The sequence below is a fragment of the Halichoeres trimaculatus genome, unplaced genomic scaffold (assembly GCF_033239565.1).
Source record: "Halichoeres trimaculatus isolate MK-OKI-2021-1 unplaced genomic scaffold, fHalTri1.1 fHalTri1_scaffold_12, whole genome shotgun sequence".
NCBI lineage: Eukaryota > Metazoa > Chordata > Actinopteri > Labriformes > Labridae > Halichoeres > Halichoeres trimaculatus.
In genome coordinates this window covers 1053396-1197574 of record NW_027437190.1, presented here as the reverse complement: position 1 = coordinate 1197574, position 144179 = coordinate 1053396, and the positions used below count along the sequence as shown (strand labels likewise).

At 42.6% G+C, this 144179-nt stretch overlaps 4 protein-coding genes across 5 annotated transcripts; 2 read left to right on the top strand and 2 right to left on the bottom strand.

Moving 5' to 3' along the window:
* Positions 1 to 9748: 9748 nt before the first annotated feature.
* On the bottom strand, positions 9749 to 27651 carry cep76 (centrosomal protein 76). The gene is made up of 12 exons (XM_074684234.1): positions 27192 to 27651; positions 26361 to 26592; positions 26044 to 26268; positions 25733 to 25918; positions 24201 to 24298; positions 23854 to 23982; positions 23565 to 23753; positions 20280 to 20446; positions 19271 to 19430; positions 18665 to 18838; positions 13172 to 13389; positions 9749 to 12837 (listed from the first exon to the last, which is right to left on the bottom strand). The coding sequence occupies exons 1-12, from the start codon at positions 27252 to 27254 to the stop codon at positions 12699 to 12701; spliced, it is 1980 nt and encodes a 659-aa protein (XP_074540335.1). The 5' UTR covers positions 27255 to 27651; the 3' UTR covers positions 9749 to 12698.
* Positions 27652 to 31810: 4159 nt separating this feature from the next.
* Positions 31811 to 45055, bottom strand: ptpn2a (protein tyrosine phosphatase non-receptor type 2a). The gene is made up of 9 exons (XM_074682621.1): positions 44803 to 45055; positions 42851 to 42941; positions 42660 to 42760; positions 41120 to 41218; positions 38812 to 38949; positions 38359 to 38568; positions 37052 to 37216; positions 33920 to 34119; positions 31811 to 33696 (listed from the first exon to the last, which is right to left on the bottom strand). The coding sequence occupies exons 1-9, from the start codon at positions 44857 to 44859 to the stop codon at positions 33507 to 33509; spliced, it is 1251 nt and encodes a 416-aa protein (XP_074538722.1). The 5' UTR covers positions 44860 to 45055; the 3' UTR covers positions 31811 to 33506.
* A 919-nt stretch (positions 45056 to 45974) lies between these two features.
* seh1l (SEH1-like (S. cerevisiae)) lies at positions 45975 to 58129 on the top strand. The gene is made up of 9 exons (XM_074682622.1): positions 45975 to 46201; positions 46453 to 46503; positions 46647 to 46793; positions 46979 to 47190; positions 48147 to 48245; positions 49581 to 49721; positions 49816 to 49970; positions 52019 to 52172; positions 57598 to 58129. The coding sequence occupies exons 1-9, from the start codon at positions 46091 to 46093 to the stop codon at positions 57773 to 57775; spliced, it is 1248 nt and encodes a 415-aa protein (XP_074538723.1). The 5' UTR covers positions 45975 to 46090; the 3' UTR covers positions 57776 to 58129.
* A 1174-nt stretch (positions 58130 to 59303) lies between these two features.
* Positions 59304 to 131075, top strand: cep192 (centrosomal protein 192). 2 transcript variants are annotated; one of them, XM_074682693.1, is made up of 52 exons: positions 59304 to 59489; positions 59963 to 60206; positions 60526 to 60633; positions 60963 to 61120; positions 61198 to 61259; positions 61629 to 61770; positions 61958 to 62073; positions 62180 to 62266; positions 63763 to 63915; positions 64015 to 64165; positions 64971 to 65185; positions 65358 to 65480; positions 67328 to 67483; positions 74097 to 74370; positions 74474 to 74623; positions 77926 to 77990; positions 83887 to 84111; positions 86017 to 86158; positions 86289 to 86371; positions 86455 to 86745; positions 86890 to 87646; positions 87754 to 87859; positions 87973 to 88120; positions 88933 to 89608; positions 93105 to 93296; positions 93614 to 93762; positions 93858 to 94088; positions 94269 to 94394; positions 97144 to 97284; positions 97531 to 97594; positions 97818 to 97954; positions 98321 to 98413; positions 103744 to 103862; positions 106231 to 106428; positions 106846 to 106936; positions 107132 to 107311; positions 107413 to 107673; positions 112300 to 112421; positions 112613 to 112722; positions 113959 to 114121; positions 115581 to 115671; positions 115797 to 115854; positions 115991 to 116114; positions 116954 to 117059; positions 117171 to 117399; positions 117643 to 117719; positions 119593 to 119688; positions 120419 to 120538; positions 122087 to 122199; positions 122715 to 122841; positions 124379 to 124437; positions 128477 to 131075. In XM_074682693.1, the coding sequence occupies exons 2-52, from the start codon at positions 60034 to 60036 to the stop codon at positions 128640 to 128642; spliced, it is 8304 nt and encodes a 2767-aa protein (XP_074538794.1). In that variant the 5' UTR covers positions 59304 to 59489; positions 59963 to 60033; the 3' UTR covers positions 128643 to 131075. The 2 variants fall into 2 exon arrangements, with proteins under 2 accessions (XP_074538794.1, XP_074538792.1); XM_074682691.1 differs by having other exon boundaries at positions 97815 to 97954.
* The last annotated feature ends 13104 nt before the right edge of the window (positions 131076 to 144179 follow it).

Genomic DNA, 144179 nt, shown 5'->3' with positions numbered 1-144179 from the left:
TGGTCGTGATTTCTGTAAGTTAACACTGCTTTTGATTGTGTCCAATGAATTTTTCACACTTTGAGCACCACTAACCAAATGCCATTCAACTCCATTACATAGGGGTGATAGGATACATCACTACAACTGATGTTTAAACGTGCCATTTCCCACTAACCTGATCTGGGGAAGTGGAAAAAACTGTTAGTGTTTTTTTCTCTTTTGTAATTTTGTAAAGTTCTCCTGATGATGATATCAGGTTAGGGTAGGGTTATTTATCTTTTATAAACTATCTGTTTACCATTTATAAATGATGGTTATTGTAAAGTGTTACCAAGACAAAGTACAGGTAGCCTACAGTTAGCACAGTTAGCCTAGATTTAGCACAATTTTCAAGTGAATACAACCTGAAGATCTTAACTGATTGTTGGTTCTCAGTCTGATGGTCAGTCTCTCCAAAAAAAAATGTCAGCATTGTGTAAGTCACCTGGTGCAAAATAGTCTGTTCAATTGTGAAAATTAGTCAGCAACATAAAAAAATGAATACCTCATATAAATCTCTTGGAACATTTGATAAATTGATAAATCAAAAGTCAGGTGAAACTACAACTTGAAGGAGGAGTTCCAAACATCTCAGATCACCAGACAGGTTTTGTCTATGATTGGGAAAATACACTGTGATGTGAATAAGAATCTGTGTGCAGACAGTAGCGTGTGATTGGTCAGGAGAACAAGGATGGTGGGCAGGAGAGGAAGAGTGAGGACAGCCACCAGTGAAGAAGTGTTAGTTGTTAAACTCCAGCTTTATTTACAGCACTGCAGGCTACATATGATTTTCCCATTTTTTTGTTTATGTTTTTATACTACAGTATTTTGGGCTTTATACCTTTTGCTCTTAATGTGTGTGAATAATAAAGGTTATACTTCCTTACTCCCTACTCTTACTGTAAAATCTTTGTTTTTTCCTTTTTTTTATCCAGCTTTTTCTATAATTGTATTCTGTCAGCTAGACACGAAATGAGTACATAAACCTTTTTCAACCAAGGACTGGGCTCAGACTGAGAGGTGGACTTGAGGGATAGTTCAGTGGTCCTCTGCCATAGTCACAAAACATCTAAACATTTTGACTTGCAGTGCTTAAACAGACAATGCATTTTGGAGGCACTGGCTGTTTGTATGAGACAAAAATTTGGTTTAGACACATAACTGAACAGTTTTGGGAGAGATAAGAGTTGGGTCATTTTGGAGCGGAACGTGACCGCGGTGAGCGAAGGTCCGTTTCTTAATGGATTTGTCATCTAGGAGGGCTAAAAAACAAATTTAGCTGGGGTGTATTTTTTAAAATGGCGGGGAAAATTTTTTAGAGGCCAAAATCCAAAATGGCTGTCATGGAAATGATATTTATAAAAGCTCAACCTACAATGATGGACAATACATGTTTTCAGACCTTATTTTTGTTGAGAAATACATTTTTCAGGGTTACATAATGATTTGACCTTAATTTAACCTTCAAATTCAAGATGGCTGCTACTTTTGGTGGTTTTTTAGGGTTTTTGGGGGCAGTTTTTGCTGTTTTTGGGGCATATTTTTTCAGTACTGTTACAGAGTCTCTATAAGGTTAAAATGGAAGCTCTGCTCATGATGAGTTGAATCATATGCAGTTAAAGTTCACAGAAATAACATCTGAAGTCAATAAAGTAGATGTTTATGTGTAAACAACCCTTGTTGATTACCCATTTCCCATTAAAAAGGACTATGCAGAAATGACTTTTCAGGTCTATTTTACAATATTTTTGGCTTTATTCAATTCTTTTGCAGTTTCAGACCAATGGAAATGAACTGATCCCTTTATTTTACTCCCATTTGAATGAATGGAGATTTATTATCACCATGGAAACCACTGGAACAAAGCCATATGTGTGATGTCACAAGGAAACTGCAGGCTGTTTTCGAATTTGCCTGATACATACAGTGTATGAAAGTAGTATGTAGTAGGCACTGTGTACTGCATACCACACTTGAATGTAGTATGTACTATGACTGTTCTGTTAGGTTTATTTTGTAGCAAAGCGGAAAAAGAATTTTTTCTTTCCATACGATTTATTTTTCAAACTTAATTTTGATTGTACAAAACAAACCATGAGTAGCTGACATGTTGACATTTCAGTTATTAATTTGTAATTCAGTATAAGAATGAGGTGAAGCAGGAAAATCTAAGGTGGTGGAAATATAGAGCTGAAATACAGAATGTAACAGTAAAATGTCATACTTTACTCAGCAGTGGTTTACACTAATAATGCCGCGGTCCGGCCGTTACAAACTGTTAATGGAAAAACAACAACAGACCTTTTTACAAGATATTACATATTAAAACCTGCTTGGAGTTTCCTCCAGCTGGCATAGCTCTTAAGGTTCACTGAGGTACTCAAGCTCCCTTACCACGACAAGGTGCAAATGACTGAATGTTGAAATGCTGAGACCTACATAACTTTTGCTTGAAGAAAAAATGATATCACAAGGGAAAAGGAATGTCCCTTTATCTAATCATCATAGTTTTTTTTTTCATGTAAACAAGCAGGAAAACACAGCAGCCATTTTCGAATTCGCCTGCTATACTAGCAGTGCAGTTTCCCAGAATGTAGCATGTAGTATACAATATGCAAACAAAAAGCAAAGTTACACTATGCAAAAAAAATACCCAGATGATGAACTGATTCAGGAAACAATCCACAGTATGCATTGGACCAGTTTGCTTCGTCTTCTGTTGCCCACAATGCAAAGCACCTGAATTGAAAATGACTGAGAGCGAAGCTTTAACAATCAGAGCAACAAAATATACAAATAGGCCTATAAGAGCCTCTACTGGTTATCTTTATGTTTTCAACACGCAATAGTGTGTAATAACTTGCAATAACTTTTTTAACTTTAATTGTGTATTTTGTTTTAATTCTACTCTGTACAAAGTTCTTTATCTAATATTTTAATTGTTATTATTTTTCTCTACTACTTAAGCTCTATTTTTTATGGCTTTTTGTAATATTTAGTGTTTCACTGAGGGTCTTTCTATTCATAGCAATTATACTGAGAGAGTGCAGTTTAAACCGGAGTCAAATACCTTGTAGTCTTGAAAATACTTGGCGAATAAAGGCGATTCTGATTCTGATTCTGATTCTGAAAAGGTCTGTTGTTGTTTTTCCATTAACGGTTTGTCATGTCTGGACCGCGGTATTATTAGTGTAAACCACTGCCAAGTCTAGTATGATATTTTAACCGTTACATTCTGTATTTCACCTCTACATTTCCACCACCTTAAATTTTCCTGCTTCACCTCATTCTTAATGCTGAATTGTGTGTGTGATGTTTTTCCTTGATGTGTTTTTTTTCTTTTAAGTGGCCCTAATAGGCCGTTGTACACCGTCACGAAATGATCAGTAAATCCTGTTGGTTACTCAAAGTTTGTTTTGTACAATTAAAATTAAGTTTGAAAAATAAATTGTATAAAAAAAAAAATCCTATTTCCGCTTCACTACAAAATAAACCTAACAGAACAGTCATAGTACACACTACATTCAAGTGTGGTATGTAGTACGCAGGGCCTACTACATATCACTTTCATACACTGTATGTATCAGGCAAATTCGAAAACAGCCTGCGTTTTCCTTGTGACATCACACATATGTCTTTACTCCAGTGGTTTCCATGGTGATGATAAATCTCCATTCATTTAAATGGAAGCGAAATGAAGGAATCTATTCATTTCCATTGGTCTGAAACTGCAAAAGAATTTAATAAAGCCAAAAATATTGTGATATACACCTGAAAAGTCATTTCTGCATAGTCCTTTTTAATGGGAAATGGTCAATCAACAAGGGTTGTTTACACATAAACATCTACTTTATTGGCTTAAGATGTTATTTCTGTGAACTTTAACTGCAAATTATATAACTCATCATGAGCAGAGCTTCCATTTTAACCTTATAGAGACTCTGTAACAATACTGAAAAAATATGCCCCCAAAAAGGCAAAAAACTCCCCCCAAAAACCCTAAAAAACCACCAAAAGTAGCAGCCATCTTGAATTTGAAGGTTAAATTAAGGTCAAATCATTATGTAACCCTGAAAAATGTATTTCTCAACAAAAATAAGGTCTGAAAACATGTATTGTTCATCATTGCAGGTCTAGCTTTTAAAAAGATCATTTCCATGACAGCCATTTTGGATTTTGGCCTCTCAAAAATTTTCCCCGCCATTTTAAAAAATACACCCTGGCTAAATTTGTTTTTTAGCCCTCCTAGATGACAAATCCATTGAGAAACGGACCTTCGCTCACCGCGGTCACGTTTCGCTCCAAAATGACCCAACTATAAGAGCTTTTTGCAGGTGATCTATGGTGTTATGCTGATCATTCCAGGTTATTATGAACAAAAGCACCAAGAGTGTTAATAATGTCTGTTCTGTTTCAAGAAACGAGACAAAGCAATTGAGAAGGATCTTTGCAGTTTTTGGTGGCGTTGACTTTTTGTATGGGAAAGGAATTTAGCTTTGAAGCATAAGTGAATAGTTTTTGGGAGAGAAATGCACTTTTGCAGGTGAGCTATGGTGTTGTGCTGAACTGTAAGACTGTTTTGCCAAATGATCTTAGAGTTTAGAGAATATAATATCTGTTCAAAAAAATGAGCCGAACCAACTGTAATGCAGTGACAGAGAGCTCTTGTTGCTCTTTCCTCTGACAACAAGCTCATCAATCTGTAGGCAAATTGACATCTTACCCCAACTCGTGCCTCTCTCTCTTGTCTCTCGTCGTTAAGTGGCACTGTTGGGCTCAAAGGTAGCCGTCAGACTCTTCCAGAGAAATCGCTTGCCTGGTAAGCGGGTGGTTTGATGAGCTTGTCACTCCTCACCCCAAACATGCCTCATTAGTAGTTCAGTTGAAACACCTATCTGAACCCCCCCCCCCCCACACACACACACACACACACACACACACACACACACACACTTTCTCTCTGGCTTTATCCCCCCCCCCCCCCCCCCCCCATCCCCAGTCTCCCTCTCGCCCCCTCCTGTTTTCCAGCACTAATTAGCTGGCGTCTCCCTCTTCTGTGCTTCCCCAGTCACATCTCACAGGGAGATGGATATGATTTTTCTTTAACCCAAAGGCCAACTTAATCAGCTGAATTAATGACTTTATTACCCGTTAGGCTTCAGGCCATGCAACACATTTTTCTCCAGTGCCCAGCACTCCTCTCTCTCTCTCTCTTTTTTTTTTTTTGCATCCCTCCCACTCACTCCTGTTACCTCCTGCAGAAATTTGACATTTCAGAGATAGGAAATGGAGAAAGAGAGGCCCGAGATCAGCCCTGGTCAGCAGATGTGTGAGGGCCTCAGTCATTAAATGGAGCTAAAGGTATAGGTGACGACTGTTACAGACAGAAAACCTCTGCAAATAAAGCTCACATCTGGAGGTGAAACAAGGATTATTATTAACTAGTCTGTCATGTGAAATCTTAATCTGTTGGATTAATTAGCATTCATATATCACGCAAACTGCACAAAGACTGAAGATGAAAATAAGTGCTACTCTCAGTGTCTAACTCTGTCTTCTAAGGGCTGAAAAAGGTAATTAGTTGGTACATCAGTGTCTGTTGCTGGATATATGACTGCAATTGAAAAACAGCACTGATAAGGAGATGCTCCATTAGTCTTCTCATTTATTTGACAAAGTCTAACAGAGCCCAAGGCCTAAACATGGAACTGGGTTCATTTGGTGACAGCCAAATAATGAGGTGTCTGTGGAGCCAGGAGACTGGCCTGCAGAGCTCATTCCAGTCCTCTTACTGTGAAGATCAGGAGCCACACAGGGGGACACACAGGCATCAACACAGGGACCCATCACAGGGAGACACACAAGGACCCACACAAGGACCCACACAGACACGCACAAAGACCGACACAGGGATCGACACAGAGAGCCACAAAGTGACCCACACAGGGAGCCACAAAGGGAGCAGTAACGTGCGGTGAGGTCCATGACGAGGGAGGCAGGCAGCCAGCTAAAGTTGAAATTTTTATCTGTATGTGTTATATACGGTGCACTGCTCACATTTGCTAATACAAACTGTTGCATGTTTCTGTGTGTGTGTGTGTGTGTGTGTGTGTGTGTGTGTGTGTGTGTGTGTGTGTGTGTGTGTGTGTGTGTGTGTGTGTGTGTGTGAATGACATAACAGAAGGAGAGACGGTCTGAGAGCATGCATGGTGTGTGTGTGGGGCGGGACTACTTTATTTTGGTCTGTGTTTCCTCAATAAACGTGCGGTTGTGCACAAGGTGCACCTTTTTTCCTCCTCTTTAGTCTTTTCCCTCACTTTGGCCCGGACTCCTAGACACAGGTTACCAGCAACGAGCCAAGTAAATAAATGTTAATCAGCTTTCCCATCTACGGTTCAGAGACAGACTGAAGTCCCGCAGTTAACAAGACAAAATACCAAAAAAACCCGAAACATACGTTCACCTGCATTTCTACAGGATTTACATCACAGGAGCAAGAGCAAAATACGAACAAACATAACCCGTATCTCAACAACACAAGAACACAGGCCAGGCACCTCTGGTTTACTCTATCAAACGTCTGCACTAACAAATAAACGCAAGACCTCAAAGAGGGTGCGTTACTACAACCTGTGGAGGCAGAGAAGCGCTGTACCTCATCGATGCCCACGTTAATCAGCGTGAGACCTTAGTACGCATGCGCCAACCTGCAAAACGTTGTGATTTGAAGTAAACGGTCTCTCTCTCTCTCTCAGAGTCTCTGCCTCCGACGCACATTACAAGCATGAAGCCAGCGCAAAATGCTGTCCGTCCCCTCTGTTAGCCTCCCTCTTATTGACAAATCAGCAATTTCCTTTTGTTTTTTTAACCTTTTAATAATGACAAATTGTATACGAACTGAAAAAAATATATTTTTATAATATATATATATTTCTTTTAATCTTGTTGGCCTATGGGGAGGCACTGCCTCCCCTGCCTCCCCTGACCGCACACCACTGACAGGGAGCCACACAGGGTCCCAAAATTTATTTTCCTGCTCTAAATTATTATTATTATTATTATTATTATTATTATTATTATCATTATTATTATTATCATTATTATTATTATATGTAGTCCTCTCAATAAGTGAGTGGACCTCAGTGGTCTCATCAATATGAACTTTGAGCTTCAGGAACACCCTCAGGTCTCTCCATTTAAAGCTGGCACAAAAAACATCTGTTTATAAAACATCTCACCAGCTGAATGAATTAAACTGAAAAAAAAAAACACTCAAGTGAAAACAACCAGACAACCTACAACTCCTCTCACATCCTGAGGCCCATTTTCTGTGAGTAAACTACAAATACTATGTTTATGGCACAAACCGAAACAAATCATTGTATTATAATTACTATTATGAAATAGAAATTTATACTAAGCCAGTTGTATCTTTGTCTCTAGGCACTGGTGCTAACCTAAGATTACAGAAAGAATGAAAAGAGGAGTTTTTGTTTATATTAAATAGATTTCACTTATTACTGTGCTCCAGGTAGTGATTTTACAAATACCATAATTTAAAAATTAAAATAAAATAAAGAATATTAAAAGATAAATACATTCCCAGTCAATAAAAATTAACTTGCAGCACAGACACATAATTTTATTAGTTTTAAGATATTTTATCATCAAATGTTTGATTTTTATCTTGTGCTTGGGCTACCCTTTTTTACAGTGTATGACGACAAACAAAACCTGAGAGGGTTTTATCCACACACACACACACACACACACACACACACACACACACACACACACACACACACACACACACACACACACACACACACACACACACACACACACACACACACATATACACACACACACATACACACTATTGAATTGAGTGGTTTTGACAGTTTATCGAGGTTTAGTGACAAGTAAAGGAGCCAACACTAGCTCTACCATCAGATGTGAGTTTGTGCAGGGTATCTGAGTGCGTGAAGATGAAGTCATTGAGTCTGTGTTTTGTAACATTCTGTCCAAAATGAAAAACCATAAAATGTAATTATCAAGAAAAACAAGCAGGTTGCACACAGAAATAATCAGTTTGTCAGTCTGTCTTTGACTTTAATCGAAACATGCCTCAGCATGTCTGCTAGCTGCCGCCTAACTCCTCACCCTCAGTACTCTAACAATGGAGCAGTTTCTGGTCGTACATGTGAACTGCAGGTGAATTATCAACAGATGGAAAACACTCATTAGCAGCATATGTCACCTCAGAGGAGGAGCAGATGTGTGAAAACAGGAGTAAGCAGGGTGATCGGAGGTGTGTGCGGTGTAACTTCCACCTGCAAATTCATTCATTCTATTTATACCAAGTTCATCAGCATCTCTAATGATCCAAACACCGTCTGCAAAAGCAGCAGAGCCCTCAGAGGATCCACACTGCATCCAGGCCCTATATGTTCCTGCTTTGACTCTGACATACGGAATCAGGTGACACACACGCACACACACACACCTCAACAGTGACAGAGGTATCTAATTTGAGTGTCACAAACACTGCATGTCAGCAGCAGTCTGTGGACACAATGTGTGACTGAAGTGTTTGTTGCACTCACCTAGAAAATGACTTCTCGTCTCTTCACTTCCTGTTGGACAACACGTACCCCACAAGACCTGTTAGTAGATTACACCTGAGTGCTGCTTCTTCTGTTTAATATGGGCTGAAAACAAACACAGTCACTTGCTGTGCTCCACCTTCCTCCAGTGGTGTGTAGTAATGAGGTGTGCATGCATCTGGTGTGTGACAGAGAAGAAAAAGAGGGAATTATTCATTAGCTCTGTTTTATTTTTCAGCCTCACTCCTGATCCTGGTGTTCAGCAACTCTGGGGCAAATGCAGAATTGCAAATGAGCGAGTGGAAATCAAATTAATTGGCCATCCTCAAAGGCTTCTTGTCAAACTTTGGGCTGACGTGTCAACGATTTCCCCACTCCTCCAACCAGCTCTGCAGTGTTCGGCACAGAGCGGAGTCAACAAAGAAACAGAGCAAAGAGCCCCTCCCTCTGTGTGCCAATTAATAGAGCACTTCAATCAGGGTGAAACTTTCAGTTTACAGCACAATAACTTAGCAAAGCCAGCAGCTGGTACTGTGCACTCTCCCAGTTTTTACAGTCAGTGTTCAGAAGTCAGTGAGCTGCCTTTGGGTCTCAGCTGCTCCAGCAACAGGAACGAGAGGCTTCAGCTGCAGCACACCACCAAGAATATCAAGGTTTGAAGACATGATGACAACCAGGCTTCATTCTGCTGCTATCCAGGGAGGTTCATTTATTGATTTATTTTCATCAAGAAGCCCTGATGGACTCATGTTCTGAGGCAGGCAGACCGGGACTGGACTGGACCAGTCAGGAGCTAAGCGTCATGTCCTCACAGCCTGCTGGAGCTCACCTCCATGCACTGAGCTAAAACACACAGAGCACCAGCTGTATTCTGTGACCCAACATCTGTGCTCACACTCCATCTAGTGCTGAAGTAATGTATCACAGCTCAGAACACTGCTGTGTTTTTCATCACCACCAGCTTTGACACTCTTCATCAAATGAGTAACGCAACACTCAACAACGAATTAAGCCTTAAGACCCTGAAAGCATTTCAGAGGTTCATTCTGTTTATTATCAGAGTTTTATTCACAGTCATCAAAGATAGTGAAAGGAAGCTGATTTAGGTTTCCTGTAAAACACTTAAACATTTTTATTCTGAAAATATGATTCGATTCATCCTTCTCATACGTCCCTGTGAGGAGTTTCTTTGTGATCCCTCCTCTAAATGTATGTCCTAATCCTAATCCACACTTTAAAATGAGATTATCAACACCAATAAATGTTATTCCTACATGCTTCAACTCAGCTTCTCAATCAGAACAGGCAGGGTTGATTTACAGCACATCTAAGTCTCTATGAAAACAACACAATGGCTGACGAAGTTTAGAAGAGAGAAGAGAGGTCTGTGTTTTTCTCTACTGAAAATGATTTCTGTGATTAATTTTGTAGTGATGGTGGACACTGGAGCCTGACTGCCAGACAGAAAAAGGACAAAAGAGCAGAAGAAAGAAAAATGGATAAAGTTGAATTAGGGCTGAGCGATATGGCATTTTATCCATATCTGGATATTTTTAGGCCATGTCAAGATGCACCATATACATCCTGATATTTTGACTTAGCCTTGGGATGTTGCTTTGATGCATACAATTGAACCAGAGTGGCAACTCTCAATGCGTGTATTGATATTTATTAGGATGAATCATATTAATTATGTGTCCATTTTGATGTATGAACACATTGGACCAAAATTTGTTATAAAAAATATCCAAGTAGGAAAAATTCTTATTTTTTCAATGTGGAAACCACAAACATGTGCAGCAATTTATTTTATAACTCAGAATGCAAATATATATTGTAAACGTCAAACACTAATGTACAAATTAAACAAACAATACAGTTAACTATTTGCATTAAAAACAGGACGGGCCATGGACGGGCTTGGCCGCTGCTTAGATCAGTCTGGCTCAAAGAAGCGTCTCTGAAAATCAGCTGAGCCCCGTTAGTGCTCAGAGATAACAACCTGCTCCTCAACACAGCTAAGACCAAGGATCTGATCATCGACTTTCAGAGGACTAAAACACACATTCCACCCCTACACATCAAGGGGGAATGTGTGGAGATGGTAGAGGACTTCCTCTTTCTGGGAGTCCACTCAGAAAAGGACCTGACCTGGACTGTGAACACCTCTGAGCTGCTGAAGAAGGCCCAGCAGAGACTTCACTTCCTGAGGGTGCTCAGGAAGAACAACATCCCCCAGAGACTGCTTGTGTCTTTCTACAGGTGCACCATCGAGAGCATCCTGGTGAACTGTCTGTGCGTGTGGTCCACCAGCTGCACAGTGGCTCTGAGGACGTCACTGCAAAGGATCATCAACACAGCCAAAAACATCACCGACTGCCCTCTCCTCACACTGGAAGAACTGCACCATTCCCGCTGCCTTCGAAAGCCGGGAAAATTAACCCAAGACCCCTCTCACCCCAGACACCACATGTTTAATCTGTTACCATCAGGCAGGCGGTACAGGTCTATCACTACAAGGACAAACTGGTTCAGAGACTGTTTCTACCCAACAGCAGTAAGGGTCCTAAACAAAGGCTGAAATCAATACCTCATTTGCCTTCATATAATTACATAACAATTACCTTATGTCATTAATGTACCTGAACATGGCAGCTATTTTGCACTTTTAACTGTTTTGCACTGACTGAAGGGCTCTTGCAATTTCGTTGCACTGGTTGCAATGACAAATAAAGTTCTATTCTATTCTATTCTATTCTATTCTATTCTATTCTATTCTATTCTATTCTAGTGGAACAAGTTGCTGCTAAGATTAAAGTGGCCGGTTATTCAAGCCACACTTACCGGTGATAGCCCGGCCTATTTTAGCCAGCTTCGTGGAATACCCCCTTGATCATGTGTTGATGGAGTGCGAAAAAGTGAATTAAAAAAATAATAAACAATGCTTAGCTTGGGGTGGGGGGGCAGGTAAAGCCTGGCGGCCTGTCAGGCTTGTAATACACTGGGGGAAACCCTGTACTGTTGTGTAGGAACCATGACACTGCGTGTACCGTGGAACAAAATGTTTTAACCACTCACTATCTTAGCTAACTTTACGGCAGACTGTAGCCAGAAGCTATCAACTTACCTCCAGGCGTTGTGTAAGAGGGAAGTGGTAGCTGGCGCTCGCACTCAGTAAAGTTAGGTCAAACCAACCAATCAAAACTATTCTCTCATCCACCAGCGTAGGCCCCGCCCATTAAGTGCCATAGAATTTGCAAGCAAAACTTCTGAACTTGCAAGCAGAGGTCTGATTTTCAACAGGTTTTCACCTTGAAAGCAAAGAGGACTGATTAATAAGCTAAATGGAAAGAAATATGGTCTTCGTTTTTTGATTTTTTTTTTCCAATTGCAACCTGTTGTATTTTGATGTCAACTTTGTTTTCAATTGCAACCTGTTCTGTTTTAATCTCAACTTTTTCCTAATCAAAATATTGAAATATTGCCCAGCCCTAAGTTGAATGCAACACTCCCAAAATGTTTGTAGCATTTTATCTTTTCAGTTTTCTTTAATCACAGTTCTCTAGCAGTCACATCAAACTGTGACGATGGCTCTTACCAAGTCACGCCTTTGCTTTGGAGATCTTCATTTGATCATTTCTTTTCTTTGATTAAGACAACTTTCTAAGCAGGCAAAGCCACAAAGTGACATGTTTATTTGTCATTACATCCCAATATTGTTTGAAGCAAACTTTGTAAAGACAATATTAAATCACTTATAAAATCACAAGATCACTTAGAAAGTCCTCACAGGCCTTCTTAAGCTTCCTGAAGACATCCAGAGGAAAACAAGCTCTCAGAGAGTCAAATCACACTTTCATTAATTTACAAAAACACACCTATAAATACAGTTGTGCAGTGATATGTGTGTAGAGAGTGTAGAAATTAAAGCATGGTCATCACAGTAGGCACAACAAACTCATACACATGGAGTCACACTGTGGGTCCATGTGTTTAGTGTGTTCAAAGACAGGGTCTGAAATGTCCAGGTACTGACATAAAAACCATCAGGAGACAGAGTTACTGTGGTCAGAGAACAGAGCGGTATGTGCACGCAAACATCAGCCACACCGCACAAGCATCCTCAGGATAAACAAACACCCGAACACGAACCGCTAGTCTCACATGGTCACCATGACAACACACGATCTCCTCACAGAACGGGGACCTGTGCAGAGAGTACAAAGAGACAGAACAGGTCTTTAATGAATCAATGAGGAGATGCGGCCTGAAGGACTACCTGAGTCCATGTTAAATAGTTCTAATCTTAAATTCAGCAGTTCAGTTCTCTGGTTTCTTTGGGTCCTCAGTTAGGGGATTAGCTTCATCAACAAGTTTCTTTCTAACAAATCACAAACCAAAGTCAGGGCGAAGAGCCAGGTTAGTGTATTCATTAAAGTAACCCCCAAAGCTTAATGCCTACGAAAAGGTCGTACAGAATACTAAAGCACACTCCAGAAACCATGTTCCTACCAAAGTAGACGCTCTGCCCGGCGTCTCACCTGAGGCATGTGCCAAACACTCTGCGTGCGTTGAGGTGCAGGAAGTGGATGGGGAAGCCTTTGAAAGTGTGTCCATCTGGCACCGCCCTCCTCACGGCATCCTGGAACTCCTCATTACCACAGGAAACACCAGTGCAGCGCTCCAACTCATAGGCCAAAAGAGCAGAGGACAACAGGTAGGACAGATGATCATCCCAGACTGTCCCCAGCCCTAGGTCCTGGAAAGATGAGACAGTGCTAAGTGGTCTGTTTTCTGTGCCCATGTACACTTTCAACCTTCTCTGACACCTGCTGCTTCATTAAAACACAGTTAGCTTAATAGACTGTAAGCTTTGACTGACTGTAAGTTTAAAAGACTGTAAGCTCTGACAGACTGTAAGTTTAAAAGACTGTAAGCTCTGACAGACTGTAAGTTTAAAAGACTGTAAGCTCTGACAGACTGTTAGCTTAAAAGACTGTTAGCTCTGACAGACTGTTAGCTTAAAAGACTGTAAGCTCTGACGGACTGTTAGCTTAAAAGACTGTAAGCTCTGACAGACTGTAAGTTTAAAAGACTGTAAGCTCTGAGAGACTGTAAGTTTAAAAGACTGTAAGCTCTGACAGACTGTTAGCTTAAAAGACTGTTAGCTCTGACAGACTGTGAGCTCTTACAGACTGTCAGTTTAAGAGACTGTAAGCTCTGACAGACTGTAAGCTCTGACGGACTGTTAGCTCTGACTGACTGTAAGTTTAAAAGACTGTAAGCTCTGACAGACTGTAAGCTCTGACAGACTGTTAGCTTAAAAGAATGTTAGCTCTGACTGACTGTAAGCTCTGACAGACTGTTAGCTCTGACAGACTGATAGCTTAAAAGACTGTAAGCTCTGACGGACAGTTAGCTTAAAAGACTGTAAGCTGTGACAGACTGTTAGCTCTGACAGACTGTTAGTTTAAAAGACTGTAAGCTCTAACAGACTGTTAGCTTAAAAGACTGTTAGCTTAATAGATTGTAAGCCCTGACAAACTGTAAAGTCTGATGGACTGTAAGCTCTTAGACTGTTAGTTAAAAAGACTGTTAGCTTAAAAAGGCTGTTATCTTAATAGACTGTTAGTTTAAAAGACTGTTAGCTTTGACAGACTGTTTGCTCTGACAGTCTCTAAGCTCTGACATATTGTAAGCTCCTACAGAATGTTTGCTCTGACAGACTTAGCTCCAACACAATGTTAGCACTGACAGAATGTCAGCTCTGACAGACTGTTAGTTCTGACAGACTTAGCTCCAACACAATGTTGCCTCTGACAGAATGTTAGCTCTCACAGACTTTTAGTCTAATAGACTGTAAGCTCTGACAGACTGTAAGCTCTGATAGATTGAAAGCTCCTACAGAATGTTAGTTTTGACAGATAGTAAGCTCCTACAGAATGTTAGCTCTGACAGACTGTGTGCTCTGACAGTCTCTAAGCTCTGACAGACTGTTTGCTCTGATAGACTTAGCTCCAACACAATGTTAGCGCGGACAGAATGTCAGCTCTGACAGACTGTTAGTTCTGACAGACTTAGCTCCAACACAATGTTGCCTCTGACAGAATGTCAGCTCTGACAGACTTTTAGTTCTGACAGACTTAGCTCCAACACAATGTTAGCTCTGAAAGACTGTAAGCTCTGACAGACTGTTAGTCTAATAGACTGTAAGCTCTGACAGACTGTTAGCTCTGATAGACTGTTAGTTTCAAAACTTTAAGCTCTAACAGACTGTTAGCTTAATAGACTGTAAGCTCTGACAGACCGTTAGCTTAATAGACTGTAAGCTCTGACAAACTGTTAGCTCAATAGACTGTAAGCTCTGACATACTGTTAGCTCAATAGACTGTAAGCTCTGACAGACTGTTAGCTTAATAGACTGTTAGCTCTGACAGAGTGTTAGCTTTAAAGACTGGTAGCTCTGAAAAAATTGTTAAGTCTGACGGACTGTTAGCTCCTACAGACTGTTAGTTAAAAAGACTCCTAGCTTTGAAAGGCTGTTAGCTCAATAGACTGTTAGTTTAAAGGACTGTTAGCTTTGACAGACTCTTAGCTCTGACAGACTGTTAGCTCTTACAGACTGTAATTTTAAAAGATTGTAAGCTCTGACAGACTGTAAGCTCTGACAGACTGTTAGTTTAAAAGACTGTAAGCTCTGACAGACTGTTAACTCTTACAGACTGTAAGCTCTTACAGACTGTAATTTTAAAAGATTGTAAGCTCTGACAGACTGTAAGCTCTGACAGACTGTTAGTTTAAAAGACTGTAAGCTCTGACAGACTGTTAGCTCTTACAGACTGTAAGTTTAAAAGACTGTTAGTTTAAAAGACTGTTAGCTCTGACACACTGTTAGCTTAACAGACTATAAGGTCCAACAGACTGTTAGCCTCATAGACTGTAAGCCCTGACAAACTGTAAAGTCTGATGGACTGTAAGCTCTTATGGTGCGGCCACACCAAACGCGAATTAGTTGTGCGATTACATACAAAGTCAATGCAAAGACGCGCTTAGCCGCTGATTCGCCTCGGGCGGCGCAATTCGCGCGTTTGGCGCAATTCGCGCGTTTGGCGCGGCGCGTTTGGAGCGTTCACGCATTTGGGCGGTAGACGCGAATTCGCTCGAGTTCAAAATATTCCCCCACGACGTCGTTGTTTTGACGACGTTGGGGGGGAACTGCCACCTGCTCCGGCTCCAACTCCGCCGGAGGATGGAGGAGAAAACAATCTATGTGGTGTGTCATTATTCAGAGTTATACGATACGACGTGTGTACTCTACAGAGACGGGAAAAACAGGAGCAGGCTTGGTTGAAAGTCTCTGAGGAGACAGGTTTTGAATGTAAGTTCTGAAAACATTCGTTCCTAGCTGGATCTGCCTGCACGGGTCATCACTGAGTCCGACTGTGTTTTCCTCAGCGGAGTTTTAAGCCTGATAGAGAGGAGGAAAGAGTGGGGCAGGGGCAGAGCCAGGGAAAAGATGGAAGTTCTCTGTGCTCCTCTCTTTCCTCCACCCCTTCATTATCCCCAGGGAGACCTCTGGGAACATGGGTCGGGGTTCGGGTGGTCGGGGGTACGGGGGGTCGGAGGTTCGGGGGATCGGGGATGAGATCGCAGGGAACAGCCAAGCAGGGCTGGTGGATTACAAGGGAGAGGCAGCAGGCATTGATTGTGATCTCCAAAGCTTTCACACACTCTCCTGTCATGCTTTTGAAACCACAGCTCATTGTTTTTCAGATGCTCTTTTGGACTTTCGGTCTTTAAATGAACGAGCTCTCTACTCCGCATGCGCAGTACCGCGAATTCGCGTGTTCGCGCCTCAGCTTGTCAAAAAAGTCCAGCGGCGAGACTCGGGCGTTCACGCGGCGCGTGACAGGCCATTCGCGCAAGTAAATTCGTGTGTTCGCGTTTGGTGTGGCCGCGGCATAAGACTGTTAGTTAAAAAGACTGTTAGCTTAAAAAGGCTGTTATCTTAATAGACTGTTAGTTTAAAAGACTGTTAGCTTTGACAGACTGTTTGCTCTGACAGTCTCTAAGCTCTGACAAATTGTAAGCTCCTACAGAATGTTTGCTCTGACAGACTTAGCTCCAACACAATGTTAGCACTGACAGAATGTCAGCTCTGACAGACTGTTAGTTCTGACAGACTTAGCTCCAACACAATGTTGTCTCTGACAGAATGTTAGCTCTCACAGACTTTTAGTCTAATAGACTGTAAACTCTGACAGACTGTTAGCTCTGACATATTGTAAGCTCCTACAGAATGTTTGCTCTGGCAGATAGTAAGCTCCTACAGAATGTTAGCTCTGACAGACTGATAGCTTAAAAGACTGTAAGCTCTGACGGACAGTTAGCTTAAAAGACTGTAAGCTGTGACAGACTGTTAGCTCTGACAGACTGTTAGTTCTGACAGACTGTTGGTTCTGACAGACGTAGCTCCAACACAATGTTGCCTCTGACAGAATGTTAGCTCTCACAGACTTTTAGTCTAATAGACTGTAAACTCTGACAGACTGTTAGATCTGATAGATTGTAAGCTCCTACAGAATGTTAGCTCTGACAGATAGTAAGCTCCTACAGAATGTTAGCTCTGACAGACTGATAGCTCTGACATAATGTAAGCTCCTACAGAATGTTAGTTCTGACAGACTTAGCTCCAACACAATGTTAGCTCTGAAAGACTGTATATCTAATAGACTGTAAGCTCTGACAGACTGTTAGCTTAATAGACTGTAAGCTCTGACAGACTGTTAGCCTTGATAGACTGTTAGTTTTAAAGACTGTACGCTCTAACAGACTGCTAGCTTATTAGACTGTAAGCTCTGACAGACTGTTAGCTTAAAGGACTGTAAGCTCTGACTGAGTGTTAGCTTAATAGACTGTAAGCTCTGACAGACTGTTAGCTTAATAGACTGTAAGCTCTGACAGACTCTAAGCTCTGACATATTGTAAGCTCCTACAGAATGTTTGCTCTGACAGACTTAGCTCCAACACAATGTTAGCGCGGACAGAATGTCAGCTCTGACAGACTGTTAGTTCTGACAGACTTAGCTCCAACACAATGTTGCCTCTGACAGAATGTCAGCTCTGACAGACTTTTAGTTCTGACAGACTTAGCTCCAACACAATGTTGCCTCTGACAGAATATTAGCTCTCACAGACTTTTAGTCTAATAGACTGTGAGCTCTGACACATTGTAAGCTCCTACATAATGTTAGCTCTGACAGATTGTAAGCTCCTACAGAATGTTAGCTCTGACTGATTTTAAGCTACTACAGAATGTTAGCTCTGACAGATTGTAAGCTCCTACAGAATGTTAGCTCTGACTGATTGTAAGCTCCTACAGAATGTTAGCTCTGACAGATTGTAAGCTCTGACAGACTGATAGCTCTGACAGATTGTAAGCTCCTACATAAGGTTAGCTCTGACAGATTGTAAGCTCCTACAGAATGTTAGCTCTGACAGATTGTAAGCTCCTACAGAATGTTAGCTCTGACTGATTGTAAGCTCCTACAGAATGTTAGCTCTGACAGCCTGTTAGCCAACAATTTTTTATACTGTTGATTATGTTGCAACATCTTTGTAGTTTTTAGCAAATTTTTTGGCTAATTTTCTTGTTCTATTTGCAGATTTGATTCACTTGTTACAAGCAACTCAGACCTCATTCTTGTCTTTAAATTTTTTGAAACAAGACATCTTTCTGGACTGATTAGTTTGAAGTGGCTCATATTTAAGGTAATAGGACAATTTTTACTTGAAAGAAGACAAAGAATAGTGGTAAGATTTTACTTTTTTTGAAGTGCAGGACTTCAGGACCTTTCTGAATCAGGGGATACCAGCGGCTCATTTTGTGTTTCTCATTTTCTGTAATTTTCACAAGTTCACTTTTTTGATTGTTGTTTTCTCAGCCAGGGGACAAGACAACCATGTTTAATTCAGAGATGAAAAACTTTGAACGACTCCTTTAAGGTACCTGAATGTATCCAGCCCTGCCTTACCTTCCTTTGCTCTGACACCAGGAAGCGCAGCTCCAGCTCCAGCTTGTTACTGGCTGCATCGGGGTCCAGAGACCGGGCACGTAGTGGAGGCAGGGGGGGCAGAGAGGTAGTAGATCCCAAGCTGCAGACAGATTTCAGAGCCTCCTCGCTCATTGCCTTCCAGCGAGACTGATTCTGAGGGGAGGAGGAAGAAAGAGAGTACAGATATTTCATAAATTCTTTGTTCTGGTCAAAACTTTTCCAGAGGTATGATGACCTGGTTTAAGGAGCCATGATGGTACAGGAGGAGACTCTAATTTTTAGAATTGTTTGAAGTAGTTTTAATACTGACAAACACTGAATCAGAAGCCCACTGCTCTCTGCCCTCTGCCCCAGCTTTAGTTTGGATTAAGCATTTGATTAGAAATCTGCAGGGAAGATTGATGATACAGTGTGACTGAAGTTCTGCACGTTTCAAAGGTTTTCCCCAAACCCAAAGATCAACTGCTGTCAGCATTCGCTGCCTTTGAAAAGAAGTCGTTCTCTTATAACCTGAAAACACAGGAACATTTGATTGGGGTGGTTTTCATCCACTCTGTGGCAGTGTGGATGGGGCACTCGTCTCACCTGGAGGTCAAACACACAGAGCTCCACAGAATCTGAGGATTGGCAGTTGGCCAGGAAGGTCTGGTGGTTAAAGATGCAGCCCACAGTCCGGTAGGGGGAGGAATGTTTGGGCTGGGGGGCCAAAGGTGGTGCGTCGGGGTCTACGGCCCAGTGCAGGTATCTGATCATATAGAACAGTGAGGCCAGTTAGTGTCATTACAAACAGGCCATTAAACCTGTTACAGTGTATTTTCACACCTTGTTGGGGAGAGGAAGGCACAAACAAAAAGTGATAAAGATTATCAGAAAAAGATTCAGCTCATAGCTGTGAAGTTGGAAAAGGGATTTACACTGAATAAAAGGATCTTACAATAATTCTGACAGCCCTCATTTCAGCAAGTTCATTGAAAGATAAAAATAATGCCCTGATTACTTGTACAGAGAAACCTGCCGATGGGATAAGAAAGTACGGTTTCTTTTTCTGGACTGGACTGAATGGTGGATGTGGCTCATTGTAGGTCTAGTATGACCACTTAAGCTTTAAATAAGACATTTATACTTGCATGGATCTTACTTTTCCCTAATGTACCACATGTAAAAAACTAAAAACTAAGATCATACTGTTCTGAACAAAACTAACTTATTTATCTGGATCATAACCAAAATGCATTGACGAGTTCTTCAGACATGGTAACCATGTCATGATGACTGTAAGGAATTCAGACTTCCAAATCTGACAAACCAGATTCTTCAAAAGGAAAAAGCTTAGAGACTCTGAGGCAGTGTTTGGTTTCACTCATACTCATAGTGTTTCAGTGAAGAGAAGATTAAGAGAGACCATTTTTAGAAACTGAACACACACACACAGTCCATCCACCCATCTGTCACACACACTCACACACTCATGCCTACGGGCATACGGGTAACAAACGAATAATACTTAAAAACAGATGATGTGTTAAAAAGTTTCCTTACAGTCAGAGCCACTCACATGAAATGCATAAACACTGGAGATAAAAAGATAACAGACCTGCGTGCTGTCAGACTTTCCCAGAAAGTGATACTCCCATCAGTCCCACGGGTCAGGACCCAGGTGTGAGGGGCACCTTTGTGTTTGGTCCCCACACATACATACGCATCCAGGCCAAAGCCAAGCAAGAGGCTGCACAGCAGGGTGGCATGGTCCTCACAGTCCCCCTGAGAGGGATCCACAATTTGCCAGTGATGAGTTCAAGAACATCAGAGATGTGAAATGTGGAGCTAAGAAAAGAAACAGCCTACTGTGATGGGTGTTTTATTGCGTGGTAACCCTTCACTCTTAAAGAGGACTTGGCTCTAACCTGGGGTTAACCACACTTTGAACAGTGACATCTCTTTTTCATTCTTTTCAATCAAAACGTGTTTTTTTCCTGAATTATTACAGTTTAAAGCAGTTTCTCCTACTCTACTCTCACTTCCTCCAGATGTCTCTTTAAAAGACTGTCACAGATTGGTTTTTCACTCTGTGACTGCTTGGAGTGAAACCATGACGTATATTTAGACAGATCTAATGCGTTTTATGCTGTCGTCTTCTTGTTGAACCATCACATCACCGGCCTGTTTAAAGAGGTATCCTGTTCTTAGAGCTCTGTAAGCTTTTCTCAGAAATGTTGAACACACAGAAGAAAGCCTGCAGGAGAGGAAATAAGCTCTCTCCTCTTTCACCCGTACAACTTTTCCAGTAAAGAGGCCGGGCTGAACAGGCGACTGGTGCTGTTGCTGAGCGCTGGCTCAGGCTTAAGGCGAGTCAGAATGATAGATGAGTGAAGAAGTGCTAATATGGACGGCAGCTTCGGAACAGGCTGGGGACTGATGAGGCTAGATTAATTTCCCTGGAATGAAACTCATAAATCACTGCTGACAAGGGCCACTTTGTGAGAGTTGTGTTGTGTCTGTCTTGTCAGACGCTCAGATAAGAGTGGCAAGGAACATTTATCCTGTGGTGGTCTGGGAAATTCCCAGCTATCTGTCGGAGAGATGAAAATGCATCAGTCGGCCGACTCTGTGGAAATCCTTCTTTCTCAGAAACCACACTGAGAGCAGTGATCACAGAGGAGAAAACATAAACAGTGCTAAAGCCAGCCCGCTGCATGCTGTCTGACCAATGGAACCAAAGTCACAACATAGATCTGTGATATTCAGAACATGCATCACAGCCAGAGGGCCCAGTCCAAGTCCACTTAAAGGTTCTCTTTGAAAAACCTCAGCCTCCCCCCGTGTGGGATAGATGTCACTCTTGCCAAGACATGCATTTGCTTGAAGCAAATAATTGAAGAGCAGATCTTCTTTTCACAACACTTCTTTTCTTTGTTCAAGACAACATCTTCCAGAATGCAAAGGGACAGGTCATTTATTTGATGTTGTGTAGAGCTGATGTTTGAAATGTGACAATGATCAAACCTTGTAAACTCAGTTTGTGGTTTAGTGAACTGAAGGTGAGCAGGCTATTTATACTCTCAGATAGGCTTTACACCGATCATATCGGCTATATCGGATCGGCCGATATTTGGCATTTTTTGTAATGATCGGGATCGGGCGTCATGCCATAAACCACCGATCAATCAATGACGTCATGGTCGTGTTTAATCTGTCTCATTTACTCCAAACTAGTTTCACAGCATCAACATGTTTATTTGTTTGTATCCGAGAGCAAATGATTAATGATTAAAAAATGATTAAAAATTTCGTGGATGTATATGAATGTTTTGAGGCAACTTCATTCTATTTGCACTAGGGCTGCTCATCGATAACCACTTCTAATTTGGAACCGGGTCCGCAGTTAACCAATTCCTTGGAATTGCTAGTAAAACTCCATTTCGGTTCCCCTATCGATTCCTCCCGGGGTGTGCTACACAGCAAACGAACGCACCCCACGAGCAATGCACAGGGACGTCGTTCCATGTGCTTTTTGTTGTTGCTGCTAGACCTCTCAGTTGCAGAGATCACCGGCTCGTGCTAAACGCTCCAAGGTGTGGCTATATTTCACCAAAAAAAGACGATGCAGGAATTAGGCTTGTAGTTCTCGAGACCAGTCTTGGTCTCATGACCACTTTTTCGTGGTCTCTGTCTTGTCACGGCCTCGACAGTCTTTGGTCTCGGTCTTGTCTTGGTCTCGGGGTCTCCCGTTCCCGATGGGTCTCGGACTGACATGTCGGTCTTGGAGGGATTAGAAGCCAACGATATGTCCAGGCACACTGCTGGCTTTGTAGAGCACAACTTTCTACAATGGCTTTTATTATTTGTAACTCCCTCTAATCCACGAGTTGAACCCTCTGTTCAGCATAAATCTATCTTTTGATGAGCGAAGCAACATACCTGCAGAGAGATTTGCGATGACATGCAGGGGTGTGTCCACATATTTTTGAGAATTGATAAGAGAATTGATAAGGAATTGGATCGATAAGCAGGGATTGATAAGGCATTGGAATAGTTACAACCTTGTCAATACACAGCCCTAATTTGCACTAGAGTTACAGTCTGTGACTGTTAATTTAATTGATATGCTGCAGTATGTTTGAGGCAGCATTACTGTCCTTAATTTGCAGTATTTACTTGTTACAGGAAAGTAATTAATTACAATAAAGTAATTTAATTACTTTACGTTGGGCTAATTATTTTTGTCTTCGGTTATATTTTTGATTGTCCAGACTGAACTTAACTGAACTTGTCAGTCCTTTAATGCCCTCCAGAGGTCATTGATGTTTAACCCATGTATCTCAGTCAGATTGGGGCATGGCAAGACTGATACTCAGGAAACAGCTCATAAGTATATATGTACATAAACAAGTAGTTTAAATATTGCTCCTCACGTGATCGGATCGTGATCGGTTATCGGTTTATTTATACTCACTGATCGGTGATCGGCCCAAAAATTGTGATCGTGTAAAGCCTACTCACAGACACGTCAGACGTTTTTGTCTGAATGTTAAACCTCAGTTTACTTTGGCCTGTCTTTCTACTGTCAGTAGGATTATAAGAAGACTACTGACATCGAGGTGATGCCAACTCCAATCTAGAGGCCTTTTTTATATGCACCTATAAATGATGACAACCTGTTTGGTATTACTGACTGTATGTCTTGATGAGCTGCATCTCTGACAGATGTATGACTCATCATATTTGAGCAGGATGAATGGAGCGCACATCTTCACAGGAGTTGTGGTCTGACCACCTGGAAACCTGCCACAGTGCTTTTCTTGTACAGTAAGTGCACTGTCATCTGAAAAATGAGTCAATTTCTTGGGAAGCTCTCAAGAGAAGAATCAGCTCTTCTTACCTTCCCTCTACTCAGGAAAGCCATTAATGTGCACCACTGCTCCTGCTTGTTTCCTCCCCCCACCACCGGGGCCCTCTCGTGGGCCAGCAGGCTGACAAAGCGGGCTGCCTGTCGAGGGCTCTCCAGCAGTCGGCCTGCCCGGAGGACGTGTACGTAGGAACACACCGGCCTGTTGATGCCGTTCTCATCCTGCAGAGCAGCATGAAGACTTTCTCAGTCTCTGTAAAACCAATTATCTTCCAGTGAGACCATCTGAATCATACACAGCTCTTAACACCTGCAAACAAACCTGTGCAAAGATCTTGACCATTTTGGATTGATGTGCTGGGTGTATCTCCAGAAACTCTCTCCACCACTGTTTGGCATAAACTAAAAACAGTCTCTCCTTCTCTGCCGACTTCTGCCTCTCCAGTGATTGCTGAGGAGGAAACAGAGGGACGTCAGGTCTTCATCACATAGCTTCAATGGTTCTTTGGTCAAAGCTGGCTTTGTATCAGCTCTGAGTCAGAACCACTTTATGAATCCTGCTGGAATGACTCACTGTTGGTTAAAGGCTATCCTCTACTCATTCATAAAGCAGCAGGTTAAAAAGCAGAGGGATGAACAGACAGAGAGGAAGAGACTTCAGATGCTGACCTGAGTGCTGATGATGTCACTGCTCAGAGTCTCTGTGAGAGGAGGAAAGAGCTCCAGGCTGACCGTCAAAAGACCAGCTGGGACTTTACATTCACTCCCTGAGGACAGACAGACAGACAGACAGACAGACAGACAGACAGACAGACAGACAGACAGACAGACAGACAGACAGGCAGGCAGACAGATGGACAGACATGCAGACAGATAGGCAGGTGGACAGACAGGCAGGCAGGCAGGCAGGCAGGCAGACAGACAGGCAGGCAGGCAGGCAGACAGACAGACGGACAGACATGCAGACAGATAGGCAGGTGGACAGACAGGCAGGCAGGCAGGCAGGCAGGCAGACAGACAGGCAGGCAGGCAGGCAGACAGACAGACGGACAGACATGCAGACAGACAGGCAGGTGGACAGACAGGCAGGCAGACAGGCAGACAGACAGACAGGCAGGCAGGCAGACAGACAGACAGACAGGCAGGCAGACAGACAGGCAGACAGACACACAGACAGGCAGACAGACAGACAGGCAGACAGACAGACACACACACAGACAGGCAGACAGACAGACAGGCAGGCAGGCAGACAGACAGACAGACACACAGACAGGCAGGCAGACAGACAGGCAGGCAGGCGGACAGACAGACGGACAGACATTCAGACAGACAGGCAGGTGGACAGACAGGCAGGCAGACAGACAGTCAGGCAGGCAGGCAGGCAGGCAGGCAGACAGACAGACAGACAGGCAGACAGACAGGCAGGCAGGCAGGCAGGCAGACAGACAGACAGACAGACAGACAGACATATAGACACAAAGACAGACAGACAGACAGACAGGCAGGCAGGCGGACACACATATAGACACAAAGACAGACAGAAGAACATCAGTCAAGCTGTGAAGGGAGAGGTGTTTTACAAATATCTACACACTCACAGGCAACTTTTTGAGACACCTGTTCAACTGCCTGTTGACCCAAATATTAAGATAAGGAAGCTCAGACTTCAATCCATATGGGCTCACCAAAACTGCACCATGGAAGTCTGAAAACTATTGTATGGTCTGATGGGTCTGGATTTCTGCTCCACATTCAGATGGTGGGCTCAGGACTTAGAGGAAACAACATCAAGCATGGATCCATCCTGCCTTGAATCAACACCTCAACAATGAGGGGGGTCCAATCTAATAAAAGGACTGGTGATTGTGAAGTCCTAAATTACAGTTGTTACAGAGTTTACATAGTAAAAGAACCAAAGGATAAACGTCTTCTTCTTTATATAAATGATGTGTTTGCCATGTTCCTTCAGCTTTTCTCCCTGGATGATATAAAACTCAAGTTGAGATAAACAGAAGTTCACTGCAGGACAGTTTCTTAGACTAGTTGCTTCAGCAGTACAAAATAAATGCAGCAGTATATTTGGTACTACAAAAGAAAGTAAAGGTAAATCAGTGGGAGTTTGTATTTATATTTAATTAGATAAATGATTCACTGAACACTGTCAGGTGTGCAATTAGTGCAAAAGAATCACACTTTCTCACCAACCCCCATCAGCTCCATGGCAAAACAGGTCTTCCCATTGGGTGAACTAAGGATGGTTCTACAGTCCAGGAAGTGGGAAGAGACCAACGTTGTCTCACTGGAGGTGTCCGTCTTAACAAGCACTAAGTGAACCGGGTCACACATTGACAGCATGGTTGTTTCATCAGCCATCGTACCGCTCTTTCCTGCAGGGCAAAGATTGCTGTGGTTACAGAATCAAAACCTCAGAAGAAGTAATGAACACAGAAACACGAAACAACAGCAACATGAGCCTAACATCATGGGATCAGCATCATTTATACATACATACCTGCCCCCTCTTTGTGGACCTCTAAAAGGAAGCCTTCTTTCAGGTCCGGTTCACAGCTACAGGGAACTGGCTTTGACTGAAACCTCTGGTTGCGGAAGTGAATGTAGAGTGTAAATGTAGAACACTCCTGCCCAGGTAACGGCTCCTGCTCCTGGAGGTGCTCCAAAAAGGCTTTGCCACCAAGTATTTGAAGATAGAGGTACCGCCTTGATGGGTCAACATTGGCTGAAGGATAAAAGAACATCTACGCTGTTCAAACATCCAAGAGGACATCTCTAATGACAGAAAACAGGTTTCTGTTCTGAAACTGAGCTTACTTTTCCTCAGGTGAGAGACATTCTTGTCAAGTCTTGGTGGAGATCCTGTCTCTGCAACTGTATGTTTGCCAGTATTGCTGAAGTGTAGCTCCTTCATCACATCGTCAATGATGCCTCTGTGTTGTAGTGCATTTAGGAAATCCACCTCTGAAAGAGGTGGGTATTTTCCTTTTCCTTGGTCATCCCTCGTGGTCTCTGCCAGAACCTCTCGGATTTTACCGTGGATATCCATCTGACGATCACAGAAAGGTGTGCGCTCAACAAATCTGAATATATCTCAATTCTACAGAAAACCAATACATTGCAATGCCCATTAAACTCACACATTTGTGTTAACAGTGATGTTTAAAATCTGTGTGCAATGACCACCAAGAGAGTTATCTTCAAGTAATTAGTAATAAAAAATAAAAAGTGCTTCCCTTCACCAAAGGTGGATTTAAAAGATAATTCAAATTAAACATGTGTCTTTTAAGTTAATTCAGCTTTTAGCTGACTTAATAATGGTTAATAAAGCATATGTTACATTGAACATAATTATCATAGAATATTCAATCATTTAGCTTCAAGTATCATCTTGATATGTCAGGTGGCTTCATTCTGACAGCCTAATATTGGCACAGTGAATCCGTTTTAGTCTAACTAAAAAGGCTGCCATGCTCTTTATATTATTGTCTGATTCCTGGGAGAAAACAACCAAACAGACGTTAACCATCACAAATGAACCTGCCGATGTGATCTCAGACAATGTTAAAGTATCTCTCTGAGGGGATATAAACTGTGAGAGCAGGTACTGAGGGCACAGAGTTTGTGTGCTGGTTTGAAGCTGCTCACCTTCAGCAGGTGGTCGTGAATGATCCGCTTCAGCTCTGAAGCTTTCTCTGGAGGCACACACATGTCCGGACGGTGGAAAAGCAGCACCGGTACTGAAGGCTGTTAACAGCTCCGACCCACACCCGTCGTTGTTTCGTTGAGCAGTATTTGTTTCATCTGAACGTTTGGCGGCTGAATGAAAAAGGTTTTTGACACTTGGACTGAATAATATGTATGTTTGACAGCACAGCACTGACAACAACTGTTGTTATCAGCCGGTTTGAGCTGTGGCGGAGGAGCAGGCGGGAACTTGTCTCTCCTGCTGCCTGTGACAATGTGTGGCCCAGTCTGAGGTGCTAAACAAAGACCCGTCAGAGAGGACAGGTATTTACTGATAATCTGTAGACTCGGAATCTTCATTGAATTATGTCGTTGCTTTATATAAAAAGAATCTCGGAAAATAAAATTGTTTTGTTCTGTTTTTCAATCGGGACGTTTTAACGGTTACTACGTGACGTCACGATCTGCGACCGCCACCAACGGACCGTTTTGTAGTCCAAATGTCGTTCAATATTTTTTTTTTTTTTTTTAGTTTTCAATGATAAAGTCTATGGTATTTCTCTCTTTACTTTAAAGAGAAAAAGTCATCATATTTTTATGGTGGCATGAAGGGAACTATGGACCAAGCTACGACCAAGATACGTTTTATCAGTCTGTTACCTGGGTATAAAAGACACACGCAGAAACAAGAAATCAAGCGGTTTTTCCGTCTTTCCGTTTGGTGCAAAAAAAAAAAGGGAAACGGCTCGTTTTTTCGTTTATGTGTTTTGCGCAATAAAGCAAGAAACGGCCCGTTTTTTATTTTTTTGTTTTCACAAAAAAAATGAAAACTCCACTTCATATTTCATTTCGTTGGTGGGCGGGGCTTTGAAGCCCGACAATGCTGTGCCCTATACAATAACTCTCTGGCAGGAATGAAGAACCGGACTTTCAGTGCATTGCCTGCATTTATTCCAAATCAACACAAATGGTGAACACAGTACACACACACACACACACACACACACACACACACACACACACACACACACACACACACACATATATATATATATATATATATATATATATATATATATATATATATATATATATATATATATACATACACACATCTATCTATAAAAACTGAAAAATAAACTATAAATATTTGACAACACTGATTGGGCTAGAATTTTCGCTGAATAAATGTCACTATGCTTTAGTAACTACCTAGTGTACGGGCTGTTAAGCTTGCTTATTTCACAAAGGTCATCTCTGAAAGAAGTATTAACGCTCATGAATCGCATAAGTTTCGTGTAACAGAGTATGTTATTCACCAATAAAAAATAAACTTATAATGCCTACTATAAGTTGCATACAGTAAGTAGGGGGCTTCTGTGGCATGTGCAGCATCCATGCTTTGCCAGCAGGGGTCGCCAGTTGATTAATGTATACATCTATATGTTTGGTTTACAGTTTTTACAACATGCATTTCAACTAACATACATCATCAGATAAAAAGTCACTTAACAATTCAATTGGGGCTGCACGATATTGGAAAAAACTGCCATTGCGATTTTTTTGGGGGGGTTGCGATATATTGCAATATATATCGCGATATTAAAGAAAATAATAATTTTCACCAGATGACTAAATATCTCTGTTTGGGAAGAATTTGGTTGACTCACAATGACACCATTGTATTCCTATAATACTGTTAAATCCAGGCTAAGGGGGTTTATCTGTGAATGATAAAGATTGCTGTATATGAAAGGGATCCAGGAGGCCATGTCTCTGTACAAAATAGAAAAGGTTTCAATTTCAGTTGCTTTTTTTTCCATTTCTCCAATAAATGGGGGAAATGCGATAGTCACATGCGCGATGTGACTATTGTGCATGCACATATTGCGATGGCGATGTTCAAACGCTATATTGTGCAGGCCTAAATTCAATAGAGGAACAAATCAGAGCAGGGTCTTTGCTGTTCAAAGGGCTAGTTGGTGATTTTAATCTGGCTTGTATTTGCGCTCATAAAGACATGTCACCGTGGGAGCTTCTTTTTTTCTACACCAAAATTACGGTAGATCCTTAACAGAGTAATTTGATTCCAAACAGTGATTTGTAGCCTAAGGTTTGGAAAATAAGTAAAGTGACATTGTAAAAAAAAAAAAAAAAAAAAAAAAAAAAGAATAAAAAGGCTTATTTTACTTGCCAAAAACTGATTTATAACTGTGGTATTGTATGTAGATGGATATTGAGCCCCAAAATTACTTTATATGACACATCAGAATGTCATTTGAAAGATTTTACTCCAACCAGGACTTTTTTACCATTTTAAAATCAAGTAAAGAGTCATTACAAAGTGAAAATCTGACTTTTTTGCTTGCCATAAATGGATTCATGGATTCATTCATCCTCTGGTATTGCACACACAAGGATATTTAGCTCTACACAGCTATATATATATATATATATATATATATATATATATATATATATATACATATATATATATATTTATATATATATATATATATATATATATATATATATATATATATATATATATATATATATATATATATATATATGTATATATATATATATATATATATATATATATATATATATATATATATATAAGGGCTGGGACTTTAACGCGTTAATTAGATTAATTAATTACACCGCACATTAACGCGTTATAAAAATCAAGGCAAGATTAACGCATTAGCTACCGGCCATTTTCAGCGCATCTTGAATGATCTTTAATCTTGTTTTCGATGACTATGTAAACACCAAAGTTACCTAAGAAAAGTGGACTCTCTTCTTTTATGACTCTCTTCCTGTTTTTGGTACAAAAAACAGACAAATCAAACTTTTTTGATCGCGTTTATCTTGGGTGCGCCATCCTTTGCTCCTCTCCATGATCCCCTACTAACAATTTTTCGACATTCAGTGGACAGACATTCAGAGGACAGACATTTAGTGTAAAGACATCCAGAGAACAGTAATTCAGTGGACATTCAGTGGACAGACATTCAGAGGACAGACATTCAGTAGACAGACATTCAGAGGACAGACATTTAGTGTAAAGACATCCAGAGAACAGTAATTCAGTCGACAGTAGGGATGGGTACCTTTCATATTTGAAATGATTCGGTACGAATGCCTGGTACCTGGCCATTGGTACCAGTACTCAACAGTACCAATATTGCGGGACTTTTTTGTGTTTTTGTGGTAAAATCATCAATTTGTTTAGTTATAAAGTTTATTTTTTTCAATTTGACACATCTGTTTTATTAATATGTAACCTTTCAATGCTGTGTTCATGTCCAGCATGGAAAAATACCAACTCTTCTAGTCCCTTACAGCCACAAGGATGCATTTTGGTACCTAAATATGGTTTCTTTTGATTTTACATGAATCTATACCCAATACTTTTGACAGGATTTGGTCGGTACCTATAAAAGTACCTGATTCAGTACCCATCCCGAGTGGACCGACATTTAGTGGAAAGACATGCAGTGGACAGACATTTGGTGAACACAATGCCAGTCTACTGATGAAAATTGGCTTCCATAGGACCCTGATTTGATCAAGATTGTTTTTTAGATATAGTCTACTTTGACCTGAAAACATTTTTAGACTCAGATATTTCTGACCCTACAATCTGAACTGTTTTAATGTTCCACTTTTCTATCTTTCCTGCTCCATGTCCTCTCTTCAGTCTGTTCTGGTGTCCTCTGATGTGTTTCTGAACTCATTCTGATAAATCTATACATTTAAAGATGCCAGCTGAAGAGTTGTTGAGTTTCTGCTGAATGTTCAGAGCTTTCGCTTTGGACCAGCAGACTGTGGATAGTCTACATGGGGTTCAGTCAGACCTTACAGACAGACTGGTTTGTTTGTGACCCTGACCCCAAATTAAGATCGTAATTGAATTTAGTGGCATGGTTGATATGCAGTAAGATGACAGCTGGGGGCTAGATGATTCCTAGATGATCTTGGGCCATGATTGGCCTGGGGCTTGTTTTAGACAGTCTTAGCAATAGCTTTTCTGTGTTGAACTATAACTTTGGCTAGAGTACATGGCTGATCCTGCAAATCCTGTGATCACATGCAGCACGTTCTGAGCAGTTTAAAACCTTTTTCTAGTTACTTGAGTTTTTGTTGTATGTTTGAAGCATGGAACCACATAAAGACATGTGCCTTCTGCCACTATCACATGTATTTTTTTTGACCCTTCAGTGCTGCTTATACTGTAAATACAGTTGTCTGTCCTCCAGAAACGTCAGTGCCATCCAACAGACAAGAGGAAATGAAATTACTACAGCAGTTAATTTGGGTAAGGGCCTCTTCTTGAAATACTGAATCAATTCCTGGAATCTCTGGTTAGAGGTCTCCAGTTGGGCAGCAATGATTTAACTCACGGTCAGAATGAAATTATGACTGTACCACAGGAGTGCAGCAGTGGAGTGTGTTGTGTGTGTAAAGCTTCTTCTGAGACACACAAAAGACGAAAGAAAAGACGTGGAGCAGAGTTTGTTTAAGAAACAAAAGTTTTATTTTAAGAGTTATTTTGTGTTTTGTTTCCTTTGGTCAAAACACCATCTGCCATGTTGTTACTGCAATCAGCAGCATACAAAACTCCCCTGAAACCTGTGAAAAACAAGCATGCATGGAATGTCACATTCAAATGTTTTTTTTCTGCTTCAAATTTGATGAAAGTAAGAGCAAAGTCCAAAAATGGTATCTGCCAATCAGACACAAAATGCTAATAACACATCATCCTCCAGTTGTAAATCTAGTTAGGTGAGCTTCACCAGTTCACATCAGCCCCATCCAGACTGGACATGATGCTCACATCAGCCCCATCCAGACTGGACATGATGCTCACATCAGCCCCATCCAGACTGGACATGATGCTCACATCAGCCCCATCCAGACCAACAATGCTGGAAACCATGAAGTTTGGATTTCAAATTTAATTCAGTTCAAGGCACATAAAAAGCTATCACAAAAAACACTCATACTTTCTGACTCAGACTCAGACACACAGAGCTAAAGATAAATGCATGGATCACTACTCGAACTGGAATCCATCCACAGGGCTCTGCTCCAGCTCCTACTCACACTAACAGGGCTTCAGTAACAGGGCTTCAGGCTGCTCTCAGTGAGTTGAAAACCACGGGGTTGATGTGCTGGGTTCAAATCTACCAAGTCTTTACACAGCTACGGTGCTCTGACTTTGTGACATGGCTGTTCCTTTTGTCCAACATAAATTACATTCCACTGCTGAATTATAAGGTTTGCTTTTCAACAGCTCGTTGGCTGTAATCTTTCAAACATCTTTGCTTTGGTTTTCTTAAAACATAATAAAAGGACAACTCACACACACACACACACACACACACACACACACACACACACACACACACACACACACACACACACACACACACACACACACACACACACACACACACACACACACACACACACACACACACACACACACACACACACACACACACACATCCAGTGGGTAAGCACATGTTCTGTAATAGGGGACCAGGCAGCTTCTCAAAACTGAGCACCTATATGAGGAAATTAACGGGTAACGCTCCGTCAGAGTTTGAAACATGAGCAGGCCAGCCCCCTGTAAAGTGTCCAATCACAAAAATAGATTTCTCTGGCCATGTTGAGACACCCTACTGTATGTGAATGGAAGAACAAGTGATGCTCTGGAAATCCATGCATGAAAAACAAGTTTCATTACAGATGATGGGAAAGAAAAGCCTCAGCTGAGTTTTAGGGCTCTACAGTTTCTCTAGGCTCCTGAAGTAGGCTGGACAGTCAACACAGGTAATGCTGAAACATGTCCAAAGATGGCAAAAACACAGCCAGCCACTGAAAATGAAGAATAAAAAACCAAACCTGTTAGAATATATAGAATTATTGATTGTACTCCAATCAGAGTACGTTTCTTTCAAAACTGTTTGCTATTATACAGAACATTCATCAACACTGACAAGAAGGAAAGGAAATTAAATCATCGTGCTGGCACCAAGATCCTGAGATGTGACTATATTTGTTAAGATCTTACATTGAAAATATTCACGCACACACAATCATTTGATCTAGCGCTACCGCATTTTGACCTTAAGAAATAAATACCCTCAGTTATGCTCATATTACAATCTGAATCTACCTAAAGAAGTACCAAACCCCAGGTACTGGTGCAAAAGAGGAATCAGTACTAAGTGACCCCAGTTCTAAGTGAGCCCGTATGTTTCACTGGGAGTACATCCAGCACACCAGCAGCCCCACAGCCAAAGCTGCTCCAGCACCCACGTTGAGGAGAATGGGTCTCCAGTACAGCCACTTCTCTCGTTTTTGCTCTGAGTTGGTCAGTCTCTGTTTCATCTGCTGGACCTTCTGTGTGGTGCTGGCGATCCTCTCCTCACGATGCCGTTTTCTGACACTAGAGGAAGAGACAGTCAGGGTGAGAAGTTAGCAAACAGAGTGGAAATCGCATCAGAATAAGGCACAAAAACTGAGAGATCACAGCACTGTCAGTACACTCCAGCAGGAAGGAACCAGAGAGGAATGGGGGGGGGGGGGGGGGGGGGGCTTAAAACATGAAATATTTCAGTTGAAAGCAATGGACATTAAAGACAATGGGGCAGTCCTCTGCTGGTACTTACTTGACAGTGTTCTCTGCCATGCTGTGGTCTTGGCTGTCTTGTTTCCCTGCAGGCCGGTGGTCCTCTGATGCAGCCCATGGATCCAGATAAGAACCTGGCTGACCGTTGGGTCTGCTGTCATTCAGGTGAGGTCTGGGGGGAGGTGGTGGAGGGGGCAGATCTGGCTCTGAGTTGCCTCTGGACAGGACTCTCTGCATGTTCTGGAACAGGACACAGAGATGCAACACCAGGTAAAGAAACTGAGATCCACATCTCACACACACACACACACACACACACACACACACACACACACACACACACACACACACACACACACACACACACACACACACACACACACACACACACACACACACAGTGAATCAGTAAAATATGCCTTAATGTTCAAACCTTTGGTTTACATCATAGACTGTATAAAACATGGACGTAATCTCCCCGACTTCACCCATTTGTTACTGAAACAGAAAATGAAGCACATTGGCTATCACAGTCATATTGGTAATGGCAAGGCTTCACGTACAGCTGTGCACATAACGCTATGTACGCTGTGCCTCAGATTGGGCGAGCTTGTGATATTAATATCCTCTGAACTGCTGAGTTGGAAAAAGATACACCCTTGGACGGTGTGAGCCCATAGTAAAGTTAGCCACTCAGAAAGGAGACGTTTTTGAACCAGGCAGTAGATAGGTTAATTCCTGGCTTTTCCGGCTTGGTGGGTACGTAACTTCCAGTACTTCCGGAGCCAGCCTCAAGTGGACACTGGGGAAACAGCAGATTTCAGCACTTCCGCATTGTCTCATATTCTGAGACCAGAGGTTGCCACTTGGTTAACATTCTGGAGTGTAATACATTTCTGACAGAACCACAAAGAATCATGGGAAATGGGAGGAAGAGGTGCCAGACAACTCAGCAAGCAAAACTCTAAGGATTCCTGCAGAACTCTGTATATTCAGAGCTACCCCCATCTATAGGTATTCCATCAATCAACATCCGTCTTGATGTAACCAACAGATTCACTTTTTCACAGTGAATGCATTAGTTACATCCTGTCGATCAGCCACTGTTTTTACCCCTGTCGCTCTGCCTCTGCCAATCTGCCCTTGTCACTTTGCTCCAGCCAATCCACCCCTGTTGCTCTGTCTGTTGCTCTGTCCATTGCTCAGCCACTGTAGCTCTGCCCCTGTAGCTCTTCTCTTGCTGCTCCCCTCTCGTTGCCTTGCTCCTGACGCTCTGCTCACTTTGCCTGTCTACTTGGTCCAGTTGCTCTACCCCGTCTATATGCTTCTGCTGATCAGCTTCAGTTGTTTTGCCCCCGTCGATTTGCATCTATTGATTTGCCCCTGTAGATCTGCCGTTGCCACTTTGCACCTGTCAATCTGCCCTGCTGCTCTGCCCCTGTCGCACTGCTCCTGTCTCTCTGCTTCTGCCCCTCTGCTCCTGTCGCACTGCTCCTGTCTCTCTGCTTCTGCCCCTCTGCTCCTGTCGACCTGCCCCTGTAGCTCTGCTTCTGCAGCTCTGCTCCTGTCGACCTGCCCCTGTCTCTCTGCTTCTGCCGCTCTGCTCCTGAAGACCTGCCCCTGTAGCTCTGCTTCTGCAGCTCTGTTCCTGTCAATCTGCCCCTTTAGCTCTGCCACCTTGGCTCTGCCCTTGTGGATTTTCCCTGCGTCTCAGCCACTGTGGCTCTGCTCTTCCTGGCCTGGCCCCTTACACACAAACTCCCTGACCATGTCCACACTTAGCTGGGTATCTGGGAATCACATATTTATATATATTAGTCCTGTCAGCCACACAAAACTGCAGTTTTACGTCACTGAAAACAATGTTTTCAGAAAAGTCCAGTCAAATTGTAGATTTCAGAAAACCTGATCATGGTTTTTGTGTAGACACTGGGAAACAGTTTTTTGTCCTCAAACATCAAAGCTGAGTGACAGAGGTTCATTCTGATTGGATGGCACAGGTTTTAAGTCTGAAAAAACACAGACAATAATTGGGTGTGTCATGCTTCGAGCTGCACTCACCAGCAGATTTGCCTGGTGTGTGTGGACCAAAGTATTTTAAAAATCAATGAGGGGGGATATTTGGTTTTGAAAATACACGGCTACATGAGTATAAAGCCTCAGACTGGCCAGGTGCAGCAACACCTCTCCCCCACTCAAAGTGTTGTCAATTTAAGTTCCTGATCTCTTTGGGAGTGTTCTGCTTCTATGTCTTGAATCATATTTGTATTTTCGTTTTTTTGTTCATGTACAGTATACATCCTGTGTATATCAATCTTCTTAATTCATATATCAGCCAATGTGTTGGAAATCAGCTATTGTCGTGCACCTCTGGAAATTTCTAATGAAACTTCTCAATTTATAGTTTCTGTGCAGATGAATTGCTGAATTGGAGCTCCCAGTGTCTAAAGTAGAAAACAATCCTGGTACTTCTATGATTCAACACACAGAGATCACCATGACAACTGTGTGATGAATAATCCCTGGCATAAAATTGTGAACAAACTTAGCATAGAAGAATTGGCAGAAAAAAATGTAAAAAGCGTAAACAACTTCCTCTGCTCTCCTGTAGTCCTGCGGCACACGTGCATTTGCGATACACTGCCCCCTGCAGTTCGGGAACGGACACCGCATGAAGCATTAAAAAGTATTAAAGCCACAGGCGTTCTCTTGTGCTGTTTCAGTGGTCACGTTTGGGCCAAAAACACAATACAGCCTTCATGGAGACATGGCTGCATCAGGATATTCACCACCACTCTGTCACCACCAACAGCTCCAGACTTTCCTGACTGTGCTTTGGGCTGAGCGGGACTGACATCAACTGAGATCAGAGCTTTAGTTCAGATTGTTCAAACTATTCCATCTCTACTTGTTCTAGTGTTGTTTTATTACTTATCATTTACTATTTATTCCTTATTCATTTGTACTTCAAAATCCTACCAACAAAATGTGTTTGATGTGTCACCTCCTGTTGCTCAGGGTCACAGTTTTTAGAGGGCTGAAATAAAACTGTAAGTGTGTCCTGCTCACATACAGGCTGAAGGACTTCAGCGGCACTCTGTCCTGTCCCTGAAGTCAGACTTTCATGAGCAGTCAGTGAGTCAGTTCATCCATCAGCACAGTGATCATCTACCTGTGGAGCTGAACGGTTTGTCAGAACAAGCTTGGCTCCCTCTATGACGGCCATGTAGGAGAAGCGGAGCTGGTCGGGGGTCTGGATCAGACCCATGCGGTATTCCCTCATGTCTAACAGCACCCTCTGTATGTCCACAGATGATGGATTTTTCCTGCTCGCCATCTGCAAAACAGATAAGCATGTTTAGAATACAGATGGGTCCAGTTGTCAGGCAGGAGTGTGTTTTCACTGAACACAGGAGCAGACAGGTGAGCAGAGGCAGACCTCTGTGATCCTGGTCCCTGTAAAGCTTGTAACAGGTCAGTTAGGGGTTTATTCATGTTTACCTGTTCAATGATTCCAAAGCTGGAAGTTAGAATCGTGCGTTGAATCTATAGTGCTTTTAGCATCAGCACCGGTCTGTCACACCCAGGCAACTGTGACTGCTGACAACACCTGATAACTAAAGGCTGACTTATGCTTGATGTGTCTGTGGGGTCCGTGGGCGCCGTGCGCTTTCATGCGGACAAACGACGTCATTTTTGCACCTACGCCCCCACACGCGGTCCTTTTCATGCGGAAAATTTCCATGCCGCAAAAAGTGTCTAACCTGCCGGACGGAGACGCAAGGACAAGATGATGGAGGAACAGGATCACCTAGTAGTGGAAGTGCAGAAATACAGGCATCTGTATGACTCTTCAGATAGAGTGACCGTGATAACTGAGAGACGTGAAATAGCAGCCACTCTCAGCAAGAAGAGAAATTGTTTAAAGAACCTGGAAAAATCTCAGAGACAGATATGTCATCTTGTAAACAAAGGCAAACTTCTTCAGCCCTCATTTAGTACTCGGTAGACTACGTTTGTAATACACCGCCCCCTGCAGTTAGGGAATGGACACTAACGGACGCAGAGCCAGCGTTAAAAAGCATAAAAGCCTCATGCGTTCTCACATGCGGATCTTGTGCATCTCATTTTTGCGCATAACACAGCCTTAACACCCCTCCATGACTGGCTTCAGCTGTGGTACGAGTACAGACACTTTAAAAAGCTGAGTGAGGAGGGGTTGGATAAGATCTTAATCTGATCCTTTTAGAGTTTCCAAGAACTAAAGATAGGTCTTTTCATTATCTCCATCTTTCTATTGATGCCACAATTTGCTCCCAACATGCTGCAACTCCTCTGTTCTCAGCTGTTACTCGGCATGTTGGGTCTTAAAATCTGATTTTGCTTTCTTGCCATAACTTGAAAATCTTGAATGAACTTGGTGCTGTCAACCTCTTAAATTGCTTGAAGTCAGTGACATTCTCTCTCCTGCTTTCTCACCAGGACCAGGCAGGTGTCGACCAGGGCGAAGGTCCCGGATCGCCCAATCCCAGCACTGCAGTGCACCACAGAGGGCCCGTGCTCTGGGCCCAGTGAGCCAGACTCTCTGACCTTAAAGAGGAACTTTAGGAACGAGGCAGGAGACTCAGGGACACCGAAGTCAGGCCATGTGGTGTAGTGAAAATGATAGATCTCCCTGGACTCCTTTGTCTGCGACAAGAGAAAAGATTGAAATTCATTAAATGTAACACCTTGATGTTTCCAGGTATGAACGCTTGGCTTTTATAATAATGACTAAAACTGAGGAACGTGCAGGTTTAGACAGGTAAAACATTACACTTACATAAACTGCTTCTTTCACACATTAATACACACCATGGCTGTTTTCATCACACCACAGAACATTTTCAAAAAAAAAAAGGGATTATCTAATAATCTACCTCTCACACTCACCACTGTGTTCTGCAGCTCCAGGGTTCGGATTGTGTAATAGGATTGGTCCTCCTCATAAAGTAGCCTGACTACAAACCCCGTGTCTGTGAACGACATCTGTTGCTCCTCTGTGGTGGGCCAGTACTGTGCACACTTCTCCTGTTGAGACAAATATTTACTGACTTCGTCTTTGTACCTGCAGAATCCCATGGTTATGATATATTGCCTAAAGTCTTCCATTATAACCAAATCATGATACAGGTACGACCTCTGAACTACAACAACAGTGATGTCACGGTACATTCAAATATCTGATGACTTTCAGATTGCAGGGAGGAAGAGTCCTTCTTGAGAGAAGCAGCTACTTATCTGAATGGGTTTGTCAACACAGCACAAGGAGTGTGACCAGATCTCGTGCCACAAGATCTGACGAGATGAAATCATGACCATATTTCTCGTTTCAGTGAAAAGCTGCCTCATGGGTACAGGGCAGAAGTTATCAGACTGTCAACTATTTCATTCATCACTTCAGTAGGAAAACAAGAGTCCATCCGGCATAGCTTACCACACAAAAAACAAATGGATTTTAATACTATGGAGGAAACACTGGAGATGTTTGTCCGGGTTGATAGTGAAATGCTCAAAAATGTTCTCTCTCAACTCAGCCCAGCAACCTGTATTTTGGATCCTGTCCCAACTTCATTTTTTAAAAGAATTTATAGCAACTTTTATCCTGATTTAATAAATATGAATTATTCTCTTCAGACAGGTGTTTTTCCAGCAGCATTTCAAACTGCTATGGTAAAACCTGTCCTGAAGAAAAACAATCTGGATTCATCTATACTAGACAACTACAGGCCAGTGTCCAATCTGCCAGTTTAAAGTAAGATTTTAGAGAACTTGTTTAAACCAGCTAAATGATTTTATGAACTCGTCGAGCACAGGCGAGGTTTATCAGTCTGGTTTTCGCACACATCATAGTACAGAAACAGCACTAGTAAACATTTTAAATGATCTGAGGTCAAACATGGATAACAAAATGACCTCAGTTCAAGTGTCACTTGACCTGAGTGCAGCATTCGACACAGTTGACCACAAAATTCTTTTAACCAGACTTCATGATTTTTAAATCCTACCTTACCAACCGAGACTTTTATGTTAGCATGGGGGAATGCTCATCATCAGGGAATGCTAATCATCTGCATGCAAAAGCCAAACAACGCAGGATGCGCATGCGCCCCTGTGTGTGAGGGACAGCAGGCTGTCCTTCACACACAGGGAACAGAGCAGACGCATAGCTCCATCTTTTTCAGGCAATGACAAGCATCACCGTGAGTTATTGACAAAGTAAGGTCATCAAACAGGGTATTTTGGTCATTTAAAAAAGGAAACTGTAATAATTACTGTCAGGAGTTTTACCGCAGTTTACCATTTTACCAGTAACTGTTAAATCCCTCGTTGTGAGTTCTGCTGCCAGGAAGACAGCTCGTCTTCAATGTGCTCATAGTGCTCCTATCTGATGGGTTTAATGATGCCTGGAGAATCTTAAAGCTCATCGGACTTCACACCACAGATTAATACTAATTTGTTGCCTCCTATTAAAAAAAGCTCAGATAAAAATATCATGATCACATTCTCTTCAGCAAATTGACATCTCTTTACAGCTGTACATAAACTTTTTCTTTCAACACGCTGCAGGATAAAATGTTGGTGGTCATGTTTTAAACTAAGGCTATCTATGATACTATGGGTCATTTCAGACATCACGTTTATTTTGTCAAAAGATGATATTTGACTTTTCAGCACTCCATAGTTAATCCAGAACAACGCCTTGTGGCTTCCTACTGCAAACAAAGGGATAATAGCCACACTGCTGTGCTTTGGACACATTTCATATTAGTAGAGCATTATTTAGAACTGTGAGAATTCCCACTGCCCTGCAGATCCACAGATTAACCCCTTTAAGTTGTCTCCTACATGGCAACAGACAACACTGGTGAAGCACTTTTTCTTAAATAAAAACTCTCAAAGTCAGGTTAAAAGTCTGTATTTCTGTAAAAAAAAAAAAAAAAATATTGAAGATGGACCTGAAAGTTAAATGCGAATAATATCAACTGGCAAAAGGAACCAGTTAATCATGATTAGAATAACTGATTATTTGGCAGCCCTTGTCATGCTAAAGACAAGGTATTATACATGTGCTTTGTTATTAAAAGAACCCAGAATAATTTCAATTACACCTGAAAAATCAACTACAAAACTACAGAGATGTCTGGGACAAAAAATCAGTGTATTTATTTAGTGTATGCAGAAGCTTCAGCATACTTACTGATCCCTTTTCAATGACTCTGTTGAGCATTATTACTGCCTTGCAACACTGCTCCCAAATCATCAACCAGAAATGACCACAGGTGTTCCTCAAAGGCCCCTGTTGGAGCAGAAGAGGAAAAAACAGAACACTGTCACAAGAAGCCTTCACACTGCAAATCAAACTGGAACCCTCTGCCCATTTCCCTTCTTTCAAATCATCATCAATGGGCTACGGCCAAAATTCACTCATGAAACATAAACCAGGGCGTGGAAACGTGTAGCTGAAGGGTGTTTCTAATGGCTAGATCTTATTTATATAAATCTTGATTTCAACAAAAAATGTTTCAAATGCTGACACATAAGAAATCAAGCCTACTCAAACTGACCAGCTCAAAATGAATCAGACCAGACAACAAGCTGTTTGAATGGGAGGTGGACCAGTTACACAGTATATGTCTGAGCAAATAAAACGTGTGCTTGATAGTTTGTCTGGATTTCTGGTAGTACGGCCACACCGAATACAAATTTGCATCAAGATTATATACAAAGTCAATGCAAAGATGCATTAAGACACCGGCGAACGCGTTGGACATGGTTGGCGCGTTTGGAGCATCGGACGCATCTACGCTCGAGTTGAAAATATTGAACTTTTGACACAAATTTGTGTGAGGCTTTGCTGCGGCAGCCAATCAGCGATGACATTCCCCCACAATGTCATTGGTTTGATGACGTTGGGGGGGACCGCCACCTGCTCCGGCACCAACCTCGCTGGAAGATGGAGAAGAAAATAATCTGTGCGGTGTGTCATCATCCAGAATTATACAATACGACGTGTGTACTCTACAGAGAACAGAAAAAAAGGAGCAAGCTTGGGTGAAAGTCGCTGAGGAGACAGGTTTTGAAGGTAAGTTCTGTAAATATTCGTTTCCAGCTGGATTTGCCTACACGGGTCATCACTGAGTCCGACTGTGTTTTCCTCAGTGGAGTTTTGAGCCTGATAGAGAGGAGGACAGAGTGGGGCAGGGGTCGAGCCAGGGAAAAGATGGAAGTTCTCTGTGCTCCTCTCTTTCCTCCACCCCTTCATTATCCCCAGGGAGACCTCCAGGAACATGGGTCAGGGGGTTCAGGATGAGGTCGCAGGGAACAGTCCGGCAGGGCCAGTGGAGGTGGATTACCAGGGAGAGGCTGGAGGCCTTTAGTGTGATCTCCAAAGCTTTCACACACTCTCCTGTTATGCTTTTGAAACCACAGCTCATTGTTTTTCAGCTGCTCTTTTGGGCTTTCCGTCTTTAAATGAGCGGGCTCTCTACTCTACCAGCACAGTGATGCGCATCAGCCCCTCAGCTTGTCAAACAGACCAGCGTCCAGACTCGGGCGTCCAGACTCGGGCATTCACACGGCGCGTTACAGATGTGACGTGTGTTTAAATTCGCGAAATTCGCATCCAGTGTGGCCGCGGCATGATGAAAAAGAGGACAGCACCAAAAAATGGCTCAAAAGCATCAAAATGATATCTTACAAACAGACAGACACTGAGGTGAAAAATATCTACTCCATACCTGAGATAGGATGTAAGCTCTTTGGGCTTCCTCCACCATCACTAAACTTGCGTTGATGTAGTCGTTTTCACAGTTTTCAAGTTTAACCCGACTGTGGTCATCTGACAGAAGATACAATATCACTGAGCCAGAAGTTATTGGCAATGATGAACATTTTTACCAATAATTCATCAATTCATCACATGACTCACATGGGCTGACATCTCTGTAGCGGTTCAAATTTCGATTCACAGGAAGTTTGGCCACCCTGTAAGGATACTCATTGGCTTGGTTTCGGATCTCCTGTTGTGGACACACAAAACAAATAAAAAGTTGGGTTTGGGACTTCAATAAAGACGTTATAGGTGATGAAGACATGTCTGAACATACTGTGTTTGAAACACCTTCGGTCTGAGAATATGAGACAATGAGGAAGTGCTAAAATCTGCTGTTTCTCGAGTGTTCTCTTGAGGCTGGCTCCGGAAGTAGCGGAAGTCACATACACACCAAGCCAAAAAAAACATTTTCAATGCAGAAATTAACCTATTTACAACCTGGTTCAAAAACGTCTGCTGTCTGAGTCGATAATTTTACTACCGGCTCCCACTGTATGGGGGGTGAATTTTTTTCTAACACGGCCGTTCGGAGGATATTAAGATTGCAAGCTCACCCATAAGAGGCACAGCTGAGGGTCACGTGACGGCCGGCGCCCTATGACTGTAGGCGAAGCCCCTGCCACTACCAATATGGCCGCTATAGCCAATGTGCTTCATTTTCCATTTCAGAAACAGGCGGGTGACGTCAGCGAGACTACGTCCATGTTTTATACAGTCTATGGTTTGAATACAATGTTTGTTTTAGTGGGACAGCCACCTATAACTGAATGTAGCTTCACTTTGTTCTGGTTGTTATCTGTCAAATGTCTGTTGTTTTTCTGACACACTGTTTTCAATAATATGTCCAGAATGTGGAAAAATGTGACTCCTTTGGTGAGCTTCTTTATACAACATAAACAGTTAACATAAACAGCATTTTCTCTGACCCTGTTTTGAAACGTGCTGCATTTACAATATCTATCATTATCACAGGTGGTAGAAACACTAAAATATTTTCTACCTCTTCTCATTAAATGATTGTAAGTGTGTGATTTAATCTTTACAGATTAAGTTTACATGCACTCATAACTACATTGATCATCTCTGTATTGATATCACACTATGAATTAATTCATAATTAATCTTTGCAAATTACTTTATGAGAAGAGGTAGAAAATAGTTAATTCTGACCTTGTGGACAACAGTTTATTTTAAGTAACTGTTCTATAAAATCAGAGGCAACCAAAGGTAAGTTTTTAGGGACACCAGGAGGCTTAAACATTGAATATACAAAAAGCAAACCATCCCATATGACAGGGGACTAATATTGCTACGAATTTCTAATGAGAAGCATGAGCTCTGACTAAACAGTCGTATGTCAGATTTTTTTCTTTGAAAACGTAAACTGTGTTTTTTATCAACAGGCCAGGAAAACGATGTGTTTAGGTCACCGATATTACGAGATAACAACTGATAAATGATTGTTTCCGTTGTACCGGTGTTTTCAGTTTGGCAGCAGCTCATCTGAAACTTTCAAACTAAGGGTGATGTTGGAAAGTAAACATCACCGGGAAGATGTAAATTTCTGCTTCTCCGTTAAATACGGTATTGCTGTAGCAACTCCAAAATTAAACCGGATATGAAATATTGTGAAATAAATGCTCTGCTCTGTTCTGTGTGGCAGCTGGTGGTAAAACACATGCGCTTTTCTCTGGAAGTCCTGACGAGTTCTCAGAAACTGTAGCTGACGTCTGTTAGCGTCAGCCAGCTTTAGCACACTGAGCCCAGCTATCCGCACGCTTTGAGCTACGGAAGTCAGCAACGGCTACCCCAGGCTGTCTGCTTTAGTTTCCCCCTCACGGTTACCATGGACAGACACCTTGCTTTCAACCCGAAACAATATGACCAAGTCAACAAGTTCACATGGCTAAGTTACTGACATACAGGCAATAAGAGAAGGGGTGCATCGGAAATCGCCTAAGGACTAGCTATAGCATTAGCTAACGAAAGCTAAGTAAGTTAGCAACGTATCGTCATAGAAACACGAGAGGCCCAGCGTCCCTACTTACATTGTAGAGGTTTTGCCATCTCCCGGACGAATCAATGCCTTCAAATTCTTCCTCCATAGTATCGCAAATGGTGCACAAAGACACTCGATGTAAGATCACAGACTTGTGGCCCCGGCCGCTGAGTTAGTCCGTCTTATGAGCCATCTGAACAGCAGTCAGTCTAACCCTAGGAATCCCTGCGGGAAGTCTGCTGCTCCCGCACGCTCCGGCACTCTACTGCATGCACACTGGACGACACGAGTTGCCAGTTATGTGTTTATCACAATTTTACGGTCTCGGATCTTGACCTACCAGAAAAAAAAACAAATAATCAGTATCAGAATCAGAAATACTTTATTAATCCCCGAGGAGATTGCTCTTTAGTCACAAAAAGTTGAAAATAGAAAGTACCAAAAAAAGAAAGAATTACACTACTGAAATAATTACAAAATATACCAATATAAGAAGTTCTAAAATTCAAGATGTAAGAAATTACAAGAATAAGAAGTGGAAAAAATAGAGACGAAAGTGCACTTGAAATTGAATTTAAATAAATAAAAATAAAGGAATAAATACTCCTTCTACTACTACTACTACTACTACTACTACTACTACTACTACTACTTCAACTATTATTATTATTATTATTATTATTATTATTATTATTATTATTATTATTATCATTATTATCATAAACATAACGGTTTTTAAATATCTGTTTTGTTACAATTTTTTATTTATTTTATTATTCTATATATTATTTCATATGTCCTTTTCAAACCTACAGTTAGTTTATATTGTGCCAGCATAAATCAGTAATAATAATATTGAGTAATGTGAATTAGCTTTTGACATTATACACAGCAGGCAACATTGGAACTACACAGTTAATATAAGTCTTAAAAAAAAATCAAAAACAATTCTATGTGTTAGTCAGAATGCAGTTTAACAAAATAAACGTATACCTACGCTATTGCTGTTTTACAAGACCTGGCAACCCAGGAAGAACCGAATGGCGAAGAAAAATCCAACCTCCAACTAGGTTGTATCACTCGCTGTTGACGATTATTTAACCTTTTTTTTAATTGTTGGATACGTACTGTCGACTACGTAACGCTAACTGTTCCAAGGTAAATGCTGAACGTCAAAATGGTCAAAATGCATGAAATCATTGACTGGCAATCTTGCGCCCCCTTGTGGCCATCACTGGAGCACAAACCCACTGTGCAGACCCGCCAAGCACAACAGGACGGAACAGGGCACATGACACTTAGCTGGTTAGCAGGCTGGCGTTGCTGCTAGTTGAAACATGTTTGTTGCACGGAGTATCGCCGCAGATCACAGAGATCTAATCCACGATGTGTCGTATGACTTCCACGGTCGGAGGATGGCAACATGCTCTAGTGATCAAAGTGTGAAGGTAACGAAAGCTGAGGGCAAAGAAGCATCAGTCTGCTAATGCTAACGTTAGCTTGTTGGCTTGTCACCTACATCATCAGCAACCTTAGCCCATTATTGAATCAATGGTTTGTAAACTTTCTTGATGATAACGTAATAAAAGGGGGCAAGGGAGCAAAGTAGGAGTTTTGTAGTTGAAAACAACTCACGTTTGGATCCCTAACACCAGCTTTGTTTCAAAGCGTTGCTTTTCGTCTTTTTTGTTTCTTTCAGGTTTGGGACAAAAGTGAGAATGGAGAGTGGCACTGCACAGCCAGCTGGAAGGTAAACTGCTGCTGATCCGTTTAGTAAAGGCTTTCCTGGTAACAAAGCCCTCATCAGCCATGAGGTTACATCACATTCGTGTAATTGCCATGAACTACAGGGTACTGGGGATTTGTTGACAAAGCTTCTCTTTTCCTCTGTAGACACACAGTGGATCAGTGTGGAGAGTGACATGGGCTCATCCAGAATTTGGTCAGGTTCTGGCTTCCTGTTCATTTGACAGAACAGCAGCTGTTTGGGAAGAGATTGTTGGCGAGTCCAATGACAAACAGAGAGGACTGAGCCACTGGGTAGAGAAACTCGTACACAAACACCCTTCAGCAGTATCATTACCATTCCTTTTTGTATTTTTAGGGAAGTGAACCCTATTAACATGTGATACTTTTACAAATGTGCTTGACTTTATTGTTGTCTTGTGATGGCCACTGCTGTTGGTCACCTTGCTTTGTTTGTCTGTCCTGCATGTTTCATTTAGATCAAGAGAACCACTCTGGTGGATAGTAGGACTTCAGTCACTGATGTGAAGTTTGCCCCTAAACACATGGGCCTGATGCTGACCACCTGCTCTGCAGATGGAGTAGTGAGGATCTATGAGGCCCCTGACGTGATGAACCTGAGTCAGTGGTCCCTGCAGCATGAGATTTCATGCAAGCTGAGCTGCAGCTGCATCTCTTGGAATCCCTCAAGGTTAGACTGTGAGTTTCTGTTAAAACACTGTGATGCTGCATTTACAATTCCTCTAAATTTCCGGTGCGTTCTTTGCATCTCAAAAAGTTCTTTTGTAAACTTTATTGCATCTTTGGTTATCAGATGAGGTTAAATCTGTCATTTTCCCAGTTTAAATGTTATCTTCTATCGTAAAAGTATTTATGAGTTTGAGCTGTTTTTCTAGTTACCGAGGAATAGGATTTCTTTTCATTTCCAAAATTGAGATTTTGTTCTGTCATTTCTTTGCATAAACCATACTGATAGTTCTTTGGCGTCTTGGAAGCAAACTGTCTTGATGATCGGTTGGTGATAAAAGTTTTTATTGGTGGCCCTGTTAGAGCCTAAAATGTAACAACGACCCAAAATGTAGTACAAAAAAAAACAAAAACAATTAAACCTGAAATAAAATTACTTTTTGACCAAAGTGTACATTTTGGGCCAGTTATTCCATGTTTTAATTACATTTCAGGCTTAGCACTTTTGTTACATTATTGCCCAGTTATTATGTGCCAGGCTTTATCACATGTTTCAAATACATTTTGACTTTTTGTTACATTGCAGGCTCCAACAGGCCTTCTCCAAAAAATTACATTGTGCCTTGTGTGCTGAATAAATAGAAAGAAATAGTATTGTCTTCTCATTTCACCAACAGTCAGTAATTGATAACACCAGTTAGATTTGAAATTAGTACACTGTAATGTTAACAAGTGTTTTCATATGCAGGCAAAAAAGATTTAAAGCTTTGGAGTTTAGTACTTAGCAAACCACCAGGAAGCAAATGTACAGCCTTTTTGCAACTGATGGGCCGAAGCACAACCACAACTATTTGATGTCCTAGTTTTAGTCGCAGCTTAAGAAATGAAGGTACAGAAAATATTCTCTGTGATGTAGGTGCAGATCTGTGTGTGTGGCTCTTATTTTTCTTGTCTGTCCAGCTCTCGTGCCCACCCCCCCATGTTTGCAGTTGGGAGTGATGACAGCAATGTAACGTATGGTGGCAAAGTCCAGATCTATGAGTACAATGAAAATACAAGGTGGGTTATGTGGTGGTGTTTATCTGACACTTGGAAAGCTTTGAGCTGGGCCTGGGCGATAAACCCAAAAATTTACTGTCACTAAAATTAACTACGATAACAAACGTTATTTTGCCCTTGTTGATACATTTGATGTTTTAAAATAAAGTAAAAGGGTTTTTTTGTCTGTTTTGACTGAGTAGTGCTGGTAGGCTATGTTCATTCCCCCTTAAGACGAGGTACAGTGTGTGTAGTCATGTGACTCCACCCATCCAGTCTGAACAAGAAGGGAAACAGACGATACTTGATCCTGTTGTGCACACATAAAGCGCCATATTTTGAAACCTCCATCATTGCATTCACACAGCGTGCACAGCTACTGTTTTTGCCAAAGTGCTCTGCAGAAACTCGTCAATCTCTGCAGAGCAGATGGTAACAAATAGAAAAGCAGACAAGAAAACATTCAGAGCATCTAGACATTTCAAAATAAAGCTCCATGGCCTGGCTCCCGATTGTAAATCTCATCCTTGTCTATCAAAACTATGTCAGCGGCACATGGCCCGAGTCAACAGTAGGTCAAATCCAGAGGAAATTCAAGGGTTTTGATGAGGAAAAGTTCATCTTGGAGGTGATAAACTCCACAATTCTCTCCGACACAACACATCATTCTATAAGAACACAAACAGAAAGGAGAAGGCATGGACTGAAGGTGCAGAAGTTTGGGGAGGGCCAGGTGAGTTTAACATGCTAATTAATCACCACACAATTCCATTGTCACGGGTGGGATTCCTGTGTGAAAACGTGGTTCTCCTGTGATCTTGTGATCTCAGATATCCAGCTGCTATACGTGCTGCCCTGCGCAGCTACAGTGGGGTTCAAACACCTCATGAAAGTAGCTGACAATAAGTACACCATACCATCGCAAAAATATTTTGCCCAAACCGTGCTTCCCATTGTATGCAACACGGAGAGGGAGGAGGTAGCTGCTGGGCTGAGATGTGTCAAGCATTTTGCAGCCACATCTGACCTGTGGTCTAGTCAGAGCCCTATGTGCTTGTTTATACTTGAATGGGTACAAGGAATTTTTTTAACAATATTTCATTGATAGTAATGTGTGCCAGTTGGTCAAAAAATCAACAAAAAGCTGTTATGTTGCATTTCCTGCAGTTATTTTCAGATGGCAAAGATAAATAGTAGTCAGGATTTATCATGCATTTATTGTTATCAAGGTAAAACCAGCCAATTTGTAATCATATTGATTTGAGGTCAAATCGCCCAGCCCTTCTTTGAGCACTCAAAAAGAAACTCAAAGTTCCACTTTTTGAATTTGTTTGCTGATTTTAATATGTTTTGAAGGAAATATGCCAAAGCAGAGACACTGATGACAGTCACTGATGCGGTCCATGACATTGCGTTTGCTCCAAACCTGGGAAGGTCATTCCACGTGCTGGCAATTGCAACAAAAGATGTTCGGATCTTTAAACTTGTTCCCATGAGGTGATATCATCTTTTGTTTTTCCTTTGAACTGTAAAAAAGACAAAGACGAGGCCGTGTGTTTAAAATCGTCTCTAACTTGGTTCTGCCTGACAGGAAGGAGAGCACGTCTGCAGGACCCACAAAGTTTGAGGTGCAGATTGTGGCTCAGTTTGACAACCACAACTCCCAGGTGTGGCGTGTGAGCTGGAACATCACCAGCACTCTGCTGGCCTCCTCTGGGGATGACGGTTGTGTTCGCCTCTGGAAAGGTAGTCATCTGGCTCCTTCTGTAGTGACACCTGAACTGGAGCCTGTTTTTCCACTTAGGGGTAAACAGTGGCTCCAGGAGTAGACTCACTGTTGTATATTTTTCTTTGTTTTTGTTGATTGAGGAAGACTTGATGGTAAATGGGCCATTACGTATATCGCTATGTTGTTGTCTTTCTGACCACTTAAAATGATACTCCAGGATGGAACAAGTTGGGTCCTATCACAAGGTTTAGGGCAGAAATTACCCCTACAGCAGTGATTTTGTGCAGCAGAAGCCCAGAGCGCTCACACCAAACCCCCCCCTGCTCGTCAGACGGTTTCCTCTGCACTCAGACAGGGCCATATTTTACTTGACCAAAAACACAAATAAACAGACTCCCACCGAAAAAATCTGATATCAGTCTGCATTCACGCTTTATTTAGAGAATTTTCAGCGCGTTACTTTCACACAAAAACACTGCTAAATAAGGCTCTAGTTCTCATCGTGTCTCTTCGTCCTGGCAGACTACCTGTGTTTTTTTATGTCTGGCACACCGCGCAGACTGATACACTAAGCGGCGAGAGCCTCGTAGCCAGCTGTGGCTCTGCAGTGGAGGCAGCGCCGTTTTACGCCACGATGAGAACTAGAGCCTTATTTAGCAGTGTTTTTGTGTGAAAGTAACGTGCTGAAAATTTTCTAAATAAAGCGTGAATGCAGACCCATATCAGATTTTTTTGGTGGGAGTCCGTTTATTTGTGTTTTTGGTCAAGTAAAATATGGCCCCGACTGAGTGAAGAGGAAACCTGCAGACGAGCAGGGGGGGGGGGTTTGGTGCGAGCGCTCTGGGCTTCTGCTGCACAAAAACACTGCTGTAGGGGTAATTTCTGCCCTAAACCTTGTGATAGGACCCAACTTGTTCCATCCTGAAGTGTCACTTTAAAGCACTTTCGATCTCTATCTATGCATGCTACAGTCACACACTAATGCTGGAGAGCTCTGCTGTAAGAACCATTCTCTTATCTAACACAATCATAGCCATCCACACCCCACTGACCAACAGTGGGTTCAGTGTCTGCAGGAGCTGGGATCAAACCCTCGACCTTTCAACAGAGAGACGACGACTCTACCACTGAGCCAAAGCTGACACTGATGTTTGACTGCATGAGCCTCAGATAAGCTCATTTACTCGGAGTCATTCTAACCTTATGCTTACTTGAATTTTAATGTCAGCTGGTTTGTATACATATCACATCAGAGTTCCCAAGAACGCTGTAAATTTCATCAATTCAAGCAACACATGAAAACCCATACAGTACATGTGGTTCACAACCAAGTCTTTGCTGTGTCCCATATCACATTCTTCTGTACACTTACATGAAGCTCACTGTGTACACCCTGTGCTCACAGGAACACCACCAGATCTGACTGTTCCAAATCAAACACTGCAGCTTCAAACTAACCTGAACCTACAATCGCATTTCACAACCATTCACTGCTGTTCTGCTTTTCATTGAACCATGTTTAACAACCCCCCTACGCTGCCAGTATGGGGATCATTGAGTGTGAAAAGGGTCAACTGAAAAAGTGTTAACCATTTTAACTAGATTTTATTTTTGTTTGTCGTTTTATATATTTTGTTGTGCTGTTTCTTTTTTTACTGTGTTTTACTCAATTGTAAAGTGACTTTGAGTGTCACTTTACAATTATGTGTTTAAGGATAGCACCAGGAAGTCTTACAATCCTAAAATGTAGAAGAGGCTAAGCTCTAGCAATCACAACCTGATCAGTTTCTGTTGTCAGGTGTTTTACTGATGTCTACCCCAGTCTTTGGCAGTAAATGTGAAAATTTCTTTACTTTGTGTTTTTAAAAAGGAAAAAAAAGTTCTTACAACAATCTAAAAATGACTGGAGTGATGAAGTGTTCACGGTAGACCAGTGGTATTATTTCATGTGTTGGTGTGTAGTCAGAGTATGTGAAGGCATACATCTCTTCTGTGTTTGTGTCGGACAACACTAATGTCACCAGCACTGTGAGCACTGACCGTTCTGTCCTGTGTCTCTCCTCAGCAAACTACATGGACAACTGGAAGTGTACGGGCATCCTGAAGGGTGATGGCAGCCCGCTCACGGGCTCCTCTGGCCAGCCAACAGCGATGAGCACTGTGGTTGGGTCCTCGGTTCAGACCTCCCAGAATGCCCTGAATGGGATGTCTGCAGGAAGGTAGGTGGCGTGGTTCTTGTGATGCCACTTACCCTGCCTGACCCAAGCCAGTCAGAACTGACACCCTCTATTCCTCACACTGACTGGGACTGCAGCTACTCACTGACAAACTCTCTGAGGCCCGAATGTTGCACATGTGCAAAGAGCTTGGCTTCCAGCTCAGGTTTTTGGCTTAAAGTCTGAGAGCTTGGGTGTTTTTTTTGAATGATTTGTACTGTTGCATGTCATTAAAGTAGTTTCATGTCACTGTTAGGGCTCATGAAAGTCAAATAAACTGTTTATCTGAATCTGATTTATGACTGTCATTTCAAGTGCTGAAGCAGTTTAAAGGAAGACAAAAAGCAGTTTGTTTGTGAGAACTGACATCAGACACAGAGGTCTTGTCGTGTCCTCCTCATTGCCCATCATGCTGAGCAGCTTCTGCCAAACTCTTTGCGTTGCTGGAACATGGCTACGGTGAAACATGTTAATAATTAATAATAACCTCCTTTATTGGTCTGAAGCCACTGTTTCATGAACAGTGGCTTTTAAGCAAGGCCTTTATTTGTAAAATAAACAAGTGTTTGTGTCAGTGATTTTACCGTGATAATGCTGATCCTGTGTTAAATACTCTCAGGCCCTCTCGATGTGGTTTTACTCAATCTGCCATCACTGGCGATTGTCAGATGCTTATTTTGGTTAAAGACACTGTGAGGACTCTAAAAGTGATCTTGAGAGTATCAGCGTTTCTAAATGCTTGTAATCCATTATCTGAGAGGGGTCAGATTTTCCCAGGACCGCATGATCCATTTACAGCATGGAAAGCAGCCTTTGATGGCACTGAGCTGGTCAATTAAGGCTCAATCCCAAACCACCCCCTACACACTACCCCTTCACTACCCAGTGTCACTCCAAATGAAGTCAGACTTGGCTGTGGAGGGCACTTTATTGAAGGGAAGGGCATAAAAATGACCGGCAGGAATGGGAGGCCCTCTTCACTTCACCAAATTAGGAAAACCTCGTCGCTATGGCAACAGAAAGACACTGTGTATGGCTGTTGTTCTGTGGCACAGATTGCGAGTTGCTAGGATCACTGTGCAGGGTTGATAACAGCTGCATGCTTCCAAAATGACACTTAGGCCCCGTTTACACAACAACTTTTCATCTGAAAACGCTAAAACGCAGTAAAAATGCAGTAAAAAAACTGCATTTACATGGAAACGCAGAGGGACTTAAAACGCTGTAGTTAGCATGCCATGCTTGTGGGTGGTGCTATAACTGTCTTGTCCAATAGCCGCTTTTGAGAGATCTCCACCGATCATCTTGTGTATTGGGGAATACTAAGCGCAAAAGTAGAGCAGCAGATGTACATTTTGTATGAATACAGTCAGCAGATACAGCAGATTGAGCAGCACAAGCACAACACGGCAATTCGCGACAATCGTAACAACGGTACTGTTGTCCTCCTGTTGAATGCGCTCGCGCAAAGTGGAGTGTGACGTCAACGTTTCCACTGAAACCGCAGGCTTACTGTTTACACGGCAACGGTGTCGGGAGTGTTTCAGAAAAATCCCACTCTGGAGGCCGTTTTCAAAAGTTTGCGTTTTAGTTTCAGCGTAAACACGAGGCTGAAACGCAACAAAACTTTTGCATTCCAGCCTAAAACTGTTGTTATGTAAACGGCCCCTTAGATGGACACAGAGAACACCGACACACATTTCATTGGACAGGGCAGATACCTGCTTCCAGGCTTCTTTCACAGCATTTCTTTTTGGGTGTGTGAAATGAAAATCATTTGGAGTTCAGAGCTGCACCAGCTGTCTCGGTTTTTCTTCTGTCCCTGTAAAATCATAAAATCGGAAGCTATTACAATGACAGGAGCTACATTATACTTCAAATAATTTTAAGTGATTCCACATGTCTCTCAGTGCTATCACCATCTGACATTTCCAACTGAACAAATGAATTAATTCTGCCAACTGTGCTCATGTTTAGGTGCCAGGGCTACATGATCAAATCAAACGTCAGCATAGAGTAAGACTTGCTTGTTTCGTTAAATCTTTTTAAACCACACTTCTTGTGATTATCCCTCAGTGTGTCAGAGGTGTGGGGAACATATACACGGATTAAAGTTTTCCGTTGCTGCGTCTGTTTTGTAGTACACTACTCTGGTGTCCAGTCAGGCAGAGCTACAGATGATGTTGTTTTCTTTTTTGCCTTTAATAAAAATATACAAAACTATGGGCAGATCAAAGCATTTAGTTATTTTGTTAATCAAATCATAGCAGCAGTGTTGCCAACCCAGCGATTTTCTCTCTTTCTTTTAGCAACTTTCTGGACCCCCCAGTGAGAGAAAATTAGAGAAAAGCCACTAGCGACAAATCTGGCGCCTTCTTTGGTGGTCAGAGGCTCCAAGATCACTGGAGAAAAGTAAAAAAAAAAAAAAAGCGGGGTGCACTCTCTTCTTTCTTCTCCTTGTTCATGCATGGCAAGCTGTACACTACGGGCACAAGGACAGCTCAGTTGACAGGTAGGCAGCCACAGGTTCAGCCTACCCTGTCCCGCTGTACTGTGTAGGGACAGACCAGCTCGTCATCAAGCTCTGCTGCTCTGATAATGAGCCATTTATTTGAATCAGGTGTGCTGGAGTGGGGTAACATCTAAAACATGCGGGGCAGGGGGTCCCCAGGACCAGGATTGGGAAACACTGCCTTATCCTGTTCAGGGTCACAGGTGGCTGGAGTCTATCCCAGCTGTCATTGGGCAAGAGGCTGGGTACACCCTGGACTGGTCGCAAGTCAATCACAGAGCTGACACATAGAGACAGACAACCTTTCACTCACACACTCACATCTACAGACATTTTATAGTGTTTAATTAACCTGATGAGCATGTTATTGGACTGTGGGAGAAAGCCGGAGGACCCGGAGACACCCCGAGAGAACCCACGCATGCACGGGGAGAACATGCAAACTCAACACAGAAAGGCCCACCACCCAAGCTGGGAATCTGCTGTAAGGCGGCAGCACTAACCTTAGCGCCACCGTGCAGCCCCCTCACAGAGATGTAAATGTAGAAATTGTTGTATCGAGATACTTCTCCAGCTCCTTTTTTCTCATCCCAGCTGCTCTGTGGTTTCTGTATGTAATAAACTCACCCCCTCTCTTGACATAACCTCAGTATTTACCATGTTTATCATTTCTGAATCCCCTCTAACCTGAAATCTGTGTATTGTGTGATTTTCTGATTATAACTCTCATACCTAATTTGACTGTTTCACTGCATTGTGTTACCTGCATAAAGCGGATGATGGCAGAGGGAGTGAGAGGTGGCTTTGTTACAGTAATGATGTGTTGTACTGCTTGTTGCATGCAGGATTGGCAGGAAAGCTCCCTTTGCCCCTCCAGTCCGGCAGCTGACCTCTCCAAAGATATACCAGCATCTTGCGTATTACTAATGTCACCTCTTCATCAGCTGCACATTTATCTTGTGTCAGTTTGCCTAATACGAGTAGGGTGTTTATCCAGAGTATGTCCAGAATATGCTGTGCATGCCATGAGGAGCAGTGTGTAGATTTAAGTGAAATCTAGAAGTGCAGTTCCAACCTCTGCCAGTGATTATGTTTGTCTGTTAAACCTTCCTAAAGACACATCTTTAACAGCTGCATCCAGGACATCTGGTTTTCTCTGAATTCCTATAAAGACCTGGAGACAGTGCTGTCACTCACAGTGCTTCTAGTGGCCACCTAGGGTATTACAACAACACATTTTTAGGAATGCATCAATCCAACTTTAATAATCCCAATACTGACACTGAAACATGGGCTTTGGTTGCTGGTACTGGTCTGATGTAATATGCAAGAACTACTCATTTAACGTTCTCTGTCTAATTATGAGGATGTGACTGAGAATCATGTTTTGGAAACTTGAGGCTTTTCTATCTGTAAATCAAAATAAATTTGAACTGACTGTGTTGTTATTTTATGGGATTAAACATGTAAATGTGTGGTGAGTAGTTGATGATGTAGTACTAGCACATGGTTGTTGTAAACACAGAATAGCATAGAACTGAACTGAATAGATCTGTCATATGGACAGGCCATTTGTCACCAATATCTGTTGTAACTTCTTCGTTGACGAACCAGTGCCTGAAACCAGGATCAGATAGGTGTGCACCCAGAAATACCCTACGCAAAGCCTTACATCTCTTTGCATGTCAACCACTGTTCTAAAAGGCACTCCTTAGAAATGGTCAACTCACACACTTTTCCCCCTTTTATTCTTTTTATTTGAACATTTTGACTTTTGTCTTTCTTTTTTTTGTTTGCTGGAAAACTTAAACATGAACTAAGATTCTAGACCAAGGACACTGTAGCTGAAGAGAGGACCCACTCTACCACCAAGCCACAGCGATGTCATGTCTTCAATCAAAGGGAAATCTTGAGGCTTCTTAAGATGAATTTCACTTTTAATTTTAATCTGGACAGCCCCTTTAGATGTAGCATCTTGTTTTCAAGAGGTCCCAACACAAAGCATATATAACAAAACAACAATTGCAACACACAACATGAATTAGCGTCATACAAGAGAAGCTATGCATACGGCTATTTTAAATATACACCCCACATCCCCCATTCCAACACAACACCTAAAGCACACTCATAGTGAAGAAATAAGTAAACACATAAATAACAAAATGATAAAGTTACAAGAACCTTACAAAAGTAATAATACTATAACAGTAATAACATAATAACAGTACCACCAGAAAGTATCAACATAATATTGTAACTGTGAGTAAATAAATCAATCAATAAATAAATCCCCCCAAACAAATCAGATCACTTACTTTAAGGTGCTAAAACACTGATGGATCCATAGAGAATACAGTAATTTGTGGTTAAAGTAACCCTCTGCTGGTATATCCTACTCTTACACACTGGACCTCCAAGCCTTTTTTTGCATGGAAACAGCATTTTACTGTTCTCTAGAGTTTCTTTGCTTTGTTTTATGCATGATTCTTTTTAAAGGTTCATGTCTTTGTTCTACTGCCGGCCTTTAAAACACATTTTCACTGCTCTACGAGCATTGTCCAGCTTCTTTCTCCTATGCATGAATTCTGTCTCCTTTAACATGTTTGAAGCATGTTAGCTGAGCACTTGGGTTATAATTGTCAGTGACTGTTTTGCATAAACAGTTCTTTGCATCCTAGTTTATATTTGTGCTTTGATTGAACATTATTTGAGTTATTTTTCATGTCTTAAATTGTGATTTTACGCTCTCTTTATTGACTCTTCTTCCATCTTTGTGTTCCTTGGAAAAGCAGCTGTCATCTGTACCTCTAATCTCTGCCTCCTTCTTTGTGGTCCCTCTCTGTCCTGTTGACATCGTCCTCTTCCTTGTCCATGTATATGTTGTCTTTGTCTTCTTCCTTTTTTCTGCTTCAGGTATTTCTTTCCACCTCTTGACACTCCTAGAGCAGGAACGAGGTATGGTCAGCTCTTGCCTCCCTCCTCCCTCATAGAGCACTGTGATGTTGAGCTCATTCAAGCTCAGCAACAGGCTCCTCACCACAGACTGTCCTCCAGAGCACTGCTGCCTTTACCAGAGTCTGAGGGGCAGTGAGCCGGAGACGTTGCTCTGCATAAAACAGAAGGAAGTGTTAATGTTAGGTTTCTTTGATGATGTCAAGTACACTTTTTAGTAACTATTTTCATGTCTATTATTAACTGAAAAATACATGTCTTTTTCTTCTGTACAAAAAGGCACATCCAAACACTGTTTTCTCTGTAATGTTGTCATTAAATATGGTGGATGTCAGCCAGGACATCAGACATAGGAACAACTGACAACCTCTAGCCTCAGAGCCTGCTGAGACAAGGTGCTTTTGGGGCTTCAAAAATCCACTCCACTGAAGTCAGAATAAACATCAAAAGATATTAAAAGTGTCTTATTTTGATTGATTTCCATTACAAATAAAAAAACAAACCCAAAGTATCCTGTTAATGACTTATTAACCTGTGCAGGAGGCAGCTCTTCTGTATTAAAACCCTTACTGTCAGACGATTCTCTCGTTTTAGTTGCATTGACTTTCTTTGTTGGCCTAATGATACGCTAAACATTCTAGACCAGCTTAGTTTTATCTGACCTGTTCACTTTGGGAAGATGGATTAAAATTGGCCATTTTTTCTGCTGACTTCTGAACACTTGACACATTTTCACAGCTGCTCTGTTTTTTTTTCCGGATCCAACTTTTGAAATCAGAGGAACAGTTGTCCCTGTTTGCAACAGTTTGGGATAAACTATGAGGTGAAAAAGACAAAGTGTTATCTGCTCTGATAGGGAAGAGGAAAGCTTCATGGTGTGTCATAAAGTGGAGTGCATGAGCAGGCAGCTCTCTCAGCAGGCAGCTGTCTGCGAACCAACACATTCTTACAGCTGTTTGGAGAACACATGATACAGTGAAGCTCCCACATGGACAGCATTAATTACTCAGTGAGTTTTGTGTCCAAGTTTTTGATAGTAGGTGCTTTTTTAATTTTAACCAGAGACTTACATTTGAGCAACCTAATTCTGGCCTGTTGTGCATTTCTATAACTTAATAGTTCCATTATTAGGTACATAAGTCCTAAGAAAATAAGGATAAAAATATCATGACCTATTTTTGTACTAAACCTATACATGAAATACAGACATACAGTGAATAAAGTTTTTTTTTCTATTTTTTTTTCTTTTTGTTGAGGGACTTCAGTGACAGCAAATGCAAATTTTTGAATCAGTGGGCTGAGATAAAAATTATGATAAAAACAAAAACAAACACAACAAAACAACGCAAAAATAAAAAAACGATATGTGTAACAATGTTGTAAAGCGTTTGCGCTTGAAGAGTGCTGGGTAACTTTTATTCAAACAGGAGTCTATACGTTTTGAGCCGTGCTTTTATGACTGTAAGATTTGGGAAATATAAATAAGGAGTAAATAGTTCATTGTTCTAGTTTCTGGTGCAGATTTCATTAACAAACGGCTCCTCTTCGTATAGCAGGTGAACTGAAGATGTCTTTCCTCCCCATTCACCCCGTTGTCCAATCACAGTCGCTAAAGGATTTAAGTCCCGCCCCCAGGACGTATGTATCTCAGGCGCTCTTCCTGTGCTGTCTGGGCGGGCTCTGCTGGCTCCTGAAACTGGTGCTTCAGTTTGTTTGAAACATTTGATTGTGATCACCAGTGACCAGGCGGAGTGGCTGTGAAGTTACTATTTTAAGTTAATGTCACATCGGTGTGCCTGAATTTGGAAGACATCTGGGGAAGGATCGTGGTACTGAGCTCTGGGCTGTTGGATGTAAGTCTAACTTAAGTTAACGCTTTGATTTAATTCACTAATTGATGTTGACCAAGCAGCCGTGTACGAATTGCGCCTGGTAGAGAACATGTTCAGACTACCGTCTATGTCTCAGAATCTTTATAACGCAACACAAAGATATGCGAGCGGTTGACCCAGTGTGCTCTCGACGGACAACTTCACAAACTTTCATGTTTTTAGCATGAAGCTAGCGTCTAAAGTTAGCCAAGTTAGCGCCATTTGTTAGCTCGTTACTTTCTTTCGGTATTAATACAGCAAACATTTAACTAATGCGTACAGCTGCGAGCAAATAAGCATTTAGCATTTTAAAAACCGTGTATCGTAGTTGTAAGGCACGTCCTCCCCCGTGTTATAATACTCCATCGTTAAGGAAGATAGAACATTGCTGTAATAATCAGAAATGTATGCTCGTCTGTCAGTAACTCGCCTCTGATTTCTGTTCATTGTTCCAGACGTTACAGATGATCCTCACCTGAACTCCAGGTGAGCCGTATGGGCTTTCATTCCTCCGTCGGCGTGAAGCATGGCAGACAGTTTTTACAAACTAGAAGATGAAGCCTTTCCAAGTTTTCTCTGCAAGTCTCTGGACAGCACCAGTGGCCGCGCCACGCTGGGGAATGTCACACTGGGTTCAGGTCCAGGACTTCCAGTGGCTGCCTCTACAGTGGCTAAAATTAGACCTGAATCCGACAACAGGTGGGAGGAAGCCTGCTTTTTCTTCTTTCGGCAGATGTGACTGTCTGTACAAACACTTACATGCATCATTCTGCAAATCATCATGCAAGCTGCTTAAAGTGTGATAGCATATGCTCCAAGTCTTTCCAGTTCCTTTTTGTGGGGGATGTGGAAACACTGTGAAGTACAACAAATCTGTTGGAAGAAGAAAGTCATTAGGAAGCAGTGCATTATGACAGTCCAAGGAGCCACATGTGCTAGAACTGTTTGTATAGATAAATGTATGACCCTGATGCAGGAGCAGTACCCTGAAAGCAGTGCTGTATAATCTGTTTTGCAGAGAAGAACTTGTTGATGCATCATATCTGGAGGGCAGAGGGCAGCAGGTCACCTCACAGTCATCTGCTGGGGAGCAGCCGAAGTTTGCCCTGAGCTTTAAAGATGATCTGTGAGTGTAAATCTAGATCAAAACACACTGTGGTGGATGTTGATAGTGCCCAGACTTCTGATAGTACCCAGAATTGTTTTCAATTGCCATTAACTCTTTAACTGTTTGTTTTATTAGAGGTGGTTCAGAAGCATGTCGCCTGCATGCATAAAAATCAGTGTGTGTGAATTAAAAGAAAGGAGATTTCAGTAGTAGTCTTTTAACCGAAGTGTGTGACTTGCCAGACAGACAGATCATGCATGGTTTTATTTTTTATGCTCTGCCACCTCTTGATGCTCCATATATCTCTCATGTCACTCTTATCGTTGACATTTCTGTATGCTTTACAGGGACAATGCAGATGACTTTATTGCGGCCCACCGTTTTTCAGACATGCTTGTTAAAATTTGTCTGGATGAGAGCACGTCCAGACATCACGGACCCACGGTGGGACTTCCTTCTACTCAGATGGACTTGGTCCAAGGGTGGCCGACAGAACTTGGAACAGGTAAAAAGTCTTGCTTCTTTCAAACAATTCAACATTAATATTGTTGATTGTTTTGTATTTATTATTCTGTGTGACAGATTTGTCTTCAGGGCTCCTGACGTTTGCTCAGTTCGGGCCTCGAGACTCTACAGATGTGAAGGTAAGTATTTTGGCAGTACTTTGCCTGTTTGCTGTGGCACGGTATGACTAGCAGTAATTTTGGCTTGGCAATATAACTAATCATGTTATCCCAATAGCTGTGTCTGTATGAACTATAATTGACCTTTGTCACATTGCGCTATTTGAAAATGCTTCCAGTGTGAAGGATGTCCTGGAGGTAACAGAGCCCAAAGGAACAATGGTTTTAAGCTTCAACTGAGAGTTTACTGAAGTAAACGTCTATGTCTCTCTAGCAGCATTGAGTCAAAGTCGCTTTTTGTTTAGACAAGCTCAAGTTATGTTTAACCTTTGAAGTATGTGCCTGTTGCGTTTCATTATGTTCATGTAGAGATGCTGTGTCAATCCACAGATTCAGGCCTTTCCAGCTGCAGCTGAGGAGGACACTGTACAGAGTGAGGGGGTGGACAGCGATCATTTCAGTGGAAGTAACTCAAGCTTCCTGGCAAATGAAAAACTGATGTCTGTGGATAGCATAAACAGTGATCTCTCAGGTTTGACTGTCTTCTCACTTCCTGGATTAATTAGTTAATTAATGTATCATCCTTTTTGTATTCCTGCTTATCCTTACAGGCCTGTCACAGTTTGTATAGTTCATCTATCCAGGACACAAAAGAGCAGAACACTAACAAAGAGTTCTGTAAGTGCCGTGTGTCATTTCATGCCATGTTTGACTTTCAGATGACAACATTGATGCCAATGACCTGCCTGATGATGAGCTTGAACTCTATTTCAATAAGCTGGTGCCTCCTGCCATGCAGAGGGGTAGAGTGGAGGGCCAAGAGATTCCTGCATCAGTAAATCTCTGGTTTCTTTTTTTTTTATGGCTTACTCCAATATCTTTGAATTCAAACCTCAGTCCGTCATCTGTGTCTCTTGTTATGTGTCTCACTCTCTCTACAGGGACTGAAAAGTAATACTACTGTTGAGGTACCAGACTCAAGTTCTACTGAGCCAAACCATTTCAGACACCACTTCCTTAAGGATCAGGTCAGCACACGTACACTCCCACGAGAATAGAATAGACTAGAATTCCTGTATTTATCCCCGAAGGGGAATTCAGGAGTTACAGCAGCAATCAAGAAAACAAAATTAAGAGAGTGTATAGAAAGTGTAAAAAGGTCCATAACAAAATGGGTGATGACAGCTTGTCCATCATAATCAGTAGAAAAAAAGAGTCAAACTGTAAACACACAATGAGCAACTTACACAACGTTAAAACCCCGTATTATGGTCTTACATTGGATAATGGTGGACGTGTGAATAAACAGTAGCATTTTTCTCTGTTAATCTCACAAAAAAAGCAATTATGTTAAAACACTGTTCTATAGTCTTACATTAGATAATGGTGGGCGGGTGAATTCACTGTACATACATCTTTGTTTATTCCAAAAAGGTGCAACTGACACGCCATTTAACATTGTTACACACTCTTTAAAAATGACGTGAAAAAAAACCTTGAATGCACTCCTTGGCATGTCTGAACAGTATGTTTTTGTCATGGAGCACTAAAGTGTAGAGTTACTAGGGGTGGGCGATATGGGCAAATAAATATCTCGATTATTTTTCAAATTTCCCGATAACGATATTCTGACGATATTGAACAAAAAATACTACAAAACTACTTTCCAACCAGGAGGACAACTATGGATGGGCACAGCATTTCAGAACAACAGTTCTTGTTTATTTTTAATGTGCTTCATACATCTCTGTTAAACATGTCTGTCTGTTCTGTCTCTGTCTCCTGGATCCTGTCTGCTCATAGCAGGTGAAGCTCTTCCAATGTGATGTTAGTGTCTGGTGTTAGCTCTGTTAGCCATGTCTGTGAATAACATGGTACCTTCTTGTATTCCCTCTGTTGCGGGGTTAGCACGGCTAGCTTTTCCATCTTATTTGAGAACGCAGTCCTGTACTTGAGAGTTATATCAAAAACTCCTTGCCTTAGCTGTGTTCTTTTTTTCTTTTTTTTCTTTTTTGTTTTTTTAGGTGTTGACATGACATGTCATGGGTTAAACTCTTGCACTAGTTAAAAAGTTGATTTATCCTGTGGCCAGCCCTGATCTCTCTGACCTAAGCTCGAACACGCTCTATCGTAGCGTCTTCTTCAATCAGGAGAGTCTAGAGCATGGTAGATCTCATCACTATAAGAAGGCTGACTTTAAGATAGTGTAACGCTAGTTGTTGTGAAGTTTTGTCTGTCTTCGGTGAGTGATGTGCATACGTGCTGCATATGCTACGGCGCTCTCTCTTCAGACCAGAAGAGAGTTCAGGTGGAGGAGACTGACTGAGCCAGTGAAAGAGAGGATGAATTCAAACCACAATGTCTCGTACATTGCCTGTGAAGGAGGAAGTATTAAGACATATGCACTCGCACAAATGTGACCACATGAAAAGTTTACTCGCTGAAAAGAATATGCGACCATTTTGGTCGCAGTCTCGAGCCCTGTTCTAGCTCATTTGAAGACTCTTGTTGAATATCTCGTCAGGACGACTTCTCCATGCCAGATGTTCGTCTGGCTGCTACCGGTATGGACTCCTGTCCTGCCAGTGATGAGGACACTGGGGATGAGCTGGAGTCTAACAGAAGGAGCAGCAATGCTTCTGGAACGAGGCTGCTGCCGAGCACCTCCAGACAACTGGTAAGAAGAGAAAAACATGAATTTATTATAGACTCCTGTGAACTGTTGTTGACTGTAACTGATCTTTTTATGTGAATGTGCACCTCAATGCTGTCACAGGTTGGAGAGAGTCATCGCCCCAGCTTCAGACCAGGCTTAGAGGGAGGCAGCTCTGATGATGAGGCTTCAGGTGGTCAGGGTGGTCCATCTCTCTCTGGTATTGAACACCGTCGATCAGCTGAGGGACAAGTCATCGATCCCCCGGTTACAGGTAAAATATTTTCAGAATAATGAAACCTTGTTTCCTCTTGTCAGTAGTTTTTCTGGGTGTTATGTGGTAGAATGCATAAAAAAGGAAATATTTCTCTTTTGCCACCGTAGCCATCATGAGTCATCATGAGTCATGGCTGGTGTACAGACGGACTGCAGTTTATTTCAGCTTGGATTTTACACTCTTCAGCCTATTATGACATCTCAGTCATAAGCACTCTGAGTTTAACCACACACAGGCAAACTGAAATGACTTGACCTGGTGAAAACTACACCTGTCAGCAGTCATCTCCAACATCTCCAGCAATTTCTTTGGCCTTGAATTTTGACAAAGAAACTAGAAAATGATTTATTATTTGTTATTAAACAAGTAGGCCTGGGCCTATAACAAATTTTGCTGGACGATATATTGTCCCACAATTTTTGACGATAAACAATATTATCGACAATATTATTTTGAGACCAAACTAAGGAAAGGAAAAGAAAACAAACATGCATGCACATGGCGACGTATTGAGGCCCGCGGAACAGAGTTTGTCATTTTCATACAATTGATTTATTGACTATTGTCCCAGGCCTAGTCACATAAAAAAAAGCATCTTTTTTTCTGCTATAGCAGACACCCCCAGGACAAAAAGTGCATGCACATGGTGATATTTTATCGAGTTCATTTCATTTATTGTATGATCAACTGATTTATTGCCTGTCCCAGGCCTATAAACGAGGTGCAGTTTCTGGGTTGTTTGTGGACATGTCTTCCTGAACCTTGTCCTCAGTGAGACGGGCTGTTTGTTGTGTCTGTCCAGGGGATGGAGGAGGAGGGGATGGAAGCAGTGGGAGTGAAGACAGTGGGAATGATGGTGGAGTTTCAGTTCCTTTCCAATCAACTAACATCCCAACAACCTATGATGTTCTGCGTGGGCTGGGGATTGTGGGTTGCAGCGCTGCAGGAGAAAATGAGGACAACATTCTGAATAACCTACCAGGGCATGGAAGGTCAAATGACTCCAGACATGCTGAGGTAAGAAGGAGACTCACTCCTGCCACTTTGACAGGCGTAGTTCCTGACATCAGTGAGATTCTCTTTGTGGGTTTTCCTCCACAGAGCCTCTACGACAGACCCATCACTGCATTTATACACCTCCAAACCCTAGTGTTCAGGGTGGACTAAATTAAGTTTTTGGTGTTTGTAGATGGGAGATCGTGTAGGTCCTGTAGGAACTGGAGAGGCCAGCTCGTCCTCAGGAGTGATGCTGGATGCTCAAAAACTGTCTTCTGGGAACTGGAGTATGGTCTTAGATCGACAGGAGGCACTGGTGGGTAAAGATGGCATCTTATAATCCTGCTTTAGGCATTCTGATCATTCAGCAGTTTAGAGCAGAGTTTAATAAATCAGCAGTTTTAGATGTTAGTTGAAGTGTCACTAATGTAAAATAGATTAAAAAAACCAACCAAACAAAAAAAACATATGAAGCGACCTGGGGGTATTCCACAAAGCTGGCTGAAAAAGGCCAGGCTATCGCCGGTAAGCGTGGCTTGAATAAGCGGCCACTTTAATCTTAGCTGAAATCAGCTAAGCCTCGTAAGTAGAATGAGTTGTAGAGACGCTGATCCAAGCTGCGGCTGATCCAAGCTGCGGCTGATCCAAGCTGCGGCTGATCCAAGCTGCGGCTGATCCAAGCTGCGGCTGATCCAAGCTGCGGCTGATCCAAGCTGCGGCTGATCCAAGCTGCGGCTGATCGCAGGTGGATAAAAAGCCCTGACGTGTCAATTGTTAAAATGACAAATCATGTCAAAACCAAGAACTGAGACGTTTCCCTGGGGAGAAAAATCTCCTCACGGAGTTGTTTGACAATTACAAGGGGAAAATCACATAAAAGGGTTACACGGTGGCATTTGATTAAGGCAGAGATGCTGCTGGTTGAAGAATATCATGCTCATGTGTCAAATCAACACTGACAGTTTCTTCTGAGTTTGATGACCTTTTTTCTTGTCACCATGAAGGTCTCACACTGCTGTGGCCCCCAGCCAACCTTGATGAAATTTAAAGCTGTTCAAAACCTGTTGATTTTATATATATATATATATATATATATATATATATATATATATATATATATATATATATATATATATATATATATATATATATATATATATATATATATATACATTCAAACAAGGGGGAAGACAGGAATGAGCTTGTGCATAAATAAAGTAGTTATCTCACCATTTGGCATCACCTTTAGATTATCATCATGATCAGAATGGACCGCTGGTAAAAGGAAGGTAGGTCACCTTTTACTTTTTTTAAAGAAAATTCGTGCCTTTGTCCTGTTAAATTATTGACTGTACTTTGAGGGTGACAGTAAAAAGAAAATCAGATATTTTCAAATTGTTACCACTGGTGAAATCGAACCCACACCACAGTGAAAAGCACAACTGCATACTATTTACCACCCTGCACTCTAACCACTCACCCACTTAGTTTCCTGCATTGGCAGCAAACCATGTAGTATCTGACCTCTCTTGAGTCACAGTTATTTTGGTCTAGTGTAACTGTGGCGGTACACCTGTCGAACGATAATGCTTAGGCGAGTTAACAGAGAATGGTAACCTCCTGTGGAGCTGAAAGGCTGGGAGAAAGCGGGGCCTCACAATTCTTCTGACTTTTTGGGTATTAAGCAGGAGGTGTCAGAAAAGTTACCAAAAAGTCTCAACTTATGATTCCGAACAAGAACATCATTCATTATACTTCTAAATGAATTAAATGTGAGCTATGCTGTTCACAAGGCGTCTTTCAGAAGCCTGTCTGACCTTCTCTGAGACACAGCTAAGGTAAGCCTGACCGTAAGCCTGCCCAGGACCAGGCTTGTCTAATTTACCATGGTTACCAAGCCACGCTAGCCCTAAGCCTTGTTTGTGGAAGCAAACTCTCACTGAAGTTAGCGAGGCTAACCCAAATAAGCCAGGCTTTTAGCTAAGCTAGCTTTGTGGAATACCCCGCAATCCACTTGTTGCCACAGTGGTGTTGTGTCCTGATAGAAGCAATTTTTATGGCCACTTTGAAAACAAGTGAATATTGGACAAAGGGGAAACGGTATGTACCACTGAGTGCTGATTAATCTAACTTCAGAAGCTTTTGCTTTTCATTGAATCCCAGGATGAAATGGAGAACACGGACTCTGCATCTTCTGTTGATCGATTGTTAGAGTCAGTCTACCTGAGGAGTGGAGCAGGGTTCAAGAGACTTGAGGACACAGCAACCTTGACTTCCTCACACCTTCAAGGAACCCAGGGGAGCTTCCACCTGTTCCAGGTTTGAGCCTTTTCTTTTCAAAGACCCGAGATGGGCTTCATCCAGCTCACTGATTCCTCACTCGTTCCTCATTCTTTCCTCACTCTATCCTCACTCTTTCCTCGCTGTTTCTTCACTCTTTCCTAGGGTTGCACGATGTACTGATACTGAGAAAGTATCGATACTTCCTGTTTTTAAAACAGTAAACAATATCACGTGTTTTAAGTATTGATACCTCAAGGCATTATTTTCATCTGAATCAGAGACATTTTGACTCAGGCAACTTGTGAGTCTGCAGCCACTGAACCGGGTGCTCTCTCCTCTCTGAGGAGTGGGCGGAGACTTGTTCTCTGTCCAAAGTGTGTGTGTTGTTGTAAAGTTACACAGTAAGCCTGTAGTAGCTTCGCGTGTCAATGCTTGGCCGTTTCCAGTCCGATGAAGTTAACGTGCATCTTAATCATCTGATCTTGTGCTGACTAGCTCACAGTTTGATTTCTTAAGCTGCATGCAAAAGTACAGAAGGAGTAACAGACATGGCTTAAGTTCCAGCGCTCCTGTGAACCGGCCGCAGCTTGTCAAAAAAGCTGGTGCAAGGAGCAAAATCTGGCATTACTCTGCTTGCGAAGCCGACAGCCAGGGCGGCTTCATAAGCTAATAGACGTTTCGAAGCCTGTCTGTAAAGCTTACTACTGACACACACACACAGAAAACACTACAAACATGATGAAGCACCTTGTCGTTCAGCATCCTCACCTCCTTAAAGAGCAAGAGTGTCAGATTCAAATGACGTGCCCTAACACAAAAGTCAAACGACTGTCAATTACTTTGTGACAGCAAACTAGTTCACCACGACTTGTAGTTAAGACAAATAATCAGCGTAATAAACACATGAGCTGCATGAAGCACACACAGCCCAGAGTCACAGAGCTGTGTGGGGTTGACACAGTTTAAATAAGTGACAAGTAGTTTTCTAACTGTAACGATGAGAGATACCTACAGGAGACACTAAAGTGTTGCATTAGTGTAAGCTCAAATAACATGGGTACATTTTTTTTTAGAGTATTCATGTTAAAAGTGTGCTTTTCAGGGTCTCAGCACACACAGTGCAGGCTAAACCACAGTGTGCTGAGCATGAAAACATTAGATGGATGTTAAAGTCTGGCAGGGTTATTTAACCTGCTCATTACAACAATTACAATTACAACAATTCATATTTTCTGGTTTTCTATTTAGTTGAATTATTCTTGAGAATAATAAATGAGTTCAGGTTCCCTCTAGGAATTGATTCTGCATGTAATCTATAAAACTTTGTGTGTGTATGTTGAATATTAGCACAATTTACAAATCTCCCTTAGCCCCACAGACACACAGATGTCAGAAAACTCACTCGAGGTAGCCTTCCCTTCAAGCTGTGTATTCTATTCATTTTTTGATGTTTGAGGTTTTGCCATGGTATTGATTAAGTATCGTATCGAAATTTTTAGGCAGGTATCGTATCGAATCATAATTTTGGTATCGTGACAACACTAGTTTATCTTCTACGTTATTTACTTAACACAAGCAATAAACACCCCCCCAAAAAATCACGTGCTAAATCGCAATCGCAATATTGGTCTCATAAAAACGCAATTAGATTATTTTCCAAAACTGTTCAGCCCTACCTTTCCTCACTCTTTACCTTCCCTTTTCTCACTCTTTTCCTCACTCTTTACCTTCCCTTGTCTCACTCTTTTCCTACCCTTTTCTTACTCTTTTCCTCACTATTTCTCTACCTTTTTCTCACTCTTTTCTCACTTTTTACCTACCCTTTTCCTCACTGTTTCCTCACTTTTTCCCACTCTTCACTCTTCTTCAGTTTCCTTACTGTTTCCTTACTCTTTCCTGACCATTTCCTTGCAGATTCCTTACCATTCCTTTACTGTTCCTAAGCTTTCCTTCACTCTTTCCTCACCATTTCCTCACTCTTTCCTCACTGTGTAATTTTCCTCACCATTCCTCCTCGTATCCTTACTCTTTCTTCAGTCTCTTCTTACTGTTTTTCACCATTTACCCCTCTTTCATCACTCATTCCTCAGTCTTTTCTCATCATTCATTCACTCATTCCTTACTCTTTCCTAACCCTTCCGTTTAGTCTTTTCCCACCCTTCCCTCACTCTTTTTTTTTCACTTTTTCCTTACTCATTCCTTACAGTTTCCTCACATTTTCCTCACTCTTTCCTCACAGAAGAAAGTAAATGGATATGTCTTTAAAAATAGCTTTCCCTTTATCACTGTTTCTTTCCTGATATCACCTTGTATACATATATATATATATATATATATATATATATATATATATATATATATATATATATATATATATATATATATATATATATATATATATATATACACACACACACACATATCAAAAAACACTAATAAAGAGTATAATTTTAACACTCTAGTGGAGCCCTATACACTAACGGCTCCCTTTGGAAAAGCAAATGTGTTCTGCACAATACGGCAGCCAGACCATAATTCTGTTGTTGTAATGCTGAACAGGACAAGGAGGAAAAAAAAGAAAAATAGCTTAATCTGTGTTAGGGCTGGGCGAAATAAAATCCTTGATTTTTTTCAGGAAAAAATAAACGATTTACAATGTTGGAAAGATGATATTTCTCTACCTTTTAGAGAAAACAATAAGTACAGATGACAGAGAGAACCCAAAACCTGTTTTGTTTTAATTTAATCAAAAACATGAATGAATGATCTTTATTTCACTCCTGGAATTGAAGTTTCAGCTCTTCTGATGTTTTAACAAATTCACTTTGTAGTTTTAAAGGCGACACATTCCTTTGCATCTACAATGAAAGCTGCACCATTTTATACATTTCAGAATTAGAAATAAACCTAAAAAGTTTTTACTGTACTGTTTTCAGTGCATGACAGCACTGTTTAGGTTTACTCTACTTCTAATGATCTTTTTTTTTTTTAAATAAAAACACTTTGTTTTAGTCTAGTTTTACCTTATGTCAACGCTAGGGATGGGTACCTTTTACATTTAAAACGGTGTGGTACTGATGCCCGTACATGGCATTCTGTACCGGTGCTCAACGCTACTTATTTTCTGTACTTTTTTGTGTTAATGTGGCAAAAAATATCAATCTGTATGATAATGAAATATATATTATTTTCATTTCAACATATTTATTCTTCAGTATATAACCTTGCAATACTGTGTTCATGTCCAGCATGGAAAATCACCTACTCTTCTATTCCCTCACAGTCACAAGGATGCATTTAGGTACCTAAACATGGTACCTTTTGGTTTTACACGAGTCGCTACCCGGTACTTGACAGAATTTGGTCGGTATCTATAAAAGAACGTAACTTGGTACCCATCCCTAGTCAAAACTGTAGCCTGTTAATGTTGTAATTCTATTACAAACAAATACATAAAAACAGATGCTATTTACTCTATGGTGAGCTACACAAAATTCATGCCTCCCTGCATAAGTCAGTGCCCTGGTCGGGGCACCCCAGTCTAAAAAGTCTGGTCTGCCCCTGTTTGTCAGAGTGTACCTCGTTGCAGGTAAGTTATGTTGCTCTGCTTATCAGCAGATGGCTTTATGCTGAACGGAGGGTTCAGTTGGTGGAATAGTAGGTGGGGATGTTCTGAGAAAAACTAATGTATTTTTCTTAACTATTTAAATCTCAAAATGATCAGAGTTAGGGCTGCAACTAACAATTATTTTTAGTGTCGACTAATCTATCAATTATTTTTTTGATTAGTCGATTAATCACGATTATTTTGAGTTTCAACCTAATTTGGCCTTTAAAAGGTGCAGACCTTTGTAGTTCAACCTGTGTGTTGCATTTTCACTGCATTTACCCAGAGTTAGGTTCTCACCTCTGATTGGTCAGCCCTGTGTCATGTTTGTTTGTTTGTCTTTATTTCATTCATGATGACGTGAAAAAATATAAGTACTATACAAAACAATAAAAAAATCTCAAAATGAATGAAGCAGGTAACAGGGAAATGAAGTTGTTGTACGCAGTGTTGGACAGACCGCTTATTAGTGACTCTGGGCTCGTTTTCTAATGTTTATTTGTTTATTGGGGCTTTGCTCTCTGTATGATCCTGCCTGACTCTCCCCCAACTCTCAATGACAACGCGTTAAGTTTTGTTTCTCTACATGAGCTACTTCCACTTCGCTCATGCACACTCTGCCCCTCCTCCTCCCCGCTGAGTGTTACCGCTGCAGTGTGAGCTTGAGAGTGATAAATTTCCTCTCTTTTCAAAAGTTAGGGGAACTTTTTACACTAGTTTGTCGCTCAGATCCTGAAAAACTGTTGGTAACAGAGAGTGAAGGAGACTCTCTAGATCACGTTATCAGACGCTAAACTCCGGGAGCTGACAGGCTCCATCAGAGCCTCCGTCAGCGCACAGCGCTCTCTGGGAGTGGAGATTTTTCCTCATCAATATTCCTCACGTATGAACTTAGTGATCTTTTCCCATAAAAGTATCCAATAACACAGCACCTCATGGTGTGAACTGAAGTTACAAATGAGTATTACCCCCTGGTATTTGATTTCACCATGTGACAACGACAATAAAAACAATAATACGACGCGTCGACTATTAAAATTTGCGTCAATGAATTTTTTTCGTCGACGTAGTCGATTATGTCGACTAATCGTTGCAGCCCTAATCAGAGTATTATCTTTGAAGTGCAGCAGGATTTACGCCTGTCAGTCACATCATTAATAATCTGCAGATAAACCTAAAAGGGTCCAGGCTTTGTAAATGTTTCAGGCAAAGGTCTTAAACTCCTTAAAGTGACAGATAGCAAACAGAGTATTGAAGGAAAGGAACATTTACTGATAAGAGGTCTATTTTATATTAAACTCTTTGGGTCGTTGATACAGGAAACGTGTTCATCAAGGTGCTGGGTGTCAAAGACGCTCAAGAACATTTTTATGACATTCTAGATTCTGTTTTGTGAGTGAACTGTTAAATCATGCTGGACACATGCATAGTCAGCGCTTGCTGCGGAGAAAAGGTGTGCAATGGGGGGGGGAGAAAAATTATGTTTTTTCTTTTTCTAAACCATCCACAAAGAAATAGTCGAATTAATCGATATCCTCTATTTATCGCCCAGGCCTTATCTGTTTTTTTAGACCTGATTTGACATTTGGTTTCCTATAGTTCAGTCATAGATGTTTGGGAGCAGAGCTAGTGCTTATCCTGATGTTCAGAGACTCCTTTACCCTTTATGGGGTTCTTATCCTCCTGGAGGGAGCACTTTCCTCTCCAAACGCCTCTGTCATTTTGCACCAGCTCTCTTAACTTCTTATTTTTTTTTTTACTTGTACATTCCTTTGCGTTTTAAATATCCTGAAGTCTCCAGGAAAAAAAAAAGGTTAAGTTGACAGTTGTGAACTAGCAGGAACAACTCTAATGGTAAGGCCACACCAAACGCAAATTTGCGGCGAGGTTACATACAGAGTAAAAGCAAAGACACGTTTTGATGCTGATTCGCCCCGGGGCGTTTGGCGCGGCGCGTTTGAGGCGTTTGCGCGTTTGAGGCGTTGGATGTGAATTCGCTCGAGTTGAAAATATTGAACTTTTGACGCAAATTTTTGTGAGCCAGTCAGCGATGACATTCCCCCACGATGTCATTGATTTGATGACCTTGGAGGGGGAACCGCCACCTGCTCCGGCTCCAACTCCACCGGAAGATGGAGGAGAAAACAATCTGTGCAGTGTGTCATCATCCAGAATTATACGATACAACGTGTGTACTCTACAGAGAGCAGAAAAAAAGGAGCAGGCTTGGGTGAAAGTTGCTGAGGAGACAGGTTTTGAAGGTAAGTTCTGTAAATATTTGTTCCCAGCTTGACTTGCCTGCACGGGTCATCACTGAGTCCGACTGTGTTTTCCTCAGTGGAGTTTTGAGCCTGATAGAGAGGAGGGAGGAGCAGGGCAGGGGTAGAGCCCGGGAAAAGATGGAAGTTCTCTGTGCTCCTCTCTTCCCTCCACCCCTTCATTATCCCCAGGGAGACCTCCGGGAACATGGGTCGGGGGTTCGGGTGGTTGGGGGTTCAGGGGGTCGGAGGTTCGGGGGGTTGAGGATGAGGTCTCAGGGAACAGCCAGGCAGGACTGGTGGATTACCAGGGAGAGGCAGCAGGCATTGGTTGTGATCTCCAAAGCTTTCACACACTCTCCTGTCATGCTTTGGAAACCACAGCTCATTGTTTTACAGATGCTGTTTTGGGCTTTCCGTCTTTAAATGAGCGGGCTCTCTACTCTGCATGCTCAGGAACGTGCTAACGCATGTTGCCCCTCAGCTTGTTAAAATAGTCCAGCGTCGAGACTTGGGCGTTCATGTGACACGTGACATGCGTTTCGCGCGATTAAACTTGCGAGTTCACGTTTGGTGTGGCCGTGGCATAACAGGCTGCATCATGGCTGGAGCATGCACACTGGGTGAGTGAGGTGAGTGTGTATGACATCTTTGGTTTAGACAGTGCATTGAGTTTCTTCTTTAGAATTCATAATTCTGTTGTGGAGGGAACACATTTCAAAACAGACACAGAGATGTTTAGACACAGCAGACTGATAAACCTTATCAACTGTCCTCATTTCAGGCTATGCTCCCAGAGTATGGTGATGGTGGTGATGGTGATGATGATGGAGTAGATGAGCCGGACGGTGCCAGGTCTTCTTTGGGCTTAAGAAACAGGTCCTGTGGTGATGTGGCGGGTGCAGAGGCTTTACTTGGTATCAGCGAGGACGATGAAAATCCACTTTCCTCCTCCCTGGAACCAAAGTATTTCTCCCAGAGCTTCCACCAGGACCAAGAGGATTCGGATGATGGCTGGAACAACTGCCCGGAAAACCTGGAGCTGGAGTTCCAGAAAGGTTAGCCACACATCAAATGTTCAGGTCAGACATGATAAGATGTCAAAAGGCCTAAAAACACAACATTTTGCATTATTTTTTTTTTTTTTTACATTCTTTTTAGGTGCTGATGCTGCTCATGGTGTGGTTTACCAGAATGAAGAAGGTCAATGGGTGACAGACCTGGCGTATTACTCCTCCTTTGAGAAGGAGGTTGATGGAAAAACTCCCGAAAACAATGGACATTGTGAAGCTGAGGAGTTTGTTCCTATCAGTACGTTCCACAGTTCTGTTGTAATATTTGGGGATTTATTTGAAAGTGTGTAGCGCAGGGGTCTCAAACTGGACCTGTTCTTTGATTTTCCTCCTTTCTTTCCTTCTGGTATACCGTTTGTTGTGTTGACAGCTCTTTCTTAAGCTCTGCAGCTCATTGTGTCCACTTATCTCTTTGCTCCACATTTAGTTGTGTAGTGCTGTGGGAGGTTTGACTCTTTTTGAATGGAAACTTTCTCTTTGCATAGGAGGCAGGTGTGATTTCCCAGGAATAATCATTCTCCTGTCCCTCCTGGATCACTCTGTGCCTGACATGAGCCTCTCTTTAGGCCTTTCAGAGGCATCTTGAGGATGTTGACAGCGTGGCAAATGTACGTTTTGTCGGGTTTTCACATGGATTGCGCTAGGTTCAGGGTAGGGCTGCAATGAATAATTATTTTTGATGTAGACTAATCTATTGGTTATGTTTTTGATTATTCTTATCAGTCATTTGTTTTTTCAACTTATGTTTGGCCCTTGAAATGTGCAACCCTTTAAGATTCAACCTGTGTGTTGCATTTTCACTGCATTTACTTGTGCTGCAGATAACTGCAAATTTCAGGAGAATCGTTCAAATGGTGATGCAAGCATGAAATTTGGCACAAATACTCGCTAAGGGATAGTCTTTTGAAATATATCATTAGACATGCAGAAATGGCAGTTATTTTTTAAGACGGCTGCCATTCCTATTGTAAGCACATTTTTTCAATAGTTCAAACTGTGATATGGGTTTAAAAGTTGGCACGGATAATCTATTGGCGACAAATTCAAATGAGGACATCAGACAATTGAAAATGAACAATGGTTGTCATTTTCTAAGATAGCTACCACCCTAGTAGAAAATTGGTATTAAGACTGTGAGGTCACTTGACCAGAAACCGTTTACAGCCAATTGAAATTTCAAAACTGAAGGCCAGGAGGGTTTATTTGATTGTTTTGTCTAACTCTTTAGCCTCGACCTGTCCAATTTGGTAAAACCTGCCAGGACTGCCTCCTAACAGCATAGCTCACAGGGTTCATCAGAGTACACAAGCTCCCTTACCATGACAAGGTAACAGCCACAAGGGAGGCGTTTTTGTTTGTTTGTTTTTTCTTTCATATTTTGTTTGGTTTTATATTTATAAAGTTCATTTTTTCTTTTTTCTTTTTCTTATATGAAAACCACAACTTTGTTAATTTAATTCAGGGGAAGGGGAAACAAAAAGACAGATGAGTAAGTAGCACAGCTGTGGCTCTGAATTGACAGACCACCGAATATATGATTTAGCAGCTAATACTGAATGGCTTTATGACCAGCTTCTGAGAAAACAGCGCTCTGACTGACTATGTTTTTCCTGCAAGGTAGGAAAAACCTCACAAATGAAAGATAAAGATGCTGACTTTACTAACTTAACTTTTAACATCTTTTACTGATAATAAGTCAGTGGAAAACAATACACTAAAACTGAACTAAAAACTGAGGTTGACTGTTAAAATTAGGGACGCACTGATGAAGAGCTGAGCCATAGGTCTCCCTGAAAACACAAAGACTGAGCCATACCAGAGACTCAAGCTGACTGCTTACTTCTCTATTCACACTTGCAGCTGCACCGTGTTCTGCAGATGAACCCCAATCTGAAACATTTGGACCTTAACAGCACAGCATATCCAGCCACGCTTGGCTAGTTGTACACAACTTTGTTCAACTGGTGTATTTGCTGTTCAGAAGATACTCCATTGTTCACCAACCTTTTCCATCCCCAGTCAGCAGGACTCTCTGAGTTTGGTTTATGCTCTGTTCCCTGACCCCATATGCAGCCTGCCTGATACGCTGCATATTTAGTGTTAGTCTGCTCTTGTTGGAGGAATGGCTTCATATAGTCCGACAAACATGTCAGGTCCAGCCTCATCCACACTAACAGCTGTACTTGATCTACTGTACATCAGGACCACAAACTTCTTCAGGATCTCAAGTTCACCATCAGCCAAAACGGGAGGGTATTGACTTAATTTGCCAAAGGTGGGAGAGGGCTCAGGACAAATGTCCCAGGTTTGCCAGGCAACCTTTCTGCCTTTGTTGTGAAAGGCTGATACCGCATCACAACTTGTGGAGGCTGAAAGAATGGTATGCCTGTGGTCTTCATAGGTCCAATAGCTCTGCACAGGGTAACTCCACACAGTCTAGCATCATTATTCAAAAGAGTGTCCCTTAGAGAGTATTTGTACCAAATTTCATGTTTGCATCACCATTTGAACTTTTGGAATTGTGAGGGTTTAAGGAAATGGCGGCCATCTTGAAAAATGGCTGCCATCTTGAATTTTCGGGTGTCTGTTTTATTTCAAAAGAGTCTCCCTTATAGAGTATTTGTACCAAATTTCATGCTTGCATCATCATGTGAATGATTTTTTCATTTAAGTGCTGCACTATACCTGGAGTTAGGTTCTCTGCTCTGATTGGTCACCCCTGTGTCATGTGAGCAGGTAAGAGGGAAATGAAGTTGTTGTTAGCAGTGTTGGTTGGCAAGACCCCCTTATTAGAGACTCTGGGCTTGTTTTCTGATGTATGTTTGCTTATTGGGGCTTGCTTTGCTCTCTGTATGATCCCGCCTGACTTGCTCTCAGCTCTCCATGACATCATGTTTGGTCTCATTTCTCCATCGAATAAATGTCCTCACTTTTAAAAAGTTAGGGGAGTTCTGACACTAGATTGTGACTCAGATCCTGAAAAATGGTCTATACGGAGAGTGAAAAAGACTCTCTAAAACACATTATCAGGCGCTAAACACCGGGAGCTGTCAGGCTGTCCAAGCTGGAGGTTTAGAGTCTCCATCAGTGCCGTCAGGACGCAGAGATATGTCCTTATCAACAGTCCTCATGTATGAACTTAGTGATCTTTTCCCGTAAGTGTATCCCTTAACGTGGAGCCAAATGCTGTGAACTGAAGTTACAGATGAGCATTTACCGCCTGGCATTTCATTTCCCCATACGACAACAACAATGAAAACAATGATATGACAAGTCGACTATTAAAACTCACATTGATGAATTTTTGTAGTCGACGTGTTTTACTATGTCGACTAATCGTTGCAGCCCGAGTTCAGAGTCAACTTGGAATTTGGGTGTTTCTGCCGGTCCTATCAGTGGACCGGGCCATGAACATGGCAGGCCCAATATCGCGTGGCGGGCTGCATGACATGGCTTGACAGACCAGTGCCATAAGTTTGAGACCCCTGGTTCAAGATGTTTTGGGTGATACAGGACTGAACATTTGTTTCATCTTTGCAGGTGATGCTATGGAAAAGATAGTTAAAGATCAGGAGGATTTTGAGAAGGAACACCAGTTCATGCAGGTAAACACCACTACACCCATCTTCAGGTCCTGCTGTCATTCGTTTACAGGAACCATGTGTGTGTCTTACATCATCAACACCTGTGGGTCGTTTTTTCTAAGACGTCTTGAAGGAAAATAAGTACAGCAGCTCAGAAGGTTGGAGGTATTTCTCTTGTTTCACTAACAGGTCTGGTGAGAACGTTATTTATGTGCAGGTGTAATTCCTCACCCCTCCACTGCTGAGGCTTACTTTTAATCTGTTAATATTAACATTGGGGATTTACGCACCACATTGACACATTTATAGCGCTGCAGTTTGGGGGAGCGGCGACGTTGTCGGCAGCGGGGGGGCGCGTGCAGGAGAACGAGAGTGGCATCTTCACGGAAAAAGCATTGGGAGATGTTTCTTGTGGTGGTGTGGTTTATTTGTCCTCTAGGGATAGCTTGTCTGTGTGTGTAGATGCGTGCATGTGTGGTTTTTTTGTTTTTATTTATTTATTTTTTCCCCTTGTCTGCATTATCTTTTCTGCTGAGCACTGTGTCAGATGACAGCGATGAAAAAAACAATGCATTTTTTTCTAGCTGTCAGAGAAATGTGAATATGATTCACTGCTATAGTGACCATCACCAGCCCTCCCTGTAGGCTACTCCATCAGTCTAAACTTTATTTAACCCCTGATGTGAGCTGAAGGGGAGGGCCGTGCCACACCACAGTGTGAAAGAAGGGGAAATAATGACAGACAGGACAAGACAAGACAAGACAAACAGAAGGGAGGACAAACGTCTGCTATTGTTGATTTAAGATAGCAGTTCAAGTGCTGGGCTGATTTAAGTCAATACAGTATAGGCTGTAAGAAACCAGGGACACCAGAAATGTGGGGTGGATAAGAGATGGGGTGGGATGCATCACAGGATGTGAGAAGATGTGTAAGAGTACCCAACTCAGCATGCTCTGACGGGATCTATCATGTCTCTTAGTTAGTCTCGACAGAAGCTTCAGTATCTGCATGCGTGTGAGGTGGTCACCAAATACCCAAGTAGTTGCCCACACCCAGGGAAAACACGGCCACGGGCGCCCCCCGAGCCTACAGTGCACCTGATACCCCCCCACACAGTCCCCAAGCTACCAGGCCCAGGGGCGGCCCCGGACCCAAGGGGGCACAGACCCACCTCCCCGCTGACACCAAAGACAGCACCCAGGGCCCAGAGCGCACCCGCCCTCCCCAACCACCTGGCCCTAAGCCACCCCCGCCCCCCACGGCAGGCCGGAGGACCCAAGCCACCCGAGAGCCAACCCCCTGGGGCCCAGACCCCCCCCCCCCAGAGGGGGGCCACGAACCATAGCCAGGCCAGGTGGGGTGAGATGTGGTCATGTAGCGGTGGGGTCGAGGTCACGGTCCGCCCCCTAGAAAAGCCGAGGCTATGAGAAGCGTCGGAGACCGCTGCCGCAAAGCGACAGGAGAGGCCTCCGCGCCATCCGCAAAGGACAGCACCCCACAGGTAGCCCGCCATGCTGAGGCCCCCATCGAGCAACAAGCCAAAGGATCCAGCACTCAGCCCACCAAGGGACACATGACCCAGCGAGGCCCACCCATCCCCAAGGGCCCGCGGCCACCGGAGCCCAGCCGCACCTTGAAAGCCGCACCACCCATCCCCAGACAAAGTCATAGCCAGCGAGGCCCGACCCTCACAACCGCACTAAGCCTATGGTAGTGACAAACCCTAGACCACCAAATCCCCCCCTCACTAATTTGTAACTTGGTCCCTGACAAGATACATTATCCTTACACCGTGATTAAGTGAAGTTAAGTGTAATGTGGTGCATTAAAACTGGGAAAGACAGGTCGAGTGGGGGTCCGCCAACCCCTCCACTTCCTGCCTGGCCCAAAAAAATGGATGTTGTGTTGCATTAAAAACAAAGGATAGGTGGGGTAGGCGGGAGGAGAACAGAGTGGCCACCGCCCAAAACAGATTGTGCCCGCCCCCCTACAAGTTAGTGTATGCAGTGCAGTTAAAACAGGAGGCCGGGAGAGGGGTTGAGCTGGTCGATCCCCCTGTTACCCCTGACCCCCAGAACCCTAAGTGTCATGAATGTACCCAAGTGAAAATATATACAAAAGTGCAATTTGTGAGTGGTGAAGTGCAATTAAGAGGTAGGGCTAGTGAGTGCCGGGCCCATCCACTCACAACAGAGAGGGGGCATGGAAGCAGCACCACGCAGCTCCTGAACAGTGGGCCCCAGGACCCACAAGCAACAACCCAGGCAAGCCCTGGTGAGCAGGCACGCCCAGCAGAAACACCCCCCTGTCAGTAGACAGCAGCACCAGAACCACCGACCCGGCACACACAAGGGATCCCACCAAGGCGGTCCACCCTCAGGGTGCCGCCCTCCAGGGGAGGACCCCAGGACCCCCTCCAGGGCACCAAGACAGCGAGTCCCCGGCGCCCAGCCCCTGTCCGAACCACCAGGGGAGGCAGGACCAGCACCATGGGACAACCATCGCTACTCTCTCCTGCCCCCATGGCAGGATCTGAAGCCACCCCACCCAGACCCAGTGATCCTGCCTAGATGTTGCCCCCCCCCCTCCCGGAGGCGGGCCAGGCCCCAGCAGCTGACCCACAGGCAGTCGAGGGCCCCAACCCCCTGCAAGGGTTAGAGGGGGGAGCAGGTGAGGGAGAAGGAGGAGGGGAAGGGCTGCAGAGGGGACAGCAGGAAGAGAAAGGCACGGAGGCAACGCAGACCCCCCCACTCCCAAGCCCCAGGGCCAGCCAAGGCACCACCCCGAGAGAAGACCAGCGCCATCCCCAGATCCTGCAGACTGAACACTGACCCAGCAGCCATAGGGAACCGAAGGGAAGGCACAGAGTACCCCAGCATCCCAGAGGAGGCCGCTAGGCCAGCGAGCCCCACAAGGTAGTGGGTTAACCTGGGTATCTAGGTAGAAAGATGTCTCCACCATCACCAGAGTATAATTACCTTCATTGGGTCACAAGAAGCTGTGCTATTTACTTTCCTTAGGCCCCAGGATACTGTGCTATATTAAACAGGTAGAGGAGAGAAGAAAAAAAAAGAGAGAGAGAGAGAGAGAACAGAGCAAGAGGGGGCTGTACTAGCTTACATGAGAGGGATCTTTGGTTAGGAATATAGATGTGCTAGAAAAGGTTGCCAAATTGGGTTCTGGTCTTCGGTCCTTTGTATGTTTGATTCAGTTAGATTTTCCATTGATATGTGGTCGGCAAGGAGGTTTTTCCAGAATGTAATATTTATTGCCTGTTATGATTTCCAGTTCATGAGAATAGTTTTCTTAGCAATGGTCAGAGCTATGAGAAGAGGTTTATTTATTTTCATTTTATGGTTTGATGATGATAAATCCCACGCGCATGTGTTTGTCTGTGAACACTTTGGAGCAGAACTTCCCTGTGTGCTAAAGATCACGCGCCCTTTTGCGTAAGGTGAAGTTCCACGAGGAGAAATGTGAACTCAACAATGTAGAAACGACATCCCGTCATGAAAATTAGATTAGTAACATAAGGTTATTTTATCTGCTAGATTAAAAAACAAGGTATGGACCTGATTCATGAGAGAGGGGACTCTAAATCACTTCTGCTGTGATCTGGCGCTGTATGAAAAAAAATAACTTGACATTCAGAGGGGCGGGCTGCCCCCCTATAAAATGGTAGGGGAAACACTGCACACTGTTAATGTGTTTAGAACTACAAATAAACTTTGTTTGGTAGACTCTTTTTGAGACGTTAAAATATCGATCCTCCTCCCCTATTCATTCATACCCAGTCTCCTGCGCAGTCACACTGGCCATCCAAGCTGTGCCATACTCTACCCGCCTGCACAATGAGACGCAGAGAACACTGCTACAACTTCACTGACTTTTAGGCTCATATTAAGTGGTTTAGGTGCGACACAGCCCTCTAACACTCCAGCTATTGTTTAAAATGACTGTTGAGAGAAGCGGTCGCAGCGATCGTATGTCATTGGTCATATGGAGTGCCCGCGTTTGTGAGCGTGTATGAAGTGTGCAGGGCTGAAGCCCACCTCTCCAAAGGTGCCAAAGAGAAGTGAGTCACACTGATCAAATAAAATGGACTGTGAAGAGTGGATGAAAACAGGTCAGATAGCCAGTGTGACCGCGCTGAGAGACTGCTGCGAGCCAGACGTCTGTCTGTGATGTGTGAGTGATTTTGGGTAGGGGAGGGGCTCAGCACGTGCGGCTCGTTGACAAGCAGCTGATGCAGATCAATACATGCTTTCATATCAGTCTCCAAACTCCAGGAAAGAAGCAGATTTGTTGTCAGTCGCTATTTTGAAAAACAGGTAGCTTGAGGGGTATGAAAACTCTCTAAATATAGCACCACTCTTTGATCTTTTTTAAAATTTAACGATTCTTCGAGGCGGATAAAATCCCTCGACTATTTTTTGTAATCAAGTACCTCAAATTATTCGAGGAATTGTTTCAGCTCTAGAAACAACCATTTTTTAACAAAAGTAGTGACATGAAAACAAACATTTTGAAGCAAACTCAAAGTCTGCGTAGTGCGGCTAAATTACAGATTTTTACGGTCTATGGAGCTTCATAGCTTCATAGCATCGAAACCAATAAATTTCTTGATTATTTTTGTTATCAGTAAAATACATGCCGACGAAAAATACCAGTTTTGCCGAGCTTTGACAGACTTTACGCATCAATAGCCAGCCTCTTCTGGTGCGTCCGGACAGAGTGGGCGCTGTCACGTCAGCAGGTGTTTCTGCTGATGGGAAAGGTACAACAAGCGTGGTGCTAGTTTGCTATAAGTTTGTTTTCACTTTTTTGTCCAATAAACATGTAGCTATAACATGCCTTTGATAGACTCTTGTTCTGAGGATGAAGCCTGAGCGCTGTCCAGCGCCACGTCATGTTGTTCCGCATGTTGTTGCTTTTACTCCTCGTTAGTGATGATGATGAATATCTTAAAACTGCATTAAATGATTAAAGAATCCTACCTTGGATTGATAAAGCTGTAGACCGAGCACCTGCCTCAAAAGTTTTTGTTTTTTTGGTCGTGGTTCAGGCTCTGAGTCTGAACTGTCGCCCTCTGTTCTTCAGTCAAAATCACTGCCATGGATCTGTCAATATCTTTGTGTGTTTGTTGTCTGAAAAACACGATAGTGGTGGAAAAAACACGTCAGTATATGTTTTGTCTTTTTGTCTGGAAGTACTCTTCATTCCTCAGATCCAGTTTGCTCACCAGTGTAGTGCACTTCAAGCTTGAAATGGGACAAGCTTCTCTTCTTAAAAGACTTCACTTTTTTACATGTTGGAAAACCGTGATATACCGTTATTGCAATATGAATGAATGAATGAATGAATGAAAGTTTATTTTGAAAATGTGAATATGAAGGAAAAATACATTTATAAAAATTGGGCTATATGGCCTACCCCTACTTTTTGTGTATGTGGTAAAAAAATATGTTTGTTTAATAATAGAATATAAACATTTTTCAATTTAATATATTTATTCTTGAATATATAACCTTACAGTGCTGTGTTCACGCCCAGCATGGAAAATCACCCACTCTTCCACTCCCTTACAGCCACAAGGATGCATTTAGGCACCTAAACGTGGTACCTTTCGATTTTACGTGAATCGGTACATGGAACTTTCGACAGAATTCAATCGGTACCTATAAAAGAACCTAATTCAGTACTCCTCTTAATTGCTGGATGTTTGTGACTGTTTGCTGGAATTACTAAAGATAAGCAAGATGTATTTCAGTTGTTCATGTCATGACCAGATGACCGAAGTAACATGGGACTGCATCATTTTGTGTAGGATGCTTGGACACCTCTCAGACCCCCATTTCCTGAAGTGAAAGTTCTCTGTTCTCTGATGACTAACAGTTAGCATTATTGCTCTCACAGGAGGAAAAGATTGACCCTGCCAGCACCAACAGCACCTTTCAGAGCGACTCATCCTGGAAGGTTCCCTCCAGCAGCCATATCCTGATGAGAGCTTCCCAGGTCTCCCCAGAGTTTCTGCAGGGAGACCAAAGCTATCTGCGGCTGTCTCTTGGGCAGTTTTTTGGGCAACGCTCTGAAGCTCTGGGCTGTCTGGGCAATGCTGAGCATGTGGATCCAGTTAAACGGGTTGGTAAAACAAAAGCGTAAACCAAGAGAAGAACACTTCCTTTGTGTCCTTTTGGGTGTTCTGCTGGTGGATATGAGGAACAAGCTGTGTCCTAAATTGTGTACTTTCATCAGTACATTTACATGAAGTGCACTGTGTACACTCTGCACAGAACAGAGCACCAAATCTTACAGGGTGGTGTTGTCCCAAGTCAAACACTGCGGCTTCAGACTACGATCGCATTTAACAGCCGTTCACATCTGCTCTTCTTCTTTTCACTGATTACATCCATCAACCATCCTGTGATCCATTCCTGCCCCTTCCTCTACATAGCCAACTTGCTGACCATTGAGTGTGTGAAGTGTCCACCATTCCACACTGAACTTTCTGACCATTTAGTGTGCGCCACCTGAAAAATCAATGTGTTTTGTCATACTGTCAGTGCAGACATGCTTATGTACTAAAAATAGTGAGTGTGAGTGAAGAAGTGTGCAATTTTGGACACAGCATTGGACAAGATGCCACTGATAAGCAGACCTCAAAAGATTTCATGGCCCTCTAACACCACACTTCTGTTTCATATGATTATGGTGATGAGCAGTCGCTGCAATCATACCTCATAGATCATACACGCTGTCTGCGTGCTTGTGCTCATACATGAAGTGAAGTGTGCTTAAACACGGCACACTTGGGACGCGGTCACACTGGCCAATCGTGCCGTGCCTAAGCACGCTTCAGCCCTAAAGCACGTTTGGAATGGCCAGTGTGACCGCAACTATACTGTGCTCAAACATGATTCCCTTCCGTGCTTCGGCACGCTTCGAAGAGGTGGGCTTCGGCACGGTTTACTTCATGCACGAGCACAAGCACGCAGACAGCGCTTGCGATCCATTACGTATAATCACCGCGAGCGCACCTCTCGACAATCATTTTAAACAAAGCGGGGGTGTTAGAGGGCTGTGTCGGGCGAAAACGACTTAATAGGTAAGTCCAAAGTCTATAAAGTTGCAGCAGTGCTCTGTGTGTCTCACTGTGCTGACTCTGATGAGATCGCGCTTCATGTAAACAAATGCTTCACGATGACGTAGGCGGGCTGTGCGCGTGTCTGATACCAGCTAAAGTCTGGTTCATATTGGGGTAGTGTGACCGCCGGCCGTACTCTCCAGCTGGGGATCGGCGCTGCAGGGGGGCAATCGTGCTTAAGCACTGCACGTTTTGGAGGGCCAGTGTGACCGCGTCCTTGAGGTCACACTGGCCAAACAAACCGGGCTTTAGGGTTGAAGCGTGCTTGAGCAGTGAGACCATGTCCTTAAAGAACATAATGTTGTAAACATCCTCCTAAATCTTTACATTGTGACACATTCGTATACATGCCGTCTCATTCAAGATTTTTATATCGATAAAGCCTTTTCTTTTATTTTGTGGTTGACCTGTTTTTACTAATAGGAGTTTATTGATGAAAATGTAACTTGTTTTTAAACTTAGGACACTGTTAAACCTGTGAACCCCACGCTTCAACCCTAAAACCCTGGCACTGCGTGGGGCAATCGTGCTTGAGTGCAGCACGGTTCAAATGGCCAGTGTGACCGTGCCCTGAGACTTGTTGAATAATAACTCCTAATGCTGCTCAGGTGAGCTACATGATGACATGCAGGTTATGGAGCTCAGGGGTTTCCCATAAAGCTATAGATCAGAGAGAAGTGACATCACATTTTCTGTTTTGGGGTCCAAAAACTACGATGTCCCCGGACTGTATCAGCTGTCATTCTATTCGATAACCAATTTTTTGAGCTGCTGTGTTTTGATGAATTCCTGATGGTAATAGTACGGACCACTGAAGATCAGTTTTTATTTGCTGGCTCCTTTTTCTCTTGAGTTCCTCTGAGATAAAACCTTGAATAATAGCTTCTTCTTTCTTCATTCAGCCGTCCTTTGGCTACGTCATCACTTCTCCGGAGAAGAGGGAACCATTTTCCCTGATACCTCCAGCAGAGTTTTCAGCACAGGACAGCTGTCTTCATAATGACTCCACAGAGCTCAGTGAGGCAGATAAGACTCTAAACCCTGGTGTGTTTTCTATTTTACTCAAGCTGAAGACATGCATATAACAATGCAGGGAACATTGTGTGCTGTGCTTTTGTTAGATGATGTTCAATGTTCTTTTCTGACTGTTACCTGCAATCCATCTCCGCTTCAGAGGACCTCGACAAAACTCTCGAGGCACCAGGGGAAAGGATGTCACCCAGATGTGATGCTGACCTCCAGCCTAGTGCCCATACGGTGGTTCTAACTCCCTGTTGCATTGTGTTTCTGTTACTGCACTGCTTTGTGGCCATCTAACTTTCAGCTTCTTCTTTTTCCAGGATAGTGCCAGTAGAGCTGACCTGCCTGACCATACTGAAGGCTCTGCCTCAGAGTCCAGCTTCACTGAGCATGGCAGTGAGTCTCCTGACATTAACAGCAGCCGTCTGATGCTGAGCATCAGCACCATCGCTTCAGCCATTGCTGACGTGTCCATTAGCACTAACCCATCACAGCTTGCCGCCATGATAATGGAGCTGTCCAAGAGGAGTCGGGAGAGGACTCAGCCTAAGGCCCTGGCTGCTGGTGGATGTATTGTGAAGTGCACAGAGGAACCACATTTAGCTGAACATGTAAGTCTTTAGACTGTACCACATCATTCTGTGGGGTCAAATTAAATGTCAGATTGAATTAATTTGGTGATAGAACAGGTGGTCAGTCAACTGTTTTAAATGAAACAAAAAACAAACACTGTCTCCTTTGTTTAAATCGGTCAGGAGTCAGACCACACAGCCATTCTGGACACACTGCAGAGAAGCACCTGTGCTGGAGATTTCATTGCATTTGACATGGAGAAATATCTGAGAAACAATGATGTGTCAGGCAGCAACAATGCATCTTTGGCACACACTACCTTTGACCTGACTAGCTTGGCTGAGAACTTGAGCTGCTCTCAAAGGAACCGCCAGGCAGGATGTCCCGAGGAACAGGGAAGCTCAGCGCAGAGAGGAGATAAGCCATCTCCAAGTGCCAGACAGAGACAGGCCGACAGGAGAGGAGTGCCACTGTCAGATGTTTCATCTCTTAAAGCCGACTCTAAAAGAAGCTCTGAACCTCATTTCCGTACATCTTTTGGCTCTGCCAGAAGATCCAGAAGCCCAGGGCACTCCTCCAACCCTCAGCCCCCTGCAGGCAAAATGATACCACATGATAATCCCTCAGGCTTCAACCTCAAAGACAGTTCAGTCCAGTCAGATAAGACGAATCCACAAGTATCAAACAGTTTGGAGTCTGGAATAGAAATGCCAGAAGCTTGCTGTCCAAGAACACCAGGCAGGAAGAAGGGGCGGTCAGGCCTTGCTCTCCTCAGGGAGAAAAGTGCCGGCCAGGGGCAACACAATGGAGCCAATTATTATTCTGGGAAGAAAGAGCCACCTAGGAACATCAAGGCTGCTCATTCCTTTGCTGCCTCTGTGGAGAAGCACAGTGAAGCCTATTTCCAAAACACCCAGCCTCCACTGGACCCTGCATCTTGTACGTAGCTTCTGATTATCCTGCGTCATAAGTCATCTTAATCCAGCATCCATGAGACTGTTTATGATGTGAACCATCTTACCTTTGTTTCTCTGGCCTTTTGAAAGGTTTCCCTGAACCATGTGTGGAGGAAACACAGTGTAACTTCAGACCGTCCACTTCCCCTCTCACTCACTCCTCTCCAAGCCAAACCTCCGTTCCCTGTGTGGATGGGTATGCTTTCCTAAGTGGTTTCTGTTGCTGGGCTCATGCACACTCTTGCTGATCGGGGCAGGACATTTGAATTCTCTGACCATGTTGCATGTGCTGTGTCTCTTTCTCTGTAGTTTGGGATCGCCTGCTCTGTCTGGAGGAGACAAACGGCCGGCTCTGGACCTCTCTCCTCAGTCTACCTGCTCCAGCCCTAGCATCAGCAGACTGACATACATCTCGATGAATGAGAGCACTGTCATACCTACACCTGAGAGGCCACAGGTACAGCAAGATAAACTCCAGAGAAAATAAAGTTTTTTTTCCAAGATATAAGAATATGGAGGTCTTTAAACCAATTGGCTCAAACTTTTTGACTGCTGACAGGAAAAGGGGCATAAATTTGACTCTGACTCTGACTCTGATACAAAGGTGTCAGAATACACAGAGTCACAGTTAGTTGAGTAGAGCAGCAGAACCGTGGACCTGCACAATAGTAACCCGGTGGTCATAATGTCAGGGCCGATCGGTGAAGACATCACTAGTCATCATAATCTTTGTGGTTTGGGTACTTCTAGCCTAATTTGCACACAAAATAAAACCTGCTTTAACAAAAGTTGGTTGAGCCCTCTGTTGAAGAAGTCTGGGTAGACAGAGATGTTTCTTGGTGAGCTTTTCCTCTACACATGCATCACCATAGCCTCCCTTGGGTGAAATGTTTGAGTCAACAGCAGTGTTTGGTGCATTCAACAGGCAGCTTGAATTAGACTCTTCATCACATGTCATTCCTTTACTACACTGACAGAATGTAATATTAGGCTTTTCGTAAAATGACCTCTCTTCCACATGGTCATTGAGTTCAGAGTTTCCTTCTGCATCAAATAGCAAAGAAGGCCTGCGTGTGAAATTACTGCATGTATGGACGTGGCTGAGGTAAAGCTGGAAGAAACTGAGCAGCCCTGATCTACACTTCAACTTTTCACATCAGCCTGCATGCTGTCCAAATGAATGCTGCTGACTTATGAAATCCAAAACGATCCATTCACAGTGAGGAACCATTTGTTGTGAGTTTAATGTGAATTGTTCTCCTCCTGCAGAATAACTGTACCATGGCTCTCAGCACCACTATCATCAGATTCAGTCCAACTCCACCTCAGGAACCAGAAACACAAGTTAACCTTGAGGTCCCTGATCCACCAGCCAGCTTAGACCAGATGCAGCCTCAGCATTCTAAGAGTCTGGACTCATTACCCAGAAGCCTAGAGTCTTGCTGTGGTCCTGCCCTGACCTGCACTCGCAGCCAGAGTGAATGCAAGTACCACAGCCCTGGTGAAGTACCTGGTGATCTCTTAGCAGGTAACAGGGGCCAGGAGCCACTCACAGAGTCCAATCTGAGACAGCTCACCAAAGTGGACTCAGGCTACTGCAGTAATCTGAACATCCAGCAGACCAGCACCGCTGCAGCTCCTCAGAGCTCCCAGCAGCGGGGAGCCTCTCCATCAGGGTCATTCTCCATGTATGGTGGTGGTCTGGGCATTCTTCCGTCCTACTCAGCAGAGGGACTTTGCTACGTACCCATCCCCCGTTCAAAGCCTCAATGTGCTGGACTAATGGACTTTCCCAACACAGGAGACATGCAGTCTCTCTCTACTGGACACACTCTCTTCAACTCCCAGCTCGCTCAGCAGTATTCAGGAGCCAAGGCTTTGATATGTCCTGGTGTTTATAATGTTGGAGCAGGAGGAGCTGGTCCCTGCAGTCTGTCCACTACAGGTATGTTTTCACTGTCACTCCACATGAAGCTGCTGACCTTTGTGTGATAGTGTACTATGGAGAAAACGTCTTTTAACTAGTAAAAATGCAAACCGTGACAAATGCAAGTGAATCAATCCAGAGATCCATCTTTAGACCTTTTTTCTTTTGTGATTAATTTTTTAAATAATTTTTATGCAGCCGATTGCAGTAACAACTGACTGATGCAAGTCCAGGCATATCACAAATTATAATTCCAGTAGTTTGTTTGGAGAGGGAGGATGTCCATTTTCACAGCTAATAGGTGGCTCTGTAGGAAGTCCATCTGCTGGGATCAGATTCAACCTTTTTATGTCACTCCAGAAAGTTGTTTGAGGTTATGGTCCCCACCAAGGGAATCATTTCAACCCAAGGAACTTGACTTGTCTAACATTAGGTTTATTTGCTGTTGCGCTTATTTTTTTTTTCCTCCCGCTGCTCGTCTTGATGAAAAAGTAACTAAGTTTGGTACATGTGGCCATCAGACTCCAGGGTCTGATGCTTTTCTTCTGTTATTTCTCGCCTTTTTGGCTCCACCCTTTCTCTTCTTACTGGCTATACTTTCAGTGTCCGCAATTTCGCTGCACTTATTGCAATGACAAAGTTCTATCTATCTATCTATCTATCTATCTATCTATCTATCTATCTATCTATCTATCTATCTATCTATCTATCTATCTGTCTATCTATCTGACTGTCTGTCTGTCTGTCTGTCTGTCTGTCTGTCTGTCTGTCTGTCTGTCTGTCTGTCTGTCTGTCTGTCTGTCTGTCTGTCTGTCAGTCAGTCAGTCAGTCAGTCAGTCAGTCAGTCAGTCAGTCAGTCAGTCAGTCAGTCAGTCAGTCAGTCAGTCAGTCAGTCAGTCAGTCAGTCAGTCAGTCAGTCAGTCAGTCCGTCTGTCTGTCTGTCCTGTACTTACGTACGTACGTACGTGTCATAGTAAAGTGCACATGTGCACACATACACAAACAGTTGTTAGAGCTGACTGACAGATGATCCAGAGGTGATCAGCTGATGCCGTCATCAATGAAACAAGTTGCTTCATGTGACGCTCCAGAGGAGAGGATGTCCCATTGCTCTAAAAACAAATCTCCTCCATCCTCTCTCCTCTCTTGATTTTCTTGCGTCTCTTCATTGTAGCGTAAATCGGTGTCAAATAATAACTAATAAATTATTAACAGCAGAATGTCAGCATTCCACCGGAGCAAAGGTATAACTTTCAAAACACATCTAAACTTACAAATTGTGAGTTTAAATTTAAGTCAGGGCACCACCCAATTTGGAGAAAACAGGGGAACTTTAGTAAGGTTTACTGTAAGAATTTCGTGACTTAATAATTCATGGAATTACCAATTATCAAGTCTCGATATCAAAAGGCCGCTACATCAATTGTGAGTTCTTCTGAATGGTGTACAGAGGCCGTTAATTTCAACCACACAAAGACAGAAAGCAATTTCTTTATATATGAAAAGTTTATTTACTAAAGAAGAAATATGTGCATGAATAAATGAACAGGTGAAAGATATAAAAGGATAAATGCATTGATGAATGGAAAGTGAAACTGATTGTAATAAACTGGATAAATTGAACAAAAGAACATAAACCAACCCACATAAACTAACTAACCCACCCAAGATCTCTGGGGCATTGACCACGACATACCAATAAATGCAAGATTGTCTCACGCAAGTTCTGAGGCCTAGGATGAGAGCGGAGGCGGCGACAGAGATGGCTGAGTCCCGCTGCAGATGTCTGCGGATGTCCGCTGAGGGGTGATGGAGAGGCTGGAGGCCTACTGCAGGTCATCTGAGCGTCACGGAGGTGATGTCCGATGAGTTGAGTCCGCAGAGTCGATTCTAACAGCATTGGCAGCTGGAACAGCGGCGATGATGCCAGGCGTCGGGTCAAAACTTTGGCAGAGTTCCAAAGTTGAATCACTGCAGGGAAAGCAGTGAGCAGCGCTCGTCTCCTGACGTCAGCGCATGAGGGGGAATCCCCACCGATCAGCTGGGTGTCTCAGGGAGAGACCCAGGCACCGATAGATGATAGATGACTGGATGCAGTCGGGCTGAGGTGACTTGCGTCTCAGCCTGTAGAGTCTGGAGCCGGTGATGAGTTCAGCAGCTGGAAGGCGTGGTGCAAGTTAGCAAAGATGTGCTGAGAGCACAGTTGTTGATGGCGTGAAGAGCAGAAGAAGAAGAGCGCCTTCTGGTAGAAGGAAGGAGGAAAAGAGCCAATGTTCTTGTCCTGGTGTAGAGTTTTTATTGCCACTCTGTTCGCGCCAATGCAGAGTCCCACCTCTCTTCTCAGCCCCTCTTGTACATAGATCAGATTGTCCCAGAGAGCACTAACTAAACCTAACTTTATACTGTAAAAATATTCCCACCTGTAATAGTCAAAATCACATTTCATATGATTTCAGCTTCAGACTAAACATGACAGGTTTTTCTCTTTAAGAACCCAATAAAATACAAATCAAGATAATAAAATAGAATATGTTTCCAAGACAGCAGTTTTCACACACACATTATCAATGATTCTCATTACACAGTACATGTTTCCAAAGGTGAAGAAGTACCTGTAAGTTTCAGCGTAAAAACATCATTTGTGTGCTGTTCTCAACGGTGTGAATCAGAGTGTCATTGTCTTTTGGAGCAAAAAGGCAGGGGAGCAGATCTTCTCTCTTGTTCTCAGAGATAAAGGTCGAGGGTCACAAAATGCTAGATAGAGGCTGGGAGGTCTCTCCAGCCTCTCCCTGAGAGCAGGATGTCTGTACAGTTTCACATGTCCAGGTGTCAATGAATAGTCTTTCAATTTACAGCGATGTCTCAATGTTTTATAGTCTTGCAAACATCAGAGGAAGGGATGAGGCAGACTTCAGGAGAAAACCACTTTAGCGCAGAGGTCCGGCTTTATTACCTCTTCTTTCTTGGGGGGGGGTTAAAGTTGGAAACCAGGTCACAGCATGACATACGTTACGCCATCATCTCTGGTGGAAGAGACTAAGACACAAGAGAAGGGATGCAAGTGGATGAGGGAAGGAACTTTGGAGCTTTGAGATGCACCCTGTGTGTGTGTGTGTGTGTGTGTGTGTGTGTGTGTGTGTGTGTGTGTGTTAAAAGGTAGGTTTTGCGTCTCTATGAGTCAGTTAAAGAGATAATTTCATGCTGTTTCTTCGAGCTAACATTAAAGCAGGCCCCACACAGCTCTTAAGTTACTTTGAAGGAGGTCTCTTTGGCCCCAGGAGGTAAAACTCCAGGTACTTTGAAGAATGGCTTTTGGCTGTAGTTGGCAGTATAAGACCATTCGTGTGTGCTCTTCAAACACCTCGAAACAATGATATATGGTCTTTGTTTTAATCTGAGGGGTGAGGCCAACCTTGTATGTTTTGTGTAAAAATAGCAATTTTCAAATTGTAATTTGACCTTTTAACCCCCAAATCCAACTGTCTTTTTGATGCCGCTGTGCCTTCCCCCTCAGGCATACCCAACAGTCACCTTGTTGAGAGACACACCAATCATGCATCTGGTCCTCTGGGGACATCTAGGACTGCTCGTCCACATGACCTTCCCCAAACCCATCAGTGCAAACAAGAAATGGGAATGCTGGGAAAAGCCTATGGTTACAATGGAGCAGAGCCCTTGGTGGGGGGTGCACTTGAGGAACTGAAAGGTAGTAACCTCAGTAATGTTGGTGTTGTTTGTAAGTCACCATCCTGTGCTCAGTGTGTACACTTTGAAAACAGACTGTTGAACTCAGGTGAAGTATGAAGATGATTGGACTGATTTCTTGATTTCTGTTCATCCTGATAATTTTACAAGTCTAATTCTCAGTTTGCAGAAGTTTGTCTCTCATCATAAAGTTTTTGTCTAAATATCTTCATTCCTATTTTTTTTAAGTATTACTAACCTGTTGAAGATCTAAAAAGCAAGGGGGCAGCATTTCCATGTATGAGCTTTCCTCACCCCTCTGCCACCCTCCGTCCTAAGGTCAGGTGATGGTGCCAGAGGAATTGCGGTTCTCTCACTCCTGCTGTGTTGGCATTGCCTCACAGACCTCACTCAGTCTCTTCAACCCCTCAGAGAGATGGCAGCAGGTGTCAATCAGTGTCAGCAGCCTGGCTATCGATGGAGAGAAGGTGAGCATGGTAAACATCGGCTAAAAGGTAAAGCATGAGAAACGCTGAATAATGGCACAATGACCATTAAATGATCGCGGTTCATGTCCTTACAGGTTGACAGTTTGCCTTACCAGTGGCTAGTAGTTAAAAACAAGACCATCATTGGCCCGAAGAGCACAGAGGAGCAAAAGGTTTTGTTCATCCCTCCCCAGCCTGGTGTCTACCAGTGTGTCCTCAGTGTATGTTCCTGGCCTGCGTCTACAGAGGCAGAGGTTACTGTCAGGGCCAACATCTTTGCTAAAAGGGTGTTGCTGGTTGCCATAGCAGAGAATCCCTCCATACAGGTGAGATCCCCTCATTAGGGACCACTTGAATCTGAAATGATCCCCTTTACAAGAAACAAAGTCAAAGAAGAGTCAGGATTCATCTCCACAGACAGTTAAAGTTAACACCTGTACATGTCTGATAAGTTATGAATGAAATGTGTAAAAGGTAATGGACTATAAATTTACTCACATTCTCAGGTTGAAGTTGGAAAACCTGACTGTCTAGATTTTGGGGACCTTCCAGGAGGCAGTGCCAAGTCCCTCCCTCTCAAACTCTATAACCGGACTCGTGCTACGGTGCCCATCCGTCTGGTCATCAGTGCTGTGAGTCCACACACGACATGTTAATATCAATCTCAAACTGTGGCTCTGTGTTGTTCCTTCATGATCAAATTCTAGATTCACAGTCTGTGTGACCTTTGACCTCCTTAATGACGAGCTTTTCTTCCTCATACCGCCAATAACAAAGCAAAGTTCAATATGCAGTTGGTTGGAGTGTTCCAAGCGACCAGTTTCCCAAGTTTTTCCAAGTGTTTGTCTTCTTTTTTTGTAGAAATAGTTTTACTGGATGAAATATGAGCCATATTTACTGATGGGTCTATAGAAGTATTTTATTCAGAGATATTTAGACAAAAATCATCCCTGAATGGAATAATGAACTTGTAAAGTTCATTGAAATGAGAATCATGACATGAAGCAGGAAAATGCCTGATTTGGTGTTTGTTATGCACTGTCTGGATCAGCGCTTCTTCTCACACACACTCTCCCCTGCTGCATCGAGGCATCTGGAGGCTGCTGTTTGTTAGGAGCTCATATCTTTGGCAGAAAGGCAGCTTCAAACCACCTGTTTCAGCGTGTTTACCCTATGTCATCATGATATCAGAGTTTGGGGAAACACCAACTGTCAGCCATCCTCCCTCTCATCAGCTGACGCTCGCGTGAGCCAAAGCTAAAGTACTCGTGCCACTTGTGATTAGCCCCATAGTGTTAAGTGCTGGTGGTTTTTAACCGCTGGTTGTTTGCTTCAAGGTGTTTAGTTTAATTGTGAGGGTCTGAACCGGAGAAATGATTGCACAGTTTGTTTTTAGACTGATCCACTGAGAGCTGTCAGCTGCTTCACTAACACAGCGTTGGGAAAGGTGTATTTGATTTATGCAGCCAGCCTGCCCTGTTTGTGGAAAAGCTATTGTGGATGGGCATCATTTTTCATCAGGATAGGAAATTAATTTCATGGGTTAATTCTGCTGTATGACAATGTTTATTATATAAATCCTAATGTTACTCCCCATTCAAAGATGATGATGCAAGTATTGTCAGTCAGACACGAAAATCTATTCTGTGAGGAAGAAGAAAAAAGACAAGTATCAGGAAAAAAACCTGTTGTTTCTTTTGATTGTCAATCTTTACTGTATCGTGAGTTGACTATTTCATTACACTCCTGGTAAATGGTAATAATTTGTACATGGGCACATCCTGGTCACCCCTAGGAGGAGGATCAGCTGATGCATAATCTGTGTGAGTGAATTCACAGCTTGAGCACAGCACTGATCATCATTCTAGTCTCCACAAACTGATCAGGAAGAAGTTCCAAGTAGATATAAACCAACAGTGCCAACTTTATGGATTTAATGGAAGAAATAACATGTTTTTTTTTCTCTCTGACTCATAAGATATTTACATCATTACAGCATATAAAACAGATTCAGATGATGGCACGTGTCTTTAAACTCTGGTAACTGATCATACTGAGTAGGGAACCGATTGTCTCCAGTGACTGTTTCAGCCATTGTGCCTACGTGTCTGTTAGGTGTGTGCTAGGTGTGTGCATTGGGGGCAAAACTCTGTGTTAGCGATGCAGAGAGCTGAGAATTGTAAATGCACTAACATGAAAGGACAGAGAGGATAAACAACATGAAGACATACTTGATCATAATTTTAAGACCTGTTAAAAATTGCACAAATTTATATTTTGCTGTGTCAGATCTTCAGAAAGTTCTAAGTAGAATTTTGAAAGCAACAAGAAGAAATGGTAGTGAGACCAAAAAAAAGGGAGTAATTGCAAGCAACAGCTGGAGTGAAGTTAATCAGGCTTTTCATCAACTGATCAAAAGTTTAAGAGCAAAGCTCAGAAAAACCCAACCCCCCTGAAATACAAATCAAAGTTTCACTCAATGACTCAGTGATGAGGAGCTCCACTTTTCTTGTTGATCACATCTCCAGTGGCATCTCCTTGTCATGCCAGTAACATTGGAAGGTATCAAGGTTAAATTTTGTTCACCTCCTTCCACCTTTCAATGTCCCATGTGGCACCCCCTAAAGTAATGGTTGGGAACACTTGGGTTCTACGACTGTCTTTCATCTGGGTTGATTCTCAACTGAGGGTGTTCTCCTCCATGCAAAGCGCCTAAAGTCACAGGCTGTTTTCGAATTCGCTGACTACATACTGCTTATGAAAGTAGTATGTAGTAGGCACTGCCTACTACATACTACTTTCATAAGCAGTATGTAGTATGACTGTTCAGTTGGGTTAATTTTTGTAGTATGCTACGCTGGTCTTCAGTTCGAAGAAAACGGAAGTTGGCTACGGCTGACTTTTTTTCCCAAAAAACTTTATTGAAAATGTACAAAATAAACAAACCACGAGTAACTTATCTGCAAATATATTGCCAGAGAGAGCATTTTATATTAACTTTCAGTGGTGGAGATGATGAGGATTTAAAGATCAAATAGAAGTGGCTCTTACATTTATATTCCTCTGCTACTCCGGTTGTTGATGCTCCACTCTGCCATTTTCACTTCTGATATAGGACCAGGCGCGTTGCATTGTGGGTAACAGTAGGCAAAGCAGACTGGTCCGATGCATACTGTGGATTTTTCCCGATTCAGTACGTCATCCGGGTGTTTTTCTCATACTGCAACTCTGACATTTGTTCGCATACTGCATACTGCATACTGCATACTACATTTTGGTCGAATCAGTAGGCACTGCTAGTATAGTATGCGACTTTGAAAATGGCCACAGTGTTGAGCAAGCAGTATCTCAGTGCTTCCTGTTTCATCATCACTTATCCAGAGTGCTGCAGCCTGGCGATGCTTCACCTTCTCCAAACACCCAGGCACCTCACCCTCTGAAGCCCTACAGCAGGACGGACACATGGCGTCAGTGTCTGCTCCTTCTGTGATGAACCATGTGATGCATGCCAGCTACGGAGAGGTCAGTAAGGTCTTACTGTTTGCTGCTTTTCTTTGCCTCTGGGACACTTGTTCTGTCTGTGGAGCATGTTGATTATTATTATTATTATTATTATTATTGTGGTATTTACCAAAAAGGTTTGAAGAGAGGTGAGCATCAAGATACTGTGATGACTCAGTTTCTAACACCTTATCTTCTCCATGGACCACTGAAACTGCTTTACACATTGTACAAGATTTTAATGACATATTCTCTTGTTTTTCCCAGGATCCACAGGGTGTCATGGTCTGGGTTCAGTTCAAAGCCCCTCTCAAGTACACAGTGTCCTCAGGTAACAAAACCTGATCTTAACTCATAAGACCTGCCTTTTCCTTTTGACAGTTACATCTTCTCTTGTTGGTACATTCACACACTCACACACACACACACACACACGCACACACACACACACACACACACACACACACACACACACAAACACACACACACACACACAAACAAAAAAACATTCTCAGGCAAGTCTTTGTTTTTTTTCTGGTGGTTCTGGTCAGCAGAGCTCGCTCCAGCAGATGAGTACAGTGCTCGGGTGGACATCGAGGTGGACTCTCCTGGTCCCAGCCAGATCATTAGAAGTGTTCCTCTCAGGGCTAGATCTGGATTCGCACGGGTTCATGCCCCCAAGGACCTGCAGGTAAGGAGCTGCCATGAGCCACTGATAGTGTAGTGCTGCCCATCTTTGTTGGCAGAGCGTTGTGTTTCTGTTGAAAGAAAAGGGCTCTTTCACATCATCGGTGTCTAATGATGGTGAAATGTTGGGAATTAAAAATCTCCTCAAACTTCAGTCTGTGTTAATTAACCCCTGCTCTTGCTGTTTAATGTCTGTGTATGAAACTGTCGCTCACCCTGAAGGTTAAAGGAAGGCTTGATCATTTCTAAACTAATGAGTCATCAAGTGTGACCCTAAAGCACCAGTGCTGTCACCAGGGTTCCTGTTTTTGTTCAGCTCATCATCTCTTCTGAACCAGTCTTCAGCAGCTTTTTCTACTTCTCTGTCCAGACTGTCAGCTTGTCTGCTCCTTGGGGTAAATCCAGCCAACAGATGCTGCCATTAAAGAATGCAGGAAACATTGATGTGCGCCTGAAAATCAAGGTACTTCTGGCTTTTACTGTTGTTACTGGAGTTGGGATTTGACTGTGTCACATCTGGGAGGAAGTCATGGCTTTGTGGAGTTATTTTTCTTTCTTTATTATCCTTTAACTCTCCTCTTTGTTCATTTTAGCGTCTTTTTAAGATTTCATCTCATCACTTGTTAGCTCTAGTCATATTTTATGGCCCCTACAGTTTTTGTCAAATAAGTTGCTTTACATGTATGCTGTTACTTGTTGTCAAAATGTTTGCTCACTTTGGGTGCCATTTTGTCCTGGTGGACAGAGGTAACCCCCCAAGGGGTTGACACTTGGCAGACAGGTGGGCACCCTGTAGTTGTGAAGAGGCTAAGGACCAGCCTTTTAACATCATCCTAACTGGAACAGAGCCCCAGTTGAAGATGGCTTCAGAAACAGATGGGTGACAACGTCACAGAGTCTGAGTTTATGTATTACACAGTCTGAGATTAAAGGTAGGGTAGGTCAGATTGAGCGAGCTGCAGCACTTAGGTGGATTTTCAAACGACACAACTGGAGAAACCCCACCCCCTCCCTCCAGACTTCCTCTGAAACCACGCCTCCTGAACCACATGAACACGCAGAGGCAGACGACAGCTGGAGGATGAGTACAGGTGGTGGTGGAGAGCTAACTTGCTACATCGTTTGCGATATTTTTTCATCAAAGAAAAGGAGGCATGTCCCATTGTCATGTAAGTAAATTCACTTTACCACATTAGGAGTAGATAAAAATTAGGATTTTTAGTGCACCAGCGGTTATGCTAGTTTGTGTTTACCTGATAAGAAATGACAGATTTACTATTGCCTGGCTAACAACTCCTGCTAGCCAGAGAGCTGGAAACTACAGTCAGGAGTAAAAAGTAACGATTGATTCGAGTGTTTGTGTGCGTTTAGCATTGTATCTCATTATGTGAAGCTACTAAATGACATATGTATTTTAGTACACTATTGTTTACAGTCGAATTTTCGCATTGGGTTTATAACGTTTTTATTATTTTTTTTCTTGTTAGACCTCTTTTGATGAGGGTGCAGTTGGTTCTGGGGGTGACTGTAATCCAGCGCCAAGCACCTCATCGGGTCAGAGAAGACAAAGGCTGCGGTCGAGGGCATGGCAGAGGTAGACGTCCAAGAGGTAGAGCAGTGATCACAGGCAGAGGAAGGGACGGAGGCCGGGGACGTACCCCTGTCAGTGGAGCAGAGTAGGACCTTCAGCAAGCTTGAAGGATTTCTGATGAACGGGTATAGCCTCAAATTACTTCTCATATACATTACAAACAAATTTACCTCCATTGGTAATATTTATAGTAAGTAATGTAGAATAACTTACAAACCAGTGTATCCTAGTGTTTTTATTTTTGATCAAGCAAAATGAAAACACTGTAAAGATGAGGGTTGATGATTCCTCTGTAAATGCTGATAGTGCATGTACCATACAACAATACAGATTTTTCATTAGTGTGTATTTTGTCGTTTTAGCTGACTGTGTTATTTATATTCTTTCAATAAATATTTAAAACTGACAATGGTCTTTCTTTTTATTTCAAAAGGATCTAATCAGTTTAAAGTAGTAAATAACATTGAACATAAAGGATTACATCATGAAATTATTGTATGACATGTTTTTATTAGAAAACAAATTCTTCTAAAAGGAAGGTAGACAGGTCTGTTAGTGGTGTCGCATTCATTGATTAACAATCTGAGGATGGCTGACATGAATGGAGAGCAGCAGTAAGTTCCCAGAATCCTCTAGTCCTTAGGCAGGGGTTGTTCTGTAATAGGAACCACAAGAACATTTTTAACTAAATGCCACATTTTAAAGACATCAAATTGACTCCAAGAGTGCCAACTGTGTTTACTTTCAGAGCAAAGCATTATTTTACCTGTACAGTGTACAACCTCTGCCTCAGATACTTATTGACATTTACACAATTTATCACAAGTCTTTATTCCACAGCATTTTTTCTTCAGTCATTTACATTTTCCCTTTAAAAAAGTATGACAAAATAACCACTAGTTTGGAGTGTCAAAAATTGCTCCACCAGATAAATGCAAGCCAATAAAAAAGGACTATTGACGCTGTATATGTTTCTGTCAATGTAAATATAACTTATTCAGTAGTATCATGTGCTGACTCAACGAGCCATCGGCTGAGTTTTGTCTAGACTAGAAAGGTTATTTTTACAGACAAAAACAGAAAGTTATAAAAAATTATGATCTTCACAGTTGACACATAAACTCACACTGAATTATGGATATCATTTAAGTCATGTGCATTGATGTCCTCTTCATCCAGCCCCAGTGAGGACATACTGCAAAGAAAAAACAAACAAAAGATGTATGACATGACACAAATAAAGAGCAGGAATAAAGAGTGTTTATATTTTTAACATGAGAAATATTTGAACACAGTATGTCAATAAACTTTAAAAACCTTTCATCCAGCTGTTGAACAGCTGTTAAACAGCTGCCTCTGGAGCACTGCTGCTGTCCAACTCCACTTTTCCTGCTGGAGAAAAATCATCATCTCTGTAAAATAGAAAAGAAGTATAAAACAAACTTTTGAAATTCCTTTCATGACCACTCTGCAACCAACAGTTTATCTACAATACTCTATGCTGCAATCACACACTAAGGTGTGGTTAATACCTACAGTAATGTGTACTGTACCCATATTGTAGGATTGTTATTATTATTTTTATTTTATCTTCATTACAATCTCATATTTTCTTAGTGAATATGTAGTTGACGTCCTTGTACTTCTCATTTGTTCCCCATTGTGATTTGATGATATCTCTAATATTTACTGTCATCTCTTCAAACGTTGATCTCAAATGGCGGCTAAAACATGACTAATATCAGGAGAACAGGAAGCATGTCTGGTTGAAAAAAGCAAGCTGATTTCTTAGGAGGAAGAAAAAGATCTCTGTGTGAATGTGCTTTATCTCCCTTTTGTAAACTTTACCCACAGATTACCAACAATCTTATACTGTGTATGTGACTCAGTTTATACCACATGACATTACTGTACCTTACTGCAAACAATGGTCAGGTGATCAAAGTAATGTTCTTGTTCATTGAGCTCCATCTGAGGCTAAGGACGCGGTCACACTGGCCAATCGTTCCGTGCTTAAGCACGCTTCAGCCCTAAAGCACGTTTGGAATGGCAAGTGTGACTGCAACCATGCCGTGCTTGAGCACGATTCGCTTCCGTGCTTCGGCACACTTCGAAGAGGTGGGCTTCAGCACGGTTTACTTCTTGCATGAGCACAAACACGCGGACAGGGCGTGCGATCCATTATGTATAATCGCCGCGAGCGCATCTCTCGACAATCATTTTAAACAAAGTGGGGGTGTTAGAGGGCTGTGTCGGGTGAAAACGACTCTCCATAAGTCCAAAAGTCTCAAAAGTTGTAGCAGTGCTCTCTGTGTCTCATTGTGCTGACTCTGATGAGATCACACTTCATGTAAACAGACGCTACACGATGACGTAGGCGAGCCGTGCACATGTGTGATACCCTCTAAAGTCTGGTTCATATAGGGGTAGTTTGACCGCTGTCCGTACTCTCCAGCTGGGGAACAGTGCTGCGGGGGGGCAATCGTGCTTAAGCACGGCGCAGTTTGGATGGCCAGTGTGACCGCACTCTAAAACTCACCGGTTGGGAGGAGACTGAACAAACATTTGAAACAGCTGGGGGTGGCGGCCTCTCTTTTCCATGTTTCAGGTCGATGTGTCTTTCTCATGGCTATGAAAACATGCAGAAGACAACATAATGGCTTTGTAAAGAATCCCATTCTTGTTGATGAACAACAACTGATAAGCTATCTGCTAACTGACGGTACAGAAGGTCTTTGTAAACACACTTACAGGCTTGTAGATAGCTGCTAGCATTAGCCGTTTGTATCGCTGGCTACCTGATGTATGAATAAAACAAGACAAAGTTAGATCACACGATTACCTGTCCAGCAGAAACTCTGCAACATTGGCGTCGCTCTTGAATCCCTTCAAGTCCTTCAGCTCTCGCCATCGTGGAAATACAGCTCCAATGTTTCACTCCTACAGCATCCAAACAGCTTTTATTCGTCACCCTCTCAACAACTGTCTTCCTCCTTTTGCTCTGCATAGCAGAACTTGAGGGAAGAAGTGTCTCTATGCACTCTGTCTGCTTTTTCTCTGCCATTGTTTACTGAATACAGACTGAACAGCATCCAGCTGTTGCATTCAACTCTCCTAGAGAAGACTCACAGTAATGCACAGGGCGCAGCATCACACCTCTTCCTGGTTCTCATCCAATCATTTATTTGGGAATGAAATGAATGTTGGCCTTACTTATCGCTGCCCAGCTGCTGATACAGACCACGGATATTTCTCATCACAGTGTCAGTGCACTATGTGTATAACTTGCTACCAGTGTATAGATGACTTTTTGACAGTTAGTTTAAAAAATGATAAAAGATATGACCTTCCCTGCCTTTAAACCGACGGTTTAAAAATGTAACCTCCTGAACACTTTCTTGTGTAATATCTTCATTGAATAATTTAGCCAAGACTTTCCCCAAAATGTAATGCTGCTTTTCCTGCCTTTCTGTTGATATAAGGTAAGGACAGTGCACCGTACACAGATAAAGGTGGTAAGATTATCCAGTTTGGATCAGTACAGGTTGGTACAGCTTGAATCAGTAAAGCCTGATCTTGTTTCTTAACTGTGACCTCCCTGGTAGGCAGCATGTAAGCTGGATGCTGATAGCTGCGTCAGCTATGTAATAGCGTGACGACATAGCAATGCGACACTGTGTACCCAGCAACATAGTAAACAAAGAGCAACGATGAAGACATCCAGCACTTCGTCTTCTTTCTGATTGACATCGGGCTCTTTGTTCCAAAGAGCAATCAAGCTTTGTTTCAGAGACCATGCCACCCAGTTTCCTCTGCACCTCCTCTTTCCAGATAATACTGAGCAAGGTCTGCACCTCTGTGGTAGATCATGGAACACTGTCTGGTGATGCCTAACCCTATAACCCTAACCCTTCCAAATAAACAGAAAGTTATCTTCAAGAAGTGGACTGGGGAGTTGAACATGGCAGGGTTATGTGTTGTTCTTTATCACCGCTGTCACACAGGAAGTGACCATTCTTTTGACCAATCAACAGACTGCAGTGTTTTTAGCTCCTCCTTCTAGGGTTGGATCGGTATGTCGGACACCCCAACAGAAGGGGACCAGAAAGTGGGACAGTAAGGGTTGGGAATTTGAGGACCTGTCCTAGATTTTTGTCCCTCCCCTATACTTCCATTCATTGTCTCTCCTCCTCTGCTCATAGCTTGGTGATGCTGAGGACTGTTTCTCTGTGACACCTAATGAACTTGTTCTTGGAGTGGGGGAGGAGCAAGGCATCCTGGTCTCATTCAAAGCCCAGGGCAGCAGGACTCATCAGGAAAGGTATACAAATGTTTTTTTTTATTTTATTTTATTTTATTTTTTAATGAAGTAATCAGATTGCAAAACTGAGAGGAATAAGTTAAATCCATCTAATCTGAATAAGGAAAATACCCCCACCTGACTGGCCTTCAGCCTGACTTGGATTGGGAAAAGAAGACAGTCTAGCTCTCAGCCAACTCACTTGGAGGCTCCACTTCTCCACTGTCAGAAAATAGTGATGCCAGAACATGGAGTAAAAATTTCAAAATAAAAGTTGCCTTCAGAGTTACACTGGGTAGACACATCCAGTTTTTCTGTGTTTTGATTACCTTTGTTAATATGGATAAAAAGCGCTAGCTTGATGTTAAGGTGTATGGGAAATTGCATTTATATGCTAGTGGTTAGCCTAAGCCTATATTGATATAACTTTGGTTTTAAACCAGAATTTCAACTTTCATTTCAGAAACATATCACAGTTAGTATTTGGACATTTAGGGCTCTAATTTCGTGGCGCAGGGCAGGGGGCGCAAGCCTAGCACACCCCAAGCAGGGTTACTTTTGAGCGGCGCTGCCAAATTGACAATTTGGTAGCCTGTCTGTGCAGAGATGGGTGTGACGGCGCACCAGGGGGAGGTGTCAGCAGATTCATGTTGGCGCAGTGACAATTTCGTGCCAAAAACAGTGCAGAAAGTGCGCTGAAAGCTCTCCAGCTCCAACCTGGTCTATTCTCCGCGCAAAGCGGAGCGCACCCTCCACAGCTGTAATTTGGTGACAGGTGCACATGTGCATTCGCGTCAACAAAGCCTCAGAGGCAGGTTTCCAGAGTGTCAGGAACATTTTAAAGCAATAAACAATCACAGCAATCACTATTTAATGTAACCGTCTGAACCAACATACACATTTATATCTATATTAACTGTCCCGTCATATCTGATGTCAGATTAAAGCCGTTTGTCATAATGGAAAGTTAACCTGACGGCAGCTGGAAGTTTGATGCACATCTTACAACTAAACAAAAACAGCCTTGACATCTTATACTGAGAATATATCTGGCTTCTCTCATTTCATTTAATTCAAAGAAAAGACGGAGAGAAAAAACGAAGAAAAAAGAGACAAAATAAATGTTTGTCACTCAGGATTTACCCATGATTTCCCTTATTTCTCTGTTCGCTTCGTGTCCTCCAATGCCTCCGATGCGCCCCGCTGTCCATTCTCCTGCTGCAGGGATAGTGGCTCTGACTGTCTCCGCTACCGGGTCTTTCCAACACACTTTCCACGGTGGCAGGGATCAGTCAGACCAATCAGACGCTGCGCCTCGGCTGCAGGGCATTTAAAGGCGAAGAGAGGCGCTCATTCGATCGGTGAAAACAGCGCTCGGCTGTGTTAAACCCACTCAAGGCTTTTCTCCTCCCTCTCTGCCATTTGCGCAGAGTGAGGCGTGGACGCGCAGCTCTGCGCTCCTCTGCGCCTTGACTGCGCCTCTCTTGGCACTGCGGGAAACTCGCAAAGTGCGCTGGTCATGCCCTGTGCGCACGGCAGAGGCAGGCGCAGGGCAGGTGTGCCTGCACTTGCGCCTGGACTACAAAATTAGAGCCCATAGAGTTTTAAGTAACAGAGACTAACTGACAAATGTTTCCAACAGGAAAATAAAATTAAACTTACATGCAGGCTATGGCTCAGATTATTGCTATTACGACTTCAAGATACTAGATGGCCTACTTCAGTCAATTGCGTATGACAAAACAGTTGAAATCAGGGCACGTGTGACTTTTTTTTACCTGTCTGTATTCAATTATGTACAGAGATATCCAGATCCAATAACCAATTTTTACATTCAATCGATTGTTAAGTCTGTTAGCTCAATAAAATGCTGTCTTTCTTAAGTTTCCTTTAAAAAAAAAAAAAAATATATATATATATATATATATATATATATATATATATATATATATATATATATATATATATATATATATATATGTGTGTGTGTGTGTGTGTGTGTGTGTGTGTGTGTGTGTGTGTGTGTGTGTGTGTGTGTGTGTGTGTGTGTGTGTGTGTGTGTGTGTGTGTGTGTGTGTGTGTGTGTGTGTTACTTCACATTCTTACATCACTTCCCTCTGACAGTGGAGGTCTCAGAGCCTCCTAAAGAGTTGGCAGATAGTGGAGGTCTGCAGCTGGACCCTTCTCAAAGAAGACAGATACAAAAGTCACTGATTTAAGACATCCAACCAGACTTTGTTTTTCATGCATGTCTTTCCTGTCTTTTCTACAACACATGGCCTAATGTTGCAGCTTTCAGCACATTTACAGTGGTGTTTACATTGTAGTCCTTGGATTGATCCTGACTGTGATCTGGAGCCTTCATTTGATGGTTCTCGTTGTTTTGCAGCCTCCTTACCATCTTGGTGCTGCCGTCAGGTCCTCAGTATGAAGTGACCTTGAAAGGGGCAGTCGGACCAGAGGACTCTGGGAAACCAGCCATTCCCTCTGCTGCTGTCTTTGGTCCTGATGCGACCACCGATGTTCCCCCGATTCTTTCAAACAAACAGTTCGTAGCCTGGGGAGGGGTCACTCTGGGACGAGCTGTGTAAGCAATTTTGGGGTTCTTCACTTCACTCTTCTACTTTCAAACTACAAAAAAAGATTGGCTATCAGTTGCTCACTGAAACATGATCAATGAAATATTTCAGACCCAGTGCTCCTCCTCCTCCTGTTAGGGCTTGTCTAATGTTATCGATAAAGAGGGACAGAGGATGTCTACAAGGAGGGTCATTCCTCACAATTCATTTCAAAATAAGACAGTTCATTTACTGTTGTAGAAGAGATGAAGAGAAACAGCTGTGAGAGCCAAATCTTCATGAGATGGATGTTTTCTTCGGGGCCTGGACTCGATTTAGCTTCTCAGTACTCATTAAAATAATTACATGGTCACTTAGAAACAGTGATTCTCAAACATTTTAACAACTTTGCTACATCAAAATAAACCTGAAACTCTTGTTTTCAGCCAACAGAAGCTGGTTCTGAGGAACAACTCAAGCAGCGTCACACAGCAGCTACGGTTGCTAATACGTGGTCAGGACCAGGACTGTTTTCAGGTATGAATGGATCAAATATCTGTATTGGAAGTCCCAACACCCTGAATGGAACCAACAGCAGAATTTACCAATGTTGTTTATCTGTAACCAACAATTCTTCTTTGTGTCCAGTCTGAAGAAGCTGAGGTGCAGGAAATCATTTGACAGCTTTGACAGTATTCACGTGGTTCTGATGTAAACTGGTTCCCCCTGTAGCTCCAGAGTATGTTCAGTCCTGAAGAGCGTCTGACTCGCCACGGCGAGCTGTCCATTCGTCCAAGAGAGGACGTGACTGTCCACCTGCTTTTTGCTCCAACCCGAGTGGCTTGTATGTTGGCGAAGCTGGAAATCAAGCAGTCCGGAGTCAGGCCCTCACAGCCAGGAGTCAAATTTACTGTGAGCTACTGTTTCTTTATATCATCTGTAACTTTACATATCTTAGGTCTCATTTCCTCAGCTTTATTTCCAAACTGGTTTTGTTGTGTCCTCTACTTCAGATCCCACTGTCAGGCTATGGTGGGACCAGTAACATCATTCTGGAGGACCAAAGGAAGCAGGCGGACGGCTACGTAGCAACACTAGCTGACATTGTTGTTGGTCGCGTTAGCAAAGTGTGTCTCTGCGTTAGGAACACTGGGTCCAGAGCAGCGTTCGTCAAAGCTGTGGCTTTCTCTGATATGCAGACACGAACCTTCATGGAACCTTCTGTCATCAGCCTGGCACCATCACAGTTTGTGTTGAAGGAAAGGACACAAGAGGTAGGAGATCAGATACTCCTTTATTCCTCCCACAATGGGGAAATTTGTAAAGTGAAAAGCATTACAAGAAAGCATTATCAGAAAGAATAGTATAACTCACAAAACACACACACACACACACACACACACACACACACACACACACACACACACACACACACACACACACACACACACACACACACACACACACACACACACACACACACACACACTCACTCACTCACTCACTCACTCACTCACTCTCACTTTATTAGGTTCACCTTGCCAGTACTGGGTTGGACCCCTTTTGCCTTCAGAACTGCCTTAATCCTTGGTGGATTAGATTCAACAAGGTACTGGAAACATTCCTCAGAGAGTTTGGTCCATACTGACATGATAGCATCACACAGTTGCTGCAGATTTTTCGGCCGCACATCCGTGATGCAAGTCTCCTATTCCACCACATCCCAAAGGTGCTCTATTGAACTGAGATCTGGGGACTGTGGAGGCCATTTGAGTACAGGGAACTCATTGTCATGTTGAAGAAAGTAGTCTGAGATGATTCCAGCTTTATGACATGGAGCGTTTTCCTGCTGGAAGTAGCCATCAGAAGATGGGTACACTGTGCTCATAAAGGGATGGACATGGTCAGCAACAATACTCAGGTAGGCTGTGGACTTTAAACCAGGGATGCGAACACTTAAGCCATGGTCTACGATCTGAAACCCAGTTTGGCTGATGAGACACATTTGAAAAACGCAGCCTCACTCACCCCTTCCCTCCGTGTTCCAAGATCCCGCCCCCAGCTTGTATGGCCCTTCTTCGCCTCCTAACAACATGCCCCTGGTGTTACTATAACTGGTATTATTAAGATGTACAAAGCTTCCAAATGGTAGACTATAGCTTTAATTGATTATCGATTAACTGTTGAAAAGAAATTACTCAATTAAAATAAATTGCAATTCAAATCCTTGGTGCACACGTGGGAGCAAGTCCTGCAGCATGGTGGAAGGTAAATGAAGGCAGGTTTCCAAGACTAGCAAACCTTGCACAGAAATACCTGGCTATACCTGGCAAGTCTGTCCCTGCTGAGCCAGTGTTTTCAGCAGCTGGCCTAACTGTGAACAGGCTGCGCACAATCTCACTCCTGGAATCGCCCCCCTGGAAGTCGAGTTAATTTTATTTTCCATATAGCACCAGATCACAGCACAAATGATTCAGTTACCTTTCTCATAAATCAGGTGTATACATTGCTTTTTGTTGTTTTTTTTTTAATTTGACAGACCAAATAGCCATATCTATCTAATTTACATAATGTGATGTCATTTGTACATCGTCGCGTTCACATTTCTCCTCGCCCTGTTTCGTTCTTGCTGCCAACAATGTCAGCCCCCCTCCCCAAAGCTGTACATTGTTCGCTGTTAGCACAAGGCAAAGATCCGCCCCATCGCGTTCACTGACACACAAACACTTGTGCATTCACAGACAGACGAGTAAAGATGCAATAGTCACTCTCCTAAGTTTGCAAGTTTGTTTTGCTTCTAACAGACAGTGCACTTACTTATTTTTATGTTTCAAGTAGCCTTAAAGAAGCCTTGTCATTGGTTTGTCCCATTTGTGAATGTGCTGTTCCCTGCTGTTTAGAACAATTTTTTTATTAAGGAATATGATTTGCATTTTCTCTCATAAGAAAGATAGCATTTTCGTAGGAAGGAACCTGTAGGATCTCCAGACAAACACAGGAGAAAAGTAGTAAAAATATCGCTGAAGACACAAAAAGTTTGGTGTCCGTGGCCAACAATGAACCATACAAAGTGATGATCCACTCCAAATACAAAGATGACGAAAAAGAGACGAAAAAAAAAATTATAAGAAAAAAATAATTACAAGAACCGGACAAAGAAGAGAGAGCTGCTACAACAGGCAGCTACTTGGGCAGCGCCTAGCAACGGAAGAATATATATTAATACATATGTATATATATATATATATACATATATATACATGCACACACATACACACACACACACATATACATTAAAAGCAGGGTTGGCAGTCCTGAAAAACTAGCATGAATTTAATGTAGCATCTTGTCAGGACTCCGCCTAGCCTCTCCCCCCCTCTCCTCGAAGCTCCTTATGCTAGCATTATCCACTTAAATTGTGACACCATATCAGGAGTAAAGCTGTAATACAAATACCACATGTACATTTTCTCTAGGACTTACTAAATATCGCAAATTTTGTTTTACTTGTCAGAGCCCCTGTGGTGAGAGTTCATTAGACGCTGATCCAGACTACAGCCCAGAGCCAAGTACCTCATCTGGTCAGAGGGACAGGCCCGAGGTCGAGCGAGAGGGGCAGTAGTTAGAGGCAGGGGAACAGAAAAAGGAAAAAAAAAGCCTTCGTCTGAGGATAGCTGCGTTGTTTGCGTGTCAAAAGAGAAAAGGATGCTGCTGCGTTTTACCCTTGCACTTACTTTCTTGGCATTTGCACAGAAATCAAACTTAAACATTATTAATTTGATTTTATATACTTTACCTTTTCAAAAGACTGCTGTTTTATTTTTAGAAATGCAGGCTGCGTTTCATTGCACTCTGTTGGTTGCCCAGATAAGGGGCACGTTATGCACGTTCCATACTGTTGTAGTTTTTTTCGAATCCTCAAAATAAAAATGACATCAAAAATTGAACTTCTTTATTGCACTTTTTTAATTACATCAAAGAAATGAAACATAATTCATTAATATTGTAATTGTCAAATGTACGCGCAGAAGGAGGGCAAAACGGCAGGACAGGATTTGATTGGTTTAACAAATTGGATCCTAATTAATGTGATTGGCTGATGTTTTCCAGGGTTTTCTCCTGCTGTAGATAGCGGATATTATTTGCTCTTATTTAAGAACACATCATGTATTGCTTTCCATCAGGACACATAGATCACCTTAACCAGTATAACAAAAAGTGTATCTAAATCAAACAACCATTTATACCTTTAAGCAGGATCAAGTTAAAAGTCTCCTGAAAAAGGTGCGACGTGTTGCCCATCAGAGACACCAGCTTGTGTTAGCTCCATTAGCCATGTCTCTGAATAGCATGTTGCTACTCTGCCAGTGTTCCCTGACTTAGTGTGCTACACAGAGCAAGCTAGAGAATTAGAAAAGCTATCATAAATTATTTAATGTTTAATCCTTTCTACAACCAGGAAATAACTCTGATTAAAATACCCCCTCAAAGACAGGCAGCAGCAGCACCATTTACAAAGTTCTGAGTGGCCACAGATACATTTTAGTACATCCTGAAAACAAATTAAAGCCACAGATGTTTTTACCAAGTCAACCAAAGGTTCGTCGCCCTGCTATAAACCTCTCTGGGACACAGTCATTAGTTTTAGCCTCTGACTAAAAATGTGACAAGTAATTAGTCCTGGATAGGGTTTTACTGTTTCCATTTGTTTTGACTGCAAGGAATGACACAGCCTTCAGACTGTGTGAATGAAAAAAGGACATTTTTACTCCAAAGTTTGACTACTTAAACTTTCAACATGGTAATATTTTTATTTAAAATAAGGAGATAAGAAGTGCTATTTAGCACTGTGGAAAAAACTGGTGTTTATTGTGTACAGTTAATTGATTTAGAGATGAGGGATGGGAATTGATAAGATTTTGTCATTACCGATGCCCTTGTTGATGCTGCTCATCGATCTGATTCTGTATTGATTCCCTTATCAGTTCCTGTTGTAAATTTTCTTGGTACAAAAAGTATCTTTACAGGTTTTCTGTGTCAACAACATTTAATTGAGTTTATACTGTAAGTGAATTAAATGTAACTGGTCCCTGAGTCTGGATATTTCTGGGCATAATTAAACAGAAACAGGTAAAAATTTCACACAATGTGACGTTGATGTAATGTGTTGTATTATATTAATAATTCAAGTAGGCCATCTGTGTCTCAGAGTGGTTATAGCAATGGTTTAAGTTCTTTGGAACCTTTCCGTAGTTCTGAAGTCAGCCATAAGCCTTTCATTAGCCTGTTAGCTTTTGATGTTTGAAATTATCTGAATTTTTTACAAAGAGTTGATGTGATATGTTTCTGTGATGACAGTTGAAATTCTGCAGCTGAAGTTTTACTGGTGTATGCTAACTGCTAGCATATCAATGCAGTTTCCCATATATGTTAGCATCAAGCTTGCGCTGTTTTGTTATTTTGGTAAATATGGTGATTTATACCTTTTCGAATGTACTGAATATGAATCTCCTGAATCTCAGTTCTTCAGTAAAACTTCAAGCTGAAAATCCTGAATCAGAGTTTTCTGGGGAAACGTTATCTAACTGCTAAGCTAAGCTAGCTGCAGCAGACTAGTCGACGAAAGGCCCGGTGGCTCCGGCACCATGTAAAGAAATGATAAGGGAATCGTTAAGCACAAAGGCCAACGATATCGATGGATTGAAACATTTCTTATCGATTCTCAACAGGAACCGGTTTTTGATTCCCATCCCATAAAGACAAGGGATTGGTCCAGAGTGGTTGATAACGGGATTCAACTTTGGTTACTACCTTCTTCCAAAATGTCTAATTTTACATCCTGACCAGTGTGTGTGCTAAAAGCTGACCCTTCTGACACCACTACCTGTTTGTGCTTTCAGGTCATCACTGTGCTCATGAAGTCCACCCAAAGAGAAAGAGCCCTCAGCCAGTCTGGCTCTGCTCCTCTGGCTTCTGTCTGTCTGTTCTGTGGAGATGAGCTCTCCAGGCAACAGTACAGGAGGTGGGACTTCCATAAACTGTTTATTGTATTATCCTTGTTAGAGTCACGACATCAGCATGTTTAGAGGAGGATCGTGAGTATGTTGATCATGAGTGTGGAGGGAGTCTGAGGTTTCGTTCTGGATGGCCGTGCTGTTGCTTGAGAGCTGGTTAGTTTTCCTTTGCGTTACGACAAGTGTGTTGTTCTTTCAGACTGCTGCAGAGTAAACCGGAGGCCGTGCACAAGGCTGTTTCTGAAAACAGTCTGCTGAGAAACATCAACTTTAATGAGAAGTTCCTGGGAGAAGAAAATACTGATGCGGGTATGATGAATTTGTTTTTGCTGTGAAGACAACAGCTTTCGTTTAGAAGGCTCACAGGCATACAGGTCTAATACCGTAAATCCTCTTATAGTAGCCGCGGCTTTTATTTGTCTCAACTGTAGCTGGCACCAGGCTTTTAATAAAAGGAGGCATGTATAAGAAAGAGACTTATATTTTAAGATTTCAAAAAGAGCAGAAAGATCTTTTGTCAGTTTGAACCCAGTAAAATGTACTGAGTTCATTTATTAAAAACAAGTATCAAACAGTACTAAAACAGTAATAAACAGTAGTGCAGTGACAGTACATATGCTCACACCTTTCAAGTACCTTAAAGTAGCAGTGAAATAGTGCAATTACAATAAAGGTGACAGTTCTGAGATAGGCTTGCTCTCATTAAGACCATAACACTTTATATGGAATTTACCAGTACTGCACATCCAGCAGGTTTTACAGTAGCCTACTGTACCAAAAGAAAAAAATATATATAGAGGGAGGGGGAGGGAGAGAGAGAGAGAGAGATGCTCCGTGAATCACACAAAGAAAAAGGAAAAAGGTGTTGTCGATGTCAGTACATCAAGGCAGTTTGCTAAAACTGCAACAGGTTGTAAAGTGAAATCACGTTACCTTGAAGTTAAACAGTTACAGATACAGATCACTCACTGTCCTCCTCAAATTCGCCATCCTCCCCACTAGCAGCATCATCCTCTTCCTCAACAACAAGCTTGTCTTCCTCCTCCTCAGCTGCACACCTGTTCTCTTCCTCGCGCTGTCGGAGTTGGGCCAGCGCCTGGCGTCCCGCTGTGCACGGCTCACCCTCTCTGAACAGAGGATGCTGTGGTCCTCACTCCCCTCAGGGTTCAGTCTGTCCCAAACTTTGAAGGACTGCATAACCCAAAGCTTCCTCTTTAAACTTTACGTCAAACTTTCATCTTTTTAGTGCACCGGTAGCCATGCTTTTTCTGTTGTCTTGTCTGTCTCGTTCCATATACATCGCGAAAGAACGCAGAGGGGCAAGCACGCACGCTGTCAGTACAGCACCGTAGCGATTCACTAAAAAAAAAAAGAAAAGACAAAAAACAAAAAAAGGCTTATATTGGGAGGCGACTTTTATGTGCTTTCTTCAAAGATGCACCCGGTCATTAAAGGAGACAGGTTTCTAATGGAATACAGGTCATTATTAGAGGATTTACGGTATTTGGTTGACTCTGACTAAGTGCTTTTTTATTTGTGCTGTAGCCTATGACCTACCCCAGAGACCCAACGAAGCGCAGATCTTTTACAGAAACATGAGCAAGATCATGGTGTCAGTGCTGGGAAGTGCTGGGAGCAGAGACTGGGAGCAGAGCAGTCGGACGGAGGAAGTGCTTCCCCCTTCTGGATCGGGTTCAGAGACAAATGGGTATGATCCTCACTGGCATTAGATACCCAAATGAATGTTTGAGTTTTGTGTCTGTTGATGTTGAGATGCAGAAATATCATCTTTGAAAATAATGAGGAAACAGTGCAGGTTTACATTGTGCTAAAGAATCCACCCTGAGGAGGAAGAATGAGTTGTGATCATAATTAGCTCCTGGAGCTGTTTATTCCTCTGCTCCGCCTCACGGTCAGATTCACAAAACAAACTGCTCTGCTGATATTTAGAGCAAAAACACGTTGTCCGGCAGCTCTGTGCAATCAGCTCCAGTTTGCCCCTGACTGTGACTCTGTGCTGCACAGAGCTGAGCTGTGAGCTGTCATCCTGACTGAGCCAAGTTCTACCTGTGTGTATGATGAGCAGGATGGAGAGAGGGAGTCCTTATTCTTTTATTCAGGAGTCCCTTCACAGCTTTAAGAGTAATCTCAGAGTGATAGAAACAGACTTTATGTTCAAGTCAACTGTTATTGGGGTAAAACGTTTTAATTTAACAAATTCCCATTAACACTTTGGTGCAGTTAGCACCAGCACTCAGCAGACAGTAAATATTTCACTCTAACCCTTTAATTGACCATTGACCTTTTTGACTCATTTGCACAGGTATTTAGATAATCAAAGGATTTTCTGACAAAAATCTCCTGGTGCTGTCTTACACCAGTGAACTGATCACTCATTAGTAGAAAAGTGTTTCTCCCAACATGCCTGTAGAGAGTCTGGTTGGTCACGTCACCTTCACCTTGGTTACAGCAGGCATTGAATAATGAAATATGGAAAGTAATGGTGGTGTTGTCGATGGTCTTATCTGCTGTCGATGCTCAAAGAAGCATTTCAGTTTATTTTTCTGTAACAAGTTTGATTCGGATAAACTTGTGCCACAAACTGTGCCAGAAATCCGGATGTCCAGACCAGCTGAAGTTTAAGGTTCATGTGGCCTCGATTGCTCAATCTTGCTGATAGGCCCTCTATAACATCAGGAGGATCAGACCTTACCTGACACAACAGGCCACGCAGCTTCTGGAGATTATTGTACACTTCTTAAAAACAAACAAAAAAAACAATACTGCACTTAATGGCAGCACCTGCAGCCAAATGACTTGTAGCACTTTTGTGGCACTAACTCAGTTTTTCCTCCTGTCTAAATTCTTGCTTGTGTTGTACTTTTTGTGGCTTTGGAGAAAAGTGTCTGCTGAATGAAATGTTTGAACAAGTTACAACAAATCCTTCCAAGGTTTAATTGAAACACATCATGTGTGATCCCCTCCCTGTTCAGATTAGATTAGATTAGATTAGATTAGATTAGATTAGATTAGATTAGATTAGATTAGATGAGAAAGTCTTTATCGTCCATGTTTGAATGACTGTTTGCATTGTGCAGCTCTATAATAACTTCATAACGTGATGTGCTTCAGCATCAAGCTAAAGTTTTGTGTGTTATGATTTTCAGAGTTCTGCCAAATGGTAACGTGTCCCTGGATGTGCTTCCAGTGAAAGGCCCCCAGGGTCCAGCACTGAGAGTGACAGAGTCGGCTTTACAGGTCCGATAATCTCTCTGCAGTGAAAAACTTTTCTGTGTGTGTTGGTTTCTTTTGAAGTGGACTGGATGCGAAAAATGTTGAAGTGACTTTGAAGACTAATGTGTTGTCATGATACTTCACCCCAGGCCTCAGAGTCATGGACCATACATCCAGAACAACTGGTCCTGGCTGCTCCTACCATCAGTGAGTACAGCCAGGACTTAAAACAGAACATTATACAGAGTTTATCTAAAAGCTTCAACCTCCTCTGAAGCTGAGGTTACTGACTCCATCATGACATGTGACAACATGTGCACCTGTTGGTGACGGCTCTTTTCAGGTGGTGCGGCCCCAACCAGTCAGGTTCTGATCAGGAACAAAACATCCAGAGAGCTGAGCTTTGATTTGTCCTGGCCTGCTCACTGCCTCACCATCACCCCTCAGCATGGAACCATCGAGCCTAAGTAAGACCTCTCTGCGTCATCGGGTTTTGGCTAGTTCTCCATGTAAGGTTTCTGGGTTAGAGAAAGATGCTGGGGTGCGTGCTGGTTGCTCTCTGATGACATTTCCATGCTGACTGTTCTGAGTAGTTTTCTGCAGGAGTTCTCATGCCTTGTTCAGCTTGCGTGGCTAACACCTTCTCTTTGACTTGTCACATAGCTGTGTGTCAGAGGCTGCTCTAAACAAGACCTTCTGCTGCTTTTAGTCACAGAGCCCTGATCTAAACTTTAGAGTACTCCTGAGAAAAACACAAAAAACATGTAACCTGTGTCTGAGACAAAGAAAACCTTACTTCACTTTGAAAAGAAGCTGTGGCTGATTTGTCCCATGAATCATCAGTAATTAAACTTACAGCACATTTCATCCATTATCAGGGGTATAACGATGCATAGCAAGACAGTTAAAACGATACAAATGTGTGAAGATTCAAATCACCTGGGATAAAATGCACACACATAAGACACGGTTACTGGAGAAAATCCATTAAGTTGGCACAAGCAGAAGTCCCTCTTTCACTCTGTGTGGTTTATATTTACTTTAACTTCATCCTGATCAGTTTGTGGAGACTGGAATGACGATTGTTGCTGTGCTCGAGCTATTAAATCATTCATGTGTGTTATGCATCTTGTCAACTTTCTGTTGTCTCTTTAAGACAGGAGTTGCAGTATAGCTGTCTTTGCTGTACTTCTTTAAAAACCTTAAGAGGAATTTTCCTCCAGCTCAGGCTTCCCTGATGATAGAGAGGATGGAGAAGTCACTATTTGATCAAATCATTTTAATGCTTCTGTTTTTCTGTTTGTAGGTCCCAGCTCCAAATTTTGATCAGTCCCAACCCTTCACTAGGAACAAAATCTGCTCTGCTGCCATGGAGCGGACAGGTTTATGTTCAGTGTGACGCTCAACAAAAGGTGTGTTACAAATGTTGCGATACAGCCCTCAGGTCATGGAGGCTGAGTCTGTCTTTAAGTGGTCTGGTGTTATCAGAACTTGACAGAGTGTGTGATGTGTCCTGTGTTCAGTTAATCAAGGTCCAGATTCGTAGTGACCTGGCTCTGGATGTGTCTGCAGCACTGGCAGAAACAACCCTAACAGCTCTGCCCCCTCAGGCAGCCACCCCAGCCCTGCCTTTAAGTAGGCTCCCCAACAGTCCACTGCTGCACCCACAGAGCCAACAGACACCAGAGGCCCTGGTGGAGATCAGCAACAAGACCATCGTCTTCCCTACCACTGCTTCAGGGGAAACATCTGGTAAGGAGGGGGCAGGCCAGAGAAAAACAGTCCCTCCTCTTAAGCAAACCCATTTGTCAGACATGCGTACAGCTGAAAAATGGGTGTAGGCTCATGTCCACGCACAAATCGGCATTGACTGTCACTGATCTGAATGTTAGAATAGGGCAGAGCCTAAACATCACCAGACTGCTGGGTTATGAGTTATCATGTCTTCAGTCGTGTCTTTCTGAGAGATCAAACTCTGTCCTTCCTCTCTTTCAGGCGCCCAGCTGGAGGTGCAGAATGGAGGGGTGGAAGTGCGGTGGTACTTGTCGTCATTTGCTCCTCCATATGTCAAGGTGCTCTTCATTTTCTCCTTCATTCTGTCAGCTCTTTTATTCCTCTCTCTGTCTCTCCTCTGTGCTCTACGTCCTGAGGGAAAGTACAGTATCTCACAAAAGTGAGTACACCCCTCACATTTCTGCAGATATTTAATTATATTTTTGCATGAGTCAACACTTGGGAAATGACACTTTGATACAACGAAAAGTAGTCAATGTACAGCATATATAACAGTGGAAATTTAATGTTCCTTCAAAAAACCTCAAAATACAGCCATTAATGTCTAAATCACTGGCAACAAAAGTGAGTACACCCCTAAGTGAAAATGCCCAAACTGAGCACAGTTAGTCATTTTCCCTTCCCAGTGTCATGTGATTCATTAGTGTTACAAGGTCTCAGGTGTGAACTGGGAGCAGGTGTGTTAAATTTGGTATTTCAGCTCTCACACCCTCTCATACTGGTCGCTGTAAGTTCAACATGGCACCTCATGGTGGAGAACTCTCTGAAGATCTGAAAAAAAACATGTTGCCCTACATAAAGATGGCCTAGACTATAAAAAGACTGCCAACACCCTGAAACTGAGCTGCAGCATAGTGGCCAAGACCATCCAATGGTTTAACAGGACAGGATCCATTCAGCACAGACCTCGCCATGGTCAACCAAAGAAACTGAGTGCACGTGCTCGCCGTCACATTCAGAGGTTGTGTTTGGAAAATAGACGTAGGAGTGCTGCCAGCATGGCTGCAGAGGTTGAAGGGGTGGGGGGTCAGCCTGTCAGTGCTCAGACCATACGCCGCACACTGCATCAAATTGGTCTGCATGGCTGTCGTCCCAGAAGGAAGCCTCTTCTGAAGACAATGCACAAGAAAGCCCGCAAACAGTTTGCTGAAGACAAGCAGAGAAAGGACATGAATTACTGGAACCATGTCCTGTGGTCTGATGAGACCAAGATAAACTTATTTGGTTCAGATGGCGTCAGGAGTGTGTGGCGGCAACCAGGTGAGGACTACAAAGACAAGTGTCTCTTTCCTACAGTCAAGCATGGTGGTGGGAGTGCCATGGTCTGGGGCTGCATGAGTGCTGCTGGCATTGGGGAGCTACAGTTCATTGAGGGAACCATAAATGCCAACATGTACTGTGACAAAGCAGAGCATGATCCCCTCCCTCCGGAAACAGGGCTGCAGGGCAGTATTCCAACATGATAATGACCCCAAACACACCTCCAAGATGACCACTGCCTTGCTAAAGGGGCTGAAGGTAAAGGTGATGAAGTGGCCAAGCATGTCTCCAGACCTAGACCCTATTGAACATCTCTGGGGCATCCTCAAACAGAAGGTGGAGGTCTGAATATGTGCCAGCTCCGGGATGTCGTCATGGAGGAGTGGGAGAGGATTCCAGAGGCAACCTGTGAAGCTCTGGTGAACTCCATGCTCAAGAGAGTTCAGGCAGTGCTGGAAAATAATGGTGGCCACACAAAATATTGACACTGGGCATTTTCACTTAGGGTTGTACTCTTTTTTTGTTGCCAGTGATTTAGACATTAATGGCTGTCTCTTTAGTTTTTTTCAGGGATTAATAAATTTACACTGTTATATAAGCTGTACATTGACTACTTTTCGTTGTGTCAAAGTGTCATTTCCCCAGTGTTGACTCATGCAAAGATATAATTGAATATCTGCAGAAATGTGAGGGGTGTACTCACTTTTGTGAGATAGTGTATATCTGTATTTGTTTCTGAGTTTATTTCATTGACTTTGTGATGCTGTGAGAGTGTGGTGACCTCCACTTAGGTGTACACTCTTGACATCATCACTGACTCTTGAAATGTGACTTTTGAACTCCTGCTGTGTAGTCATTCAGGTCAAACTGTGCCTGCTTTCTTCTCATCAGGGAGTGGACAACTCAGGAGATGTGTACCGGGCCACTTACACTGCTTTCAGATGCTCCAGGGTCTCTGGCTCTCTGGGAGCGCATGAGAAGATGCAGGTTGGCACGCAGATGTGACATGGATCATATTTAGAGGAGGATGTTATAAAGGGCATAAAAAATCTTAATCTGTAAAGAGGTGTTCATCTGATTACTGTGAGCACCCCATGCATTTAGAGACACACTTTTCTGCCTTCAGAGTTGTATGCAAACAAAGAACACTGCATGAAGCCACAAGGCCATGTAGAAAGTTTGGTTTGAAGACTGTCCTCCCAGAAGAAGGCCTGAAGCCACAAGGTGGCACAATAAGCATCTGTGTGCTCCAAGGAGCTGAGGACTGTCTGTAAGCGCTTCTCCATCATAAAGACTCTGTTTCCCATGAGCATTTGTGACTCTTGTGAAGGCGAAAGTGTGTTTTAAAGTAAATGGAAAGCAGATCTTTGTTTTGACACCATGTTTTCCTTCTGACAGTTTAGCTCCAGTGTCCACTGTCAAAATGAATCAGAGGAACCTTTTTGAGCAGAGAGACACTCAGATCTCTCTTCTCTCTGATAATCATCGTCAGCTGGTGTGGTGCAGGGCCAGTGTCGTCAAACAATCCTGCCCAACCCAGGGAGCTGAGAAAGATTATTTAGAAATAACCCACGTCATGCTGATAATCTCAGTTAAAGATGAGGATTACAATCAGGCGTATATCTAGGAGGGAGACTGTTTTAAAGACGCCTGAGAAAGTCCCCACAGTACCTTTAAAGACCCATTGTTTACAGTAATCCTTCTCTTGTCCCTCCAGGTGCCTGTCACGTTTCTGCCCAGAGACAGAGGGGACTATGCCCAGTTCTGGGACTTGGAGTGCCACCCTGTGTCCGAGCCACAGCAGAAAGCCAGAATTCGCTTCCAGCTTTGCGGCACTGTGAGAACCATTTCACTGTTTTTGGAGGATTTAGCTAAACAAAGGATCCCTGTTTAGAAAGGCTTAGTTCTGTTCCAGCTCAGCTCCTGTTGGATCCACATCAGTGAAACCTTCTCCCCACTAGAGGCCTTATCTTGGTTTTTACCTGGTTTATGTGTTGGCTCTCTGTCTTACAGATAACCTTTGTTTGTAGCGTAAGAGCTGCTGTGGCTCAAAGGTATCATCTGTTAATCTGAAGATCAGCCCGCCAATCACATCTGCTTTAGGCTGCAGAAGTCACTTCTGGACCTGGAGGCCAAGCTTTGACAGTGAAAATGTTCATGAGTGGGCTGAATGGCACACTGTGTGGAGCACTTTGAGGGGTCAAAATATGACATGCTGTTCATCTGCTATCCCTTATTCTAACACCATGCACCACTTTACTTTCAGCAGCATGTAGAGCAGGGTATAACTGTGGAGAGTCAGTGACAGCATGGAGACATGACATGGGTGAGCCACCGTCAGAGACGGGCCTGCAGGCCTGGTCTAAGACAGTTTAATGGGAAGTATTTTGACTGACTGGCTTCAGTTTGGACAGGGTGCCTGAGCATCCTGGAAAAGTCTTAAATTCATGGATCTAAAATTGAGGCCTTGAAATGTCTCAAATTCATTAAGAATATTACATGCTGCTTTTAAATACATTACTCAGGGGTCTTGAACTTTTCATGGCAGGACAAGTTCATATTTTTTGTGTGTAGGCTGCAATCAGAACTTGATCTGCTTAGCAAAGTCTGCTCTGTGTAGGAGTATTTTATTGTGGTAGTGAGCATCAGTGTGCACTTCCTGCCATGTCTGGACTATTTTTTTGGGGTGGGGGTGGGGGGGGGGGCTCAGGTGTGTAATTTATTTACCCAGCCAAAGAGAAAAAGTACCAGGGAAATAACAACCTGTAACACGGCTCATGGTAATACTGTTTTACAATGCTTTAATCTTTTGTTGCAAGGTGACCTTGGGTGTCATGAAAGGCACCTGGCACACTCTGTTAGAAACACAACAGGTGATACAACATATAACCCACATAGCACCACGCCACATGAAACAGTTCTAAACAGGACCATTTCACAAAGTAATTCTTACACGGCATGTTAGCTGAACAAGCTAGCACCAGTTTACTTAATTACCTTTAACGACTGAGTGGCCTTCAGATTTTATAAAAATATACGTCTTGAATTGATAACAAAGCTTCAATTTGTTCCTGAGTCATTTCTCAGATTCAGATTGATAATGTAAAGTAGGATGAAAACTCTGTTTCTCTAAATATCTTTAATATCTGCCCTGAAGTTCACAAGGTATCAAACTACAGGTCAGTTAATAGGATTAGCTTCAACTTTAGGAACAGTTAGCGCTCAGCTTCATAACTTCAAACTGGTATGGATTTGTCTGATCAGAGAATTGTGCGTTAACTTCCTGCGGTTTGGGTTTAGTGACGATGTCTCTTCAGTGCTCAGACAGATTGTAATTTTTTTTGAAAGATTTCCTCTGAACCAAGTTCTGCTTGTGTACCTTAAGGGGATGAAATGTGGACCAGTGGAAAGACCACAGGAAGGAGATTGCTCTCTAGTGAAGACTGAGGCCACAGCCCAGACCAGGAAGAGAGCAGATACTGTATCAGGAAAAACCAGGTGAGACCTGTAGAACAGACATGCTCATAAGCTGAAACCAGAGACCAGAACCAGAGTGTGGTGGTGGATCACTTGGTGAGCTGCTGGGTAAAATCTGTTTACTGTAGTGCCTCTGTGGGCTTAGCAGCTCAAGGCTCCAAGCATCAATGCCAGCTCTTGGGGCTGTGGTGGATTTGATTTCACGTCAGTCCCAGTTCCTGTGCCGCCTCCTTTTTCCATGTAGCATAAAAAGAACCATGAATGTCCTTCATATCCATCATATGAAGAAAAAACAGAATGCAACACGGGAATGATTATAGCAGTAATAAGCACTGGTAATAAGCATTGGTAATAATAACTTCAGTTTATAAAGCGCCTTTCAAGGAACCCAAGGTTGCTTTTCTTCTGGTTTATAGCCTTTGGGAACAGAAACCTGAACAGTCAGGTCCAGATTGTGTATGGTCCTCTCACCCTCAGAGGAAGAACATGTTGGTGCTTCTTGCCATGTTTGAACTTTTAATATTTGTGATTTACAGCCAGGAGGAGGCTGTGCGGAGAGGAGTGTATTCTCCACAGGATCTGTACACGTTCCCAGCCACAGGGGTCGGTGAATCCAGCACTGTGAAGGTCAACATCCGAAACAACTCCTCTGACGTGCATGAGGTGAGACAGGCCTTAGACTGATGAAGACAAAGACAAGTTTCCTCTCCTGCTGCAGCACAAATTCAACCCCAGCACGTATGCTGCAGATGGGGCTCAAAGTTAAAGTCCAGTTTCCAAACACGTCTAGTTTTTGGGAGCTGCCTCTGAAAGTTAGACCACTCATCCTGAACCCTGAGACTCTGATTTTTTAGAGATGTCCAAAATCCACCAAGAGATGAGGGCCACCAGAGTACATGGTTTTAGTGGTTTAATTTTCTCTGAGGTTGTGTCCGAAATCATTCACTCATTCCCTCCTCACTACTCACTGTATAGTGAATTAGATGTAGTGGACTATATAGTTCACTACACCAGCGAAATTAAAACAACATTTCCGACACTACTCACTCATTCACAAGCTGCTGACAGTGACGTAATTACACTCACGTCGCTCATGGACGGCTGGGGATTTACAGTTATGTCTTTTCTTAAAAACTGCAAAACAGTATTTATTTTAGTGATACCTAATATTATGTTTAGCTTATTTTCTGCAACAGCCAAATATAATAGAAACGTTTATTACACGTTATTTAAAAAAAAAAAAAACCATATATTTGCACGGAACTTATGCTGTGTTTAAGAATTACAAGGTCCAGTGAATGCATCATCCGCGTGGAACGGTTTAACGGCTAACATCCGTGTTGTTTGTTTCTCAGCTCAAAGTTGTGAGACGGGCTTGTCTGAAAGTTAAACAGAGAGCTCAGTGTTATTCTCTGACAGTTTTTAATGTTGTTCCATGCTATTAGTAAGCATTAAACATGTAATCAGCCGTTTCTTCTGTTTGAACCGCAATGCATGATGGTATATATTGCTCATATAGTGAGCATTGCTAATACACTACTTTTCAAAATGCTTTGTGGGATACATTAAATGGACTATATAGTGAATGACCATGCTCACTCAGATTTCAGACAGCACTACAAAATGACCTATTCACTGTATAGTGCACTATATAGGGAATAGGGAGTGATTTCGGACACAGCCTGAGTACCTTACATTTCTAAAGAAGATTCCTCCCAGTTCCTGTAGCCTTAAAAATGTGTTCCTAGTTCCAGCATGTTTACTACCAGGATTATCATGCTGCTACCAGCTAGCTCACAGCTACATCAGGCTCTGGGCTCCGACACACAAAGCTTCGTGTTGTAAAGAAAAACAGGAGAAGATTTGAATATCTGAAGGAAAAACCCCTTAGATGACATCTCTGGAAATGTTTGACAATCATAGATTTTTTTTATCAGACACAAACATACATTTCATTCATACCTAATGTACAGTCACATATGTAGGCCTATCACTTTGTGTGAGGGCTGATGTAATCTGAAAGGGCTCATGATTCAGAAACACAACATGTAGCCCTGTACTGTTGGAGCCCCTGGTAGTTGCTGCATGCCTGGCCGGCTCTCTTTGGACTGAGTGATGAATGTTTTAACCTCTAACAAATGTCACTGTGCTCTGCATGGGTTGAATATATTGACGTGTTGCTTCTCAAATTGACTTGCAGCTGAGGTTTGTAAAGCCTAGAGAGCCCTTCCACATCAAGCATTCCAAATACTCCCTGAGGTGAGTCCACTTGTCTTCACCCTGACACACACTCTTAAAGAGGCACATTCGGTCAGACAGGTGGTTTCTGCTCTGTTTCCTTCTTCCTGTATTTCCATCAGTCCTTCCTCTGTGTTGTATTTCAGCCAGGAATGGTTGAAATATCAAGGTGCTCATTGATGTAACCCTGAACCTGTGTGATGCTGTATGTTTGTGGTCAATGCTCACGGTGGAAACTGCTCTGAGATGCTGGGCCCAGGGTGGTGATGCCAACTCACTGGGTGCAAACATCAGTCATTGAGGAGCTCTGCTGATTTGTCTGAAGGCTTGTGAGGATGGTTACCTGTCAGAGCAGGAGTGGTTTGTGCTGCTGGGAATGGGAAAGAGTGATGTTGAGGGATAAGGATCGAACTAGCTGGACTCTCACGAGTCATCGTTTTGATTGGCTCTGAGTCCATTGCAGTGTGTTAAACTTCCACACACTGCATTGTTCACAACAGCCGTGTGGTGTTGTTCACAACAGCCGTGTGGTGTTGTTGAAAGCTGGTAGAGCATTCCTGCTATGAGGTGAGTGTGAGCTGCTGCTGAGCTGAAAAACTTCTGGGGTGAGTGGATGCTGGCGCGTCTCGCTGCCTCTGCTCCCCTCACACGTTCTTGATTGTTTTTGAGTGTTTTTTAGGCCTGATTGGACAATAAGTGGACTTTTATGAGAGTTTTTTTACTTACCTCTTAGTCTCAAGCACCCACTGTTGCTCATGCATTTTCTGGGTTTTTTTGCATCGGCAAACATTTGCCCCCAAGGTCGGATCACTGCTCCCTGCACTCTCTACAACGTCCCTGCTGCTGTCATTATGTGGATCAGCTTGCTGTGCTTTGGGTCTGCTCTCCTCTGGACATTACTATTGTCCTGCCATAATCCTGTAGCAGGACTTTATCACGGCTGCCGAGCTCCTCTGGATCTGCAGGCGCCAAGGTCATAATAGTTTTTGATTTGTCATTATAGTTTAGTTTTAGTTAGTTTTGACAATTTTTTCCATTACAGTTTAGTTTTAATTAGTTTTAAAGCAGGCATTCTAGTTTTTATTTAGTTTTGATTTTTGCAACAAGGCTTAGTTTTAGTTTAGTTTTAGTTTTTTTCATACCTTATTTGCCAGGTGCAGGATTCAAAAAGGTCAGAGTAAATATTTTGTCATACTGTTTATTTTCCAGTCCAACACTGCTCAGTCAATGCTGATACTGAACTGTTGGCTGCTGCCTTCAACACATGAAAATAATATAAACTTGCTAAAAATAATATGAACATAAATGATATAAAACAATGTAATATGAGCTTAAATAATAAAAAAACTTGGACTCTGTAACAATAAAGTCAGACTCGCATGAAATGAAACTATTACAGATGCTCTGATTCATTGCTCCACCACGTTTGTTGCAGCACAGAGCACAGCCAGTCAGTGCAGTAAACAAGCACATCCCAGTACGTCCCTATGATGGTGCTGTGCGGCGCTGACAACTGCTGAAAACTGTTGTATAATTGGTTGGGAAAATGTGTCGGATGAATTTAAATCCTAAAGGCTATTACTATTGTCAAAAACTATAACTAAGGGAATTTTGTCTATTATTTTAGTTAGTTTCAGTTAGTTTTGTGAACACAAGATACAGTTTTAGTTTACTTATCGTTTTTGTTTTCTTTTCTAGTTTTTAGTTTCGTTTTAGTTAACTATTATAACCTTGGCTGGCGCCTGCCCCAGCCCTCACCACCTATGCTTCTCCGACACCTGGACATCGCTCTCCCTCCCTGGCAAAAATACATCCACTGTGGGTCCCGCAGGAACTTCAAACAGAACAGCAACAAAATCCTTTTGGTCCACCTTTCACCGCTGTCCCAAAACTTCTGACTGGACCAGTGTTGTCACGATACCAAAATTATGATTCGATACGATACCTGCATAAAAAAACTTCAAAACTTAATCGATACCATGGCAAAACCTAAAACATCAGAAAATGAATAGAATAAGCAGCTTGAAGGGAAGGCTGCCTCAAACACACACACACACACACACAGTTTTATAGATTACATGCAGAATCAATTCCTAGAGGGAACCTGAACTCATTTATTATTCTCAAGAATAATTCAACTAAATAGAAAACCAGAAAATATGAATTGTTGTAATTGTAATTGTTGTAATGAGCAGGTTAAATAACCCTGCCAGACTTAAACATCCATCTAATGTTTTCATGCTCAGCACACTGTGGTTTAGCCTGCACTGTGTGTGCTGAGACCCTGAAAAGCACACTTTTAACATGAATACTCTAAAAAAAAAATGTACCCGTGTTATTTGAGCTTACACTAATGCAACACTTTAGTGTCTCCTGTAGGTATCTCTCATCGTTACAGTTAGAAAACTACTTGTCACTTATTTAAACTGTGTCAACCCCACACAGCTCTGTGACTCTGGGCTGTGTGTGCTTCATGCAGCTCATGTGTTTATTACGCTGATTATTTGTCTTAACTACAAGTCGTGGTGAACTAGTTTGCTGTCACAAAGTAATTGACAGTCGTTTGACTTTTGTGTTAGGGCACGTCATTTGAATCTGACACTCTTGCTCTTTAAGGAGGTGAGGATGCTGAACGACAAGGTGCTTCATCATGTTTGTAGTGTTTTCTGTGTGTGTGTGTCAGTAGTAAGCTTTACAGACGAGCTTCGAAACGTCTATTAGCTTATGAAGCCGCCCTGACGGTCGGCTTCGCAAGCAGAGTAATGCCAGATTTTGCTCCTTGCACCAGCTTTTTTGACAAGCTGCGGCCGGTTCACAGGAGCGCTGGAACTTAAGCCATGTCTGTTACTCCTTCTGTACTTTTGCACAAAGCATAAAGGTCCCATATTATGCAAAAATCACTTTATTAAGTCTTTTATTGAAATTTGTGGGTCTTTGTCTTTCCTCCCAGCCCACAAAATGTTATAGTTAATGACCAAACCTGTACTTAGTAGAGCTTGTGAATGTAAAATCCTGACCTAAAACGAGCTGTTTGGAATTTCCGGGATTTGCCGACGTCATCGAGTCCCTTTTATGTTTTTTTAGGAGCAAGACTGACCTGATTACCCCCCACCCCCCTTCCCCGCCCAAAGTTGACAGCTTTTCTCTCTCCATCGACAACTCCCCAGGTTTCCCTTTTGCTCAGGTTAAGAGTCTGGGTGTCATCCTCGACATCACACCCTCCTTTCAGGCTCACATCAACAACATCACCCAGTGCGCTTACTTTTACCACTGTAACATCAGCCGCCTGTGCCCCTCCCTCACTCCTCACAGCACCTCCATTCTTGTTCACACCCTCGTCACCCCCAGTTTAGACTACTGTAACTCCCTCCTCTTCGATCTCCCCCCAAAAGTCACTCCATAAAATCCAGCAGGTCCAGAACTCAGCTGCCCGCATCGTCACCAGAACGCCCTCCCACCATCACATCACCCCCATCCTGCAGCAGCTCCACTGGCTACCGGTCAAGCATAGAATAGAGTTCAAAATCCTTATGTATACTTTCAAAGCCACCCACAACCTCGCCCCTCCATATCTGTCTGACCTCCTCAACGTTGCCACTCCAGCCCGCTCCCTCAGATCCTCCTCCTCCACCCACCTCACTGTGCCCTCTGCCTACCTCAGCACCATGGGGAGCAGGGCCTTCAGTCGCTCTGCTCCCCAGCTCTGGAACTCCCTTCCTCCAGACCTCCTTAACCTGACCTCCCCATCTCTTTTCAAGTCCAGACTCAAAACCCACCTGTTCAGGACTGCATGCCCCACTTGATAATAACTTACCTCCTCTCCTTATGTGTTGTGCTTTTCTACTGTTGATTTTATTTTTATTGTTGATTTTACTGTGGTTATTGTTTTAACCTTGTTCAGTGTCCTTGAGTGTCCTGAAAGGAGCTTTTAAAAAAATGCATTATTATTATTATTATGATTATTATTATTATTATTATAAAAAACTACTGAAGGGTCATGACTCTGTAATGATCCTGTACCATCCAGGGTCTAAACTGATGTTCTCCTCTCCCCCATCAGATCACAGCACTATCTGAAGCTGCCCGTCCAGTTCAGGCCCAGTGCTGCTGGCCACCACACAGGCTTACTGCTCATCCAGTCTCCAACAAGTGGAAGTCTGGTAATCCAGCTGACTGGTGAGGCAGTGCCTTCAACTCAGCACCTGCCGTCCTCCAGCACCTCCTGATGCCGGCACGGAGGAGGACCTCCTCTGACGTGTTCATCTGGCAGCAGACCAGGGTAAAGGAGAGGTCAAACTGAGGGACCAATAAAGGCCAACTTGGACTGATCCCCTCTGTGTCATCATGAGTGTGGATGTAGACTGTAGCTGACTGAAACTGCAGCTCAGACCCATCTGCCGCTGGATGTGGCTCAGGTGTCCTCGGTTTGCCTGCCTGTTTGTGCCTGAGCTGGAGGATTTGGTCTGATTGACTCACCCATCACTTTCAGAGACTTAGTTTTTTCTCACTGATTCAAGACCTGGTGTTTGCCTTATCACTGGTGTTGTTGCCATGGCCATTAGCCAACAGCAGCGGCTGGGATGTGTTGGGGATTGTGTTGAGTTGGTAACACAGGAATGCCTTGGTCACTGGTTTGGGGACCTGACTGTTTCTGTTCCTCTGGGACTGGCTGAGCTGTGTCTTGGTGGCCGTTTGTCATCAGCTGTGATTGGAGCGGGACAGAGACTCAGGTTTTGTTTTGTTTTGTTTTTTTCACATTTTGCCTACATTGGAGCACACTTTCAGAGTGTGTGTTTGTTATGGAAACGTCCCCTCAACCGACTCTGCCCACCTGCACAGTGGCCTTTGACAGAACCATGTGTTGACTGCCCCAGATACCTCCAAGACCCGGTTCAGTCCAGATGCACTTCATTTAGTCATGAGCAGGGCAGCTCGCAGCAACATTAGGATGGTTAATGATTGTTATTACTCGCCAACAGAGTTTCCTTGGGTGGTTTTATTTTCGGGGCAGCTTGCCAGCACTGCTTAGCATGGTTACCATGGAAAACCAGAGTTAATCACAGCTCCAGTCACAGAAAATTAGCTCCCCATTTCCTCCTTTGGCTCTCAGGCAAAATGCCAATACTGCTTTAGGGTTTTGGAGCTGGAGCCATAATCTGTTCAGAGCTGGGGTCAGAAGATGAAGGCAAACCTGATGGAGGATGTTAATCTGTAAGATTCCTCTCACAACACATCAGAAATGGAAAACACTCTTATGGCACATTTTATTTCCCTGTTTGTAAATGAAGATTGAATATGAAGGCAGCTGCCTCCTCCATTCTAAAATGCTTTGACTGACAGTTTGCACACTCTTTAATTAATTTTTAATGTGATACATTGTTTTATTTTCACCTGTAATAAAGTTTTGTGAAAAATACATTGGCTTTTCTTTATAACCCCAAAAATCAAACAAATATGATGTATTTGTTTCTGTCCTTGGCTCTCATCTGCAAAATGTGGAAACTTTCAGCTGTTTGTAAGAAATAAATCAAACAAGTATAATTTAAAGTTCCTCAGCAAATATCTGATTTCTCACACATCAACCTCTGTTTCAGCCTTTTTAATGAATGCTGTTGTCTTTAATTGCTTTAACTCCTTCATGGCCAGCACCTGTAGTACTTGGAGACCCTGGAGCTGTTCTGACCTGCAGCAGACGTGATGCAAGCAGACTGAGCCCACCCCTCATGACTTTTCTTGTTTGTGGCTCAGTAATAGGCAGGGCTTGAAGACCTCCGGCATAGTGCTGGAAATCCGGTTCAGACAAACCTGCCTGATTGTGAAATCCTGCAGATCAGTCTGGCCAACCTCCGTTGACCAACGATTCCACTCGATGTCGTTTCGACTGAACCAGTCAGGAGAGAGAGGCGGGAGCTGCTCCCCTGCAGCTGAGAATGGTCCAGCTGCTGCTTCGCAGGCAGCAGTCTCACGGCCGCAGTCTCACGGCAGCAGTCTCACGGCAGCAGTCTCACGGCCGCAGTCTCACGGCAGCAGTCTCACGGCCGCAGTCTCACGGCAGCAGTCTCACGGCCGCAGTCTCACGGTGCTCAGTCGCACATACACAGTGTTATACGGAATAGCTTGCCTTGGAAAATACGAACTAAAGTCACATGTATACTTTTGTTTAAAAATTATGTTAACATCAATATTGTTTCCTACATTAACATGTAAAAAATGAACAGTGTAGCGCATTGTGTAATGTTTGGCAATGACGTTTCTGTTCAACTAACTTTTAAAATTCTTTTGTTTTTAAATCTCTCCATGGTCTCGCTCCACCCTACCTCTCTGAGCTTCTGCAACCTCACTCACCTTCCTGTTGTCTCAGGTCAGCCGATCAGCTTCTCCTGAAGGTCCCTAATACCAAGCGGAAGCTCAGAGGGGACCGTGCCTTTGCTGTCGCAGCCCCAAAACTCTGGAATGGGCTGCCTCATAGCATTAAACAGGCCCTGTCTCTGCCTGTTTTTAAATCCCTTCTCAAGACCCACTTTTTCTCCCTGGCCTTTGAAGCACAGTAGCTGGCGATTGTTTTATTTATTTTTATCAATTTTATTTATTTTATTTTGCTTCTTCTGTGTTTTTATTCATTTTAAATTTGTTTTATGTCTTTTATATTGCTCCTTGTCCTTGACAAATTCATTTTACTTATGGCTTATGTCTATTCCTTTATCTTGTATCTCATTCACTCTCTTGTACAGCACTTTGTTTTAACTATGGTTGTTTTTTAAGGTGCTTAACAAATAAAGTTGGATTGGATTGGATTGGAACTAACGTTAATTGATTACACTATTGTAACTTATTTGGCCTAATCCCTGCAAAACCACACCAACACGAAATTGTGAGATTCATTTCAATGTACTTTTTTTAATCAAGTGGAGACATTGTTTTAACAGGCCCCTTTATTAATTTGTAATTAATGGTTTATTTTATAACTATTATGCAAATTACAGTAATTAAATCTGGTACATGCATTTCCAAAAGAAAAATCAGTGTTAAAGGTAGGGTTTCAGATTGAGCGAGCTGCAGCACTTGGGTGGATTTTCAAACGACACAACTAAAAGCAACCCCATAGACATAATAAAGAGTGGACGCCGCATTGACCACTACCACCTCTTGGCGCTGACAAGCCGCGGGGCCGCCATCTTGGACCAGTCAGCCGCTCCACTCAGTGTAATCTGTTTGGCTGGCGCACTAAAGTGTCAGCACATATAATCAATCATAACTCGCTGAATACTTAACTGATTTCCAAGCGGTCTTTTTTCCTACAAACGTCATACATGTAGGAATGACACTTGACATATAGTTTGAAATATTTTGATATTCATAGTGAGTTTAACAGTAATAGAGTAATCTGATAAGAGATGTACGTGATGTATGATAGGTATTTTGCAGGGGTGGAAAGTAACAAATTACATTTACTCACGTTACTGTAATTGAGTACTTTTTATGAGTAATTTGTAATTTTCTAAAAGGTTTTCGAAATATGTGATTTTTACTTTTACTCGAGAACATTTTGATCCAAGTATTTTACTTTGCTACATTTGAACCCCCTGTCGTTACTGAGTACAATAGTGGAAAAGGCCTTGAATATACTTCAGTCAGAGAGCAACACACACCTTGGGTGGCTGCTCCCAGTGACTTCTGAATTACAGTTCAAACTGAGAAGGCAGGAAGCGTCAGTCAAGATGTGCCTCCCACTCATCTTGGCACTACAGCAGGTCCAGAGGCGCTTCAGAGTCATGATATAGGACCGAGAGCTTATCTCAGCAGCTATCCTCCTACCCAAATTAAGACGGGCTGGACTGACAAAAGCTGCGTTTCCACCAAGCAGTCCTGGTCGGTTCAGTACGGTTTGGGACGGTTTGGGACAGTTAAGTCTGATCCCGTTTGCGTTTCCACGGCAAACTGTGCCCTCTCGTGGTGGGCAGCGTATAAGCCGCATGCCGGAAGCTGCAGCTGGTAAACAATAGCGCGACGCCGTAGCAGCTTACCCCGCTATTAAATCCAACAAAGAAGAAAAACGCGACACAGTAAACAAAGAGCACGGATGGAAGACGTGTAGCATTTCGTCCTCTCTGTGATTGGCATGTAGCTCTCTGTTACAAAGTGCAATCAAGCTTTGTTTCAGAGAAGTCTGTGTGTCGCCAGGAGAAATACAGCTGCTGTCGGGGTAAGTGACGATTCTTTTGACCAATCAACCGTCTGCAGTGTGTTGCTCCACCTCCCGAGAGCAGATCAGTTCAGTCTGGCACCCATACGAAAGGGTCCCAAAAAAGTGGGACGGCTCGTCTCAGTTTGTAGGGATCCGTCCCGGGATGAGTCTGTGGAAACGCCGCAAAAAGCGCACCGTACCGAGACGAACCGAACCGGTCTGCTCGGTGGAAACGCGGCTATAGCTGAAGTCATTGAAGTAGGTGTGACTCCATTGTTCAATATCACAGCAATCAGTAATTTATCTTAGTCTTGTTTATTTGTTTTCTATCAACAAATACATATCAACAACATTTCAATACAGAATACAAGTTTTGTTTGCCCCATGCATAGAAATACTAAAAAAGCATAACATGAGGTAAAATTACAGTGAACCATCTGTACTGTGCAGGCGTGTTTTGTGAGTGGGAGCTGGGGTATTAAAGTGCAGTAGTGCCAAAGTGCATACTGCAAAATGTCATCTGACTTAGCTGTCCATAGTACTCTTTAAGAACAAATAGCTCAGTACTTAATTTTCCTATGCTGTCTGTCATTAAACAGGACTACTGTATTTGAGGCATCACCTTGACCAGGTGGCTGAGGGTGAGGTGGAGCAAGGCGCGCTCAAGCAGCATTCGTCATACTAAGAGGACTACTTCTCCACCATGCAGTCCCGCAGGTCAGAGGGTTCTGGGGAATTGGAGGGGTACCTTGCATTTGTGTCAGAGAGCATGGACCTGCTGAACTCCTTCCCAAACATTAAGAAACTGTCTCTGAAAGTCAACACAGGCCTTCCAGCCTCAGCCGCCTGTGAGAGGCTTTTTAGTTCTGCTAGGTTGCTCTTCACAGCAAAGAGAGCAAGACTTACAGCAAAAAACTTTGAAAATCAGCTGCTACTGAAATTAAACAAGAGCTTTTCCAGTCTATAGTTGTAGATTGTGGGCAGAATTGTGGGATCCTGTGGGCATTTTATTTTGGTTTATTGTGAATAGCAGGATCCTGTGGGCAATTTATTTTGAATTGTGAGATCCTGTGGGCACTTTATTTTGTGTGCATTTCGTGTTTTGAATACTTTGATTGTGGTTTAATTTTCTTTATTCTAATTGTAGTGTTGTCAAGTTGGACAATATGACTGAAAATAGTTTGCACTTTACAGCACAGGTTGTGACTGTCCTTGTTGTCCTTGTATTGTGAGGAAGTAAGAGGATCATGTTTCTGAGCTCAGCTGAGCTTTTGCAAGTGTGGATGTGTCCTTAACATGCCTCGAAGTTGATTAAAACAACTTGTGCTGGATTTGATTCATGGCTCAACCTTTTTTTGCATTAAATAACTGAAAGTAACCAAGTAACTTTTACTCAAATTCCATTTTAAATGATGTACTTTTGTACTTTTACTCGAGTAAATTTATAGATGGGTACTTTTACTTTTACTTTGAGTAGGATTGAAGCAAAGTAAAGATACTTTCACTCAATTACAATTTTTCAGTACTCTTTCCACCTCTGGGTTCTGTTATAATGCTGAGACATTGTTGAGTTACATCTGGCTTTAGCCCTGGTTCTCCTGACCTCATAGAAGTGTGAAACTTCATATTGCAGTGAAAAACGAGTCCACAGTGAGTAAAAATGTGACAGAAGCAAAAAAACGGCCTAAAATTCAAATCAGCTTATCTTAGGTGCAGGAATGTGTAGATTGTGTAAAGATAGAACCAAACCACTTTTTTCCTGTGTTCCTTATGCCTCAGGGTACCTAAAAAGTGTGTTGTATATACTCCCACCTTATTTTTAAAATTTAAAATCTGAAAATCAGAAAAATTCATTTTTCGTTTCTAATTTTTCTAACGAATTATAGCTCACAAATTTTGTTACACTACATAAAGACATAATTAAGTTATATCAGCCTATAGCCATGATTGTGCTGAATCTATAGAGGTGCTGCACTTCACTTTACAGAGAAAGATGAGACCACAGTGAGTAAAAATATGACAGAAGCACAAAATGCTCAAAATGTGCTTGGGATCACACACAACCTCTGCAGTTGCAAACTGCAGTGGGTCAGTGAGTGATTTGCGTCGGAGCCCTCACTGATCATGTTCACTGAACGACCTGACTGAAAATATGCACAAGGTGTTTGCAAACTGAAAGCACCTATAATAGCACATACATTTCAGGACACCTAATGGTTTATAAAATATTTGCTTTGTCCCCAGATTTGGAGACATGACAGCGTGATGTAAGGGTGGACTTGAACAACACAAGGCTCCCAACCAACTCTTGTTCAGTCAGGACATATCGCTAGCAGAAAAGGGAGAGGGAGGGATGGCTTGGGCGTCTCTGAGGGTACAAAGAGAGTGACAGAAGACAGAAGAGAGGAGAGCACAACTGAAGTTGAGAAATGAACTGTAGGAGCCACTTTTGGTCATATTTCACCTTTTGCATTAATTGCTTTCTTGTGTGCACGCCCTCCCCAGGTGAGGTGATAAGTGGGAGGGCAGAGCTCGCCTGGGAACAAAGAGAGAGAGAGACGGGAGAGAGAGCTCATACCGTCATTGACCGCAGGCCTAAAGATTTATGGACAGAAAGTTTAAGTGTCTTTAAGTTTCCTTTGGTCAGATGTACAATAAAACTTTGATTTTCGTCTCCCATACACGTCTCCCATGGATCCTTTTTTGGAAAGGTCTGCGTGATAAAATGAACTGCTCCCGTTTCTCCACGAGGTGAAATCCAACCCTGGAGAGGTTATTGGGAACCTTTTATTTGTTTTTTATTGAACTTTGCCACTTCATGAACGAAACTTCTCTGTAAGTGATTCAGTTCAGTTCATTCATCCAGATGATTGGTGTGTTTTGAAAGATATGTACATGAACCACATCATTATCACAATTGATCCACTGCTGGCCTGCCGGCCCTTCCTCTTGCCTTTTCTTTCCGCCAGTGTCAGTGACACACACACACACACACACACACACACACACACACACACACACACACACACACACACACACACACACACACACATTCAGACACATGGGGTGATGGAAAAGCCATGAATCTATTAGTTGGGCTGAATGGGCTTAGTGCCAGCCGCGGGGTGTGCTCCTCAGTGCTCTGTAAAACCTCATTGACTATAAAAGCACACACACACACACACACACACACACACACACACACACACACACACACACACACACACACACACACACACACACACACACACACACACACACACACAGTTTTTTGTCTTTTTTCAGTTGATTTACCGCAGTACAACATGGGCGCCCTGTATGGAGGAGTTATCTGAGTGGAAGAACTTCTCAGCATTAAGGCGGAGGGTTGGCCACAGAGCTACAGCCCTACTCCTCAGAGACTCTGAGTGTTATTGCTGAAGTGTTTAAAATCTTAAAATCTAAACCAGGATCAAATGGATGGATCCCCAAAAACTCCAAACCTGAAGAGAAGGGTACATTTCATCAGAGCTGCTCCATTGCAGTGACATACAGTGAGTTGAGGGCACTGACATCAGTCAGATTTACAGGTTTAGGAGCCTTATTTGTTGTTGTGATTATCAGCCTGACATTAAAAACTGATAAAACATGTATTAGCGTCTCTTCACACACAGAAGTAGGGTTCATAATGGGCTGTAAGGAGCACCTCCAGCAGCTTAGAGAGGGCAGATCTGCATCTCTTCCTCCTTCAGCACTGGTTACATTACGATGTGAAACAAACTTACATTTAGGCCTTTGCTGAAATATTCCCTTCATTCTTTAAGCCTGTGAGCTGTGGGCTGTGGCGAAGCCTCGATCAGAAGGTTGAGGGCTCAACCTGTTGTATTATTTTTTTAAGGGGCATCCAAGAAACTCAAGAACTGTACAGCAGCTCTTATACTAAGGAATGCCTAGCAGTTTAAACTTAGCTGACAGCTAAGAAGTTGGTAGAGTTGAGTTTGTGACCACTTCCAGTACTTTAATTTTACTCTTCTTTTATTTTCTGGTGGGACCGGTAGTCCAGTTTTCACAGCTTTATTTCTGTTGTTGAGGGTTTATTTGGTTTATATTCAGGTAGAGGGGAGAACCCTGTTCCTACGGCTCTTTGTGGGTTGGACAGATGTGGCTTCTCTTCTTTTGTTCTTTATGGCTGGCCCATCAGTATCTATTTAGATGGGGAGTAGCGTATTTTTCTAAAATCTTTATTTATTTTAAACTCTATGTTGGTCACATTGTTATCCTGCCTTTTTCAGTGAATACAGATAAAGCACAGAACTCAATGATAGATATAGGAGAAATTCATTCTGAACCGAGAGCACCAGTACCTCCCTATCTCTTTCTAATTCACCAATAAAAACCTTAGGTTCCCTGGGAAAACCCAAATTGTCTGCCCAAAACATCTTGCATGGCTCTCACTGATACATGAATTAGATTGTTGCTCAGCTTGTTTCAGTGTACAGCGACGTTCGGACTCTCAACAGTTGTGCGCCATATAGTTTACACACTTACACTTGCGTGTCTCAGTTCTGTGTAGACGGGCCATCCACATTTAGCTTAGTTTGGCAGGGGACTTAGATCACCTCAGTGACCTAGCCCCATTATTCAGTACATGCATGACATTGTAATTGCTAACCCTACTAAAAAGCATTGTAAACAAGACTCTGAGACTCTGTATTGGCCAACGGGGGGCACAAACTTAAAGGCAAAACTCAAATTTTATCCAAAACAGGAAATAAATAAAAGAAAGAATCAAGATATTTAGGGGAAAACCTTGCTAACAGATGCCTTATAAAGACCAGAGATGACAGGAATAACCAAACCAAGAAAGAGCTAAATTAGGTGAATGCTTTGCAAATGCTTGCATTGATGTGTATGGTCAGAAACTAACCAAGAACACCTCTAAAACTGCATGAAATAAAGACTGAAAACTTGATTCCAAGTATTCGAAAAGATATTTAAGTAAAATACCCAATCTTCCAACAGAATAAAGCATCCACTGAGGGTAGAGAGGAAGAGATCCAACTATACCAGCAATAGGTCAAGGCAGGACGTGGCTGAGTCTCCACATGACCTGTGGCCCCTGGATGAGAGACCTCAAGCAGAGAGCCTTGTATAGGCCCGGTGCACACACTTGAGACAGAAAGCTTCAGAGACCGTCAGTTGCAGGACAATCCGCACCGGCCATCATCACAGGTCAACTTCCGGAGAAACTAGCTGTATGAGCCTAAATCATCGTCTTCTGGATTCGACGGGTGCCCAAAGCCTACACCAGTGGGTCATAAAGGAGTCTTTGCACCCCATCGTGAACTATTCCAACTGGATGTCACTGAACTCTCTTCATCATACAAGGACCACAGACTGTCTCTCTGCCTATTTGCCTCGATTATTTGGGACCGTTCGGAGGGCACATTCACATTATTTGGGACGGTTCTGAGGGCACATTCACATTATTAGGGACCGCTCTGAGGGCACATTCACATTATTTGGGACCGTTCTGAGGGCACATTCACATTATTTGGGACCGCTCTGAGGGCACATTCACATTATTAGGGACCGCTCTGAGGGCACATTCACATTATTTGGGACCGTTCTGAGGGCACATTCACATTATTAGGGACCGCTCTGAGGGCACATTCACATTATTTGGGACTGTTCGGAGGGCACATTCACATTATTTGGGACCACTTGTTCCGAACTGTGGTGTAGCGTGGTTTGCCCCCTCCCCCTCCCCCTGTTGCCTTGCATTCTCACTTGCAACATCAAACCGTGCCCGGGCCCACTTGTGTATTTACTCCATTTGACACAACAGAGGGCGATATGCACATAACTGGTTACCGAACCTGCTATAGAGGAGAACGAAGAGGAGGCTACCATGGTAACCATTTTCAGACAACCAATGTTTATGTCTCACTCTCTCTTCTTCATTTTCCTTCGAATGTGGTTATTTTTTTAACCGTGTTTGAGACGGCATCAGCAACCTTCTGGACCCTCATAAATCATCATAATTATCAATCATCGCAAATCAAAACAAAGAAATACTCATGAAGAATTTGTAAATAAGTGTTGAATGTGTTTCTATTTTAGCAAAGACTGTGTTTAAGCACTGGCAATGGAGGTCCTAGTGCTTTTATGGGCGTTTTTATATTGTTCAAGACGCAAGCAGCGACCTTCCTCCTACTTCAACATTTATTGTGCAGCATGGAGGATGACATGGGCCCGTTCTGCATGATCGTTTTTGAAGAGGCAGGAGATGTCGAGACTTGCCTTTACATCGCTTCTTCTACATGTCAACTCACAGTCTTCCGTAAAGTGAGTGATAACAGACCACTGGTCGACTAAAGTATAATGATTTCCACAAAGCATCCAAAAATTGTGGGCAACCTATAGTTGTTAGAATGTATGGTGACCACAACACAGATTGCTATATATATAGTATAGTACCCTATATATATATATATGAAGGCTACTTATTACACATACGTGTTGAGGTCTGTGTTATACAACCTGCAGTTAACGTAACTACAGATGGTTATGTACATGACGAACAAAAAACGTCATTTTCCTTTGGTTACAATTTTTAAAAAGTATCATTGATTTGGTATGGTACAGCACAGGTACATTGATTATAAAGTTAAATTAATGTACGTTTAAAAAAAAATAGTTTTGTAAATAAAAATACATGCAATAAGAATTTGTTGTATGATTATATATACAGAAAAGTACAGCAATGAAATGTGATGACAAATTGCAAGACCTGTGGAGATAAATGTTTTGAAAATATACATGAATTATCATTGTTAGATGAGGAGAATACTTACAATAAATTCCATCAATATGTGATGAATAAATAAATATTACAAATAAACATCAGATAAACAGGAAATATGGATGAATTCATGACTAGATTTAATATCTATAAAAACACTGGTGATAAATGTAATATTTACCTATGTAACGTAAGTCAGGCTGGGACCTGGTTTCGCAGCTCTGACCTGGTCTCCAACTTTAACCCCCCCAAGGAAGGAGAGGTAATAAAGCAAGTTTTGGAAAAATAGACCTCTGTGCTAAAGTGGTTTTCTCCCCAAGTCTGCCTCATCCCTTCCTCTGATGTTTTCAAGACTATAAAACATTAAGACATCGCTGTAAATTCGAAGACTTTTCGTTGACACCTGGCGGACATGTGAAACTGTACAGACATCCTTCTCTCAGGGAGAGGCTGGAGAGACCTCTCAGCCTCCACCTAGTATCTTGTGACCGTCCACCTTTCTCTCTGGGAACAGGAGAGAAGGAATGTCAGGAGAAGATCTGCTCCCCTCCTTCTCCTCAAAGACAAAGACTCTTTGATTTTACACAGTTGAGAACAGCACAAAAATGATGTTTTTACACTAAGACTTACATGTACATCTTCACCTTTGCAAACATGTACTGTGTAATGAGAATCATTGATAATGTGTGTGTGAAAACTGCTGTCTTCCCATTGTAACATCTTGGTTTTTATTTTATTGGGTTCTTAAAGAGGAATCTATCATGTTTAGTCTTGATGTGAAGCTTAAATCATTAGAAATGTGATTTTGACTATTACATGTAGGAATCTCTTTACGGTTTAAAGTTCTAGTTAGTTAGTGATCTCTGGAACAATCTGATCCACGTGCAGAAAGATGAGACGTGGAGGGGCGTCAGCCTAAAGTGACCTCACTGACTCGGCGGGAAAAGCTGAGTAAAACTCCACTCCAGGACAAGAACATTGGCTCTCTCCTTTCAGCTTTCCTCCAGAAGACTTTGATCTTCACCCTTCTACACGAAGGCTCTTCTCCTTCTGCGTCTGAATCTTCACACGTCTTCAACTGGCAACGCACATTCCAGCTCCAAGCTCATCACCGGCTCCAGACTCTACAGGCTGAGACACAAGTCACCTCAGCCCGACTGCATCCAGTCACCTATCGGTGCCTGGGTCTCTCCCTGAGACACCCAGCTGATCAACGGGGATTCCCCCTCATGCGCTGACGTCAGGAGACGAGCGCTGCTCACTGCTTTCCCTGCGGTGATTCAACTTTGGAACTCTGCCAAAGTTTCAACCCGACACCCGGCATCATCGCCGCTGTTCCAGCTGCCCCTGCCGCTGTTAGAATCGACTCTGCGGACTCAACTCATCGGACATCACCTCCGTGACGCTCAGATGACCTGCAGTAGGCCTCCAGCCTCTCCATCATCCCTCAGCGGACATCCGCAGACATCTGCAGCGGGACCCAGCCACCTCTGTCGCCCCCTCCACTCTCACCATCGGCCTCAGGACTTGTGTAAGACAATCTTGCATTTACTGGTATATCGTGGTCAATGCCCCAGAGATCTTGGGTGGGTTAGTTGGTTTATGTGGGTTGGTTTATGTCATTTTATTCCCTTTACTCCGGTTTTTATGATCAGTTTCACTTTCCATTCATCGATGCATTTAATCTTTTATATCTTTCACCTGTTCAGTTATTCATGCACATTTTCTTCTTTTAGTTAGTAAATAAACTTTTCATATATAAAGAAATTGCTTTCTGTCTTTGTGTGGTTGAAATTAACGGCCTCTGTACACCGTTCAAAAGAATTCACGTTTGATGTAGCGGCCTTTTGATATCTATGATAATTAATAATTCTATGAATTATTAAATCACAAATTCTTACAGTAAACCTTTCTAGGGTTTCCCTGTTTTCTCCAAAATTGGGTGGTGCCCTGACTTAAATTTAAACTCACATATTGTAAGTTTAAATGTCGTTTGAAAGTTATGCTTTTGCTCAGGTGGAATGCTGGCATTCTGCTGTTAATAATTAATTAGTCATTATTTGACACTGATTCACGCTACACCTACCAATTGCAGTTAACTACAGTAAATAAATATGGAATTTATAAATACAAATTATATAGTAAATAAATACCAGAAAGCCTCAACAAAACAAATGAACAAGTAGAAAGCATGTTTAGCATAGAGGAATTCATTAAATAGTTAAAATATTGTAAAATATTTTCTTTTCTTCTTCAGGAGTATCTGGCTTCAAGGCAGGTCAGGTGTCTGGTAGCAGCATGTCCTCATGAGCTGGGAAGATCAAGAATGGCTGCAGAATTTTCGGATGAAACATCTTTCCTACAGCTGTGCGACATCCTTCGGCCACACTTGCAAAAACAAGCAACCCGCTTCAGGAGTCCTGTACCCGTGGAGCAGAGTGTGGCTATATGCTTAAGGCGAATGGCCACAAATGTGGAATATCGCACCATTGCTCATTTGTTTGGCATTGGCATCTCAACTGCTTGTAAATTTTCTAATCATGTTACCTGTGCCATTGTGTGTAATATGCTGCATCTTTACATTAAAACACCCTCTGAACAGGAATTCAAAGTAATTATTCAGGGCTTTAAGGAGCGTTGGGGATTCCCTCAGTGTGGCGGAGCAGTTGATGGCACACACATTGGCATATTAGCTCCACCAGACACTCCCGCTGATTACTATAACCGTAAAGAATTTTACTCCATCATTCTGCTGGGTGTGGTTGACCATCGACTCAGGTTTTGGGACATTAATGTAGGATGGCCAGGAAGAGTTCACGACGCAAGGATTTTTGGAAATTCTAGTATTTTCAGAAGGGTCAGACGGGGGATCTATTCCCAAATATTACAGAGCACATTATGGAAGTAGATGTTCCAGTTGTCCTGGTAGGTGATGCGGCATACCCGCTCCTGCCGTGGTTAATAAAACCATACCACAAGAGTGGTGCATCACCTGCACAGACAGTGTTCAACTCGCGGCTCAGCAGGGCAAGGATGACAGTCGAGAGAGCTTTTGGGCGACTCAAAGGCAGGTGGCGGTGCCTGATGAAGCGTTATGACTGTCACCTAGAAAACATTAATAACACAGTTTCAGCCTGCTGTGTCTTTCACAATTTTTGTGAAGGCAACAGTGAAGAGTATGATCAGCATTTTCAGGCTGATTGTGATAATGAGATTGCAAAATGAAGTTTGACTATTCCTGATAAAACTTTTATCTTGTAATGAACATATGTTTAGAAAAAAATTACAGAAAAATGTTATTTGGAGTCTAGAAATAATCTATTATTTGTGTTACCATAAAATGTTTTGTAGCAGTAGTTAAACATTTTTTTTAAGTCTTGAAATTGACTATGACAGAGAAACATAACAATTGCTCAGGACACATCAGTGGACACACTAAAAACCTTGGGTACATTTCTTTTTTGTATAGGATAATAAAATGCAAGTTTTTATATCTTCATGAAATTTTTACATTTATATGTTGATTTATTTTGTAAATAAACACTGATTACAAAACGAAAGTCACTGTGGACTTTTATATTTAAAGAGACTAAATAATGCTTAACTATTGCAAGATCTTTTACATTCTTTAACACATATATTGTACATTAAACAGAACACTGAAAAGAGAATGTATGAATGCTTCTAATCAATTTTCATAAAACAGCTTGGAAATTACTGCACTCTAACTGAATTTTGCAACTACCAGTTTGTTTCCTTGGAATACACAACTTAATACAAACAGCCTCACAGCAAAATTCTATATTCTAACCTGCCAGTTGAGAGCCACTGGTAATAAAAAAAACATAAATAATAATAATAATAATAAAAAAACTACTGTTACAACATCGAGTTAGTCTAAAGGTTATGATAAGACCAGTATGATTGTTGTTCTAGTGACAAATAAAGGGCATGAGAAGTGCTAGACAATGTGCTTGAGGAGGGTCTTCTGTATCTCCATGAGCTCTCCATGAGTTGGATGACTACCCTTAAATGCACTCGAGACCACCTCCCCAAATGGGCCCAGGCCTGGTGCCTCCCCATGGCCAGTGTAGTGATGTGGAGGACCAAAGAGGGAGTGAGAAGGATGCTGTAGGTGTGGAGGTGCTAGCTGCTGAGATGAAGGCACCATTGTACTACACATTCTGTCCATCATTGCATAAACATCCTGTTAGTTTTCTTGCTGTTTCTCTCTCTGAATTCTCAATCGGCACTCCTCCATCTCCATTTGAGACTTCATCAAGGCATTAAGACTTTCATGCTTGTTTCTTTGTCTTTGCTCATCACCCTGCATGAATTCCTCAAATTGTTTCCTCTGCAAGTCAAAGAAGTCAGCCATCAGGCTAGATGAATCCATTTTTGCCTTCCTCTTTCGCCTGCTCTGGCTTGGTACAGGGCTGCAGTCAGAGGCCTCCTCCAAAGTACCTGCTAACATGAAAGCAATGAAGAAGATGCATTCACTGCATTCAGCATACCACAGTATAAATAGAAAAAAAATGCAGAGTAAAACTTAAAGCTTTCAGAGAAATGTGATTAATCTCGTTGTGTGCATTTATCTTACCTAATGTGTCAGAGCAAACCCTGGATAAATAGGCTACATGAATAAATAGGTATGTAGGCTACATGACTAAATGAACACAGATACGAGTACATTGATGGATAAATGACCATAAGGTGAGATAAATGAATGCAGTAGGGGTAATATCTATCAATGTATTCATATGTGTGTTCAATTAGTCATATAGTTACCTATTT

Bases quoted from the DNA above. Each gene is read 5' to 3' on its own strand.
- cep76 (XM_074684234.1), bottom strand. From the start codon at position 27,254: ATGTGTGTGCCTCCAGAGAAAGCTTCAGAGCTGAAGCGGATCATTCAC. The intron at 25,919-26,043 runs GTATGTATGTAT...TTTGCCCTGCAG, and splicing joins GGTCCACAAAGAGGGGGCAG to GAAAGAGCGGTACGATGGCT. The intron at 13,390-18,664 runs GTAAGGCAGGGC...TCATCTTTCCAG, and splicing joins TGGTGTCAGAGCAAAGGAAG to GACCTAGGGCTGGGGACAGT.
- ptpn2a (XM_074682621.1), bottom strand. From the start codon at position 44,859: ATGGAGGAAGAATTTGAAGGCATTGATTCGTCCGGGAGATGGCAAAAC. The intron at 38,950-41,119 runs GTAAGTATGCTG...TTGTCTCAACAG, and splicing joins GAGTCATTGAAAAGGGATCA to GAGAAGTGTGCACAGTACTG. The intron at 38,569-38,811 runs GTGAGTGTGAGA...CTCTTGTCGCAG, and splicing joins TGGAGCTGCAGAACACAGTG to ACAAAGGAGTCCAGGGAGAT.
- seh1l (XM_074682622.1), top strand. From the start codon at position 46,091: ATGTTTGTTGCACGGAGTATCGCCGCAGATCACAGAGATCTAATCCAC. The intron at 47,191-48,146 runs GTTAGACTGTGA...TTGTCTGTCCAG, and splicing joins ATCTCTTGGAATCCCTCAAG to CTCTCGTGCCCACCCCCCCA. The intron at 52,173-57,597 runs GTAGGTGGCGTG...TTTCTGCTTCAG, and splicing joins AATGGGATGTCTGCAGGAAG to GTATTTCTTTCCACCTCTTG.
- cep192 (XM_074682691.1), top strand. From the start codon at position 60,034: ATGGCAGACAGTTTTTACAAACTAGAAGATGAAGCCTTTCCAAGTTTT. The intron at 87,647-87,753 runs GTACGTAGCTTC...GCCTTTTGAAAG, and splicing joins TCCACTGGACCCTGCATCTT to GTTTCCCTGAACCATGTGTG. The intron at 115,672-115,796 runs GTCCGATAATCT...ACTTCACCCCAG, and splicing joins TGACAGAGTCGGCTTTACAG to GCCTCAGAGTCATGGACCAT.